This window comes from Protopterus annectens, chromosome 8.part0 (assembly GCF_019279795.1).
Source record: "Protopterus annectens isolate FY-2018-M chromosome 8.part0, PAN1.0, whole genome shotgun sequence".
In the NCBI taxonomy this organism is placed as follows: Eukaryota; Metazoa; Chordata; order Ceratodontiformes; family Protopteridae; genus Protopterus; species Protopterus annectens.
The window spans coordinates 1,527,853,982-1,527,998,160 of NC_056741.1; positions in this window are offsets into that span (position 1 = coordinate 1,527,853,982).

Genomic DNA, 144,179 nt, shown 5'->3' on the forward strand with positions numbered 1-144,179 from the left:
TTAATCTGCAAACTTTGTTATAGATGTTGTCTGAAACTTGAAGATTTTTGGCTGAGGGACTAACAGTTTGGCATAGTCCATATCTGTCTTGGGCAATAAGATCTTTTCCCCTTAAATAGCTATTATTACTTGCTTCTAATAATAAAAAACAGACATTTTTTCAGCACTCACTGAGGATTTTAATTATTATTTTTTTTTTGCTTTAAGCTATCTTATATGTATTTTCACAGAAAGTGATAGGTCTAAATATAAGGCAAGATACTTGATAATAAAGAGAGTATCCATCCATCCATCCCTCCATCAAACTTTGTAACACTTTTTCATGATTAGTATATTTTATGCTTCCTCCCTAGAATATTTTTTTTCTCTTTCATATTTGACAGTACTATACATTTTATAAATATTTTACTGAATTACAAAACTTAACATTTTCTTTGTATTTATCTGGTGAGTACTACATATAATAAGGAACAAATGTATATAAAAATCCATTTTCAGCACTCATTGAGGGATTTTTATTAATTTTTGCTTAAGCTGTCCTATATGGGTTTTCATGGAAAGTGATAGTTAAAAGGCAAGATAGTTGCAAACAGAGATGGCATCCATCCATCCATCCATGCAGCCATCCATCCATCCATCCACCCCTCCCTCCAGTGAACTATCCATTTTAATACATTTTCTTATTTATTTTAATAACATTTGCAACACTTTTTTCATGATTAGTGAATGTTATCCTTCCTCCTTAGAATATTTTTCTCTTTCCCCTTTGTAAATACTGTAAGTCTTGTATATATTACCACATTACAAAACTTAACAGAATAGGCCATCGACCTTCAGCATAACCTCAACAACTTTAAGACTGTTCTTCAAAACCACTTCCTCTCCAATTGGATATGAAACTGCACTATTTCCTCCTCTGCCATTAATTAATTTTGCCTACTCTACCTGGCCAGTTTTTCTCTAGTCTGTGCTAATATTTATATTCTGCTGCACTAATATATCCTATCTGCTGCCAGATTCCTTCAAAACTACCTTTATTTTCAATCCTCCCACCTTCTCCTAGACAACTATTACCTCTCTACTTAGCTCTCTAACTTCCATTCTACCACTACATAGTTTTTAAGTTGTATAACTCTTCATGAATATGTTAGCCTTTATTCTCTTCATAGTACATGCATTCCTTGTATTTGTTTATTGCCCGATGGATGGAGCCTAAACCAATACTCCATTGTTGTAAATACTACATAAATTCACTTGTATTTGTTATCCTTATGTATCTATCTGATTTTTTTTTGTATAATTTCAAGGAACTTTATTTTGTGTAAATCTTATAAACTGTCTTTATTATGCTTGCTTATGTATAATGTTGAACTTTTCTGTCTTTGACAAAACTATTATGCATGCGTATGTATAACTTGAAACTTTTCTCCCTGGATGTCCACCAAAAATTGGCTTTCACTGGCCCAGTGGACTTTTCCAGTAATCAAATGCCAATAAATAAAAATAAATAATAAATTCGCAGCATTTTATTTGTATCCAATTTGTGCTTGCTACACATAATAACCATTTATTGCATTCACAGTGTAACACATTTCGCTATGTTTCTTTTTTAATGTGGTATGGGCCAAACCTAAAAAAATAGATCCTTTTGGAGCAGTGCTCTAAATACCCACATCATCCTATTCAGGGTCACAGGAACTTGACTCCAGAGGCAAATTCAACAACTATGTTTTTAGTTGCACTAACAGCTGCCCAGCCACTGCTTGTCTATTTAATTATATTTTTTGTACCAAACACTGCATTTTCCATGTTAAACATTGTTAATTTTATATATCCATAATATAATTCATTTTGAAACTCAGGTCTATTTCTACAATGAGAAGAAGATTAAGTAATACAAAATTATGGACATTTTTAGATATGATTGGATTGAACTGGTAAGAGTAAAACTTTATTGCTTAAATCAGTTAGTCAAACTTCTTCAAATTTATATTGGAAAGCTTTTATGTCAAAATATATACACAGAATGTTTGTTACTCCCTGTAAAATCTCTGTTTATTAAAAATGACTGATTGGATACACGTGTATGGTTTGTGAAAAATTAAATGTATATTGGGAAGAGATAAATATGTTCTAAGGGGTTATGGTCTGATAATTGTTCTTTAACTAGATCAGTAATACTAATGCACGCCCCAGTTCTTGTATCTGTAAAAGCCGAAGACCAAAAAATGTTTTGGACTCTCTCGGCATTTGCTAGAAAAGTTATTAGAAAAAATTGGAACTCAAACTCAGTTCCTATGTTCAAAGAATTTTTTTAATTTAACAGCAATACTATCCCTCGGATACTCAAAAGCTTGCACGACGTGCATGATCAGTGTATGATATAATGTTGGCAATATGGTGGCCGAGCGATCCACGTACGTGCCCGTTTGATGTGCGCATGCTGTAGTACTAGTGCTGCACGTTCCCAGTCTCTGTATGCAAATTACCCCATTGGCAGGTGAAAACCATGCAAATGAGGTAAATCTGCCATCCAGGAAGCAGGACTTGCGTAATATGCAAAAATGTACATGGTTAGTAACCGAGTACGGTACAGTACTGCAAAATCCAAAACAGGGACATGACAGCCCCAAATAAAGGCTGCATATCATTGAGGAAGCATGCCAATGGCCAAGTATAAGGCCATTGGTATTGCAAACAATGCAAAACGTATAAGATACAACTTTTATTATATGTCCGCCGATCACAGCTGTTGAAGCATAGGGCAGTGGCGTGCAAATGGGATTGGTGGGGAAATAAGAAAATAAACCTAAAAAAAGCAGTCTAACTAAAATCAGTATTCCGCCATGCAAGTCAATGGCAGGCAAAAGACAACCTGGCTAGTGAATAGCAGCTGCTAAGGGGGGAGGCACAGTGTGACACATGTAACTGGATTAGCAGGCAATCCTATGCAAATGAGAGGAAGGGAAGTGAATCCCGGTTTTCCCCAGCATGTAAGGCAGGTCCCAACAGGGTAAGAGTATGAATAGCTGAGTGCAAAACTAGGAGGTAGGTGACATCATGGGTGGGTGGGTGTGTCTGGCATATTGTAAACGGATTGGAGCCCTGTGGCTCGGGTATGCTCCCAGCTTAGCACAGCCAAGCTAGGGGGTATGTCTAATTCTGCCCAGCACTCTTTACAAACTGCAAGTGGGTGTGCGCATCGCGCTCCGGGATTTACAGGAAGAAAAAAGAAGTTAAACCAGGAAACAGCAGCAGTGTGCACATCCAAGTACTCTGTTTGTGGGGCGTGGCCCCTGGTCCAAACAGAAGAGCAATAGGTAGGGAAATCAGCAGTAGGAAGGTGATCAAGGAGAACTAGCATATCTGGCAGGTGAAATGTATCAGAAGCTGCCAATTACACAGGCAGCAGCCCAGCCCAGAACAATACTACAAATTAAGCAAACACCTTCCCCACTGGTGCTTCCCATACTCTACACCACCAGTGTATACAAGCGGAGAAATTTTAACAAACAAACCTACAAAATGAGAAGGGCTGCAGCAGGCAACATAGAACAACATGTGCAAGAGGCTGAGGGTGGTGAGGATGTGCATGCTGCTGAACAACCCACAAGAGGAGACGGACAAGAGTGTACAGACCCAGGGTAACCTACCAGGGGCTACATGAGCTGGAGATAGCGGAGTGCTATAGGGTGAACAGAGACCTCCTACAGCAAGTAGTTGAGCTTTGCTGGCCACACCTGACACACCAAACTGAACGAGGGGAACCCATCCCAGTGAATACCAAGGTATGTGTAGGCCTAGGTATACTAGCCACACATACCTCCCAAAGCACAACTGGGGATAACATGTGGATCTCACAGGCATCAGCATCCAGAGTATTCCACCAGTTCCTGGATGCCATGTCAGCACATGCCAGTGAGCAGGTATATTTCCTCAACACCGTGAGGTGTTGACCTGCAATTTGCATCGCTTCCATCAAATAGCAGAATACCCTGCGGTAGTGGGTGCTATAGACTGCACACACATACACATCAAAACACCACCTGGTGAGCAGGGTAGGGCCTACATCAACCGCAGGGGCATCCCCTCCATCAACTGCCAGGTCGTATGTGATGCCCAGGGCATTATAACGAATGTGTGTGCTGGCTGCCCTGGAAGCTATGACGATTCCCACATATGGCATCTGACACAGCTGTATCAGAGATTTGCCAATGGGGACATCCCCTACGGTCACCTAGTGGGGGATGCTGGGTACACACTGGAGCCATGGCTGATGACACCCATCAGAAATGCACACACACCTGAACAATGATGCCATAATGAGGCACACGCACAGGCCAGACATATAATACAGCATGTGTTCGGGATGCTCAGGTCATGGTTCCAGTGTCTGGATACATCCGGTGGAGCCTTGCAGTATGCACCAGCTACATGTACCCAAGTTGTTATGGTATGTGCAATGCTACACAATATGATAATGTGGAAACATCTGCAGCAGGAACAACATGGGGCAGGGCCACACAGCCCCCCAGCAATGCCAAGGCCTGCACAGGCACAGAGTGACCCAGAGGAGGAAGAACCTGAGCCTGCCCCAGTAGACAGAAGGAGGCATGCCCAGTATGCCCTGGCCTTGGCAAAGAGGCAATGCATAGCATACACACTGACACAGTAGGGTCCCAGGGAATGACACCTCTCTCCGACTCGCACATACAGTAAAAGGGATGCCAAACATGACACCACCTGTGCTCAACCATGTATATGGAGTGTACTATGTGCATTTGACATAGGCAAGTCCAACACCATCCGCAAGTCTGGCACACCCACAAGGTAAATCAATCAACCTACCAATTGCCAAATGGAGTAGAATGTGTTGTCACCTGTAGCTATGGTATGGATGTGAGCATGCAAGGGAATTGGGTGGCTAAATGTTATGGCAGCAGACAGTAGACACCCATAGTGCCACCCTGACATGTGTAACATACTGGAGTCACCATAGTAGCCAGTACTACACAGGGAGTCAGAAGCAACTGCAGGAAATGTGCTGTGTGAAATGTGTGTCCATATGACCCAAAAATGCCAGTCAGGATGGTTCACATGCCCAACAACAGTCGCAGCCAGCAGGACAGGTGGACACAAACCCAAACAGGGCCTGTGCCATGGCCGCAGAATGATGGCTGGGGTTAATCACACCCCCAGGCCTATACAGACAGACCACAGCAGGGCAGGCAGTGGGATGCCAGTTCTGAAAGGTAGAATGTCAGACAATAATATGTAGGGCAACCAAAGCCACGATCTCTAGTACACTGGTGTGCCTCTAGACAGCATGATAGTTAGCAATACAGAATGAAATGGAGCACATGACATACCAGTACAGTCATAGCAAATGTGTACAAGTGTCACTTGTGCCACCCCATCCTACATAGCAATGTAATGACAGTGAGGTGTGCCCCTCCCATGTAGACACGTAGACACAGTCAAGTGTGCCCTTACCCCTACTCCAGTGTAGAAATGTAGTAACAGTCGGGTTTTCCCCCAATCCTGTGTAGAAATGTAGTAACATGCATGAATAGTTATAATACGAGTGGATTAGAGATGCCCAGAGGTGCCCAGGGTAGCAGGATAGGTTGTAGCATGTGCACAGTATGCAGGTCTGTGTGTGGTAGGATGATATATGTTCCATATTGTGCGAGAGTGGTCAGTATGTATGCATGTTGAGGTAAGACCTGGTGGCCATAGCCCAATACTGCTGATGATAGGGATATGCCCTCACAACTGCAATGCCAAGTACAATCCCCACCAGTATACCACCTGCTAGCAGTAAGCCAACATAAATGTGTGGTGGAAATATGTGTCACCATCTGAAAGACTGACATGGCATGACTGTTGGGCTAGATAAGCAAGCAGTACACAGGAGGAAGTACCCCAGACATACAGTATACATTGTATCACTGTGAAATGGAGACACCCTTGGAACTGTACATACAGGTATGCATCACAGCAACTGGCCCTGTAGTAGGGGATACCAGTGATGTCTGGCCGACCACCTGCAGATCACAAAGGAGGTAGGACTGAAGTACTGGGAAACAGCTGGTGTACCTGCACATGCCAACTTAACCGGAGTGCCCCATGCATATCTGTGTGTCAGATGCAAGTACTGTCCATAGCACACCTGCAGCCAGCTCACGCAAACACCACCCACAGGTACCTCTCTGGCCATAGTCCTGCTGTGGGGAATGGGTACAGTATGACCCCTCCTGTACATGGCAATAGTGGAAGAATGCAGCATGCAGTGCAGATGTCCCATGCAGGTGTGTCTCTAGCTGTATGTGGTACCCTGCCAGCATCCACACCACCTGATCAAGACTGATAGAAGGAATTTGCATGAACACCTATCACACCTACCCTGTTATCCCAGGGGAATATACTGTCTGGTTGTCTGTGACTGTAGGCCTGACAGAATGCAACGGCCTGCCACATGTGGCCCACAGCACCACATAATGCCCCCAGGCCTCTGCCAAAGGCCAGTGTCTCACATGTTTGGCCAATGCATGTGAAGTCATGGACACCCAAATAACAACATAACACACTCCACATAAGCCATATGTAAGGTCATGTGAACAAAGCACAGTAACATGTCCACCATGTCCCACTACATGAACTGTGGACCAACACTAACACACACCTGTGATGGGGTGGTACCCTTAGGGAAAGTATCAGAGAACGTATGCATAATGTCCGGATGAAGTTAGAATAACAGAGGGGGGTGGGTGCATGGGCAGCATGGAATGTGCAGGGTCTGACACCAAGCTGTGTGCCCACACTATCCCTGGCTGCAAACACATAAATGGGTGGCTAGACACCTGCCTGTACACCACAATAGGGTTAATGTCCTGACCCACTGCCCCTGCCTCTGGGCAACCTCTGCAAATCTGTAAAGTTGTGAGGCATTGCCACAGCAAGAAAAGCCCAGTCTGTCTTGTCAATGGGTGTACAAGTATGGGATCCCCCGCCAGCACTCTACCAAGGTACTGAACTGGATACACAGTCCCAGCAGCAGGTGTCTGCAGCTCCCTCTCCAGAATGGCATAACTTACCATGAATACGTAGGTGGCTGCCCACAATACCAGACAAAGCTGCAGTCAACCTTGTCCCCTAAGACAGCACTGTGATCAAAAATGCCCACCTGACAGTACATGGAGACAGACAGCATCACTGTATATAACAGTACACATGGCTGAATATCTCTGCTAACAGCAATACCATGTGGCTGAAGCAGCACAGACACAATCACCTACAGTACACACTATCCCCTTCACAGTTTGTCACCATATTGCCAAATGATCAACAGATACCCAGCAGAAACACCTTGCTACCTGTAGGTGTACAACACCAAAGGTCTGCACTGGAGTACAAACTACCTAGTATTGTTCCACACATTCTATACAGAAGGGCATACTGGGCATGCTCATACACTTAGAGAAATGAAGGCAATGTCAGTCAAATTCATACTGAAAGGTCATACTGGGCATGCTCACACACATAATCAAAAGAAGCCCATGTCTGCAAACAACAGTGGACCAGACATATCTGGCTGTCCCAGATGTTAGTGCAGACACTCCTCAGTATGCACCACCCATGCTTTGCACACACAGTGGATAGGAATACATGCATATATCCAAGGACAATACACTATAATAAGCCAAATGTACACATACATATATGTGTGGGAGAGAGTGACTGTGACAAGGAGCCATCCATTATGAGGCTTGTCCCACTCAGCACACAGCCAAATGACTACAACCACATGATGCTCAGATGTCACTCACTGTAGACATTAGCCACCGGTATTTGTCAGCATTACAGACTTTGTGGTGCAAGTGCTAGCTGTGCAACATGACTGTACAAGGAAGTAGTCATCTAGCAGCTGTATACACGTACCTGTGGAATATAACCCTGCATGTGCCTGCATGTGGTGTGTCAACCTCTAGATTATGGGGTTATGGCCCATGCAAACACACTGCCCTTTCCATAGCCCTACTATGACAAACCCGCTGAGGTCATCCACTTTGAAATACACCCTTGGAAAAAGTGTGGCCCAGTAATCTCTGTAGTGCATCCTGTAACTGCTGTAGTGTGATAAAATAGCTAGGTAGGTGTTTTAACCACAGACATGGCAAGTGTGTGGGCATCTGTCAGTGTCTGTCTATGTAGAGATCAATGTTTTTTATGGTAGCCACACTCCTTACAACTCCCATACTCAACTTTGGCAAGGCTGCTGATGTCACCCACCTAGAAATACACCTCTGGGAAAGGTGTAGCCCAGTAGTTACCATAGCGCGTCCCATAACTGTGTGCTGCTGTAGAGTGATAAAATAGCTAGTTAGGTGTTCTGACCCCAGATGTAGCAACTGTGTGTGTCTGTCTGTGTAGAGAGAAATGCGTTTTAGTGTAGCCACATGAATTACAATTCCTATACTCAACTTTGGCAAACCTGCTGATGTCACCCACCTAGAAATGCACCTCCGGGAAGACTATAGTCCAGTAATCATCATAGCGTGTCCTGTAACTGCGTACTGCTGTAGAGTGATAAAGTAACTAGGTAGATGTTCTAACCCCAGACGAGGCAACTGTGTGTGTGTGTGTGGGTATGTGTGTCTGTCTGTGCAGAGTGCAATGCATTTTAGTGTAGCCACACAGATTACAATTCCTATACGCGACTTTGGCAAGGCTGCTGATGTCACCCACCTAGAAATATACCTCCAGGAAGGTCGTGGCTAAATAATCACTGTAGCACTTCCCATACCTGTATACTGCTGTAGAGTGATAAAATAGCTAAGTAGGTGTTCTAATCCCAGATGTGGCAACTGTGTGTGTGTGTGTGTGTGTGTGTGTGTGTGTGTGTGTGTGTGTGTGTGTCTGTGTAGAGAGCAATGCATTTTAGTATAGCCACATGGATTACAATTCCTATACTCGACTTTGGCAAGCCTGCTGATGTCACTCACCTAGAAATACACCTCCGTGAAGATTGTAGCTCAGTAACCACTGTAGCATGCCCAGGAACTGCATTCTGCTGTAGAGTGATAAAGTAGCTAGGTAGGTGTTCTAACCCCAGACATGACAGCTGTGTGTGTGTGTCTTTGTCTCTGTATGTATATATAGCAATGTAATTTAGTGTACCCACATGGATTACAATTCCTATACTCTACTTTGGCAAGCCTGCTGATGTCACCCACCTAGAAATACACCACTGGGAGGGTTGTAGCCCAGTAATCACCGTAGCACGTCCTGTAACTGTGTGCTGCTGTAGAGTGATAAAGTAGCTAAGCAGGTGTTATATCTCCAGATGTGGCAACTGTGTATGTGTCTGTCTGTGTAAAGAGCAATGCATTTTAGTGTAGCCACATGTATTCCAATTCCTATACTCGACTTTGGCAAGTCTGCTGATGTCACCTACCTAGGAATACACCTCTGGGAAAGTAGTAGCCCAGTAATCACAGTAGTGCGTCTTGTAACTGTGTACTGCTAGAGTGTGATTTAGAACTGTGGCAGGGTTCCATCCCCACCCATGGCAGTTTTGGATGTTTTGTGTGTGCCCATGTTTGTATACGGAGCAATGCATTATAGGCTAGTCACATGCAGTACATTTCACATGGCCCACTTTGGCAATCCAGCTGATGTCATTCTTTGTGAAATACAGCTTTGGGGAAGTAGTTCCCTAGTAATCCCCATGGTATGTCTTATAACAGCTCCATGTTGTAGTGTAGTATAGACCTCTGTCAGGGGTTCTATACCCACACATGTCGGTCGTGAATGTTTTGTGTGTGTCCCACTGTCTGTGTAGGGAGCAATGTATTTTAGGGTAGTCACCCACAGTACATTTAAAATGGCCTATTTTGGCAATCCTGCTGATATCATTCATTGTGGAATACACCCTTGGGGAAGAAGTACTTCAGTAATGTGCATGGTGCGTACTATAATTGTGTAGTGCTGAGGTGTAATAAACTAGTTAGGTAGGGGTTCTACTCCCAGACTTGACAGGTGTGCATGTGTGTGTGTGTGTTCGTATCCTGTGTAGAGGTGGTTGTGAGCGTGTGACCAATGTGGAGCGGGTTTTGCATAAGTCTTATATGGTGGCCCTACTATATAGCACAATGTTCACTGTACACGGATAACAGATGTGAAATAGCTGAGAGGCCAGGGTGCAAAGCCATACCCATACCTGTGACATCAAGGCCAGGCAGTCACATTTAGAAACCCCAGTATTACCCAGAGCACACTCTCAACACATGTCCCATACGCACACACATGCCTAGGCAACAGCTAATATGTGGGTAGTACACTGCATATTGGCCGCTGATAGAAACCATGGAGTGATAGCAGTGGCTACAGAGAGCATGTCCTCTGTCCAATATGCACGTACATGCTGACAGTGCACCTCCCCCATGTTCCCCAATGGACACCTGCACCACCTGTGGTGTCATCACATGTCCCACAACGGACATACTATGCCTGACAGCATGCCCTGTATGGACAGTTGCCACTGACACCAGGGAATTCTGTCAACATGCCATCAATGTAGGTGCAGCTAAACCTGCTGCCCATTACCGGTCCCTGCCACAGGGGGCAAGACTGGCACATATGATGGTAATCTGTGTGCACAATATGGTCCAGACTCCCCAGGTACAGATCCACATGTCACTGTACTTGCATGTGGGAGGTATACACATCCCAGACACCGTCCATGTCATGGGGTAAGGAAAACATACATGGCAAGTAATGCACAGCACTGGCCACACACAATAGTCACCCAGGTGACTGGATGGGGGATACAATACTCACCTGTGTGAGCAAGAGCAGAAACTACAGCCCTGAGACACAATGCAGACCATTGTCATGTGGCCTGTTGCCAAGGTATACCCATCGCCTACCATTGTATAGCCTGCTGCCACAGTCTATCACCAGACACCCATGCAGACATGCACCCATGCATGTCAGTACTGGCACCCTGTGTGTTTGTCTGTGTGTTCCATGGTGTGTATGTTCACAGCCACACTCACTACAACCCCCATGTGCATACAGAAGCATGCTGTCAGATGTCAGACACCTCCTCATACCCTTTGCCCATACCACCTCCTTATACCCCGTGTGGTGCATGTGGAACCTGCACAGTGATGTGCTGTTACAATTCCGCTACTAATGTGCTCTACCCCTGGCCCTGCCAAGTGTGTCAATGTGTGCGTGTCCCTGTGAGAGTGTGGCTGTGTTGACTCTGGCACCTGTTCATGCTGATAGGCAAGTGTATGTCACCTACCGTATCGCTACCATATCCCTGTTGCAAATGTCATGCACCATCACAGATATATTCTGTGGGCTCCACAGCAGGTAACCCATGTGGCACATCCAATAACTGCATCGAACTGTGAATGCAGTACATAGTTTTCAGAGGCTTGATATCCTATGCTGGTAGGTGTGCGACACAAACAAGCTGCAGTTTTACTCCACCACCCCTCCCTGACATGTCTTTGCCTCTGTCTACCTCTCCCACTCCCTCTCTGGTAGATGTAGCAACCTACACCAGCTTTGCTTAGGCAGCAGCATGTGTATTTTAAGTGATGCTCATGATCAGCTGATGGCCTCTGCACGAATCGCAGCCATCCCCTAGCTGATTGCATGTGGAACAGCTGTGGTAACAGTCCCATAGCTAATTGCATGGAAACACACTGAGATATCTAGGAACATCATGTTGATGTTGGCCACTGTTATTCACTGTGAGCAGGAACTAGATCCATTGGTTGGCAACCAGCATCTTCGATGGAATGGGGATTTACCTTCAACAACATACACTGTGGAAACAGGGCAACACACAGAAGGGGATGTGCCTGGCCTGCCTACAGACTGTAAGTGCTGCTATACTGCATGTGGCGTACTGTTGGTTTAACAGTGTGTGTGTGTGTAATTATGTCTTTCCTGCATGTCTCCATACCGGCCATGTCAGTTCCATGTTTATGTGGAATCCTCATCTCCAGGGTCATCTGCAGACAGGGCAGTGTGTTGTGCCAATCGTTCCATGTATTGCCTATGAAGCATCTATATGTGGACTGCAGATGGTAGTGTGAGGATTGCAGTCTGTAGATGGTGAAAGCCGTGACAGTTACTGGCGTCTTATCCCTCATAGGACATATGTTGCCACAAACCCTGTTATAACAGTAAATGTATGAGGTTATCACAGTAACATGTCATTAGTGGCCCTGTGTATGTGCTGCCAGCCACAACTCTACCAACCTGTGTACATATGTTGGCATGATGTGGTGCGTATTTGCTGTACACCATAATTAGTGTCATCATATCTGCTAACATGTCAGTGAGATATCAGACTGCCCCACATATTATGTACAGTAGGAGGTATATTTGATGACATAACCTGGACATTCTGTGGATGTTTGTACAGTTCTGTGTGTGTGTGGGCATCAGTGTTACAAACAGCAGGTAGCAATAACTTCTACAGGAGAACCGGCACACTCAGGGCAGCTACATATGTGTAGGAGGTTCAGGAACTACAGACAGAGTGTGAGTAGAGCCGTGTTATGCTTTGTATAGTACTGGTGTTACAGGGTGTGTGTGTGTGTACATACTACTTTACCTTGGAATGCAGTCCTTCTGCATAGCCATCAACTGTGGGCCTATCCTCTTGGTGGCCAGTGGTGTGTCTAACATGTGTTGTCTGTCCACCACAAAGGTCCTGTGTCTGATATTCCACTGGCAGTGTGTGTGTGTGTGTGTGTGTGTGTGTGTGTGTGTGTGTGTGTGGAGTGCTATCAGTACATGACCTACATATCAAGCTTTGCATATATGACATGCTGTGGGGTGGTGTTCCATAGTGGGCTGTGAGTATATCACACTGCCATTGCTGCCATCATTCCACATCTGTTGTATCCCCCACACATATTGTGGGGCCGGGGCCATATATGTGTGGGCGTTACCTACACAATACGTGCATGCTCTTATGCACTCCAGAGGCCAGTGTATGTTACAGTGGCATAAGGGTCTGTATTACTGAGGCTGGGGGGCACCATAAATGACCTTGCTTGTTAAATATATGGGGGTATCAGGGGTGAGCTGCCATAAGGTATCAGGTTGTAAAGTGCCGTATACGTCACATATATGTACATCACATACATATTTTCGGTTACTGCAAGCCTACTGCCACCCACCAGATGGAGTGTTCTGTTTGTCAGTGTGCATGTGATGGTGTCAGTTATGCCTTGTTATGTCACAGTTACAACCCATGTAGTCACATGACGTCCTTACCTCGCACTGCTGTTGTACAGACTGTAGAAAGAGGCTGCTGAACTATACACCTGCATTACACACTGTTGATTGTTTGGTATCCTGTGGCCCAGTCAGTCCTCACTACTGTACAAATCTAAGGACTTGGCCTGAACAGTGATGGTTGTGAACCTTACCTGACTACTGTATTAGTATAACTGTTTCATGGTTGCGTTCCTCTGTTTATATGGATCTCACTGTCTAAACAACTATATGACATGGCATGTAGAACTGTCATGGTACACAATGAAAAGTATTCCATTTCTGCAAACCTGTGTGTAGCGTTTGCCAATGACATCTCTGTGGGAATATATTGCAGGCAACGGTCGTCATTTGTATGGGTGGGCCATACAGTGTCTGGTTGTTCAGGTGTTAGCTGTAGGCATAGTGGCTGTTCCATATGACTACATATATATCCTACTGTACATATATCTGCATGTGTATGTGTAGTCACATGTATATCCATATATATATATATATATATATATATATATGGATAGATATAGATATATGTACATATGTATGTATGTATCTGCTTATCTGTGTCTGTGTCTCTATATCCTGGGGAATGTTGCTGGCTACCACAGTTTACATTACCTATGGGAGGCAGACTGTAATGCATGATATGTGAACAATACCAGCCTGACATCATACAGGTGGGATGTTGTACTCTTAACTTCCTGTGCCCATGTCGTGTCAGGTCCTGGTTATGGGATCTGCAACACTTGGTAGTGTATTGCGGGACGGATGTGTTTGGCCATGGGGGGGATGCCTACTTGTACATATACATATGTACAAGTATATACATAGACATATATGTATAGTGTGTGGGGCCTCTCAACCCCAGTAATGGTGCATGTGGACATATGTGTGTTTGTTAATCTGCCATTGCTCTCTACAGATGTATGACCATATGTACTGATCTAGATATATATATATATATATATATATATATATATATATATATATATATATATATATCTGCTAACATATATGTAACTATGAACATATATACCTACATAGCTGTATATCTGTATATACATATGTAACGTGCTGTGTATATGTAGACATATAGGTGTAGACACTTATATGTGTCGATGTAGCCATCAGCATGTATATATGTCCATATATAGGGATATATATGTATATAGTGTTAGAAAGCTATATATACGTTGTAGCAGTGTAGATAGTAATATATTTACGCACAGATACATCTAGATGATGGTATACATTCTCTGTACAGTTGCATGACTGGACTGGTTGATATGTTTTGGTTATTACCCTGACTTTCTACAGCTGTAGTGGCCTACTGTTAGACCATTGTAGCTGTGTTGCAGAAGGTCCTAGGGTCAAGAACTGCATGTGCTGGATATTGCATTGCACAGCATATCTGTTACAGCTGTGGTGTGGGTGAACATAGCAGTCATCTCCAGGTTCCTCTCATTGTGAGCTCCCACCCCCATCAACCGTGCATAAGGTCAGTTATTTTGTGGTGGGGGTTCCGGTTGTTATTCCTATCTGGTGCTTCAATTCACATATCTATCCGTATATCTATATATATATATATATATATATATATATATATATATATATATATATATATATTAATAACTAAATATATGTGGACATATGTATCCACCCACCTACATACCATTGATGTGATTTGATGTATGTGTGACTCAGACATTTATATGTACCTGTGTATCTCTCTACATATACAGATCTATGACTGTCCATATGTCCATGCATGAGTGTCTCACAATATTGGCCTGCCCCACATTCGTCTGGCCAATTGATGTGGATGATGTCAGTCATGTGGTCAGTCAGGAATGCTGATACATTACAGTTGCAGACATCATGTTGTTCAGATTATGTGTATTGCAACAGATCACTGTTTAACTAGCAATGTTTTACATGTATATGAACAATATTTTACGTGTCCAGATATGTACCCCACTTTTGTCACACTGTGTCCACAATGTTTGCAATAAGAGGTTGAGTGTTGTGCTGTTAGTACAATTCCCCTTATGCAGATTGACTGTGCTGCTTGATATATCTGGGTATACATGGGATGTCTGTATATCTGACATGGTGTAGTGTTAATTCACTATGATTGTAGTATGCAGGATCCTGCTGTCAAGTATGTTGCAGGATTGAGCAATGGTAGTGGTATGCAGGGTGATTAAGGCACTTGTAAGCAGTCGTGAGTGCGTTTGTGCAATGGTATACATCACCAACTGCAGGTAACAGCCAGTTAAACCAGGTTAGCCCCGACATTGCTTACTTTGTGTATGCAGTGCATGCCTACAGTTAGTTTGCATCAGATTTGCTGAGCCTGGAAAAGTAAATGCATGTGCTAGTGCTGACATATGCTTACAACAGCTTATTGCTGCTTAACCTAACTACTGCTGTATGCATTATGATACCGACACCTCACATGTGCATTTCCTGCAGTACTCCTGTTTATATTTATATATGTTATTTCATGGCCGCAGTACTCCAGTTAATGTATATATGTTATTCTGTGGGTTATGCAATATACATATTACCCATAATGGTATGCCATGGGAAATGGTATGTCCCAGTGCCTTCCCTGTGTCCCTCCTCCTTTCTCGCTGACATCCATGGGCCAGTCCCATTAGAACAGGTTCATCTAACCATGGCATGCCTCAGTCCATAATGTTGTACCCATCATTCCCTCCCCCTTTCCCCCTCCACATCAGTCATCCTTCCTACAGGTTCCAGCCTAATCTACCCACACCACTACACATTGCCCACTCACCACTTTTCGGGACCCTTTGTGTATGTTGTCTCAACCCATGGATCTTCAGGCTTCCCGCACATGTAGTCCGCATATATACATCACCATCTGTACTTACTTTTTAGGCATGGTATGTTACCCCGAGGACTCTTTTTGGCAGATGTTTGTGGATGTCCCACCATGGATGGACGTGCGTTTGTTTAAGAATAGAGTTAGCAGGGTGACACGGTGTCTCCCACTGGTAGTATCCTGCCAGTCGTCTGGGAGCCAGTACTGTGCTACGCTTAGTGGTGTGTATTATTAGATTTGCATGATAATTGCCTTTTGGCATTAATTTCCCCTTTGCCACTTGTTATATATGTGTCATGTATCCTCGACACATGTATACGGACACTGTCTGGTGTCCTGGGAACTTCTACACTTTATTACGTTAACACCTCACATCTGGACTTACTACTGTACTCCAGTTCACATATGTATGCTCTGTAGTCAGTTATGACACATATGACTGCATATGGATGACTTTCACAGGTTCAGTTTGGTTATACTATGGTGGGGACATGTTTACTACTACCTCATTCTTCAGTAAGTCTGTCATGGCTTGGTGGATAGCTACTAGGACTATGGTGCATGGGGTCCTGGGTTCATGACCTGCATGGCTGTTTATTTTGTTGCCGGGCTGACAAAGGCCCATTGGATACAGAGTGATTAAGGCACTCTAAAGCAGGTGTATGGCCATGCGCCCACTTACTAGTGCATACATATGCCTACTATGGCCTATTTGTGCTTACACCTGCTTACTAGTGCCTTATTCCGTCTGACACAGATACATCACATGTGCATTTTTTGTGGTACTCCAGTCAATATATATCAGCTATTTAGTGGTCTGTGGGCTTTGCAACAAAAATATTGGTTATAACGTGCTTTGCCATGTAAAATAGACTGTGCTACAGTGGGACCCGAACCGGGAATGCCTGCTCATTGGTCAGGTGCTCTATCCACTACACTATTGCTGTTCTGCTTCATTTATATATTTCTAATGTATTGTACTACCCATGTTTCCCTCCCCCTGCCCCCGATCTTACTGTACACAGCATCCATCCATTCTCTGGTTGCTAGCCCAGCCATACCACACCTTCACATATTTCCCTATCGGCACGTGTCAGTACTCCTCCCTTATACTGTCTCAACCCAAGCTTCTGCAGGTTCTTCATCCATTTAGTCCATGTACATTCGAGCCTTCCCTTCATATTCCTCCGATACTGGTGGGAACATCTATCTGACCCACAAGGTTTGGTTCATCCCGCCAGTGATGGACCTGTTGTTGTGTCATGAGTAGACTTTGCTGGTCTACACTGTTTCTCCCACTGGTAGCATCCTGCAAGGGGTTTGAGAAGCAGCGATTTGCTCACACACCAGGCCTGCCTCATCTCCCAGTGTTGTGGATCCAATGCCCCAGGTGTGACATTCTGTGCATGAAGCACATCCACACATGCCCACGGCGTGCACCATTTTTAATTCCTCTCTTCAGTATTGTGCAAGACTACTGTTCTCACAGTATGTGTGGACAGGCACTTCATTGATACACATAGACTGCTCGGAATACTGTGACTGAGCAATGTGCACATGTTTGCTGGTATTGATCTACATACATACATACATTTCCTATACTGTTGAATGACTGTGCTGGATGATATGTTTGTGATAGCAGCTGAATGTGTATCTGCCATGCCTTTGTGGTAACTCACTTAGACTATAGTGTGCAGGGTGGGGGGGTTGGAACCTGTGAGTGCTCATAATTTTGTTAATGGGCATGATGAGAGCTGTTGGTTTCAGAATGCCTAAGGCACTTTGGAGGAATTGTACGCGGGTATGCGCTGGTGTGCGCGAGGCTCAGCCTTGCTGACCTCCGGTTACAGTGTCTTACACTGAGTTGGCCTCCACATTGCTTAACCAGTGTGGGCATTGCTTACCACCACCAAAACAGCCATAACCCCGCTTGCTGCTGCATACCCCCACACTACTTCTTGTATTGAGTTCACATTTGTTTTCCGGGACAATCTGACTGGATGCTACCCCACTGTCAGTGGTGGCCCAGGAATGGAGCTCCACAGTAAACCTTAGCTACACATTACATGTACTACTGAGTTGTACACATTCTAAAAGAGTAACAGACTTATTATAGCTACGTACCACATTCTTCATGCTTAGTTCACATTAACATGTCAGTATTATACATGCTTAGGTCAGGCTTACATGTCGTGTATGACTGTTGACAAAGATCAGTTTAAGGTGAAGTGAGATTCTGGTTTAACAGTTCTGGACAGGTTATATTCAGGTATTTGGGTTAGGTTTGGTTATGCCATAACTGTGTGGTAGAGCAAAAGAGAATAGTGAAGGAGTAGGTAGGTAGGTAGGTAGAGTGGTGGACATTGTAACTGTATAGTAAGCCACTGGAATGATTGGTGGTGAAGCAATAGGGAAGGTTTGCAGAATGTTGGGATTTGTATGCGAGGCAGGACAAGAGGTGTTAGTTTCACTAGTTGGTGTAAGAGTATATAGTGTTAGTGGGGAGGGGGGACTTCACCAGGTGGTGAGCATGTGCTGATCCAAGTGTGCTTGAGGTGTTCCTTCATGTGTTATTTACATGTGTCGTGTGGGACAGCTGAGGTAATACACATGGGTAGGGGGAGTCCCAGATTCTGCCAATATAGCTGGGGAAGAGGGTCTCACCTACTTGTGACTGTGAACATTAATAGTACTGAAAAAGGGGTAGATAGGTAAGTGGTTTTAATGGGGCACACAGAGCGGCGGATAGTAGGGGAAATGTCCAGGGATGTGCAGGAAGGCTGATGGGAAGGTCCACAGCTGGCCATTTCTTCTACAGCAACAGTTGTGTATATACACTATATTTGGGGGTAGGTCTGGACACTCACACCCCTGGGTGGGGGGTGTTGACAACAATAATACCTTGTGATGCCAAGTAATTCGGCTTAGATGCCTACAGTGGGGTGCTGCAACCATGTGTTCTTTGCTGTTATTTAGTGGGATTGGCAACAACACATCTGGTTATACCGTACTTTGCCGTGTAAAATACACTGTGCTGCAGTGGGACTCATACCGGGCTCAACTGCTCATTAGGTGGCAGCTCTGCTCAATTCACACTATTGCTTACATCCCTGAGGTGGTCCGAATAGAACTGCTCCAGCCAACACCTGCACTCCTAGGCCCATAATTGCATACTCATAGTCCCCCCTCCGCACCTCCTCTACAGCACTCATCCATACTCTGGGTGCAGGTCGAGTCTAAACACACTACTACACACTGCCAACTCTCCACTTCATGGGACCCATCTTGTATGTTGTCTCGACTCATGGGTCATCAGGCTTTCCCACCATTGTAGTCCGGGTACATACATGCCCCGCCTTGATAAGTCATTGCACGGGCTGCCTCCTATTACAAGACAATTTTTGGGGTGTCCCGCAAGGGATGTTCCTGTCTCTGTTCCAAGATTAGATTTAGCAGGTCCATTGTGTTCCCCCGTCTGGTTGTATCCTGCCTGTGATTTGGGGAACAATGGATTGTTTACATTGTTTGTGTGTTTCTTTGTATGTTTCCCCTGTCTGGCTGAGGAGGATTGATGCTACGTGTTACACGTTTGTTGATTGGTCCCCTCACCCCCATTGGCACGGCCTGTGAACATATGTAATTCTTAACTGCTGTATCATATCATAGCTATATCCACACACACACACACACACACACACACACACATATATATATATATATATATATATATATATATATATATATATATATATATATATATATATATATATATGGTTGTATGGTTGTCTGCATATGTACATATCTATATGTGGGTATTTATATATGTGTCTGTCTATGTATGTATACATTTGCACAACAGAGAGGGAGAGGTATATATCTATTTTGATATGGGTATATACACACACACACACACACACACACACACACACACACACACACACACACACACACACACACACACACACACACATACCTCTACATATGTAGCTACATATCCTGTAATGTTGCCTGGTATTGCTGGATACTGTGTTTCGTGTGCATACCGGCGAACCTTGTGTGCCACATATGCTTTGCGATACCTACAACTAAATCTGTTAGTGTACACAGAGTCACACATGTAATCTGTTGTTAGTACCAGGAATACATTCGTCCCATGCGGGACAACCCGAACATTGGGTATTCAACTTTCGTCTACACCCAGAGTTGCATAGGTACCCATGTCTATGTGCATGGACTACGGCGTGTGCCAGACCTAGGATACTTGCATTGGGACAACATACGGGATGGGTCCCGAGGGGGGTGGTGGAGGGGGGGGCAATGTGTGGCGGTTTGGTAGCTACAGGCCGGTAACCAGGGTAGGGAAGGTGACTGCATGTGTGCAGCAGGTGGGGGAAGCAAAACTGTGGGTAATGAATGTATGTGTCGGGGATGGCCTGGGTTGGATGGGCCTGTAGTGCTTGGCCTGCCTAGTGGGTGGGGGAGAGGGGTATGTGATGTCAACATGTGAAACATAACAGAGGTCTAATTTAAATCCCTATTTCAATGACACACATACAATACAATGAGCTTGGAAGTGTATAGGTTCATAGGTTCATAGGTAGGTACTAGGCTATTGGCCCTAGGGTCTATATAAGTCTAGCCAAAAAATGTACCCTGGCTTTCGCAACCCAAGAAAATTATTTTCCTGTGCCCATGTCGAGCAGAGCCACAGAAGTGATCCCTGGGGTGAATTTCCAATTTATAGGTTCATAGTATTGTAGGACAGACGTGCTTCACTGGGTGGGGGGTATGCCAATTCGTATGTGACGTATATTGTTTGGGGCCGCTCAAGCCCATTAACGGTGCATGCGGACATATATGTTTCTGTTCATCTACCATTGCTATCTACAGATGTCTGGCCATATATACCTCTGTGGGTATATATATTTGCTTACATATTTCTAACTATGCCTGTATACACCTACAGAAACATATATCTGCGTATATATATGTAACTTGCTGTGTATATGTGGCCATATAGATGTTGACATGTATATGTGTAGTTGTCGGCATTTGCATGTATATCTGTTCATATATTTGTATATATAAGTATATATCTCTGGATATTTATATATATATATATATATATATATATATATATATATATATATATGGCTACATCTATAGATATGTTGTATCCATTTAGATAGTAATATATTTGCACACACGTATTCATCTAGCTTTAGGTATACATTCTCTGTACTGTTGCATCACTGGGCTGTGGTTAGGTTTCTGACAACATGTGATTTTTGCATATCTGGCATGGCTTAATGGTAAATCATTTAGTGTATAGTGTGCATGGTCTTGGGTTCCGGCCTTACAGAAGCTGTTTGTTTTGTTGCTGGGCAGAACACCGGCCATTGGATACAGTGTGCTTAAGGCACTTTAAAGTGGTTGTAAATGGGTTTGCGCAGAAGTAAGCACTGCTAACTTCTGGTCACAGTGTCTTACACTCAGTTAGCTTGTCCTTTGCTTAATCTGTGTTGGTAGTACTTAACCCCATGCAAACGCACTTGCGCATGCTTCCTAGTGCTTACATATGTTTACTGTTACTTATCTGGGCTTACGCCTGCTTACTGCTGCCTTATTCATTATGATACAGACTCTTCACGTGTGCATTTCCTGCAATACTCGTGTTCATAAAAATGTGTGTTATTTAGTGGGTTTTGCATTACAAATATTGTTTATACCATGCTTTGCCATGTAAAATATGCTGTGCTGCACTGGGACTCGAACTGGGAATGCCTGCTTGTTAGGCGAATGCTCTGCCCATTACACTATTGCTGAGATGCTTCATTTGCATATATCGTCCTCTTCAGCCTTTTAGGCTGCTTTCACCATGGCTAAGCAATGGGCACACCCACACACCTACGGTTAGCTATACTCGGAGCTTTAGACACCAATATGGGGGTTTCTTCTTTTGATTTTTATGTCATGTTGCTGTTGTACACATGGGGGACTGTTGTTGGGGATATGTGAACACCTATGAGTGGTATCACTCATTTATTTCCACTTTCTGCTGTTCAACATTGCAGGGGCGTGTTTATTCTGAGGGCTCTGCTCTCAGACACGCCCCCTGCAGTTGTACACGCTCCATGTAAGGCTGGGGACTCGGGCAGCACACCTTCATTACTATGCATGGTGCGCTGCCATCCTGCTCCTAAGTGGCTGCTTCCATGCAGGCCTAGACTAGTCCTGCATAGAAGATTAGTAAATCCAGGGGTATGGAAAACTGAAATAGAAGTGATCAGAATAACATCTACAAATCATACTAAGACTTTTAGTGGTTGGGATGACCTTGAAATGTTGCTATTGAATTACCAAGACTCTTAATCTGAAGATTACCTTGATGATTCAATGTATTCCTATCAATGTACAACAATACGCAATGCTGAACTTCTTCCTTTCCATGTATACATTGTAAGTATATTAATTTAATAAAAATGTTCTAAAAAAGAACAACTGTTTCAGACTTTAAATTTTAAAGAGGCGTATCTGAGAACAAAACAGACTGGGTGTTGTTTGTGTTCATAAGGGGTTGATTGTTACTTCATGTCAAGTTTCACGACTTTTGATGTACAGTGAGTATGGGGTTATAACCTAAAACAATGCACAGAAGATTAATAACAGACTATATGGAAGTCATTATGCAGAGCTAATTGTAATAATTAATTTAGTGAAAATACAGCAGAAGGAATGTGTCAAGTTTTGAATGGGACACTGTTTGAAAGCAAACAAACAAAAAAAAAACAATGAAAAAAAGAGTTTAACATCAATTCTGAAATGGGAAAACTGATCACATTTGTTATATACAGGGCATGCTGCAAAAAAGAACTTGAATAAATTAACCACTTGGGTACAGGAGAATAATATGCTGAGAATACATCTAAAAGATTTGGGAGACATAGATTAAATATTAAATATTTAATACAGCACACAGTGATTAAAACTATGGATTCATTTAAGGATCTGGGTATATCAGTAGACCTGTCTTTCAGTTTTTTGGATCATATCAACCAATTGATTAGTGATAATTATAAAAATATAGGGTTATAATCATATTTATAACGTGTTGGGAAAATGATGAAATAATTTTGATTAACATTAGCTTCAAACAAGAGTATGGGATTATAAATATGGAAAGCTTTTAAGAAAACTAGAATGAGCACATTTGAAAGAGTACAGTGGAGACATTATTAGGGCATCATTCAATGTGAAAATTTAAGTTATTATGAAATATTAACATATTCAAACTTGTAGATTATCTCATGCAGATATTTAAGAAATGTTCTACTTCAGGTGCATAGGGCACTTATGAAAAACTACCTGTGGGAAGGTTTGGGGTTAACAAAGAGTAGTACTGAATTATTAAACAACCTACATAGGAGAATAAAACTTAGTAAGGAATACTTTAGAAGACTAAAATTAATCCTGAAAACTGCATTGTCATCTAGGAATAAAATCCAAGCTATAAACCAATTTGCTCTTCCTGTCCTAACTTACAGTTTTGGAGTGAAAGACTGGCCCAAGATCGTGTTGGATAGATTAGATAGGAAAACAAGAAGGATGATTCATGCTCATCAAATGATTTACAAAAATCAGTGCATACCAAGTTTATATGTTCTCTGTTCTGAAGGAGGTATGGCCCTCCTTGAAACGGATTACATGTGTAGATGTACAATTGTGGTACTGCACACATATCTGCTGACCTCACAAGACCCAAATGTAGTGAAAGTTTGGAAACATGAGGAGAATAAATTTAAAGATGACTTCTCTGCTTAATCTAGCAGAAGCATATCAGCATCAAGTAGGAATGGAAATCAGACTATAACTAGATAAAAATCAGGAAGGAACTGAATGTGCCAAAAAAAAAAAACAAAAGAAATAATATAAGGTGAAGGACCAGATGAGAGGGCAAGAAATGTGGAAAATGCATAAATAGAGTTGAGAGTATAGAAAACTTCTGGAAGAACCTCATGTTGATCAGGAACAAACTCAGGAATGGTTAAGGAGAGGCAGATTGAAACCAAGAGATGAAAGGTTAATATGTGAAGTCACAAGATAGTGGACTACTTACATGTTGATTTACAAAGTCCATAGAACATGTGGGAGAAACAGACAAATGTAGGTTTTATAAACCTGAATTGGAAACAGTCGCACACCTCGTTGCTAGTTGTAACATACTAATGACAGAAGGACTGTTTACTGAAAGGCATAATAATGTTTCAGGACTGTTGCGGTGGGGATTGGGCAAACATTATGATATTGAAGTGGCTGAAAAACACTGGAAACATGAGCCAGAAAGCATCATGTAAAATGATGAAGTCTATGTCACATGGAATCACCAATTACCAACAGTTCAAAAGATAAATGCTAGAAAACCAGATATAGTGGTCCAAGAAAAGAAGACAAAAGTAGCATTGATCATTGAAATCGACACACCTAGTGACTACAGTGTCTTGTGTACAGAGAGACACAAAGGCATAAAATATCAGGATCTGCAGGCAGAAATGAAAACAATGTGGAAGAAGGATACCCAGACAGTTTCAATAGTAGTAGGAGCAATAAAAGAATCTACAATTGTATTTAGATATGTTACCATTACATGTAACCCTGTATGAATTGCAGAAGAAGTCATTACTGGGTACATTGTGGGTGCTGCGAAGAGCACTTTTGGCTGACATCAAAGATTGGAACAATACTAATTTCATGAACTTTAATCGTACTTTGACTTAGGAATGGGGTCCATTCCTGTCATGGTATTAGAAACCCAAAAGATTTTGAGAAATTAAAAAAGATTATATAAGGAAAGAGATTACTAATTGATTCACTGATGGAGCAGATGGTATCTGAGATAGATTACAAATCTACATTAAAGTGTTTACTCTTGTTTAGTTATTTTTAAGAACAACTTGAATATTTATTATGAGGATGACTGTTTTGATTTATTGCCAGGCTAAAAGGTCATTATTGCCTGTGAATGAACTATTTGCTTGTATGTATGTATGTATTAAATGATAATTTAGAACACACCTAAGTATATTCCTGACAAGTTTTCTACAAAACGTGTCTTTTCTAAACAATAGATATATTTGTTCAGAAGTGACAAAAATCACTAGGATGTCTAGGATGTCTTAAAAGAGCTGTTATAACTTAAATTTGCATTAGCAAACCTTTGCTGAGGAAAAATTAAAAAAGCAATGCAAAAGCAACATACAGGTACTGCAACAGCATAGTGGTTTGTCAAATCAGATGGAACAAAATTAAGCCTCTTTTTTCAAAAGCTACCACTCATGAGTAGTTATATTATAGTGAGAAATAGTAAATGCATCATTCACTTCTTGCAGCATGTGTTTCTTCTAAAATGTCACTGCCTTGATTGATCTCTCGCCCTCGGTACCTCTTGGCTTATATTGCCTCACTGTTACAAACATTGTATTAGTATTACAGACAGAAGCAAGACTAGTTTCTTGCACATACATCATCATCATTATCAGTATCTGTCTTTATTTATGATATGCTTGTGTAAATTATATAGCTGAGCTTCTTTAAGATTGACATTTTTGAGCCTTTAGATTCATAGACTGTAAGTAGTGTAATGAACCAAGGGGTCTTTCTAAAATAGCCACATTTTCCCAAAACAATAATAATGTCCTATATCTGAATAGTACATTGAGGGACAGGCATTTATGAGCTATCTCTGTTACTTAAAACATCTTTCTAAAATCAATATATTTGATGTCTCTGTCTGATATTTAGACATCCCCACTATCTGGCATAATTCTAAACACTTTAATTCAACAACTACATTATATGAAAGTTATTTTTTTTAATTAGTTTGTAGTCTTTTTACCAAACTTTAATAATCTTTGTGATCCTTAAATTTTAGAAATTTCTGCTCAGTCACTGCAATAAAAGTGAGTTATTCTTCATCTTACAGTATAATCTAGCAAACGAAAAGAAGATTGCAACAAGCAGTCTTCCAAGACTTTTATAGTTAGCTGTATTGTAATCAAATGCAAGAAATGTAATTTTATCTATAGGCATTATGGGAGTCATTTGCTTTCTAAATATGATTTTTATGAGTGCTGTTGATGAATTACAGGTTGCTAAATTGACCACTCCCTTGGTGGCACAATTAAATATTTTATTTATTTAGTATTTTCTCCCTCTAATGGAAAAGGTGTTACCCACCTCCATAAATCTGCACTGGGAGCAACTCTCACATTTATACATGCCTAGGACTCTTGCAATTGGAATCCTACCCCTCTCCAACAAACATTTAAGGATCTGCCCTGTCTATTTAGCAATCTGTAACCTCTGTCCTTGTTTCTACATTGCTAAGACTGACCGTAGATTCAAGGACAGAGTCTATGAACATATTTACAGCATCAGGAAGTTAAAACTGGAGAATGCACTGGCTAAGCATGTGCACAAACACCCTCAGCATGGTTTCAAGTTTAGGGTGATTGATTAGATTCAACAAGATCCTACGGTGGGGGGACCCCTCACCCTCAAGCTAGAACTGTGCAAATTATTATGGCAAACAAAATCGAATGCCTATAATGTACCAGGGCTAAATGATCTATGTTCTTTGTCTTTGTCTTAAAACTGAAGAGTCTGCAAAGGTAATTGAACATTTCTTCTGTATATTTGTTGTTTGTTTACATCACTGAACCTTAGTAGAAATACTTACATTCTCTCTATTTTTTTATTTTTTTGTATTATATTAGTTAACTGACAGGATGAGTAATAGGGGATATATGATTTTACTAGTGGTTAGTTCTTTTAAATGAATTGCTCTTTTAAATGAATTGCTCATTTTGCACATTAATTATTTAGTACAGTTTTTAAACAATTTTTTTTATATCATTTTTTTTAAATCAGGTCATCCTCAGTGTGCATGTTTATTTTTGGTCAGTTTTATTCGTGCTTGCTTATTTATTCAAGCTTATTTATTTAGTACTTGTATTTATAGTAAAACATTTTTAAATATCTGTACTTTTGCTTTTAGAAGCTAATTGATGTTTAGCCAGGGGCGGCCCGTGCTATTGGACTGCCGGATTGCAGCCCCCTCAGCTGTAAAATTAGAAAGAAGGCTAAATAAAATAAAACACACAAAAAAAATAAAAAAACAATCGCAAATAGTGGACTTCCTCGCATGCGCACTATCATTTCCAATATCCGGACTGCTGCTGAGACAGTCTGGAGCATGAGAAGACTGTCTCAGCAGCAGTCCAGATAATGAAGCATTCAAGTGCAGAGATCCCAGAAGTCTATGCAGTTGTAACTGCATAGACTGTCCCAGGAAAGGGATCGGACTGGCTCTGCAATGTCGGCAGGCTGGGAGTCTTGTCAGGGAAGGGCATCTTGCGGGCATAACAAAGCTGTGGAAGGATGTATTCAGTGCTGCTCCAACGAACAAAGCTGTGGAAGGATTTACCTGTCCTAAGTGTGTGTGTGTGTGTGTGCAAAATACCCCAGGTGCTACATGGTGGTGGGTTGAGAATAAGGCTTGAACCCTACACCTTGAGCCCAGATGGCAAGAGCCTGAATTCCCTACCCACCACCATCTGTAAAACTGTTGCAGATTTTCCCCTCATACTTGTTCTGTTCCTCATAAAATCTGTGGTTTCTGTATTTTTGTGATCTTGCAAAGCCAGTAGTGCATTGGTGCATTGGTAGTATTGTTGCCTGACAGCTTGATGTTCTCAGGTTTGATTCTTGGCTGGGGTGCCTTACCTTCTGTGTGGAGTCTGTATGCCCTCCCTGTTTTTGTGTCCTCCCATCTTACAAAGACATGCGTCTGTCTGGAGTGTTTCTCCCTGGGCCTCTGCTAAAAATTAGCTTTTGTTCCAAGTCAGACTTTCCTGGTTAACATGTTAAAAATGACACGCATTTGAATATCAGACTTCATGTTCTTCAGAAAGTGCATGGTAACACAAAAGCTTTTATTCTAGCAATTTTCTATGTGTATAAGATGGATATTTGAAATTTGTCCCTATTTTTGGGACTGTGTTCATCCATTATTGGCTTCATCCTGGTTTTGTGCTAAGGTTGAGAGCTATGATAAGAAGTGAATTCACTGAATATGTTTGGGGGCTATATTCCCCCATTACTGGCTTTGTCCGGGTGTTTTTTTGCTAAGACGTTGAGAGCTATGGTGAGAACTGAATTCACTGATTGTTTGGGGGCTGTATTCACCCATTATTGGCTTTGTTCAGGTGTTTTGTGCTAAGAGGTTGACAGCTGTGCTATGGTGAGAACTGAATTCACTAAATGGTAGCAATTTAAGTTTCTGTCTTCCTCTTTCACAAAACAGCTGATTTGGCATAGTGGTATGTTGCTCTGACTGTTTTGCACAGGGTCCTGGGTTTAAGGCTTGGCAGTGAAATGTATGGTGGTAACACAGCATTGTATTCTAACAACTTTCCAACATTATACAAGCAATGTTTAAAATGTGTCCCTGGTTTTTGAGCTTTTGCCTCCCCCACAATAAACTTTGGCTTTTTCCAGATTTCTTTGTACTGCAAAGTACAGAGATACAACTGAGTGAGTAGAATTTACAAGGAGCTGAGAGCTGCAGGGGAGCAAACGTTTAGTGGTGCTTATGCTGAGCCAGCTTGCATTGTTAATAGTACAACAGGTAGTATACTTGCTTTTAATGCAGAAGGCTGTCGGTTCTACTCCCACAGTAGATAGATGCATTTATGATACTGTACTGTGTTGCAAAAGGGGTGGATGTGAAGATAACTAGTTACTATGAACCTGTTATCAGTTTGCCATCCATTCTCTATTGCAATATTGCTAGCTTATCATTTTTTAGTGTAAGATAGGCAATTTATTCCTCAAGGGTAATGGGCACGTTATTTGTAGATGAAACAATGAAATACAAAATTGTTTGCTAGCAGCAACCTCTTCATTAGCTACAGATCTCTTTAATGTGGAATTATTTAGATGACTTTTACTTCTTCACAGATTGTACATATGTACTGATACTGCTGGACTGTAGAAGTTTGAGTAGACTTTTATGATGGGAATGTTCTGAATTGGGCAGTTTTGTCATTACTGGTGCATGCATTTTGTTTCATTGTTTACTGGAAAAAATTCAAAACAATAAATTGAAAACACCCTCTAAAACTGTACTGCATTGTTCAAGGAATATAATTTAATACAATCAGGAAGGTGTATGAAAGAGCATGTGTATGTTTTGTGTGCAAGGGGCCTGTGATTTGAAAACAGCCCAAACTCAAAGTTAATCTGCCACCGGCAAAATGTATTTTCTTTGAATATGGGTTTTAATGCTGTTTCAGTGATTGTGAGTTGTCAAGGGCAGAGAAGTTTTAATGCTAAGTCTGTTCTCATTGTGAGACTGCATTGCTTTGTTTAGCAGATATGATATCTATTTGTGTTTGCGCTGTAAAATGCAAAATAAAACTTAAATGAAGTCCAAATCATCGCAGAAGTAAAGCAGTATGCACATTAGTGTTTTTGGTAAATGGGGTGAAATAGCCAAGTAATGGTTCACTGGAATGGCTGTGTGTAGGGGGGGGGGGTTCCATTCGACCATGATTTTGTGAGGGGGGAATGGCAGCAAACTCAAAGACAGCTCCGGCTGAACTATACCTCTTAACTGTCCAGATTTTTGCAGAACAAATATATTTTTGCTTCTTATTTTTTGTTTGTTCCTCATATAATTTGTGGTTTTCTGTCAAATCATTTAGGAAAGGAGTCACTAAATAATGACAGACACTGAGTTTCAGACTTCATAACCCTCAGAAAAATGCATGCTAAAGCAAGACCTGTTGTTCGATCAACTGTCTCATTTTATACAAGAGCCATTTTTAGTACTGTTTATATGTTCCCCCCATATATTTGGCCTTGTCCAGATTTCCTGCATTAACAAATTGAGAGGTACATGCAAATAAATTGCTTTATAGAATTCGGCATATCCAAACCATCAACTGTCCCTGATTTTGGCTCAAAATGTTGCTCTTCCACTAATAATCCCTCCGCAAAATGGCAATTTTGGAAGAAAACATGGAGGGTTTACAATTTAATAAATAAATGCAATAATCAGTTATAGATTACTTTTATTTCAGAAATGCATGTAGATTCTTTTATTTTGTCAACTGCTCAAGTTAGCAGTACTAATATTAAAAAGTGTCCCTTCTTTGACAAGTTCCCAGCTGTATTGTATGGCTATTTTATATTTTTGAATCACATTTTTGGTCCATTTTTCATAAAATTGTGGGGTTTTTTTTGGCAAATTAGTGGCAAATCATTAAAGACTGAAGTTAGAAAATAATGACAGACAAATTGCCCTTATTTTTGGGCCTCTGTCCCACTTCTCTGTATGGTTTTATCCAGATTTCTTGCTCTGAGGTTGAGAGGTATGACAAATGTGTCAGGGCCATCGCAGCCAGAGACATTTCAAATTGTGACATACTTGTTGCACCCCACTCCCCCATGTAGTGACTCTGGATGTGTCCAAGAAAGGCAAGGAGCAGTTATGCAGTGTAAATGTGCAGACTATCCCCCCATCCAAAGTAGACACAAGTACTACAATGGCTTTTCATCTGTCCTTGATTTTGCAGAATGTTCTGGTTTCTGTCATATTTTTATACTGTTGATTTATGCTTATTATTATTCAGAAAGTGCCTGTTGCTCTGTGTTTAAGTAGCAGTGCTTTAATGACCATCTGGTAAGCTCGTCTGAGATTGTAAGATGCAAGTAAGTTTTAATAAGCATACTGTTAAAGAATTGCCAACATTAAAAGCCTTTCTGTTGCTGTCATGCAGAGAATACTTACATAACTAGATAACATAAGCCTTGGTTATTGAAATGCATATGACAGTATTTGTAATAAAGGACAGGATTACATTATTTTAAGAGCTCATTACAGGCTTTACCTGCAAACTAAACAGAATGCCAAACTATCATGTGCGGTCCATATCCTGTGCAGTAATGCTTTAAGCAATGTATGTTGAGCTTGTTTCCTGTTTGCTTTTCATTTTTTACTTTGATCATGTTTTCCCCATCAAACAAGTAGATAGTTGTTGTCAGGCAGCAGGTCTTTTTTGGATAAGAAACATTTTTACAAGTGGGGGTGTCACAGAGATTGCTACTTTCAGCATGTTACTTGGTACTTTAATAAAGCTGAATGTAAATTATAATTAGAATTGGAGTGCAAGGAGAAGTGGTTTGAGCTGAGTGCTGCTTGATGTTCATTGTGCATACAGCTGCAGTAATCACAGATGGGTTCTCTGCTGTCAGGTGGGTCCTCGGTCGGCCGAATTCCAAAGTCTTGGTCCGGCGTCGGTTGCCGTCGCTTTCTTTCCTGACATCAGTGCGACAGGGGTATATAAGACACAGCCGACACCATATTCTTCAGTCATTTTTGCCGCGCGGTGCCCGAAGCAGAAGCAGTTCGCAAGTGCCAGTCTGCCAGCTCCTGAATTTACGAAAAATTGGAAACCAAAGTCTTCATTAAAGCTAAGTACCCTGTTGGGGAAACTTTTCTTGCCTCAGACCGATGTCAGAAAAAGTTAACAATTGTATTTCTTGTGGGAAGCAAATACAGCATAAGGATTTCCATTCCCTCTGCATACCTTGTTTAGGCCCAGACCACAATGTCTCGGGCTGTCGCTTTTGCGCTACTTTCAATAAGCGCACTATTAAGTGTCAGGCGGAGTTCGCCCAACACTTTTTCGGTAAAGCCTTTGATTATAAAATGTCGTTGGAGGCTCCGACTAACGTTTTGTCCAAAAAACGCAAGGACAAGGACCGACACGCGAGGTCTGCGGTCCCCACTGACACCACACCAAAACTGGCTACACGTGGTCCGGTTCTCAGCGAGACGCCTATGCAGTCCCTGACTACCGACGACACTTCTTTGGCAGGGTCTTCTGTAACTGAGACCACAGGTACCTCGGCCCATACCCAGACTACAACCACCGAAGCCACTGTGAGCATTGAGCCTCCTAATGTGGACAGGTCCACTTCCACCCATGGTGTCTTTAGACCCTCATCTTCCTTTTCAATTAAGGCCTTTACTAAGTCCAAATCAGCCAGGCATCCCAAGAGGCCTGTTGCACAGGGCCCATCACCAGGCCCCATGCCTAAAAAGTAGATACTTTGCTACTTTGCTACTCCCCCCTGCCCCTGGCCATTTTACCATCCCTTGTCAGCCTGCCTTACTACGGCTGAAACACTCCTCTTCACTTGTCTTTCCTGCTTCCTTACTGTCTTTACTTTACTGACCTGGCTGCTGCTCTCCTTTCTCTTCCTTTCCTATCTTACTCCTTACCATTTGACTCTATTTTGTATCTGCTTGCCTATTTTATATCCTTACTTATCACTCTCCCTCTGCTAACTACTGCTGTCCTTGTATACCTGTGCTTACTATATTCTTGGAAACTACTGCCTACTCTTTTCATCCTTTTTATGAGAAAAGAAATAACTCTCCTTATTCTTTGGCAAAACTACGTAGCATATGAAACAGTAGTGTTTCAGCTACTCTGCTTGCTGATACACTTCGCTCTCCTCTCTGGCTGTTTCTCATTGCTCCTATTCTCCTGCCCCTATCCTACCCTTCTTGCTATTGGACATACCTTCTGTTTCCCCTCCCCCCTATCCCCTCGAACTCTATTAGTAGAGCTCTCCTTGCTAAGGCGCCATCTTTAAATTTCATCCTGCAAACTGTAGGTTCCCCCAGGCTGTCCGCGTGGTGTGCTGCCGGTAAGTGAGCATTTCTTCACAGTAAATTGTCTCGTTTTGCTTGTTGCTGCATTTTATACTCATACAATGCCTGTTCTTGAATGTACATGTGTCAGAACTTGTTATTAGTGACTTCAGTTGTCGTCGCTACTATCCGGCGTGTTTTTAGACTTTTTTATGGTGACCTCTCACTTTGTAAACCTAGAGATTGGTCGCACGTGTTTCTGTTCTCAAAGTCACCGTTTTCTAACTACCAGGGATTACCATTTGGCAGAACCTGAGAATAGCGTTTTTTAAGTGTAGCTGCCGAGATCGTGTGGCTGTAAACGCTTTTCTATGATGTCCTGCTGTTAATTTAAGCTCTGCAACTAGTCGCTAGTACTTTTGAATACATAACCCTGCTTTTTAACTCACTAGTGTTTATCTAACACTATTTATTGTAGTTTTTAATGCAATTGCTGATGTCCCAACCTGGATTATGTTTTAAATTGCAGTCACTGAGACCCTGCGTGTAGTAAACGCTTTCCAATGGTGGTCTGTTACTTTTCTAAGCTCTGCAATTAGTCGCTAGTGCTTCTGATGACACAACCACTGCTTTTTTAATGTTTTACTGTTTTAAATTGCAGTAGCTGAGACCCTGCGTGTAGTAAACGCGTTCCAATGGTGGTCTGCTACTTTACCAAGCTCTGCAATTAGTCGCTAGTGATTCTGAAGACACAATCTCTGCTTTTTACCAACTAGTGATTTCTAACTCCTCATATTGTAGTCGCTGAGGTTCCAACCTGTTTGTATTTAGTACTAGCTGTTTTTTGTGGCTGTTTATGACTGTCTTATTCCTAGCAATCAATTGTTGGTTATTATTATAGCAATAAGCACTGTATACAGTTACTAGAGACTCTTAAAGTCTCCTATAGCCTGTTTAGTGTATGTTATCACCTTTCCTACTTCCTATGTTTATTGACTAAAGTACTTAGTTGATAAGGTGTCTTATATTACACATTTTACAGCTTTGATTTTAGTAAATTGCCTTGGACTCTAGTGTCTAAACTAGCCGCCTGATATCACAAAGTAGAGATGACTGTATTACCTGTTTTTGGCTCTTAATGGCCTCGTGTTTAACTAGTACCTAGGGCTGCTACAAGGTCTTATACCCTGTGTATCTTTAACACTGGTTAGCTGTGCATTGCCTTTGATTTGGACCTCTGCTTCAGTCTCTAAGAGGTCAACTGTTGTTCTTGTTGCATATTATCTTGTTACACTGTACCTTTGCAGATGTTTGTTTTCCCTCTCTCTGCTAACATACTTCTTAGTCTGGTAACTCTCTACCCTCTCCTATGCTTTACCACCTATGCTATTACTCTTTCCTTTAATCTTCCTAACCCTTTATCTCTTTGTTTTGTATTCCAGCATTGAAAGCCTAGTGCTCTTCATCGGGTTGCCCCCCTCCCTGCTGACCTACCTCACCTGGTATCCCTGGAACAACAAAGCAGGCCAAGTGTGTTGGCACTCAAGAAGCACCCTTATCTCCTATTGAATTCACTGTATACTGGTGCTAGAACTTTCCAGTACTGGCTGTATGTCATTTTTGCCTAAATATTTTATTTTAAGTTTTGTCCTCCTGTGGGCAGCACACACGTGATATCAGCTAAGGTTCTTTCCCTTCCCAGGCCATCATCTTTATAACAGTTACCCTTCTCCACCTCTCCTCATCTTTGCTACTCCCCTGCCCTGGCCATTTTACCATCCCTTGTCAGCCTGCCTTACTACGGCTGAAACACTCCTCTTCACTTGTCTTTCCTGCTTCCTTACTGTCTTTACTTTACTGACCTGGCTGCTGCTCTCCTTTCTCTTCCTTTCCTATCTTACTCCTTACCATTTGACTCTATTTTGTATCTGCTTGCCTATTTTATATCCTTACTTATCACTCTCCCTCTGCTAACTACTGCTGTCCTTGTATACCTGTACTTACTATATTCTTGGAAACTACTGCCTACTCTTTTCATCCTTTTTATGAGAAAAGAAATAACTCTCCTTATTCTTTGGCAAAACTACGTAGCATATGAATCAGTAGTGTTTCAGCTACTCTGCTTGCTGATACACTTCGCTCTCCTCTCTGGCTGTTTCTCATTGCTCCTATCTCCTGCCCCTATCCTACCCTTCTTGCTATTGGACATACCTTCTGTTTCCCCTCCCCCCTATCCCCTCGAACTCTATTAGTAGAGCCCTCCTTGCTAAGGCGCCATCTTTAAATTCCAACCTGCAAACTGTAGGTTCCCCCAGGCTGTCCGCGTGGTGTGCTGCCGGTAAGTGAGCATTTCTTCACAGTAAATTGTCTCGTTTTGCTTGTTGCTGCATTTTATACTCATACAATACCTGTTCTTGAATGTACATGTGTCAGAACTTGTTATTAGTGACTTCAGTTGTCGTCGCTACTATCCGGCGTGTTTTTAGACTTTTTTATGGTGACCTCTCACTTTGTAAACCTAGAGATTGGTCGCACGTGTTTCTGTTCTCAAAGTCACCGTTTTCTAACTACCAGGGATTACCAATTGGCAGAACCTGAGAATAGCATTTTTTAAGTGTAGCTGCCGAGATCGTGTGGCTATAAACGCTTTTCTATGATGTCCTGCTGTTAATTTAAGCTCTGCAACTAGTCGCTAGTACTTTTGAATACATACCCTGCTTTTTAACTCACTAGTGTTTATCTAACACTATTTATTGTAGTTTTTAATGCAGTTGCTGATGTTCCCAACCTGGATTATGTTTTAAATTGCAGTTACTGAGACCCTGCGTGTAGTAAACGCTTTCCAATGGTGGTCTGTTACTTTTCTAAGCTCTGCAATTAGTCGCTAGTGATTCTGATGACACAACCACTGCTTTTTTAATGTTTTACTGTTTTAAATTGCAGTAGCTGAGACCCTGCGTGTATTAAACGCGTTCCAATGGTGGTCTGCTACTTTACCAAGCTCTGCAATTAGTCGCTAGTGATTCTGAAGACACAATCTCTGCTTTTTACCAACTAGTGATTTCTAACTCCTCATATTGTAGTCGCTGAGGTTCCAACCTGTTTGTATTTAGTACTAGCTGTTTTTTGTGGCTGTTTATGACTGTCTTGTTCCTAGCAATCAATTGTTGGTTATTATTATAGCAATAAGCACTGTATACAGTTACTAGAGACTCTTAAAGTCTCCTATAGCCTGTTTAGTGTATGTTATCACCTTTCCTACTTCCTATGTTTATTGACTAAAGTACTTAGTTGATAAGGTGTCTTATATTACACATTTTACAGCTTTGATTTTAGTAAATTGCCTTGGATTCTAGTGTCTAAACTAGCCGCCTGATATCACAAAGTAGAGATGACTGTATTACCTGTTTTTGGCTCTTAATGGCCTCGTGTTTAACTAGTACCTAGGGCTGCTACAAGGTCTTATACCCTGTGTATCTTTAACACTGGTTAGCTGTGCATTGCCTTTGATTTGGACCTCTGCTTCAGTCTCTAAGAGGTCAACTGTTGTTCTTGTTGCATATTATCTTGTTACACTGTACCTTTGCAGATGTTTGTTTTCCCTCTCACTGCTAACATACTTCTTAGTCTGGTAACTCTCTACCCTCTCCTATGCTTTACCACCTATGCTATTACTCTTTCCTTTAATCTTCCTAACCCTTTATCTCTTTGTTTTGTATTCCAGCATTGAAAGCCTAGTGCTCTTCATCGGGTTGCCCCCCTCCCTGCTGACCTACCTCACCTGGTATCCCTGGAACAACAAAGCAGGCCAAGTGTGTTGGCACTCAAGAAGCACCCTTACCTCCTATTGAATTCACTGTATACTGGTGCTAGAACTTTCCAGTACTGGCTGTATGTCATTTTTGCCTAAATATTTTATTTTAAGTTTTTGTCCTCCTGTGGGCAGCACACACGTGATATCAGCTAAGGTTCTTTCCCTTCCCAGGCCATCTTCTTTATAATAGTTACCCTTCTCCACCTCTCCTCATCTTTGCTACTCCCCCCTGCCCCTGGCCATTTTACCATCCCTTGTCAGCCTGCCTTACTACGGCTGAAACACTCCTCTTCACTTGTCTTTCCTGCTTCCTTACTGTCTTTACTTTACTGACCTGGCTGCTGCTCTCCTTTCTCTTCCTTTCCTATCTTACTCCTTACCATTTGACTCTATTTTGTATCTGCTTGCCTATTTTATATCCTTACTTATCACTCTCCCTCTGCTAACTACTGCTGTCCTTGTATACCTGTACTTACTATATTCTTGGAAACTACTGCCTACTCTTTTCATCCTTTTTATGAGAAAAGAAATAACTCTCCTTATTCTTTGGCAAAACTACGTAGCATATGAAACAGTAGTGTTTCAGCTACTCTGCTTGCTGATACACTTCGCTCTCCTCTCTGGCTGTTACTGCCCGCTCCCTCCCTACCCCTTATCGCACCCACCCCACGCACCTGTAGCCTTATACCTAACAGACCACACCCCTCTACATCTACACCTATCCTATACTCCTACATACCACACCTCCTCTTTATTCACACCTACCCTAATCATCTATCTCACTTGCTCCACCCTCCTTCTGATACCTCCCTCTACCTCTCCTCTCTCTCTCCCCACTTAAAACTACACAGATACCTTGATATCTACCTGTGTTATTTACTCTCTCTATATACTAAACCCATATCTACTCAACTTCTCTCTGTCACAGTTCAACATGTCTACCAAAACTCACAAACCAATATCTAAAACACCTGTAACAGGAACTACTCTGAATAAGCTAACACTACTACTGATTATTTCTCTGGCCCTCTCACTACCATACTTCCTAACCTGTTATGAATCAAATTCCAATTACCACTTTAATTTCTCTCCCAAACATACTGCCTTTGAATTCCTAACCACAAACTTCACTCATTTAAACATTACATCTACCCCTAGCTACCTCCTTGCCAGATATCACAGACTGTTCCACATTAAAATTCTTAATCTCTTGATTAGGAAACCAAAATACTCACTGTACTCCCCCATCACAGCCTACCTCAAGCATAAGCATTCTACCTTAGCAGATGGGGACATCCATCCCAACCCAGGGCCCTTAACCACTTCATCTGATGAGGCAACCTCCATACTAAACTCTTCCCTTCCACTACCAACCTCTAATCCAAATACTTTTCTCATAGGTCACCTTAATATACGAAGCGTCAATAACAAAATCACCCATCTCCACTCCCTTCTTCAACATCACTCCTTTGATATTCTCTGTTTAACTGAAACCTGGTTGAAACCCTTTACTAAAGACAATGTAATCCTACCTCCAGGCTATAACATCCTAAGACTTGACCGCAAAACTAAAAAAGGCAGAGGAGTTGCAATTCTATTCAAAACAGAACTTAATGTAACATTAATACCCTATGATAACCCAGACAGTAATAAGACTGAACTTCTCATCTCAAAGCTGCAACTAAACCCTAAAAAATCCATCTATATTATCTGTATATATCTACCTCCTGGAAACAATTCCACCACCATAGAAAATATCCTAAGTTGGCTCTCCACCTCCTATCCTCAAGAAACCATAATTCTTGGTGACCTCAACCTGGACTGGTCCTCTTTAACTACTAATAACCCAGCTTCCCACATCAACCTCTTTGGCTTCAGTCAAATAATAAACACCTCTACCAGGATCAATAAATCTAACAACAAAGGAAGTACTCTAGACTGGATACTTATTAACAGACCTCAACTTAAATATCAGTCAGGAACAGTACCTGATGACTTTAGTGATCACAATCTAACCTTTATTATTAGACAAAGAAATGCCTCTAACAATACACCTATCTATAGGACCTTACGCAATCTCAAATGTTTCAACCCTACTCAATTTAGAACAGAGCTAAAGGCCTGCAATTGGAACCCACTAAAGACACTTCCCCTTGAAGAAGCTGTACTTTTCTTCAACACCACCTTCCTAACTATTCTTGATAATCATGCACCATCACGCTCCATCCGAATTAAATCTAAACCTGCCCCCTGGCTATCTAAAGACACAAGACAAAAAATGATTCTTAGAAACAAAGCATGGAAAAATGGCGAGCTAGCAAATCTAGTGTAGACCAACAGACCTTTAGACACCTAAGAAACTCTACCAAAAGCCATTTTCTCTGATAAAAGAAGTTATTATAGTAATCTCCAACAAGCTAACCACAACAACCCTCAAAAATTCTGGTCAACCCTTAACAGGCTTCTACACCCTGGACAGACTACCACTCCTTCCCCTACCGGATCTGAAAAGAATTCCACCCTTGACACTGCCAACACTTTCAACTCTTTCTTTATTGATACTATTAACTCTCTGGCCTCACACCTCTCTAGTGACAACACTTGTATCCCCAATCCTGCCACCTCCAAACTACCAGTCTTTAGGCTACAACCCATCTCCACTGCCATTATACAAAAATGTATTCACAAACTCAAACCATGCACCCCCTCAGCAGACCAACTCCCATCTGAATTCCTTCAAAATCAGCATGAAATTGCCTACCCCATATCTATTCTTATTAACAGAACCATAAATGAAGAAACCATACCTGACATCTGGAAAATCTCTCACATCATACCCTTACACAAAGGAGGTAACTCCTATGAATACTCTAATTATAGGCCCATTGCTCTCTTGTCCCCACTAGCAAAAATCATGGAAAAATGTGTCCATTATCAGTTAATGGACCACCTAATAAAAAATACCATTCTCACTCCCTGTCAACATGGTTTTAGGCCTTTTCATAGCACAACCACCGCTCTCCTCACCTTTACAGACCTTATTAACAAAAACCGAAATAATTGTACCCTCTCTTCAGCTCTGTTCATTGACCTATCTAAAGCCTTCGATATGGTCAACCACTCTATTCTCTTAAAAATTCTTGAATCTCTCTCCTTAGAATCTAAGACTGTCCAATGGTTTTGTTCCTATCTTACAAACAGGAAACAAGCTGTTCTCTGGGATAATAAACTCTCATCCCTTCTCCCAATTTCACTCGGGGTCCCCCAAGGCTCCATTCTTGGACCACTTCTTTTCTCCCTCTTTATTAATGACTTACATACTGCTATCCCCCAGGCTACTTGTATACAATACGCAGATGATTCCACTTTAATTTGCTCTGCTAAATCCATCTCTGAACTTCAAACTATTACTCAAGCTGTTTTCTCTAAAGTTGAAACTTGGTTCTCAAAATGCTGCCTACTCCTAAACGCTAAAAAAACCAAACTCCTACTCTTTAAGCCCAGTACCAGATCCCCTCTATTAGACTTTACTATCCTATCTAACAATGGAACCATTATATCACCCGACCCCGATACCAAACTGCTAGGTGTCACAATTGACAACAACCTTACCTTTGATTGTCATATCAACAATACCATTAAATCTGTAAACAGGAAACTTGGCTCTCTTTATAGAATTAAAACTTTCCTAACCTCCCAAGCCAAAGCTACTCTTGCCCACTCTCATATTATCTCGACTCTTCTCTATGCCTCACCAATCTATACAAACCTTAAGAAAAATAATCTCTCAAAATTATGTTCCACGTACAATAATATAGCTAGATTTGTCACTGGTCAACCCTTCAGAACTCACCACTGTCTGAATCTGCAGCAACTTAACTGGCTTGAATTGTCTAACATGCTGCTACAGTCTCAACTGACATTTATCCAAAAAGCATTCTACCAACCTCAAAACACACCTATACTCTCTAACCTCATAACCCCCTACTCTAATCTGAACTCCCTTTGTTCATCAAGTAAGCTGCTAGTTACCTTAACCAAATCCAATAACCTAGCAGGTGATTCCCTTTTCTCTAACACTATTGGAAAACACTGGAATCAATTACCTACTGAACTTACTTCCATTGCATCTACTGTTCTGTTTAAACAAAAACTTAGAATTTACCTTAAAAGCCACTGGATGTGTCCATGCTCTAATCCTGACTAAAGTTATTTTGCTCTATCTAATCCATCTCTCTCTCCCTACTTTTCTTTCCATCCTCCCTCTTCTCTCTTTCTTTCTATCTCTACCTCTGTGAAGTCCTCCTCTTCATCTATCCTCCTTATGGCTTCAAATCTCTTACACACTAGTATTTCTCTTTATCCTTGCTCTCTCTTTTTTTCACTGCTTCTCTCTTCTTGATCTTTTAGTTCTCTTCTTGGTATTAAAACTTGTTAGTTTGTTCATTTGGATGTTACCTTTTCCCTAGATTGTTCAACTTCCTCTTCTTTCTTCGGACAACTTTCTGTCATTTCTCTTACCCTGCTCTTACTCTTACTATTCTTGTTTTTAGAAATAGGTAATAATGTGTATTATGAGTTATTTTTTGTGTGCTTAAAATGTAATTCCTTTTTTTAAATGTGGAGCTTTTCTCCCCGGGCCTCTGCTGAAAATGGAAATATATCCAGTTGGACTAGCCCGGTCAACAAATGTAAAATAAATAAAATAAAATAAATAAATAGATGCTTAAAATGGCTGAGGATTTAATTACTCTTATCAGGGGTTCCCAACCCCCTCCAGACAAGACACCCAGAGTGGAGGAAGATTCTCCCTCTTCTGATCAGGGCTCCATTTTTTCAGATCATTCTGATGTAGAGGAACACTCTTTCTCCCCTTTTGAAGATTCTGATGCAGAGCAGTCCATTCCTTCTGTATCTCCTCCTGAGGATTTTTCTTTTGGGGAAACCTTGCACACCTTGAGGGAACACTTCCATTGGGAAGGCCAAGACTTTTCTGATTCCAAGAAAAGACTTAGGGAATTTCTTTTGTTACCTCAACAAAGACCTCTGGCGATACCTCCTGTCTTTGACATACTGGATGATGTTTATTCGGAGGCTTGCCTTAATCCGGATTCCCTGCCTCCTGTCCCAGTCAAGCCTGATAGGTACTACAGAGTTCCTAACTCTCACCAATTTCTGTACAAAAGCCATAATGCTGACCCTGAAACCATTTCTCAAGGCCCCAAGGGAATGAAGGCCTCTACTGCTAAGAATCCACTACCTTCCGAAAGAGAGTCAAGATCCTTAGAAAGGTGGGAAAAAAAGGTGTATACTCGGCCACCCTAGCCATGAGGGCCTTAAATTGTCAGTTTCATATGCTTAAATATCAGCAGTTTCTGTTATCACAATTAAGAAATAAAATGTCTCACTCTGAACAACCAGATTTGAAGGAGTTGCAGGATATGATGCATAGTGCAGAACAAGTGGGTAAACACACCTTACAATGTGGCTATGATGCCCTAGAGGCCTCAAGTAGAGCTGCTGTTACAGGATCAGTTATTCATAGACATGCATGGCTTAGGGAACAAATCTTGCCTGATCATGTGAAAGCTAAACTACTAGATGCTCCTTTACAAAAGGATGTGCTATTTGGTACTAATGCTGAGGAGATACTATGGAAAATGGAAGAAAAAGCCAAATCTATGCAATCTGTCAAAGCTTTTCTAGAGGTTCAACCACCACATTTTAGCAGAAATTGGCCTTCTAAAAACTGGTCCTTTCCAGCCACGGACAAGCCCCAAAGAGGTAGATGCAGGCGCTCAAGAGGCAGAGGACAATCACAAGGATCATATAGAGGCAGGCAATGGCAAACTCCAGCACCAAGAGGTGGCGAAGACAGTGCACAACAATATAGGAAACAAACTCAATGACTTCCTCCTTTCCATGCCAAACAAGTCTCAGCTGGCAGCACCCTTGGGAGGAAAGCTGGCATTATTTACAAGAAATTGGCATATTGTCACAACAGACAAATGGATCCTGGACGTTATACACAGAGGCTACAGATTTCATTTTCACACTCTACCAAAAATGAGAGGCATGGCAAACCTGCCACACAATCAAAGGGCAGAGGCACAACTATAGATTTCAAAGCTCATAGACATGAAAGCTATTCAAGAGGTACCTACTCATGAACAAGGCCAAGGTTTTTATTCCAGGCTATTTCTGGTACCAAGGAAAGGAACCGACTGGAGACCCATTTTTGACTTATCCATCCTAAACACATTCTTACTCGTACCAAAATTCAAGATGCTCACATTACAGCAGCTTCTTCCCATGCTGGGCAAGGAGTTTTGGCTGGTAACATTGGACCTCAAGGAGGCATACCTGCATGTCCCAATCAGACAAAGCTGCAGAAGATACCTCAGATTTCTTGCAGGTTCAATCCACTATCAATTCTCTGCATTGCCCTTTGGCTTATCTACTGTGCCCAGAGTATTCACGAAATGCCTGGCATCAGTAATTGCCTACTGTAGACTTCAAGGGTACAAATTTACCCTTATTTGGACGACTGCCTGATCCAAGCGGACAGCAAGCACATACTTCTGGATCATCTGGCTTATGCAACACGGTTACTGAACTCTCTGGGATACACAATCAACAAAGAGAAATCCAGACTAACACCATCTCAGAAAATAACTTTCCTTTCCGGGGGGGTGTGGCCAAGGATGAACACAGGATAGCAGCAGATTTCTTCAGCTCCACCAACATAACTACACTGACAGGAAATAATTACTTTAAAATTCAACTAATGTAATAATTTTCTTTCTAAAAATGTTTGGAATATCAGTATCTTGAATAATATCTAAAAAAGAAAGAAAATTTAAATAATTTTCCTGTCAGAAATCTTCTTGGAAATTTCTCTTTCATCACCTCTGTTCAGAATGAGTTCCAGTAAGGCTAACAATCAGGATTCCAGCATCAAGAAAGAGCTTCAGTCTTTACTATCAACTATTCAGCAACTAACAACTAAAATGGACAGACTGGATGCTAAAATTGATAACTTTATAGAAAAAACTACAAAACAAATGGATTTGTTACATCAAGACTTACAACATCAGAAAGCTCAGATTACAGGCATAGAAGAGACTCTTAATGATATGGACAACAGAATTCAGGAAGAAGAAATTAACATTGAATTTTTATTGAAACAGAACACACACCTTCAATCCAAATTAGATGACCTGGAAAACAGATCCAGATGCAATAATATAAGGATTTTTGGACTGCCAGAAAATATAGAAGGTAACAACATTACTTCCTTTTTAAATACTTGGCTTCCCAAAACTTTAGATCTGTCAGAAGCATTTTCTTTTGGTATTGAAAGAGCCCATAGGTCTTTAATTCTAATACAAATAAAAAGTTTCCTAGATCAGTTATTGTAAGATTTTTATCATCTTATGACAAGGAAATGGTATTAAAATCTGCATGGGCTAAAGCACCTATAAAAATTAATGAGGCAACTGTGCGTTTTGACAATGACTATTCTTCCTTGGTAATAACAAAAAGAAAAGTTTTTTTTGCCATTAATAAGAGAGCTTAAGAAAGCACAGTTCAAAACTCATCTTCTATTTCCCTCCAAACTAAAAATCTTTCTACCAGATGGCCCTAGAATTTTTGAAGATTTGGACTCTGCTTTGCTGTATATTAAAAAAAATAAAATATTAGATAAAATAGAAGATATGGAATGGGCAAGTCCTTCGCTAAAGAGGATGACAACAGGAACTTCTTGGAAGACTTCAGAGAAGCAAAAAAGACTAAAAAACAAATGACGTGTTCTATATTTCTTTGAACTCTTTAATTACAGTTACTACATTTTCAAGAAAGCCACAAATATCTTAAAGATTTATTCAAAGTTACTTTTTTGTGTGCAAAGAACTAATTTTGTTTTATAAATAATCAAACTTTCTGAGGAACAAATAACCTGCTATCAATCAACTTGTTTCTCTTTGTGATAAAGAGACCTAAGGTTAGTAATTTGATACATTTCCTTTCTCTTCTTGTTTTAAATAAAGGCATTCTCTTTAAACTATACATTTAGAGAGGGGTGGGGGAGGGCAGGGAGAGAGGTTTGATGAAAAATATGAAACAAGGGGAAAAATAATTTATTAGCTCTTTAAAATTATTTATGCTGTTTAAATATTGTTGCTAAATATTATACCATGACTGAATTACTTAATACATGATTTCAAATAATATGTCATGATATAATTACAGTTAACTAGAACTAAAGTAGTTGAAAGTAATATATCTCATGTTCTACTTTATTAAAACAAACAGCAAGTAATATATCTTTGTAGATACTCTTTGTAGGTCCCCCCTTTTTTTTTTTTTTTTTCTCTTTCTCTCTCTCCCTCTCTTATCTATAAAGTTATGTGCTTCTGATAATACTGATATGTGTATGTAATAAGATCTGTATGAGAAAATGAAATGGGGCATATAAAAATAAGTTGTGTTTATGTTAAACAACTGTAGGCTTGGTTTCACTGTCATAGAGACTGTAATGACTTGTAAAATGCTTCAAGAAGGTTTTGCACTGTTTAGATTCATTTGTATTACAAAATGAATGTCAGTCACTTGCTTTTACTAAAATTCCCACCAGAATGTTATGGGAGACAATCTGGGATGTGGGTTTCCTCGTGAATAGTGTCCTCGAGTCGTTTTAAAAGCTTCAACACTCAGAATACATGCAGAGAAGCTGAAAGCAGCCATTTTGAACTTTGACCCCTGATTTCACACTGACACATCACAGATTCAAGAAGTAAACTGTTTCAGGAAGTAGATCTGCTGTAAATGCAACATTGTGATGAAAAACGAACTTTATGACATCTAAATGTGAGTTTTTCTTTATAATAACTTACTTATTTAAGATGTAATTTATAAAATATAAAAGTTATAATGATTTTAAATGACTTAATATGCCCTAGTAAACAAATGAGATATTTTAGAAGGCATAGAAGGTAAAACACATGTACACTTGTTTTTGAAAGCTTATATGACTGCAGCACTTTCATGTATATAAATGCTTATGATTTAAACATATTTAATGTCATAAATCATTTGCCTTGACTAACAGACAAGTACATGTATCATTATGATTATATTTCAGAAGAAATTGTCATGTGACATATTTTAAAGCTGCAGTTCAGATATATAAAATACAGAAGGCTTTCATCACAATGATTTATGTATAACTAGGAATCAACATTGCTGTGCAGTATGTTCTTTTAATTTATGCATGAGAATAAATATTTTATTTAATTGGCAACAATAAATATGAGAAGGAAGCTTTTGGTGCAAGTAATTTAAAGTTTTAAAAGCTTTTAACTGTATTACTATGGCAGAAAGTGGGAATTCCCTAATATAAGTAATGTCTGAACCATAATAGCCTAAGATAATATATGTTATTGAATTCAAATGAACACAAACATATAATAAGAACTTATTCTTACAAACTTTATTAAACTACAATATGGATATTCTCTTTTTTTTTCTTCTTCTTCTTTCTCTCTCTCTCTTCTTTGCTCCCATTATCAAGATTGTTAGAATGCTATTTTGATTATGAGTGTATTATACAGAACTGATGTACATAGCAATATTAGTTGTTTCTAAATAATTTTATATGTTTATATGAAGCTGTTATATAAATTGTTTAGTTTCATTATAATAGATAATCAAATTAAATGAGGTTAACTTTAGTTAATAATAGTTAGTATTGAATTAATTTGGTGGCAGCTGAAGTACTGCTGCTTAGGATAGGGGGATAACTTGAGTGGTATTTGCTACTCGAAGTTGGAGTTTTCAACTCCAGGCTGGGTGCAATGTTTAATCTGAACATTATTTTCACCTGATTATTGTTGTATGTATATAGTTTTGACATCCACATCACATTTATAATCCCATTGTCACTACAAATAAAAGTGAAACTTACACAAAATTCCATAAGATTTTCATTAAATACAGCTATAACTAATGGAACACTTAAAGGAGGAGACATAATAATACTTATTTTGCTAATTGTTATTCTGATTATATGTTTTATATGTTTATAAAAGTTAAATGGTATCTCTAAAAGGAATTTCTTTAAACATTAATGGATTGAATAACCCATGTAAAAGGGCACGTTTAATGAGATATATTAATTTGCATAGAGCCAACTTAATATTCCTTCAAGAAACACATCTCCTGAAAAAAGGATATAGATAAATTAGCCACTAATAAATATACAGTCTTGGTTAGCTCAGAACACTCACAGAAAAGAAGTGGAGTGGCTATCTTATGGAACAAAAATATGCCCATACCTAAAACTATTAAGTCTTATAAAGATGCTAAAGGAATGTTTTGTATGGTTACAATACAGATTAATGGGAAAGTATATACATTAATCAATGTATATTGGATACCAGGTGTTGGCATTAATACAGTGAAAAACCATCTCAATAAGATTATATCATTTTCTATAGGAGATATTATTTTAGCAGGTGACTTTAATTGTATCCTACATGAAAAAGACACTACTACTATAGGAAAAAGGAAAATTACATCTAATGCAAAACATTTAAAGGATTTTATTAATTTATATCATTTGAATGATATTAATAATCAGATAGATTCTAAATCATTACCATACACTTTTTTCTAACAGATATAAAACTTATTCAAGAATAGATGGTCTTTATTTCTAACCAAATGGTAACAGACTTAATTAATTCCAAAATCATTTCATGTCCTATATCAGATCATAATACAATTGTCTTTGAATTTATGGTAAAGAGTACTTATAATGTCCAGATCAAAAGAATACCAGCATACTTAACTCAACTAAAGGACTATAAAGATTATATACTTACAGAGGTGCAACATTTCTTAGACTTAAATACTACACCTGATGTCTACATTGCTTACATTTGGGATGCTTTAAAATTATATTTATATGGACAAAGTATCAGATGGTATAATAATAAAAGGAAATCTTGGGACAAGGAATTACTAGATATTCAAAGCAAATTAGATTCATATAAACATAATAATAAAGAAAATATTATGGACAAAAAAGTCATTGAAGAAATAAATACATTAAATGAGAAATACAAAGAAATTTTAACCCATAAAGTCAAAATAACATTAGAGAAATATAAGTTTTTGTCTTACTCAATAAGTCCCAAATACTTACATAGACTTAAAAATAAAACAAAAAGGCTGAATAAACAACATCATATCAAAGAAATTTTCTCTCCAGGGAAAAAGAAGAATGTTTCTAGTTTACCAGAAATATTAGATGAATTTAGAAATCACTTTCATAAAATTAATCACAATAACATTAACATGGATTCTAAAGATAAAATAAAGAAATTTATAACTACAAACATGAACAAAAAACTTAATAAACAACAGACTAAACTAATAGATAAAAATATTTCATATACAGAGGTTATTACACAAATAAACAAACTTAAATCAAACAAAGCACCAGGTAATGATGGTATTATACCAGAGATTTATAAAATTCTTCCTAAAAGTACTTATTCATTAATACATAGGGTTTTCATTTTAGCTCAAAATGAGTTAACAACTCCCTCATCCTGGCAATACACATTTATTTCACCAATTTTAAAACCCAATAAAGACCCAACCAGGTGCACTTCATACAGACCTATTTCATTACTTAATGTTGACTATAAAATGTTTATGAGTATTTTTGCTGATAGATTAAAGACAATCATTCCAGGTGTAATAGATATAGATCAGACAGGCTTTATTATAAATAGAAATACTTTTGATAATATAAGGAGAACTTTAATGTTAATTGATTATGCAAACAGGAAAAAGAAAGACTTAACACTTATTAGTCTTGATATAAGTTCGGCATTTGACTCAGTAAGTTGGGACTACTTGTTTATTTTATTGAAGTGTACAAATTTCTCTGATGCATTTGTGAATCTAATTGAACATCTATATAAAGGAGCATTGGCTTACATTAAGATAGGAACATATGTCTCACAAAAAATACCCATATTAAAAGGTACAAAACAAGGGTGTCCACTCTCTCCACTATTATTTACTTTAATAATGGAGCCTTGGGCTAATTTGATTAGAAACAGCACTGATATAGAAGGATTTGATATACATGAAAATACAATATCTAAAATTCAACTTTTTGCAGATGATGTTCTAATTACGTCAGCAGGAACTAACACTTCTATGCAGTCATTATTTGATAAAATGACAGATTTTAAAAATATCTCTGGTTTGATAATTAATGAAGAAAAAACAAAAATATTACCAATATATGCATGCAACAATGTCCTCACTAATGATTTTCACAAATATATACCCAACTCAGGTCAGATAACTTATTTAGGTATAATATTAACTAAAGATATTAAATCTATTATACATAATAATTATAGTAACTGTCTTCATAATATACAAAATCTTTTCAATAGCTGGAACAATATGTTTTTTTACAATGGAAGAGAGACTCACAATTATTAAAATGATAATATTCCCTAAAATATTATACTTAATACAATCAATAATACTCCCACCTACAAAAATAATTATTAAGAAATTGAATTCACTAATGTTAAATTTCTTATGGGCACCTAATAGACCTAGGATTGCATTAAAGAAACATACTAATAGCTGGTCTCAAGGGGGCATTTCATTTCCAGACTTTAATTTATATACTATCTCTTCTATTGTAAAAGTTATTACTTTGTTAATAGATCAGTCATATGTTGCAAAATGGAAAGATTATTGGGAACTAATTAGCATTCACTTCATGAAAATCTCTTTAGTACATAAAAATACTATTGTAAATAACCCCATGTTATGGTTACTAAAAGAATTTTGTACTTCATCTATTACACCAAAATATATAGCTAGTTACCCATTAAATATTATTATTAGATATCGTAGTTTTATATTTATGCATCCTAAGTATAAGGAATGGAATTTTATCCTATTCCCTATAATGTATACACAAGGTATTCTTTTATCAACCACCTCTGAAAGAATTCTTTTAGTCACAGAGAATGATTTAAAGTATTGGTATCAGTTGCTGTCTGACAATAAAGTAAAAAAATTAGACTTCTTAAAGCAAGAATTTGATTTGAGAGAAACATGTTGGTTAGAAATTCAGACTTTTAGACAACATTGTATTAATAAACTTGATTTAATGTCTTTAACAGTTAAAGAATCTGTCCCAATTCTGATTGATTACTTGATATTAAATTTACAACATAGGGTTTCTGATAAAGGTAAGCTCTCACACATACATAAAATTATTAGAGAAGAAACCCATTTCAGTTCAGATACTTACTGGAATTATTTCATTTCCATTAATGGTGAATCACCAATACAACAAGATAAACAATATATATTGGAATCTGCTTATAAAACTACTTCTTCCATTAATTGGAGACTTTTTACTTGGAAATTTTTACATAGATCTTTCTATACACCTTTAATGATGAATACAATAAATAATAAAGACAACTTATGTAAGAGATGTAATGTAGAAATAAATGCTGATTGGGCACATATGTTTTATGACTGTATAAAATTGAAGGAATATTGGATGTTAATCAATGATTTTGTGCAGGCTCTTTTCACAGATAATTTCATTGTCTCTAAATCACTTATATTATTTAACACTCCTGTTCCTAAAAGTGTTAAAAAAGTTAAACTTCCCTTATTATGGTCTATTCTAGCAGTGGCTAGAAAATAATAACCAGAAATTGGATTTCAGATACTCCTCCTTCATTTAATGAATTTAAAAATGTTATGACTGAAGTGTGTCATATGGAATTAATGACAATAAAGTCAAGAACTACTAGAAAAACGTCTTACTATATTATATGTGATACTTTACAAAACCTGTTAAAAAAATCTTAATTTCATTAGTAAGACATTACAGTTTAATCAATTGATTTGATTTGTAGTGGATGTCTCTGTAAATATTTTGGTTGTTTTATTAAATGTTATAACTATTTACATTTTAATTGCTTGTATAAGATTGTTATGATATTTATTTTGTATGTTAAAAACAATAAACTTATTTTTAAAAAAAAGAAAATAACTTTCCTGGGTGCCAACTTGCACACAAACACCCAGATGGCCTATCTTATGCCAGAAAAACAGGGGCAACTAACTCAGTACTTCAAAATACTAGCAAATTGTACCAGGCTTACTGCAAGGAAAATCCTGCAGGCTCTGGGTTTCATGGCATCTTGCATTCTTTTAATCCCATGTGCAAAGTTGCATATGAGGAAACTTCAATGGTACCTAAAAAACCTATGGTCTCAACACAGCCACAGTTTGGAAACAATAATACCAATAATTCCATGTTTGCAAAAGGAATTTCTATGGTGGGCCCAAGCATGTCAAACAAACACAGGTCTCCCATTCTGCAAGCCTCAAGCAATTCAAGTCATCACAACAGACACCTCAGATTACGCCTGGGGGGTGCACATGACAGACATGTGCATTCAGGGCAAATGGTCCCAAAAAGAAAAGCACCTTCACATCAATCAAAAAGAAATGCTAGCAGTGATAAATGCAATTGCAGCTTTCAAGGACCTCCTGCATCCAGGGCAGTTATTGATAAGAACAGACAACACCACAGTAATGTGGTACATAAACAAACAAGGAGGAACACATTCATACCACCTGTGCAGACTAGCCATGACACTTTGGAACTTGGCTCTGGAATGGCAAATCGAACTTCAAGCACAGTACTTGCCAGGTTTGGAAAACACACTGGCAGACAACCTAAGCAGAAATATGACAGATCCACATGAATGGAAGTTGCATCCTCAAGTGTTTACAAGGATAATCCAAGCGTGGGGGAGGACAGACATAGATCTCTTCGCCTCCCACAGGAATCATCAATTGGAAAAGTTTTGTTCAAGGACCTTTCATCCAAAGGCCTGGAGAGTGGAAGCCCTTTCATTCAGTTGAACAGCATGGACAGTTTATGCTTTCCCACCCCTGCCTCTTCTGCCCAAGGTGCTCTTGAAAGCAAGAGCAGACAGACCGAAGATGATACTGATTGCTCCAGACTGGCCAAGACAACACTGGTATCCACTCCTGAGGAGCCTAACACATACTCCTCCCTGGCCCCTACCTCTAATGCCTCTTCTGTTGACTCAGCACAGCTACAAAACTCTTCACAGCCAGCTGAAAACACTCAATCTCGCTGCATGGAAAATCCCTTAACACCTCAACAGACCCTACTCCCCAAAGAGGTGCAGGATGTCATTTTGGAGGCCAGAAGGCCATCTACTAGAAAGGCTTACTCCGCAAAATGGAAACGGTTTTGCTCTTGGAATGAGAAAAAAGGCCAGGACCCTATAAAACTGAATTTGCCTCAGGTACTACAGTATCTAACTGAGCTGCTGAACAGTGGACTTTCATTTTCCTCCATAAAAATCCATGCCTCAGCCATTTCTGCAGAATTCAACATGGATCCACCCTTATTCTCTCACCCACTCTTAAGACAGTTCCTCAGAGGGGCTAAGAATATAAGACCACCAAGGAAACAACCAGTGCCAGCCTGGGATCTTAATTACATTTTAGAAAAATTAATATTACCTCCCTTTGAACCAGCTGCCTCAACAGATTTGCAATATTTGTCCTGGAAAACAGCTTTCCTTCTGGTCATTACCTCAGCTCGTAGGGTTTCAGAATTACAAGCCCTCATGGCTGTGCAGCCTTTTCTCATCTTCCATCAGGACAGGGTTTCCCTTCGAACCAACCCATCATTTATGCCTAAAGTGGTATCCAGGGTAGCTTTAAATCAAGCCATACACTTACCTGCCTTTTACCCCAATCCTCAAAACAAAGGGGAAAAGCTGCTACACTCCTTAGACATCCATAGACAGCTACGTTACTATTTGGACAGAACAAAGCCTTTCAAGAAATCAGAACAACTTTTTGTGTCCTATGCTGTAGGAGCTCAAGGGAAGCCAGTTACCAAACAGACAATTTCAAAATGGATAAGCCACTGCATACGGTTTTGTTACTCCTATCATGGAAAATCTGTCCCTACAGGCATCAGATCCCACTCCACCAGGGCCACAGCTACCTCTACAGCCTTCCTCAGAGGAGTGCCTACCAAAGATATTTTGGAGGCAGCCACTTGGAGTTCTGTGCATACCTTCACAAAACACTACCACCTGCCTTTATATTCCAAAACTAGAGCAGGCTTTGCCTCTGCTGTTCTTCAGGGCATTCTGGCTCATCTCAGTTCCACCTAGTGCCTACCACCCTGTGCGTAGCTTTGGGATTCTACCCATCTGTGATTACTGCAGCTGTATGCACGATGAACATAGTACAGTTTTGTACCTACCATAAATGTAGATGTTCGAGTGCTAATACAGCTGCAGTACAGGTTTCCCTCCCTCCTTCCCCTCTTGGTAAAGGACTAGTGGCTAACACCTCCTCTTGCAACCTAATTTGGGGTTATCCTTCTATGGTGTATTTGCTTGCAACTACTGTTTTTTGATTACATTGCATTGCTTGAATATATATATATATATATATATATATATATATATATATATATAGATATATAATTTATGTATTGCCTTCCTTCTGGGGGCACCTGACATCTGGGGCAAGAAAGACTGAATAATATGGCGTCTGCTATGTCTTATACCCCTGTCGCACTGACGTCAGGAAAGAAAGCGACGGCAACCGACGCCAGACCAAGACTTTGGAATTCGGCCGACCGAGGACCCGCCTGATGGCAGAGAACCCATCTGTGATTACTGCAGCTGTATTAGCACTCGAACATCTACATTTATGGTAGGTACAAAACTGTACTTTATTCTTATACTTGATTTTGACTAGCATTACAGTAATGTATTTAAAAAGTAATTTATTTTTCATGCCTCACAACCTTTTTGTTTCCATCTAAATATTAAGTAAGCTGTCATGAAGCCAATGGATTGAAATATGTTTTTTCTTCTACAATTCATTTTGTCTTGATTGGACTCTCATAATGATGGTTTGGCACCCAGGGCAGAGTATTTAATTAAAATTACAGTTTTTGTGGTTTTGAGCATAGCCCCTCCCCTTTCTAGTTGGCCACACCCATCTTCATTGACCCCCATCCATTCAGCTGTCTCGTGCAGCCCCCCTTTGATTTGAAGTCACCAGCCGCCACTGTGTTTAGCATGTGACATTTCAAACAGCTACACTTTAAATAGCTGCATTTTGAATTAGTTCTGTTTGTCTGATGAAGTCTTGCTCATAGAAGCAAGACGAAAGCTCTTACACTACTTGTTTTTATGAATTAAAACTTGTGTCAGTGGATTATAACTTGTCTCTGTATTATTTTTTGTTCCTTGGATTTGTCTTGCCACCTGTGGTTGTTTTTCAGCATTTGTTGCAGTTATTTTTTTACAAGTTTGTTAGTGACTTTTTGACTATGACGACACTAGTCTAGTTATCTTCATGCAAATGTGTTTAACTCTGCTGTACTATAAAAACATAGAATGAAACCACTATTGTGAGAAATTTACTCTGATATATATTAGGCTTCTGGATGTCAAGTACACTTCGTGGAATTTTACATTCTTGATTATGTCAGTCTTTTGTCGCTATCCTTTCTAATATGTGATTTTAACTTTGTGAAAAATGAGTTCCTATGCATTTCTGAAAAATATTGCTGTATCCAAATAAGATGACAGGATAAATTTAGTTGCATTTCCATGCATATTCTAAAGTCTGTTAGTTATGACACCAACATGCCTCTTTTCATGTAGTGACTGTATTACTCAGTGATATCATACAAAGACATACAACGGCATAAGAAACAGTCCAACATGCCCAAATAGATAGGCAGTAAACAGATATGTCTATGCATCTATATTACCCATATAATGATTACTTTAGTGCAGTTATTAGGACAGATGTGTAAACCATCCATACCTCTCAACTGTCCAGATTTTCGCAGAATTTTCAGATTTTTGCCTCACATTTTGGTCGGTTTCTCATAAAATTGTGTTTTTTTGGCAAATCACTGGTAAATCATGGAGGATTGAAGTCAGAAAATAATTGCACACATTTGAGTTTCAGATCTCATATCCTACAGAAAATTCATGCTAATGCATTACCTGTTACTCTATCAACTTTCAAAGTTTCTAAGAGCAATATTTAAAAAGTGTCCCTATTTTTGGGGCTTTGTCCCCTGTTAATTGTGCCTTTGTTCATATTTCTTACTCTATGGGGATGAGAGGTATGAGTAATTGACACTTAAAATATTAACATAACACACATCTGTTCTGAACTGGATTAGAATCAGAACTGTTTGTATATCTATACTGCTCAGTTGCATGAAGGTTAGCATGGAGCAGCACAGACTACTGTTAATGGCCATTCTAAGTGCAAAACCTCAGAATATAATTATGCATGCGCTAATACTTTGCCATCAATCATGCAGATGTGTTTGACAGTGGTGTGCGTCAAAGAGCAATTTTGAAGAGAAAGAAAGTAATGTGAGTGGCTTATATTACTACTGTATGATGTCATTGAGTGTTGCATTCAAAACATGTGGAGTCAACTGTGATGCTGGATAAATGCTTCATTATTTAAAACTATGTCTACACTCAAAAGCATTTAGACTTGCAAGCGATGTATAATGGCATGGGGCCTTTTAGTTATTCAGTGATACTAAGCAGTGCACTGTTACATTTGTGACTTATATGTTTGCATTTACACAACGCATTGTCCAAGCATGGACAGGAAATATTAAAAATTACACAACAAATGAGTACTATTTGTCAGCAATGAATCAGGGCTCAACACTCAGGCATGCTTGAATGTCAATCCACCGTTAAACAGGTATGATTGCCATCAAAATACCATACTGTGAAACAGTTATGTGTCACTCACACTAACACAATGTACATAAATAAAAGGATAGCTAAGTTATATGAGCACTATGTAATTACTTGATCAACACATTGCTATTACTTCTGCTTATCAAAATGTGTCTTTTCACCCAAACCAATAATACACATTAGCTTCTCTTCAAGACACTGATGTGGTAATCCTTACAAATGTACATTATTAAACATTTGATAATGTACATTTGTAAAGATTACAAATGCACTCTTTCTGAACAACACCCACGTCAACAAATATAGCCACATGTCATGGAGGCGCACCATCTAAGCCCATAAGGCAAGCCACCACACAATCCAACATTCTGGTCATTGGAGACTCCATCGTGAGACACACTGATGTCCCCTCACCACGCTAAGTATGGAGAAAGACATGGTCAGTTGCTCATTAGGAGCTGGGATCCACCGCATTATGCATGCACTCAGATCATTCGACTACAAGTACCAGTATGACTCAGTCCATATGGGAGTAAATGACCTGAGACATACCTCCCTAGAATATGTGAAGAGAGACATCATATAGCTCTAAGAATATGTGTCTCAGTCTGGTACGAGCCTAGCATTGAGCAGCATTTTACCTTCTGCATGGATGATGCCACAATATGAACAAAAGATGATTGACTTTAATAACTGGCTTAGTTTCAGCTGTCATTCTAAAGGGGTGCAATATTTGTCAGCTTGGAAGGAGATAGGTAACAGACCATGCTGCTTTGCCAGGGATGGTTTGCACCTCTCCCTTCTAGGATTTCGAATATTAGCTAAAACACTATCTTCTCCCATAGTGCCTTATTTTAGGCAATGCCAAACTGAAAGTATAGCAAATCAAAACCAGGAAAATCGAAAGGAATTACTGCTCAATGCTAGGAGTCTAAACAAAAAACTCCACTCCCTAGAAGCTCTCTTCACCGTAGAGAATGCTGATGTCTGTGCGGTCACTGAGACATGGTTTAAAGGTGCAGAGAGCACATCAACAGTGCAAGGTTATAAAGCTTTCCACGCATTTAGACTAGCTGCTACACAGACAGGGAATAAAGGTGGAAGTGTCTCTATTTACATCAAAAATAAATATACCTCAAGGCTGGTCAAACAGGACAATGCACTTGAGCTGCTGCATGGTCAGATCACCATAGGCAAAATCCAATACCACTTCTTTGAAAGCTGTAGGTTGCTCTCTATGCCCCCAGGAAACCCATACCATATATTTAAACTTATTAGAAACACTAGCCATCCAACTCAATACCATATTCATGGGCAACTTTAATTACCCCACTATGAACTGGGAATCCTATACAACACCAAATGCACAGGCATAGAGATTCCTAGATTTTGTAAAAACAAACTCCCCAAACCAGATAGTCAATACAGCAACCAGGGGTGCAGCCATACTGGATCTGGTCCTCACTAATATGGGAGAGTGCTGCACATCCCCTACTGTAATGTCTTCTCTGGCCTGGTAAAATCAGACAACAAAATGGTCTCCTTTGAAGTAAAAATAAAGCCTGGACCCTCAGCTAAACCTGGAATATTCATGAACTACTCTAAGGCCAACCACCTGCTATTAAGTGATAACCTGGCAAAATTTCAAGCCCCTATAAACCCTGAGAACACTGCTGCCTATGCAGAACTTTTCACAGAATCCCTGTACAAGCATGTTAATAGCTGCATAGATGCAGCTATACTCACCAGGAAGAAGTACAGAACTAACTCAAAAAACAAGCCACCCTGGTGGAATCACAACGTAATAGGCTGTATAACAGAAGGAAGAAAATCATGGTAAAAATTAGGAGGTGCAGCACCAATGAGGATAAAAGCACTCTAATCAAGCTAAACAAACATCTCATAGGACAAACAAAGTCAACCAAAGCCAAATTTGAGGTGAATCTGACCTCCCAGGTCAATGGCAACTGAAAGGCATTCTTAAGCTATGTCCGCAACTTCAAACGAAATACACAATTGTGTGTAGAGCTCATTGCAAATGGAGCCACCTATAATGAGCCAGAAGATATAGCAAACTTACTGGCCAATAAATTCAGTTAAAACTTTACCCCTCTCTCCTCCTCACCCTTCCCTCAGGAACTACCATGTAATATAACTCCCCTACTACCACTAGGGAACAAGGGAATGCTCTCTCTAAGACCAAGAACACTGAATAAATGGGCCCAGGCAATATCCCAGGATGCCTTCTAAATAGCATGAAACATGACCTATCAGGGCCTCTGGGATCATTATTTAACTATAGCCTCCAAACAGGCTTCGTGCCACAGAAATGGAGAACAGCAACAGTCATCCCCATGCACAAAGGTGGACCATCTACAGACCCTGGAAACTACAGACCCATAAGTCTCACTAGTCTTATATGTAAAGCCTGGAAACAATTATCATGGAAATGATCAATAGTGATATAGTAAACCTCCAGACAATGGACTCAACCCAGTTTTGTGCAATCAAGGGCAGACCATGAATACTCTTCCTAATGCACTTCTTTGAGAAGGTCACCAATGCAATGGATGAGGGCAAAATAGTTCATACTGCCTACCTTGACCTGGCCAAGGTATTTGATGCAATACTCCACTCGGGCATTGTTGACAAACTCAAAAGGTTAGGTATAAACCCATATGTCACCCGGTGGATAGCCAACTGGCTCACAGACAGGACCCAGGAAGTTAGAATTGTGGATTCCACCTCTACAAAGAGGCCAATCACAAGTGGAGTCTCTCAGGGATCAGTCCTTGGACCGATCCTTTTTGGCATTTACTTCTCTGAAATAAAGGCCGATGTCAGTGGTCGCTGGCTGACTAAATTTGCAGATGATTGCAAGTTAGGAGCTGTCATTGAATCCCTCACTGACACAAATGTTCTTCAGGAGGGGCTGACACACATACAAACAAACTGCAAAACTGGTAAAAGAACAAACTAGTTTCCAATAATCTGGCTTAATAAACCTTGTTTGAGTTTTTTAGAAGCCTGCCTCTTATTGGAAACTAGTTTGTTCTTTTACCAGTTTTGCAGTTTGTTTTCTGAGGATTAACACATACAAACAACTAGTGTCAGATCTCTGGACTAAAACTAAATGCCAAGAAATGCATAATAGTATCCTTCTGGAAGTCATCCACCCCTAGTAACTTTCATATTGGCAACACACCCCTTAGAGCTGACCCATTAGTCAGGGACTTAAGGGCACACACAGATAGTAATCTAGCCTTTTCACATTTCTACAGTAGTTAGGAAATCCTTCTGTGTTGCACAACTTATAAACAAAGGTATGGCATCTAAGTCCAAATACGTCATTGTTTCATTGTATTCAGCATTCTCCATACCTATCACTGAGTACAGTGCCCACTTTGGTATGTACCTAACCAGGCATATTCAAAAATTGGAATGTCCACAGAGGTTCCTCACTAAAAGAATACAGGGCTTAAGTAAAATGTCCTATGCAGGCCGCCTCAAGGCTGTCTCACTGCATTCTGTCTCCTATAGACTTTTGTGGGGAAATCTATGACTGACGTATAGGGCATTGTCAGACCCCACTCTGATGGACCTCCTGCATATCAGCAAAACAAACAACACCAGAATTACCCATTCTAAAGATTTAAACCTTGCCTGTGATATAAATAGGACCTGTAACAAAATCCAAACAAGTGCCCTGGAAAGATGGAAAAACAGCAGTCCACAGCTTCAATACTAATATTTTAATAATAAAACACCAACACATAACTCAATAACTCACCCAAAATAGGTTTGAATTTTTCTTTCCTACTTGTCAATATGTTTTTTATAAAAGTTTTTAAATGGCTTTTAACAGCATTTAACATGTGTTTTATTTTAACTGATTATATTACTAATTTTACTGTTTTAATCGAATAATTAGAGGGGTATAAAAGTTGGGTTAATGTTTTTTGTCCACATCTGATAAAATCTGTACACTAGGGACAAAAACACAATGTCATTTGGGAGGCGTTTATGTGTTGGTGTTTTTATTATTAAAATATTGGCATGTAAGCTGTGGACTACTGTTTTTTCCATCTTTCTAGGGTACTTGTATGGATTTTGTTACTGGTGTCATTTGGTGCCTTGTATTCAGTTTTTTTTTTTTTTGAGTTTATAAATAGGACCTGCTGGAAAGACAGCTATGTGTCCCAGAGATAACCCAGTTTCTGGAACAGGCTCTCCATCCATGTGAACCAGAGTTTCTCTCTAACCTAATTAAAGTGCAAACTGGACAGCTGGATAAGGAACCGGAAATTCATCCCTGGTTTGGCACCTATGTCTCTAATGGACACAGGAAACCTATAAATGGTTGATCCCCCACGCCCAAGCTTGTAAATGTTTCATCCTCCAAGACCCTTCTTACACTTATCAAGGGTATCAGAACTTGACAGAGATTTGGGATGCATGATTCGGCCTAAAAAGGCCCTTGTGGCCATTAGCCTAGTAAACATCTATGAACCTATGAACTTATTTATATTTGTTTCCCATAATAGTGGCCTGATCTCCATGGACCTTTTTCAGACTCAACCCAGGAGTGATGTCTGGTTAAGTGACTTTGTCAGAGTCACAATTTGGCAATGGAGGCTGAGGGATCATCTAATCCAACTGCCAAACCATTTAAAGTCAGACTTTTGTGGCACTAGCGGTTGACGCAATGCACTTTAGATTGTGCAATTACATAGGTATGTGTGAAATACAGAAATGACTATCATGAGTGTGTATCTGTGTGTCTGTAGCGCTAGACAGACCTGCATTCACCCATGCCTCTGATGTGTACACTTCCACTCAGAAGAATTGATTAAATTAATGGAGTGCTTCCCTATCAATTTCTTTCACTTTTATCACAAACATCTTCTCTACAACATATTGATGCGGTCTTTCTTTCAAAACTGCACTCCTTCACAATTGGTGGCGGACTTCTTATGTGTGCCTGCTTTTGACACTGTGTTTTCTAGACTGTGTAACTAGATATGTAGGTGGTTAAAATCCAGCAGTATTGAGCCAATGTGTGTGTGTGTGTGTGTGTGTGTGTGTGTGTGTGTGTGTGTGTGTGTGTGTGTGTGTGTGTGTGTGTGTGTGTGTGTGTGTGTGTATGTGTTTGTGTATTAAGTAAGTATGGCTTCAGTAACATATCTGATGTGCATAATTCCATCCAGGGGAAACATTTACATTGAGAGAGTGCTTCCATATCAGTTTATTTCACTTTGAACACTAATGTTTGTTCTGTTATACACTGATGAGGTCAGCCTTTCAAATGCGCTCTATCTCATACTTATATTAACACTTCTCCTGTGGCAATTGTGGTTGATAATGTGTACTCTACAATGTGTAAATTGATAGATAGACTGATCATATACAGCACTGTTAAAAAACTATGAGTGTGCATCAGTAGTGTCATATAGAATTGCCTCCATGAAAAGATCTATTATTTACACTTCCACTTACAAGACATATTTAACCTGAGAGAGGGCTCCATTATCACTTTTTTGCATTTTTTTGGCAAAACACATTTTGTGCAGCATACTGTTAAGGTAATGCTTTTGAAAGTGTGCTATCTTAGTGTTGTAATCAATCTTCTCCCGCGGCATCTGCTGTTGATACTGTTTTCTCCAGATTGTGTAACTAGATACATAGGTGATTTGAATCTAGCAGTGGATGACTACTGGGACTGTTTGTGTATCTCTCTAGTGATAAGTAGGTATGGCTTTGCCGACAAATATGATGTGCATCTTTACAGTAGTACTGTGCTCCCCCACTAGTTTCACACGCACATCATCTTATGAAAATGATGGTGATGTCATCCTTTCAAATGTACACTCTCACAATTGTTGACAAGCATCTTGTATGCTGCATGTGATTCATGCAAAGTCCGCTAGATTGTGATCTTGTAAGTTAGTCAATTGTGACCCAGACACAACTTCATAGACTCAGCTGTGTCAGTGTGTGTGAGTGAACATGGATATAAGAATCATGTTACCCACATATCTGATCTATACATATACAACTGGAGAGATCTTTTCACTACTTTCTGTCCATTTTAGCACAGATAACTACATTGTTAAACACTTATGAGGCCATTTGTTGAACTGTGCTTTATCCCAGTAATAAGCCTATTCAATACCCTGTAACTTCTGTGGCCACATAGGTAGGTGTTTGAAACCCACAATGACCTTAAGACTATCAATATGTACAATATATTGCTATGCATGAATCACATCTTCCACAGTTTTAGTGTGTACAGTTACAATGGGAAAGGGCTCTTCCATTAATTTTAACTCAAATGGCTTTGCACTGCAATGATGATGATGTCATGCCTTCAAATATGTTCTGTCACACAGTTGTTGCATGACTTCATCTGTGGAACATGCAGTTAGTGTACAGTTTTGTAGATTGTGGAGATACAGATGCGGCTGTTTAACTCCAGCAAAGGACACTATATTGTCCTTTGCAGATGGCTGTTAAACTCCAGCAAAGGACAATATAATATGAGTGTACTGATGTGAATCATTGAACATTGCATCAATTTATTTGTAACCAGTTTTATTTCAAACAAAGATCTTTCAACACATTAGGGATTTCATGGTGAGACTGCTGCTGTCATACATGCAGGTAATACTGACTTGCACAGCATATCTATGTAGGTAGGTAGTGGGTTTGAAACTGGGACTGTATATGTGGAAACCAATATGAATGGGCAAGAGTGGCTTAGCTATTGGTAACTCACACTTGGGTTTACAGTAACTTTGGGCTTTCCTCCCCAGCTAGTGCGCCCTTCAAGCCATTGGGCCCTAGGTGACTGCCCAGATCGTATAGTGCTGAATCCAGCTCATCACATCTGTTATCATTATAGAACTGTTAGTACACATATCAATCATCATTCTGTTTATATCCAGGTGAACGATCTACAGTATGTACGTGTCATCTCCTTCTGTATTTTGCTAAATACATACACAGCTTGCATGAATAGTTACAGACTTTCTACCACCCATAACATGCAGATTGTTGCAAAAATGCTTTTTTCATCACTTGTTACTATTGTCGGAATGATTGTACAGGTGTCTGTGATTCTTCGATATATTTCCACATCACCACAAGTCTGTACATTTCCATAACATCAATATCATTTCCTTCATACACATAAGACAATGAAAGCTTTACAGTTCTTTAACTTATATGTATGTTCTTACATCAGTCATGTTGATGTAATGTATTACCTTTGATCTCTCCCACGGTATACATTACAATGGCAGAGTAGTTCCATACATCTGCCACATGGGTGTAGCTAGGCATTTTCAGTATAATCATATTTTAACTTTACAATAGCCTTTCTATGGTTGCAAGTGGCAAATAAAATGACAATAAAATATTCTTTTCTGAAGTGATTAGGACAACAGAGTTTATTTATTGTTTTGTATGATGGGTGGAGACTACAGCATGATGTTGGTTACAACATATAACTTTCTGGATACACATCCAATGTGCAATACCTGCAGTATATGTGGTATCCACTAAGGTATCTACTTTCCTTTCTGTTATCTCATCTCTGCACTTTTAACAGTTTTACAGTCATTATATTTAACTCCCCTTTGTTACACTGTAGTTGTTCCCCTCTCACAATCTTTAGCAGGATTTCCATTGTATATTGTACATGTGCCCCTAAGTGGACAGGATTAATTGTATAGATAAAAATACATTAAATTACTGTTGGTTCTATACTAATGAACATATATCTTATTGGACTTTCCCTTTTAAGCTTCCCCTGCCTTTTAATTATGTCATTCAAGTTGTCCTTGCCATGTATTGTTTTATCCACATGTGCTTGCTTACAAGGGAGCTATATGTACATTAAACCTGTTGCTTATAATGTGCGCTTGAGCCTCTGTTTGTGGCCATGAACAGGTGTTGTTGAATACTGTATATTCAATGAGAAATGCATGAACTGAGCATGTAGTCTTAGCATAATATGTGCACCCATTAATAAATCCCCCAGGTGTTTTAGTTATTATGTCAAGTCTGTTAAATTGTCATCATTAGGCAGGTTGGGAGCAGCTGAGCTCTCAATGTAACTTCAGTGTGTCAGTAGCTATGAAGTAGTTTTGAAGGACCTAAGAAACCTGGATATGGTTCTACCTTGTATAGGACAGGAACACCACAAGTGCTATAAAGAAGCTGGAGTGGTTGATATAGCAACACGTACAGTATTGTGCTCAACTTTCTAGGAACTGGTGTGCCAAGCATTTTGATATTGGGTAGAGAGATCTAACAGTTTATTTTCATTGAAACTGAAATACGTGTAATTGAGTATTATCTATCCAACATAATCAAACTTGTTATATCTGTATATAACTAAATTTCAAAACTCTGATTTTGCTTTAAAATGGAGAAAAATATCCTTCTTGTAGTCAGGTTCATAGTAGGTCTTTTCCTATCACAAGCTTGTAATAGATGTTTTCTATGTTGGAATCTCAGTTATAACTAAATGAACTATGTATTGCCACACACATAATAATCACCACAAGACTTCATTGAGAAGCTAAATGTCTGCTTCAAAAGTGTAACTTACCATGTGCTGAAAACCAAAGTGACAGGCAGAAACGCAGTGTATCATCAAATGACCAAAAGCTCAAAATCTGATAAACTTTAAGCTATACCTCTATTAACTTAGTTACCGAAAATGTTTGTTTAGACCACTTTTTTCCATTTATGATTTTTCAAAAAAACAGTGATAATAAAAACAATGAATACTACCAGCCATTATAGTTGGGGTTTTCTTATTCTTCAGATAATGCCTACTTATTTCAGTTTATTATCGGGGGGGTGACTTTATTTAAAACAGAGTCACTGATTCTGAAATTTCATCCCTGATTATTTTTGGCATTGTCCTTGCTTCTGTATATAAAGAGTTGAAACCTATTGCTTTGTGCTGACACTTTTTTTTTTCTTAATTTTCTTTCTTTCTTTTCTTTTTTTTCACTGGCAATGTATTGGGGCAGTTAAAAATTTGAAATTTGTAATGGATTGCAAAGGATTATGATCAGATATTCAGTCAGAAACATTTGTTATATGTACCTGAATCAATTTCTGAAGTAAATAATAACTTGGTTCTGATTGGATATATGATGATAATTGTCTATGCTGTATTTGGCTTGTTATTAATGAGCAACATTTTAACACTTCTTCTTCCGTTTTTGTTTATTTCATATAATTTTGAAAATGATTGCCTAAATTTTGATCTGGTACCTTAGTGATTAGGACTGGTACCATTTAATATAAATAAGGTTTATTTATCTTGAATCTGCCTTATTTCTCAGTTAAAAATGGAGGAATACACAGAAAGCAAATGTATAGACTGATGTAAGCCATCATTTAACACCAGCAGGCTACAAAATTGTAAAACATCTAGAAGGAATATATACATATTTTAGTAGACTGTACTTTGCTGTTAATTACAAAAGTAACAATGGGATGAGGCAATGGCCGGGACTGGTTACTGAAAAGATGTGAACTATTAAAGGACTACAGTCCATAAGCTCAAATTTGAAAGTGGGAAATTTGTATGCCATATATTAGAGGCATCTCTTCAGGGTGTAGTCTCAAAAAAGTGCATACTTTTTACAGTAAATGCTCTATTTTACTGAGTCCTCATAGAAGAAGTACTGTAAACCTGATACCATTATGTTCACTAGTATGCTTGCTTAATGAATGCATAACAGTCTCATTTACAATATAACTGAATGAACATTGTTTTGTCATTTCTTGACAACCACAATTCATTTTGGGCATTCAAAAAAATTACTTTTAGTGCACATGCACACATAGATTAGCTGCTACTGTTGCTGCATTTCTGACCTGCTTCATTCCCTTCCCACTCCCAAATCCCCAGCCTCCCTTTCATTAGATTTATACTCAACACTCACCAACTAGCCCATCTTTCTCCTTCTCTTCTTTTCCACAATCCAGTAAAAGGCTTACACGACAATTTAGCAAATACACAACAAATAACAATATAGCAAATCCTAGACAATCCTGCAATTTCCACAGCAAATGCACCAACTTGCACCATCAAAAACACCTCTCACACCTTAACTAATTTCACCTGTACTACTTAGTGGAACGCTACCATCCAACACTAGCCTACCATTATCTTCCTTCTGCAATAAACTTCCAAATATACTGCTACCTCTAAACAAATTATGCATAAGCACTTGAAATCCACAAAATAGCACAAGGCATTCAGTTAAAACTGAAATCCTTCTCTGCACAGGCTACATATTTCTCTAATTAATATGTTAGCTCATGACATCATACTTCTTTTCTTATTAGAGCTTTCCACTCTATCAAACTACAGTTTTCAATAAACTTCCATAACCACTTTAATTTACAATAGACTACCCAAAAAGTGCCCATCTCTCAAATATACCTAACCTTCCATAATATACTAGTTTCTCTTTTTTCACTTAAAATAGCTCCCTCCTAACAGACTACCAGTAAAACAATTAACATTCTCACAAAGCTCCTGTTACAACTAAGCCAACACCATCCACTCACCACATTTTACTACTTCACTGTGGCAGTATTCAATAAATCCAGGCCTCCACAGTTGGACACACTTCTATAAACCAGATATCTTAGTCAACTATCTTAAAATGCAAAATAATCCCATCTGGACACTATATAGTTTGCTCAAATAAACCTAATAGAAAAGGAAATTAATTCATATAATTTATTCCAATCAGCTTAATATAAATATCTGCCAGTTCAAAATTCCCTCCAACTCTTCTGAGGCTTTACTTGTTTGTTAATAAATACACACAACTTAATACAGCTACTCCTTAAATATACCTCCACAACCAAACAGCACAAACATTGACACCTTAGAAGATACATGTTTTTGGCTTTCATCACACTTAAACCAATACATGCTCATCGTAAGTGATATAAACACAGATTGGGCTTTATCAAGGTTAAAAACCCACAAAAAAACTCAAACTTTTTTGTTTTCACAGAAATAACAAAAATACCATCAGGTTGGACAAAGCTACAAGGAAAAAAGCACAAGTGACTGGATATAAGTAATGAGACTACTCAAAATTTAACTTCTGCATACCTCCTGTCTCACTTACTGTCCATTAGCCCATCTTTGTAATATGGGGGAGCAACAAATAGCCATCAAAACTCTTATGAATTGTGTATGCTGTAAAATTAACTTTGGCAAACACATATTCATTTTCCTATTCATGCAGTGTAACTGGTACCATTTAAAGCACCGTTCTGTGGACAAAGCTGTTGGCTACTTCAAGCACACATTTTTGACAACACTAATTTCATTTACACCTCTTTGACATGCAAATATGAAGTACTCAACTGCATCTTGGAATCTTAACAGAACTTTCACAAGTTATCACAGAAAGAGAAAAAGCTTAGAAAAAATGGAAAATTTTCCTACCAACACAAACTAGGCAAGTTTACAATACACTTAGGAACAAAGTTATATGCCATTAGAAAAAATAATTCCACAGCCACTAACTGTTAACCAAGCATCAACATAATCCCATGCAATACTTAACACATACCAATAAACCTCTAAAGCTTGACCAAAAAAACACACCTAACCTATTTCAAATGAGCCAGACAAAAATATTGCATCCACATTTAATAAAGATTTTATGGAAGCTACAAGCTCTTTATCACAAAAAATAGCAAGATGATACCCTGTTTTCACTGATGCTACAGCCACATCCTTTATCTTACAACCCATCAAAACAGAAGACATAAAAAAATAAAAAAAAAATACTCTATAAACTAAAACCCACTTCTCTGGCTCCTGAACTATTTTCTCCCAAATGCCTTCAAATTGCTGCTAAAATTGTTGTCTGCCCAGTAGCAATTCTCATAAATTGCTCTATTGCTGAACTCTGTGTTCCTGTCCTTAAAACAAAATGTTTTCTAATAGCCATCAAAAAAGGATGAAACCAAACCAACTTATCCAACTTCCTGACAATAACCTTTCTCTCATCCCTCTCCAAGGTACGTAATGTATCCTGAATACTATTACACTATCTTGCAACAAATAATCTATTAGGCCCCACTCAGCATGTTTTTTGACCTACACATAATACTGATACAGCAATAATATTCTTCCTTAATACTTTACTCTTGACAGAAATGTTAGTTTCCATATCTGTGGTCTGTTTCTAGATCTCTCTAAGGCCCTCAATACAATCTCTCACCCCTCTTCTTCAAAGACTGGCTAACATGAACCTTAGCAGTAATGCCTTTAAAATGGTTTAACAGCTGTCTATTTATCATTTCCCATGTGGTTAAAGAGATCCAGACTTTTGCTGACGTTCTCCCCACAGAGTACTACAAGGCTTGATATTGAAATTATTTTCATAAATACTAATAAAAAAGATACCCAGTGCATCACAAATACAATATGCAGATGATACCACACTCATCTGTTTACCTAACTCCCTCAACCTTTTGTATGACATTACCCAGACAAACCTGCTCTACATTGTACAATGGATCATTGACTCACAGCTACTCCCCTGTCCTAATAAAACTAAGCGCTATTATTTGGCCTTGATGAACTCAAAACTCCTTCTAAAATCAATACACCTATAGAATGAGTTCTCCATGGCACACTTCCTGGAATTATCATTGACTGCTAACTCCACTTTAATAAATATATTGACTATATCACCTTCAAACCCCACTAAAAACTTTGCATACCTTACAAACCTCTTAGCAACAGAGAATCCACTGGATGTGAGACTTACCTTTACACTGTTCTTAAATAAAAGACCCCCCCTTGCACTGATGGATGTCAGAAATCAGAGATAAGTATATACAGATCCTTTTCCTTCCCCCACCAACATAGGCTTTGATAAAATATGCATTGCACAAAAGGTGTGATGCATCTGTAGTTATGTGTGGTTCTACAAGCCTGTTGTCAATGGCTGATTCTAGTCCACATAAAGATTAAAGCAGATTTGCAATATTCTTTGCATTAAGGCAACAAAGCTATTCATCTGGCAAGTAACAATAACCACACACACATCTAGTACACAAATAAGAAGGAAAGCCCTGGTGCATTCTGGCTGTACAGGATGTTGATGGATTTGTGTAATTTACCACTGTCCTTTACTGTTCAGAGTACATCAGTGCATTTGGTTGGGAAACAAAATGGCTGGCAGATCAGTTTAACTGACCGATTTATTTATTTATTCAAGTTTTTTGACTGGGATAGTCGGACTGGGCTTAGAGGTCTTTTTCAGTGGTGTCCCAGGGAGAAAAGCTCCACATTAATAATTTTTATGAATCAAGAATGATAATTAAATTCAGAGCAGTCAATACTTCTGATATCAAGCATTGGCATATTGTTGCAAAATGGGAAAGGCAATGCAAAACTGAAGGACAGAATACGTGAATACTGTTGAGAAATTAAAAGATAGATTTTAGCAAATATTTATTTTAAACACATGAAGAATACAGATAACACTTTCAATATCTTTACTAATCTACTGTATACTTCTTGCCCTCAGTCTTCCCTAGTTCAATATGCTGATGACTCTACAATCATCACCATTGCCAACTCTCCCTCTGAACTCTTATCAGCTACCCAGACATCCTTTAACTCAGTTGAATCTTGACTCTCCAATAACCAGCTCATCCTCAACTCCAAAAAAACTAAACTATTACTCTTTCTCCCCAAAACTGGTAACCATATTAAATCCACCTTCTCCATATTGTCTCTAAGTAATACTCCCATCGAAGTGCAATCCAGCATAAAACTCCTTGGCATTATCATCGATGATCAACTTAAATTTGACTTACATGTAAATAATTGTATCAGAAAAAATACCCAGGAACCAGGGCTTCTGTACAGAAATGAAAATATTCTCACAGCTGAAGCCAAGGTTGCTCTCTGTCATGTTTCCCTCCTACCTAGCCTAATGTATAGCTCCCAAATTCTCACAAATCTTAACTCCTCTCTACTGACAAAATTAGAGTCTACTTAAAACAAGGTAGCTAGATTTGCGGCCCAACAAACATATAAATCCCATCACTGTCTCTCTCTAAAACACCTAAATTGGCTTGAACTACCTCGCCTGCTTCTCCTCTCTCAGCTCCAAACAATCCACTCTCTCGAATTTCAACCTTCCCACTGTCCAGGTCTATCCTCCCTCATCTCCCACTATTCTCTTACTAGACTTCTCCTGAGCTCAGCCCAAGACCTACTACATATCTATAAACCCAAGACCAAATCTGGGTGCAACATATATAGCTAACACCCTTCTATTGCTTGGAATAAACTTCCACTTGAAATCAGGACTCTCACACATCCTAAACAATTTAAGACAACCACCAAAGAGTATTTTAAAGGTCACTGGACTTGCCACTGTACTCACCCCCCCTGAACATCTCCCTCCATAAATCTGACAATCATCCTCCAGCTCCCTACTTTCCCTCACTCTATGCTTTCCTTTAACTAATCTCTGTCTTCCTACCCAATCTGCTAACTCCTTTGAGTAACTGTAAGTAGTACATGTCCTATCTAATGGCTAATCTCAATAAGATCTCTTTTTGCATTATGCAACTTCCTAAGCATATACATCTTATTCGCATAGGACATATTATTAAAATCTACTTTGTGTTTTGAATGTATTATGTATTATCTCCAGTTTTTTAATTGCTTTATTTATATGAAAATTGTACAATATATGGAACTTTTATCCCCAGGCCTCAGCTGAAAAAGGTCTCTTTTAGCTCAGTCAGGTATTCCCGGTCAACAAATGTAAATTAAATAAAAATAAATAAGCACTTTTGAATTTGAACTTATTATATTAAGTAAGGTCACAGCGAGCAATAGAGGTGGAGATATGAATAATTTAACAGAAGCAAAATAACATAGCTAGACTACTAGATTCTCGGTTGATAACTTCAGGTTTTTATGTAGTTAGTCATGTAACAATTTGTACTACTTAAGCACCCACACTTTGCTCCTGCTTTTTTTTTTCTTTCTTCAGACTTGCCTGAGAAAGCACCTACTTTGTGAAAACTCATTTTTCCCTTTATTTTTTACAATTAATCACCACCTTTGCTTCCAGGAGGAGATCTAGATGATTTTTACTTCAATTTTGTTTTTCTGGCTCCATTTCTATTCACTGGAGCTGAGTTTTTCTTCTAAAAGTGACAGTTACATAATCCTACATCCAGAAGAGGTGTGACTTACATAATTATAGAGCTGAAGCCCCAGGGGTATAATAAATAACCCAAGAAGACAGTGGTATAAGTGAACACCCAGGGGAGGTATAGTTTATATAATCGCATTCTCATTTTTGCACAGTTAATTAATCAATCACCCAGGGAAGGCTGGATTACTCGCACTCAGTGGTATAACAACTTGTATAACACATACAAAGGAAGCAGAATAATCCTGTAATTTTGCACATTAGAAAGTAATGGCCTACAATGTAAGCAGGGAAGGAACAATTTATATAGTCATGTAGTGATGGATAGAACCGTTTATACAGTTATATACCAAGGGGCATGACAGGTTACAAAATCAAATACTTAGAAGGAGGAACAGTAATATAATCATACACCAAAGAGGTGGTCAAATGCATGATTATACACCCAGGAGTAGAACAGTCTATGTGATTTTACACCTGGGGTGGAACAGTCACCTAATCATACATTTTGGAGGGGGGGGGCACAGCTTACATTGTGCTACATCCAGGGCTGGAAAACCAAAATTATCATAGACCCAAAGGGAAAAGCCTCTGTAATCATACCAGCAGGGGAGGAACAGATTATATAATTATGTGTAAATGGCTGAAAAAGTTACATGATTATACACCCAAGGGAGGAGTACTTACTAATTATACACCCAGTGAGGGGTGTGGGCAGTTACCTAATCTTTCATCAGGGGAGAATAACATACACAGTCATAAACACAAGGCTGGAAAATCAGCATAATCATAGCCACACTGAGGAAAACCTCTGTAATCATACAAGTAGAGGAGTAGAGGAGGAACAGATTACATAATCATGCACTGATGGCTAAGACAATTACATGGTTATAAATACAGAACAGAGGAATAGTTAGATGATTATATATCCAAAAGTAGAACAGCTATATGGTTATACCCTCAGTGGTGGAACACTTACATGATTATATACCCAGGAGAAAAACAATTACAAGATCATGTGCAAAGGAGTGGAGACGCCTACATAATCATATACCTTACAGAGTGTAGCCTACTTGACCATAATCATCAGAAGGAAGAGCACACATGAACATACAACTCAGAGGGACTAGTTTACATCTTCACACACCTCAGGTGAACTAACCTACATTATTATCATATATCTATAGCCGCGGTGGTACAGCGGTAGCGTTGTTACCTCACAGCAAGAGGTTCTCCCGTTCAATTCTCAGCTGGGCTTAGGAGTGCCTTCTGTGTGGAGTCTGCATGTCCCCCCCATGGTTGGGTAGCACTCAAAAGACATGCGTGCATAAATGGGAGTGCCTTCGTTGAAGGTTGAGCATTGAGCTGGCACCTCAGCATTTCGTAAAAATCTACTGCCAATCATTCGTGGACCAGAGTTCTGCTGTGGCGACCCCTTACTGGGAAAAAGCCGAAAGACAAACAACAACAACCTTGGCTTTTTTCATCATATAGCTTGGACAGAATAGTTGACATCATCATCATCATGCACCTTGTAGAGGGTAGCTTGCATCATCATACATCCACAGGTAGAATAGTTTTCAAAACCAAGTGCAGAGAGGTGGTGCAGAAACTTATGATATACTGGGTCGGAGTAGAACAGTGTAAGAACTAATGTGTAAGAGGTGGAAGTGTTACATAGTAATGCACAAGGGATATTACAAATTGCTTAGTCATACATGAAGTAGGAACAACCTACATAATCATACAATCAGGAGAGGGAAAATAAACAAGGTAATCATGGACATGAGATGGAAAACCCTCTGCAATTGTGCACAGTCGTTTCAGACAGATCATTGGCTGACAGATCATATAATCATTTGATCCGAGTAGGCCTTATCCACATTACTATATACCCAGGGTGCAATAGTTACATGTCTAACATTTTCTACTGGATGTACAGGCACCCACTTGTACCACAAACAGTCACCTGCACTTTTTTAGCATCCCAAAGAGCAGCAGATAGCTGGTTATAATAGACAGAAAAAAAAAGATGGTAGATTTAAAGACACATGCAAGAAGGAACACATTGACTAAAACTTTCAGATCTCAGCTTCTGATTAAAAGATGAGTCAGAAAGCCAAAATCATGATAAGTAAGAACAGTTGCATAATTATTACATATAATTTCAGAGGTCTCTTAACCAATTTAAGCAATAGGTACAGTAGAGAGACTTAAAAGCATAGGTGTATAACAACACTCACATTCTTGATTGGTAAAGTACACATCTGCAAATGGCAGATGAGAGAATTAATTGTTATTTATATTAGAAGATTATTTCAAAACCTTGGCCTCAACTTAAACTTCCATGTGGTAAAAGAGAGTAGAGAATGGCTTAGAAAACACAAGCATCCTGAGAGTATCTTTATAAGCAGGCCAGTTTGCTTATAACGTGAACTTCTGGTGGACTGTGCTATACCAACAATGTTTTGATGCTGTGCTTGAATACTGATACATGATACAGCTGGGAAAATAATTCCAACATTCTTCTTGCAGATCCAAGAACCACCATCCTTATTTAAGGCTTCTTTATCCTTAAATAATAAACTTCATAAAGTAAACTGAAATTAATGTTATGTCTATAGCAAATATGTGTCAGACAGATTGTTGGTGGGGACGCAGGAGGTACAATGGGGGGAAGCAAATTTCCCCAGCTTTGACATGTGATTACAGGTAACTACAACAAAGCCTCACATTAATTTGTAAGTCAAGTACAACACAGGTACTGTAAAACATGAGGAATCTTTGACTATGCTTACAAAAATAAATAAATAACCTAACATTGTACTGAATCTGTTGTTGCTATGTGCTACTGTAAAAAATATCCCATTTATCATCATTTGCCATCCACTGCAGAATGCTTAGTGTTGCTTTTTTCCACTGATAGCCTTACCATAAGATATTGTCAGTTAATATAAGCATATGTGGATATGTAAATATATATATATAATATATATATATATATATATATATATATATATATATATATATAATGTATATATATATATATATATATATATATATATATATAGAGAGAGAGAGAGAGACACACACACACACACACACACACACACACACACACACACACACACACACACACACACACACACACACACACACATACACACACACACACACACACACACACACACACACACACACACACACACACACACACACACACACAAAGAGAGGATTTATTTGTATCTGTACCTGTGTTTACATTTGTATTATTTTTTCTTGAATATTAAGCAAAAACACATTATGAAACCCAAACACCAAGAAAACAGCTGCCAAAGTGGAATTTTTCACAGAAACCCTGTACAATCATGTTAATAGCTGCATAGAGACAGCTGTACCTACCTGAAATAATTATATAGGATTACATCCATAAACAAGCCGCCATGGTGGAATCCCAGAATAAATAGTTTGTATAAAAAAAGAAAAGAAAAGAAAATCATATCCAAAAACAGGGAAGGGAATGTCTAACAAGATAAAAACTCCCTCATCAATCTGAGCAAGTAACTCAGGGGATTAATCAAGTCCACTGAGGCCAAATTTGAGACAAAAACACCTTCTCAAGCTAAGGAAACCATAAGGCGTTCTTCAGTTTTGTTCTCAATCATAAGGGTAATGTGACAAACTAATGGTGAGAGTAACCTCTTATATGGAGCCAAAGGATATAGCAAATCTGCTGGCTGAAATATTTTGTTCTAGTTTTATAACAACAATACTCCAAAAAGAGTCTACCTGCTTGTGCAAAAACTAAACCACAAACCATCAGGTGATTAAAGTGTGTCAAAGCCTTGACCACACAAGACCAATATGATGGCTCCACCTAGCAAAAGCAGACACTTTTGAAAGGCTGGTCACCTAGGTAAAATCTGTGCTCATCGTAGGCCAACAAAGAATGCCAATGACAACCAAGGGCATAGAGGTAAGACAAGAAAACCCACAGGTCTGAAGGATATGTAAAAAACTTTAATAAACGTATTGTAAATACAAAAATAATAAAGATGACAATAATACGCTATAGTTCAGTTAACAGTTTTGTGCTTTCATCCTGTACATCAAAGAGAACTACTTCAGAAATGTGGTCTGCGGTTTAGTTTCTCCCCAACCAGGTAGATTCTTCTTGATTATTTTTTGGTTCTTTCTTGACAATTCCTGTTCTTTTCTACTTGTACTTGTTTTTTTTAGCCCCATATTATACCACTGTCAATCTCTATCCCCCGCAGGTAATATCTCCTACTATGTTTCCTCCAATTAACTCTAGGAAGCAGGTGCTCACTGCACTTTTAAGGCCAGGAACCCTGTTTTGAATATGTTCTGATAATATTTCAGGAAGTCTACTGAGTGGCATGAAATGTGACCTGTCAGTCCTGCTAAAATCTCTATTTAAACATAGACTCCTGACAGGCTTCATGTCAAATGAATGGAGGACTAAAATGGTCACCCCTCTAAACAAGGGGGAGCCTTCCACTGACTAGGGGAGTTTAGGACCTCTAAGTCTCACTATTCTCATTTGCAAGGCCATGGAAAGAATTATCATGGTTATGGTAAGTAATGATATAGGAAAACTACAGACTCTGGAACCTTCCTAGTTTGGTTTTGTCAAAGACATGTCTTGCCTACTTAACCTGATGATCTTTTTCTTTGAGTAGGTCACTAAAGCTATGGATGAGGGCAAAAGAATGGATGCTGACTATTTTATACCTGGCTAAAGCATTTGACAAATACCTCACTTAGACATTGTAGATAAACTGACAAAAATTAAGCATAAATCCATATGTCACCCAAAGTATAGCAAGCTGACTCACTGATAGGATACATGAGGTTAGGAAAGGGTAATCAGCCCTCATAAAAGGGCCAGTCAATATCTGAGTCCAACAGGGATTGCTGATGGGGCCTATCATTTTTGGCATGTACTTCTCTGAAGTCAGGGCAAATATCAAGGACCTCTGGCTGACCATGTTTGCAGACAACTGCAAAGGAGACATGGTTACTGAATCCTTCAAAGACACAGATCCCCTTCAAGAGAGGTAGATGCAGTTAAACAACTGGCTTCATAACCATGGACTAAAACTCAAAGAAAGACTGCATAATAATTCCCTTTAGAGGAATGGCCAAATCTATTTACTGTGGTGAGAAAATCATTCCACAGTGTACAACTTATAAATAAAGGCATGGCATCCTGGCCCAAGGACGTCATTGTTCTGTTGGACTCATCTCTTAGCAGATCAATCATTGAGTACAAAGCACGCTTTAGCATGTACCTAACCAGGTACTTGCAACAGCTTGAGAGACCACAGAGGTTCCTCACAAAATGAATACAGAGATAAACAACAAATCCTATGCAGACCATCTCAAAGTATTATTCCTATACTCGGTCTCCTACAGACAGCTGGTGATCCATGCCTAGATTACAAGGTATCCTCTGATCCTGCATGGACAGATATTTTGCACAACTGCAAAACAAATAGCATCAGAATTAGCTGTTCTAAGGACATAAACCTCGTCTGTGACATAAACCGGATATTTTGGAGATACAGTTTCATGTCTCAAGGATTATCTCTTCTCTAGAACAGGCTTCTCATCCATATGAAACAAAAATTCATCTCTAACTATATTCAAATGTAACTTAGAGGAATGGGTAGGAAATCACATATTTACTCTGGTTTGGCACATATGTGCCTAAAGGACAGGGGCAACCTGTGAAATTTGATGTGTACAAGACTATTACATAACCATAAAATTCCTAATGGTATTGATATCTGCCAGCAATGTTTTGGTAAATTTGTGGCAAACTTGGATAGGTGCAAAATAACTCTTGTGCTGATAGCCTACAGGCTACCTATGAACGTATGAGGCAAAGGAATGAACTTTGGTAAGGGGGACATCAAAGTCTAAAATGGCATTCTTTGGGTGATTTATGCATAGACTATGTGTGCATAATACTTGGTCAGACCACATGATAGTCACTTCTCATCTACAAAATGGGCAAGGAAACCTTGCCAGATTGAAAGCAATATTTGACACAATTCAAATTCTAAGGCTGGACTCACTATAGACAAATCAAAATGCAGGTCAGACTAAATCATCCAGCTGCAACATACCTAGCATTGCTTTCAGTATAACTCCCCAAATAATACCCTAAAGTTACAGATGATCCTACTACTATTACTGCCACAACAAGACAATAAGAGCACTGGTAAAACTGATAAACGAACCACAAAATACACAAACTGGCTGAAAATAAATCCTTTTTACTTCCAATAAAGAAACAAAGAATCCAGAATTTAAAATAACACACGAATAAAATAAGTAATCAAGTAAGGTAAGCGCTTTAGTTTGGCGGTTGCCAAACTTTTTCAAACCGCCAAACGAAAGCGCTTACCTTACTTGATTACTTATTTTGTTCGTGTGTTATTTTAAATTCTGGATTCTTTGTTTCTTTATTGGAAGTGAAAAGGATTTATTTTCAGCCAGTTTGTGTATTTTGTGGTTCGTTTACTATTACTGCTACTAATTTTACTTCCATTACTGCTTCTACTAATAATAACAATAGTAATGATGATGAATAAAAATTATTTTTGCAAGTGTTATTTTTTATTTGCAAAAATATTACAGACAGATGATGATATAAGTAAACCTGATATTATTTGTTTGAAGAGGATCAGTGTTCTATAACTTAAACAACAGGAAAAATATGAGGCATTTCCATAGCTAGACATTTATGTACACATTCCCAAGCATTAAAACTTTTATTACTTAGCATACTGCCGTAAAATGAAATAGCAAAATTTATGCCAGCAGTATTAGAACAGTGTAGGTGTGATCTATGACAAATGTTCCATGATGTTAGAGCACAGAAAAAAACATAAGTGAACAAGAAATAGCAAACATTTTCGGTAATAAAGTGTAAGAAAAGGTGGGAAGATAGCTAGTTTGGATTTATTCCAGATGTTCATAACAAGCATAGGGAACATAATCAAGTGTGGGTGTTTTCAGCTGAGATCAATTACCAGTTAAAAGGACAGCTTGCAAAGTTCATCCTTTTGAACACAGATTCCTTTTTGTTATTCATTTGTAAACCAAGTCAAATGCAATAAATACAGAATTGTCTTTCTTTTTCCAGGCCTAACTCAGGATCATTGGACTAGTTGGTCAATTTGCTTAGAGAAACAAAGTACACAAATGAAGAGCAAGGGAATGAAAACCAAACATATATGATAAAGGTCATTTATAATTCATATATTTAAATGTTTAAGCTGTAGTGTCTAGACATCATATTTACTTTGGGTTGCTTTGAAATTTAAGGTAGTCAATATAAGTATTCATTTCAGTGTGTTTTCTGCATCAACATTTATTAATTTACAGATGAAGGCTAACTTTACTTTTCCCATATTGCAATGACACTTTCGTTAAGGACAAGTTTTTCTTATTAAACCTGGTGGACTTCCATGAGAATGTCACCAAAGCCCTGGATGAGGGCAAACCAGTACATACCGCCTATCTTGACTTAGCCAAGGCCTTTGACACAATCCCACACTCAGGTATCACTGCGATCCTCTGCCAGCTGGGGATTAACCCATACATCACTATGGGCAGCAAACTGGCTCACTGACAGAATGCATACTGTCAAGGTTGGGAATTCTACTTCCACCAGGAGACCAGTTACCAGTGGTATACTAGAGGGATCTGTGCTGAACCCTCTATTATTTGGAATGTACTTCTCGGATATCCAGACATAAGTAGGTGGCCTGTGGCTTACCCACTTCGTTGATGACTACAAACTAGGTGCAATCATTGAGCCCCCCCAATGTTAACATATTACAAAAGGGGCTAATGCAGACTAATGATTGGTGCTGGAGTCACTGTCTAAAACTAAATGTAAAAAAGTGCATGATTATTCCCTTTGGTAAAGAAGTGGTCCCTGCAAATTACATTATAGGTAGCATGACCCTAAGCTCAAATATAATGGTGGGAGGTTTGGGAGCACAGGTTGACAGCAATTTAAACTTAGATCATGATGTCTCCAGGGTGGTAAGGAAGGCCTTCTATATTGCACATCTCATAAATAAGAGGATTGCATTCAAGACTGGGGATGTTACAACTCCCTTGACCCTCAATAGACCACTAATTGAGTACAGTGCTCCCTTTGCATGTACCTCACCAGATACCTACAACAAGTGGAGACAACACAGAGGTTTCTAACCAAGTAAATTGAGATGCTCCAAAACATGACCTACATGGAAAGATTGAAGGCCATGTCTCTGTACTTTGTATCCTACAGGCTGCTGGGAGGCGACCTGTGCTTGGCCTAAAGAGTGATCTCTGAGCCTGCCCTAATGGAAATGCTGCATGCCTGCCAAATGGGACAAGAGCAATGTGCTCCAGGGATCTTAACCTAGCTTGTGAGATAAACAGAACATTTTGGAGAGACAAATATGTCTCCCAGAGACTGCCACTCCTCTAGAATAAATGCATACTTCATGTGAAGCAGAGCTCCTCAATGACCCTATTTAAGAGCAACTTTGACAAATGGATGGGAAACCACAAATTCACCCCAGGGTGGCACCTATGTCCCTTATGGACAGGGGCAGTCAGTGATAATCACTGATTCACTCTGCTAATAACGACCATCTAACCACAGTCAACTAGAGAATAAGGGTATTACATGGCTAGCCTTGTTAAGACCCTAGAGCCATTAGCCTAGTAACCTCCTATGAACCTAAGAACCTATAATTGTCAGTATACAATGTCAAAATCTGTCCACACACTGCAAAATGTTGCTTTGTCACTACACAATTTCATTACATGTGGTAATAACAACATATCGATGAGTGGAGTGAAAACATTTGAAGTAAATATATGTCACTGATCACTGGAGGGTTAGTTTTAGCTATATGTGTTATATCCTGCCAATGATATAACAGCCGTCCAGCTTTGAACGTTTCATGGCACACACCCAAACTGTCAAGCAGCTTGAGCTGAGCTGACTAAAAGACAAGTCTGGGCTCCAAACCCTGCCACCTACTTGTGCTGTTTATTTCCTTAACAAAAAAGTTACCTTTGGGAGAAAAAAACTTCCATTTAATAATTTTGTTTATTATTGATACCTTCCAATTCAGGAAAGTTAGTTTAAAGCTAGGCAATCATGTTTTAATGGACTGTCGCATGACTATACTGTACTTTTAAATGGGAGTGCTTTTTCCCCCTGTCCATTTTAAAGTTGCTTAAAGTAACTGAAAAACATTTTTTTCTACAGAAAATTTGTGTTTATTTTACTTTGTGGGGCTAGCAAAGTGTCTTAAAGTACTTTCTACTGTATTTGTCTGTGAACTAGTATCTTTTAAAGACTTTTTTGTTTTTACTGGCATTTTCTACTTATTTTCCAGGGAAAGAGACACCAGTTTTGGCTTGATCATAGAACAATCTTTTTGTCCCATGATGTATCCTTCTTCTAGTCACAAAAAGAAAAAGTTAAGCAAACATTTTTTGTTATCAGAACATGCTAGCAATTTGCCTCAGCCACAAGTGGGCAACTCTGCTGCATCCATTACTTGAGCCTCTGACCACTCATCTTTTACTCAAGATCCCTCTGGTGCAGCACATAGAGCCACTATGGACCAGGGGTTAACCACGTCCTCTGTGGCTTTTGCAGTCTCCTCAGTGGGGCAAAGGAGAGCCACACTTGTCAGTCCTGGCTGAAGAAACAAGAAAGGCTTCTCTGTTCTGTCAGAAAGTTGTCCATAATTCCATGGGGAAAATGTTGCTAAAATTAATAACACTTTTGGTTACATTTTTTCTGTCAAAAAGAAACAAAAAAGTGAACATGTGTCTACTCTTCTTCAAATTTCCTTAGACAGGACTAGATTACTGGGTCTGGATCAGGATTAAATTCAGGCTGTGGATCCTTCTTGTAAAGTAGTTTCTGGCAAAAAAATGGGAATAACTCCTTTCCTGAAGAGATTCCAAATTCTGTATCTGGACAGAAGGATGAAGGGACAGACGCAGAGTTTTCTCCTCAGATTTCTGATCCAGGCTCTGAGGAGAGCTCCGTTTCTAACTCTCACTATGGTGGTTTCCTCTGAGAATTTTTTTTTCAGTTTGAGAACAATGAGGTTTCAAAGTCCATAACAAAAGACTAGGAGCTGTTACAGAAGGAATTTCTAGAACCCGGCCCCATTAATAGAGCCTCCTAGAGGGACAGATTTATCTCCCAGAGGTCACCACACCTTTGGAACAGACTCCCATTTCATGTCAAATAGAGCACCTCATTGGCTCTCTTCAAACACAATCTGGACTATTGGATGGGTACCTGTTAATTTATCCTGGGGGTTCTACTTGTGTTCCTCTTGGACAGGAGAAAAAAGTGCTGATCATGGAAATACGAGTAGAAATTGGCTAGACTTGTGAAGGCTCTAGGGCCATTAACCTAGTAACTCCCTATGATCCTATGATTCCTCCAGTTCTGTCAGCTTTGGAGAATGTGTGTGTTACTGCCTGCAATTTTCCTGACAATCAGCCAGCTGTTCTTAAAAAGGCAGATAGGATGTATAAGCTCCACAATCTTTAAGCTTTTATACACTCTTCCCAAACCTAATCCGGCTGCTGTAGCTTTAGTTAATCCCCCTGCTGCTAAACAGCCAATTCAAATACTACTCTTTCTGAAAAGGATGGGAATATTATTGACAAGTATGGGGAGTGTAGGCTTCTGCAACTTTGATTTTCACAATTTTGAATTGTCAGGCTCATATATTATGGTTTGTTCTGACTAATTGTGAAAGTATTAGGAATGTTTTATCTGCAGTTTCTTTTTGTGAAGAAAAATCTGTTTTAAATAATTTAGTTCCTCCTGTTGTTCAACTCATTACTCATTGTATACAATGTGTGTGACTCTCGTGATACTTCCTTGTGGGCTATGGTCGCTGGTACTGTTTTGAGAAGTTTTGCTTGATTGCATTCTCAGAACCTCCTGGACGATGTTTAAACTTAGATTTTAAACTCTTTTTTGGATAGAGGTTTCATTTTTAATCTCTCCACTGCTGAGGTGATCAAAAAGTGTGATAAAAAGGGAAAACTGATGCAGGAAATCTCTAACATTTTTTCAACCCTCCTTTTTCTAGTTTTACAAGGGATTCTCTAACTCCTAATCCAGTTTTAGTAACAAACACAATAAACAGTCTAAAAAAATACAGGTAAATAGTATTTTAAGAAGAAATGGTAATGGGGGTTCCATGAGCAATTCTGGAAATTCACAAAACCAAGGATAGTCCAATAAGCCAGAATGACTATTTAAGATACTTTGCACTCTCCTTGCACCCTGACAGTCCCCTTTTCCTGTACATTAAGTCTGAATTGCCACTTTTCTCTTTAGTAACAGATAGTTTCAGACAGCTTGGTTCTGAAGATCAACCATCAAGATTACAGATAGCAGTGAGAGGAAAATCCTCCTTCCCAGTGATTATTCCTCATCCTCTAGACCAGAGTCTTTTGTTTCCACATGTCCTTCATCACATGCTATCTCATGGAGTGATACAACCAGTTCTCCCTCCCCAGGTGGGAAAGGGATTTTATACAAGGATAGTTTTAGTAACAAAGAAAGAAAGAAAATGCTTGGAGATCAGTCCTGGATCTTTCTTTCCTGAACATGTTTGCGATAGTGTCCTAATTCAAAATGATGTCACTTTCACAACCTGTTACCTCTTCTTTCTCATTAAAGTTTGCTTATAACGTTAGATTTACAAGACAATTATCATCACATTCCTAATCATCCAGACTTCTGTTATTTTTTAAGTTTCTGTCTGTATAAATCACAGTATCAACTCTCTGTCCTATCCTTTTGACTATCCACTGCACCACTAGCAAGGTTCTTCTCCAGCATGCCATACAGGAAGGCCTGGAAAACAGATACCTTTTCTTTTCCCTTTATAGGAATGTTTAAATATGCTGAGCTACCCTTTCCATTAAATACCAGGGTAGTTCTGAAGATTCAGACGGAATCCTCAAGATCACTTTGGTGACTCAGTTCTGGACAAGACAACCATGGCTCACCCTTCTTTTTGGAAATGACAAGAAGAAATTACCACAACCTTCCTCACAGACTGGATCTTCTAGCAGAAGCAGGGGTTGTTTGGTATACACTTACACCAATCAACTTCAAGCGGCAGAAGCTTTTTTTCTTTTTTTGCAAGGGGGAGGGGAGATTGGAAGAAGTGTCATACTTTTTGTTAAGAAAATCAAGGTAGGAGAAGGAAAAATGCCATGTATACTGAATAAGTAGAGGTGGTAAAGCACAATATGACCTAGAGTGGATTATATTTGTTGTAAATAAATATGTGAGGGAATTGTATAAAACAAAATGATAAATAAGAGAATGAAATAGGAGATTAGAAAGATTAATAAGGCTTAAATAAGTTAAAGAAAAAGCTAAGAAAAAATGAGTTGGATAAGATGTTAAAATAAGTAAATACAGCTAGTGCACCAGGCCCAGATACGCTAGGGTATGGGGTTTATAGAAAAATAAAGGTTAAGTAAAAGTATTCAACAGCGGAAACTATGAGTTAGTAGTTTCAGCAATGAATAAGCGGCAATTAATTGTGTGAAGGGATAGTAAGATGTATTTTTAAAAAGTGGGAAAACAAAAACATAAGTAATACAGATTATAAGATGTTAAAGAAAATAATAGAGAACTGCTGATTAAAGGAGTTTATGGGGTGGAGGGAAGACAGCTATATGATATGTTGATTATAATCAACGTGTGGTTGACTGCATTGTCAGAGAAGAAAGTGAGTATTAAGCGGTTGGCAGCAATGTAGAAAAAGCACATGATGGTAAAGGACTTGACAGTATATTGGAAATGATTCGGGAGTATGGATTTGGGGAAAGGTGAAAAATATTACATTAAGTGCACAGTAATATGTGAAGTGAAGTAATGGTTGATGGATTGTTTGTTGAAGGGTTGTGCATTAAGAACGGAGTGAAGAAAGAACACCCAATGAGTTATGTTTTATTTCTATTAGTTATGAATGAGGTCTTATTAAGATATATGAAGAGACATGAGATAGCAGAATGGAAAATGAGAGATGCAGTAAGAATTCCAATATTTATGGTATATGCTGATGACTTAGTTATAATTGCTAAGAATAAAGTATGGGTAAGTAAAACAACTTAATAAAGATAAAAATAAAGGATTTGGAAATGCTATAAAAATTGGAGGATGTATTTCTTAGAATGTGAGATGTAAAATGGGGATGACATTTGAGAAGAAAGAGATAGCAGAAAAGCAATGGAAGGAAGAAATAGAAGAAATTAGAGTAGCAAGTATGAGGGAACATTCTAAGTAGCATTTGAAAAAATGTGTTTGATACATGAGAAGCGCTGATGTACTTCAAGCTGTCTAGAAAAAGAATGAGTGGACATTGATTTGGGGACATAGGAGTTCAAATTAAACCCCATTAAAAGAGAGGTGTTGCATTGTAAGAAAAAATGAAAATGGAATGATACGTTTAAGAAATCCCATTGTACATTTAGCTTCAGTTCTTTGATACTGGATACTGTGTACAATGACAATCAAGGACAAGCACATAGATGGAAAGATGGTGTGGGAGAAATAAAAATTAATTTGGATGGCAGACAACATAAGGAAAAGAAGAAGAGCATACAAAATAATGAAGTTAAAGAGTAAAATACAAAAGTTGAGAAGTTAGGGTTGAGAATGTAAATAAAAGCATGAAATCATGCTATGAGGAAATTATCAATATACTTTATTATACAAACCCATTGATGTTAAAACAAGTTTGAGAAATAAAAGTGCAATAAAGAAAAGACAGGTTAAATTTCGGAGGAACAATGAAATGGTTGTGAAATTACTAGTCAATGGGCATATGAACTGAAAGCAGAGGACTGAATGAATCTGTCAAATTAGCAAAGTGGAAGAATCTATTGAACCTGCATTATTTGAATGTGATAGGGTTAAACAGGTATGGGAGAAGTTTAAAAATGAATATTAGTTTAAATGTTTTTAAAACAGATATTTGCATATAGTATGTTATGGTTTTATGATGGGAAGAAAGAAGAAAGAAAAAATAGATTATGGGTAGGATATTAATATTGATATTACTGAATGAATATTCTGGAATATTAGATGTGAATTGCTGTATTATAAAATAATGGACTGTGATGTTATTTTGAGAAGAATAAGCAAATGTTTGTGGAGAAAGGGATGGGGTGACATTACAATAATTGAAATATAATTAAAATAATATTTTTATGAGTTTGCATATTTTTTTTAACTTTAAAGTTATTTTGTTGCTTTTTATATATGTAAAGTGAAAATGTTTATAAAAATGAATTATGTATATAAGTAAAAATCCCCTACTCATTTGATAGTTGCCATGGATCTTTTTCATCCACCTGTGCTACTGCTTTCTCAGTCAAATGAGTCCTCAAGTTAAGGTTTCATCCTTAGGATTGCACACTTAGGTATGTAGTACCAGATTATGCTAACCCTGAGTGTCTGTATTGGAAAATTAATCCAAACACTTGGGGTGGAAATAGAACCCACAGCCTTCTGATCTTCTAGCACCAAAAATAGGTGTGCTAGACGATGAACTACCAGCACTACAATTATCTTCATTGTTGCTAACATGCAAGTTCTTTTTTTTTTTTAATTTTAGTTAATGCCACCCATTTTAAAATGTTCAACACCTTCTTTGCCTGAAATTGTAGCATACAGACCATCATAATCATATTGGAACAGCCCTCCTGGGGTCACCCAGTTTTGTACACCTCACACATTTCATCATGCAGAAAATAAATTAATCATTTGACCAATATATCTTCAAGAAATTTGACTGCACTATTTCTATGTTGATACTTCTGACCCTACCATAGACAGAGAGCATGACAGTGTTGTATACACACACACACACACACACACACACACACACACACACACACACACACACACACACACACACACACACACACACTAATATATATCAAGATTATTTTTGAAATAATTTAATGACTGATTTCTCCTGATAAAGGGGAAACTTATCCATAATATTTTTAAGGTGTTATGTGCTGTGGAAACAATCTTTCATATTCCTGCATAACTCCAATGAATTTTTTAAGTAGTAGGTTACCTGTTCACACTTGTTCACACTACCATAGAGCATTCCAGGCATGGACTTTGAAAAAGAACTGGCTCAAACATTGTCTTATACACCTGGCAGATGTCATTTGTATGCACTCATTAAGAAACAGAATACAATGAGACTTTTTGTAGCTTTCCTGGATAAAGTTTTTCCAACTCTACAAATTTCCTAGTAAGGAATAATGCTTTCTCAGGTTGTTTAAGGTGACTTGTTTGAAGGCCACACCATGGAGAATTCTATTCAACAATGGACCAGATCAGTGAGGCATAAAGTGGTACAATAATGTCCCTAAGGTGACTAAAACTGCCCATTAGAAGTAGATGGTATACAAAATACACATTCCTATCTATAGTCAATGCACACTGATCACAGTTTAAATTGCTGTTTACCTCACTGTCGCAAGATCTTTAGCAATAGCACTATTTTATGAATTTTTGTGCCACTGTCTTTTGAGTTTTTATGATTCTGTCATTTGTTTTTTTCTAACTGTCCTGTAAATGTAATATATGTCCTTTTCAACAAATCTCATGCTGCTATATTTGCTAACATTAAAGATGAGGTCATTATGACTGTACCAGGTGTGTGGTAGACCATCTTGGAGAACTTCAGCATCTGTTATTGAAATATATACGTTACCCAGTTGCAGTTGTGTTTTTATTATTCATTTCTCATTTTGATATTAGGAAAGAACATTCAAAAAATTAGCTGTCTTATTACTGATGCTAGTGTGTCACAAAAGGTATAGTTAGGTTGAGGGAAAGAGAAAAACTGCCTCATGTGCAAGGTTTTAGTGGGTGCAGCCATTGGCTAGTAGTTAGGTGCCTCCATTCAGAAGTGAATGCTGATACTACATTTGTGGTTAGGTATGAACACCCTTATATGACATATAAGAAATATCTTCAGAATATCTGAAATACAGATTACACACTGTCAGCTCTTAATCACATGCTATTGTTACCTTTTTAAGGAATGCCACAAGATTCAGAAGGCAACATCTTCCCTTAACAGACCTACACTTTGCCATATCTAACAGAGGTAGGTATCTTATGTTATTTTAGATAATCTTCAATATAATTCTCTCTATCCATGTTTTTTCAATGTGAAGTTGCTTTCAACTTAAATTATCGTTACATAAATCAATATGTTGAATCATAAACTCAATTATACTTTTTTTTTTGCTGTCTTATTAACAGATTACCAAAACCCATTCTTCCCTCTCAAGTTTCCAAGAGTCTTCCTATTATAAGCCTGTGTATGTGATCACCATCTTTAGTATTTTGCTAGGCCTGTCTGTTTCTTATACTGCTTCGCAAAGTATGTTGTTTTTATTTGTATTACTTTCCTACATCCTGTAAGGATTGTTTTAATTTACTACCTTCCATCCATCCTTTATTATCATTCTTGCCCCTCAGTCATCCCCAGCATCTGTGCTCAAAGTTTAATGATTTCACTCAAGCAATTTGTGAAGGTCTACACAACTACTACTTGCATGCATTACAATTTGTCATGCTCCTATCAAGTTTTTCTAACATTCTTGGTATGACGTACTCTCCCTTAGGTCCTTCTGTACATTATTACTTACCCACACACACCTTTTTGTAATAATGTTATCCACATGTAGTACTCCTTATGATTTCTCTTTAAAATTAGAACTACTCACCACCATACCTTGATGCTTTGAATTTCTTTCAGTCTCATAACTATTTTCAGCTGTACTTACTGCACAAGGCTTCCTGCTGTATAAATGCCCTAATTTCTTCAATGAGGATTCCCTTTGGTGAGTCCTGGAGACACATAATGGTTCACTGCACCTTTTTCTATGGTCCCTTCTCATTCTTTCTTTCTGTTTCTATAGATACAGGTCATGATGGCAGTAAGCAATGGGTGTTTACCCAACCATTCATTGACTTTTGAGAAATTTACTTCTTCCAGTGTAAGTTTGAACTGTTCTAAGCCCACCACCCAGTTAGAGGTGCCCAGAATTCCAATGTAAGGCAGGTATGCAGAAGGAAAGTTTATAAAATGTGATAAATCTATCTCAACTCCTGGCACTCAGAAATATACACATATCTTCCTGAAATCTCTTCCAGATCATTGGGTTTACCCTGTCATTGAGATATATCCAGCAACCCTGGTGTGAAACTTGCTGTCTACAGCTTTTACCTATAATCTTGTTCTTTCACTCAATGCCAAGCTACCTTTCTCACATGCCATTTTTTTTTCCAGAATAGTCAATAAGTAAACAATGGTCCATAAACCAAATATGAGCTATATGAATACCTTGAATGCAGAGATCATTGTTCTGTTTTTTTTTTTTTATGGAACTTTTTTTCCTGATTCTACGAGATTTCAAAACTTGCTTTACTGAACATGCTTTGTCCATAGAACTAAGGTGCATGGCTCTTAGGGCAAATTGTCTGACAAGAAGTTTGTTGATTTCAGCTATGAATAGACCATTTGCAACCATGTGTCTTTTTATAAGGAGGATAGCTAAAATCTTTCTAATGAAAACCAATATTCAGAGTGCTGTAAGAATGGTATTTTAGTATAACTTGGTCTAGACTCAGTATCAGCCCACCAACTGGAAACCTCCATTTTTGGTTCAATGGAGCACTAGCAGTAGTGGCTTGGTTTGTTGGGACTGACACTAGTCTTGTTTCAAACAACAGTTTCACTGGGGCCAGTGATGTTTCTCATAATCAAGTGGGACTGCATTTTTCAGATGCACGATTACAATTTGCAGTTTTACTGATTTTGTCATTACAAATTCATCCAGGATTCTTTTTGAAAAAGGTCTTACTTTTATTAAAGTAAAGAGGGATGCTTTAATTTAACTCAAATTATTTGTAAGGTACATGATTTTTTCTTCTTTTTTTAGTTTTCTGAAGGTATGGAAGAGCATAATAGATTACAATGAGGCTATACGTTCAACCCTACCCTTTTAACGTTATTTAAGAAACTTAGAGAGAAGGCTGTGCTATTGGATCAGCATAAAACAAAATATTATAATTTTGTTCTAATTGTTTAATATATCCATCTGTATTATGAAAACTGGCAAGGGAATGGAGTTGTTTTGATGATTTCAATTAACTACAGAACTAAACTTATTAACTTGCTGAATAACAATTTATTTTTGAAATAATTTTGAAGAGCAAATTTCATATTATGCATTGAAACATAGATTTTTTTTACAATCATTGTTAAATCAACAAATAGACAAAGTACATACTTTTATAAAGTGGATTATCCTATTATTCCCAGTATCTTTGGTATCCCAGTGATCCATACATAAAACAGTAATCCTCCAATGAGACTTATTTCAGTCAAGGGGAGTAAACTTAACCATTGTTTTTTACATATTGATCAAACTGATCATAAGTTGAAAGAAATTTTGGATTTATTACCTACTGAATTGAAGGATTCTTGGCAGTATGTTGAACATTCCTCTGAATACATTTTATTTACTAGTGATTTTCGTGATTTATTTATTGTTAGTCTCTAGGGCAATGGCATTCAGTGGTTAAAGGGTGTTTTGAAAGACTTAGGTTTATAACATTGGTTTAGGTTTATCTCCTTAGTGATTTAACAGATATAGATTTTTCACTCAAATTTCTTTAACCTCTAAAGGAGAATTTTTTAGGCAGAGGCCAGGCAGGAATAGAAATTGAAGCAACAGCAGCACCCATTTCATGAACTTAGTTTTATGTAAATGGGAAGACAATTGTGTGTTTTAAAAGATTAATTTATGAGGCTACCTTGCTTAGTAACCGAGGATGATAAGTTTGTGATGAGATTAAGATTTTGGAAAACATTTTTTTTACAATATCCTATATTCAGACATTTTAGATAATGATATCATCTGTGGGGTAGTACAGACGAGAAGTCTTTAGGAGACCTTTAGTAACAAGTTCTAAGACCAGGGTTGTTAATGATTTTGGTGAAATAATGTTTTAGGATATCATGTGGATATTTCATCTATCAAAAGTATTATTAAGCATCATTGACAGATTTTCAGTATAGCTGATGGCATTTTATATAAAGTATGGTTGGAACCAATATTAACAAGTAAAGGTGGTTTAGCATTAAGAAACATCTGGAAATTAAGGAAAATGTCCACATTCCAATCACCCTATTGGAAGTTACAAGTTTGGATCACATAAACAATGTAAATTTATTAATACAAGGATGTTTTCCTACTTTAGGAATTATCAGCACCTACACTTGTAGTGGACAGTTTAATTGTAACACAGTTGGGGGTATTTTCTACAGTTTCTTGCTTATCGTGACCCACTTTATAATATTAAAAAGATAAAAAACTCTGAAAAAATGTGTTGATCAGCATTATTATGATACTAAAAAGAAAGATTACTCTGATTAATTAGCTAGGCTTAGTAGGAGTGCTACAAATTTCAAGAAGATTTTGTTCTTTGTTATACAGGATTAATTTGCCCAATTTTAAGGGAAGCTAATACATCTCCTAGGATCAATGATTCTGTAACAAGTAAGAGAGTCTTTAGTATCAAGTACAATAAGCTAAAATGAGATTTATTAGTTTACAAGTCATGTGAGTTATTGTTCCATGTTTAAATATTGATACGTGTTGTATGATTTTCTTTCTTATAAAGTCCTTTGTTGTGTTCATGGGTTCATAGGTTGGTACTAGGCTATCAGCCCTAGGGCCTATACAAGCCTAGCCATAACAATTCCCTGGATATTTCTTCCCACAATATTTACTTCCCTGGACCCCAGTCTAGCAGGGCGACTGACGTGCGGACAAAATTGTTTAATGTTTTCTATTAAACTTTTCTAACTGGATGTGACTACATGTATTTTATTTTGAGCTAGGGATTCATATTGCTTAGTAAGTATCAGGTTTTTCACTAATCTATGTTCCTCCTTGGAAGTTTGCATATGTTACCAAGAATGTCTTTTACCAATAATGCTGCATTTTAACTGAGTTTAGTGATTTTAACTAAGTTTAGTTTCTGTCTTTTAGCAGTGACAAGCTTTTCATTAACATTTTTGGAAAAAATAAAGTAGACAGAAAAAATAGATGCAAAGTTTATGGCATTGGCATAGACAGAGATAAGAAAGCAGAGAAAACTGATTCAGCAAAGTTAGCAATGAAAATATCAAAGCAGAATTGCTTTTTGACTTATTATCAGCCTGCTTATTTAATATAAAATAATTTATAAAATAATACTTAGTAATAATACATAAGTAATATATAATAAATAATTCATGCCTCTGTTGATTTTAATTTTGCCATTTCAAATATAGGAATTCAGATTTGCTTCGCTCTGACCTAAATGAAGATTAGCTCAGGTGTGCTGTTCCATATAACTAATGCATCGTTTGGTCCTCTCACTTGCATGTCCTGTCCAGCCTGATTTTATCCAGATGTAAAGAAAATTAATTGAGACAGATTCAGGTAATAGGAAAACATTATTAGGTACAATGATGTTATAATATGCAAGCCTAATCACCTGGGCCGCTGTCAGAAATGTATTGTGTTATTAACTTCAGATGAAATAAATCCTTACATGTTAAGTGTTTCCACTCAAAACAGACTAGGATTAATCTCTCTTTGATTTCTTATAATTGCTTACATTATAATTCCTAGGCAATGATTTTCATCTGTCAATCATTGCTAAATCTATCAACATGAGTCATGCTTGTCATATTTTGTTTTTGCTTTAGAGAGGAATATGTTAACATAGCTTTTGCCTGAAGCAGATCTGATACAAAGAATTAAATAATTAAGCATAAGTTGTTACACGTACATATTCAAAGAATGCCATGTATTCTCAAAGACTGCAAATTATCCAAAGGACTGCTGTCATTACTGTCTTACAGATCTCTAGTATGGTTTCTAATTGCTTGTCATGTTTTAAATTCACTGCTCATTACTGACAGTTATGTTAAAACACAAAATGGCTGTACGTCAATGTAACCCATGTATTACTTTCATTGTCATATTTTCTATTTAATTCAAAGAGAGATTATATGTTCATACTAGTAAACCTGTTTTCGGAGTTTTTGTTTCACAAGTTCTCTGGCTTCTTTTCACAAGCCAAGGCATGCTATAGGTTAATTGACAATCCTACATGTTGCTCACAGGTGTGTGTGTGTGTGTGTGTGTGTGTGTGTGTGTGTGTGTGTGTGTGTGTGTGTGTCTGTGTGTATACATATATATATATGTTGTGAAATACTGGCATTGTTTTTAAAATTAGTTGCTCTGTCTTGTTCCCTTGGCCTTCAGATAGCCCTAAACTTTCTTACATGAATTATGGATTGATGAATTTACTGGGCAATGTCTGTTCTCATACCATGTTACTAAAGCCTGAAACTACTTACCTTTATCTATCAGATCATTACTCTCCCTCCCATCCTTCAAAACCATTCTAAAAGATTTCCTAGCCAAAGTCTGGCCCTTTTCTTGCTCAGGACCAGGATAAAGTATATCCCTAAATGTCAACAAGTACTTATTCATACCTTACATCTCGTTACTCTCTGCTTTTAATACATGAGCCTCCTTTTCCTCTTACTTCATATTGCCATTCCTTTTTGTATTATACTAAAATACCTTTAATTTCTTTTTAACCTGGCAAATTTTTTTCTAAATATTAACTTGTATCTATTCTTAATCAGTGTTTTCATATTATGTCCATCCTGGTATAATTATTTAAACTGTGAATGTTTTGTATTATTTTTGAATAGTGTAAAATTATTGTTCTTAAAATGTTTTATAATACTTTGAAGCTTTTTTACCTGGGCCTCTGATAAAAATGGGCTCCTACTCAGTCTGACTATCCCAGTAAAGAAATGTCAATACATGTTAATACATAATTAAATAAATAAATGAAGAAATGAATGAATGAATGGATTTTTGAATTAGATACCAACATAAGAACATCACATGTGGAAACTCAGCCAGGCACACATCACTATGAGTTTGAAATGCTTCTTACCCTCTGGTTTTACAGGTTATGGTTATCTGCAGTAGAGATCTACCTAAATGTATCCTTTCTAGTTTTAAAGTTAGGCTCCCACTTTACCATGGACACTTCTGGAGTATCAAATGTCCTGCTTAAGAATAGACAGTTTTGTTTTCTAATATTTGATTTATGTGACATTAGAATATGCTTTTTTTTGTATGTACAAATGTAAGATTAAATGAATTTTTAAAATTAATTTACTGATAAAGGTACATCAATGCATGCTGCTTTAGTTAGCTTCATCAGTTAAAGTTCTCCCTAAACTGGTACTTAACTAAAACTAAAAAACTTGTTAAATTAAACAGAGTGCCTTTAACAGTATCCCTTATCATTCATCAAAATGCACAGATATGCATGATGAGTTATTGGTTGTGGTCTGGCAAACATTAATGCCCACGATAATACTAATGCTGGTTTTGATATCACTCTGAATTTCTAAAATAAAGTACATGTAGTTATTTTAGGTTTATATCATGTTGTCGAACTCTTAAAAGTTTGAATGTCATATAGTGAACACCATATGACTGAACTTTTAAAAGTTCGAACATTTAAATGGAGAACTCCATACAGTGCGAAATGGGAAGACTTCCCTTTTCTGCACTGTAGTGCGATCTCGGAGTTGGTAAATTTAAAGAGCGAGGGGTGTGGGGGGGTGCAGCCCCCCCAAATGAGGGTGCAGGCTGTCTTTCCACCCCTGCTCAAACCATTCAGGTAGTTTTTTTCCTTTGGTTTATTTATTTTTTTTATTACATTTTCAAACTTTTAAAAGTTCGATCATATGATGTCGACCATATGATGTTCAAACTTTTAAAAGTTCGATTATGTAATATAGACGCATTATTTTTATCTGCATAGGGCTAATGGACTAGTTATGAATTAATGTAGTGTTCTAATGTTTCTCTTCCTCACTCTGTGCCCATCTTTTTCTTTATATCTGCTTCATTTCCTGTGTTTTTGCTTCCAGCTGCCCAGGCTCTCCTAAATACAACTTTGCATTACCTATGCTTCATAGATTTTTCTCTATAAACTAACCTGCCCCCTGTCCTTTCCTTTACATTTCTTTCATGTAGCATATCAGTTTTTAATGGTGACTGCAAAACAGCTCTCCTCCCTCATATCAGTTGCAATATATTCTGTACATTTTTACATAAACCATTCTAAACTTTCAGTCCTCCATTCTGTATCCTCTACTCCCTGTAGGAGTTGGGGCTGGTATTATGGTTAAGGTATTTATGTAACATACACAAGATACAGAGATTGAATCTTACATTTGAAAGGTAAATCGGCTAGGCTTAAATTGGCCCACAAGAGCTGCTAGCCTAGTACTTATTTATTCACTTATGAACTGCCATCTGCAGTTTTTTTATAACGATGCAGAGTACCTGACTGACAAAGAAACTGAAGAATTGTCTTAAAAAAAATCTCTGCTTACACAGCTCATTTGATTAACAAACTACTAAGTTAAACTAATATAAGAAATAAACAGTTGTTGCAATGGTGGTGAGGTTTGATATGGAGCACTTAATGAGGATTCTTGCTAAATGATGAAATATTTTTGATGTATGTAACAGAAAAAAAGCGCTGAAGGAGAGGTAAGGAGAAAGGGTTGGGAAATTAATCCATTCATCCCTGTAGTTTATCAGTCATTGCGATAAGATTATATAATGGGTGGCCAGATTACAAAAACGTTTATTTATGAGAAAAATATTATAAAGTAAATGGATGTGGTCATACATGAACATCCTAATTGTTATACCATGAGTAATGGAAGAAATGTGAGTTTGTATTAAGAGAAGGGAAGACAATGAAAAATGTGACTCAGTATATAAAAATTTGTTTAATGGAAGAAACATGGGTGTAGAAAAATATAGATGGAAAGAGATTAAGGAGGAAAAGAGTGCATATTTAATGACTAGAAAGAGTTCACTAAAATGACTGCAAGTATAGGTAAGAAAAACAAATAACTAGAAAAGTTAAAAGTACTATGAATGGATTAAAGATGTTAGGAATGGAGAGATAATATACAAGAAATAATCAAACTGGCATTGAATTATAGGAGTTTTGAGGGATGCAAAAGGCAAGAGAAATTTCCAAACTATTGCAATACGTTCAAGTTTTTAAAAGACAAAGGTGGAATGCTAGCCAAAGGGAGAGAAAGTGGTTTCATGAGATGAAATGTACAGAGGGTGAAAATGCACCACTGAAGGTAAGAAAGGAATTTATGTGTCTGAAATTATTTTACTATCAGATGGATAACTAACCAGGGCAGTAAAGAAGTGGGCTGTATGATCAAAGATCAAGTTGCAAGATAGTTTAGAATATTACAGACGCAGATAATTTTTGCAGTAGACTGAAGAAAAGGAGATGTTATCCTGCTGTATAAAAACATCTTAAGTTTAATACAGAGAACTAGGGATCAGTCTGCTTTATATTGTCACATGTAAAGTGGTGAAGAAACTGAGAAGGAGGTTATGAGAATCTCTTAGAAAATATGCAGATAGACAGGAAGGAGCATGTGTTCATGGTGGGACCAATGTCTTTCAAATATGAGAAGCTACTGTAATACTGTAATAAACAGATGCAGGAAATGTGTAGTGAAGTTATGTGGATTTAGTTTTCTAGACTTTAATATGGCCTTCAGCTGAAGAAATATATAGGAAAGTTATGTGTATACAGTGTTTTGAGCTTTATCTTGACTTCTAGTTGAGTACCACACTAGTTTATCAGGGAAGTTAACAAGGAAGCACATTATGGGCGTATTAGGCAGGAGATGTCAAAAAGCAAATGTCAGGTGATGAGAGGAAAGTGCTGAGTAGCATTTAGTGTTCAGGGGTCTATATTCTATTTAAAGCATGCATTTTATAATAGTGATTTGAGTAGCTATATTGACAATACAAAAAGCAGACATATTTGTTATAATAAACTGTTGACACTCTGCAATAATAATATTTAAGGAGTAATTTTAAAAAGCTATACATAGCAATACTACTCAAAGAGAAACACACAAAAATAACTCAAAATAGAAAAGCAAACTGATCATCTTCCGTATAACATTTCTCTAACATAATATTTCCAATTCACTTGCAAAGTGATGGGTTCATGTCCAATTCCTTACTGACTGATATTTTCTTATTTTGTTGGCAACATATAATTAAAGTTTTATATATCAAGGCCCACATGATTAAAGTTGGTCAGCTGATTTTTTTTATAAATAATTATAAAATGTGGCATACAGTATAAGTCTCAGTGATGTAAATATAGAGAGAAAAGTATATATTGTGTGGTTACCATGTTATAACTAAATGGTATTGGATCTTCCAAGTATAATATGTGACATTAAAGAATGAGTGGTCATAGGATATTGAAAAAATAAATCTCTGAATATTTAGAGTAGGAAAAAGGGAGACTAGTCCTCAGTGACAAATAGAATGGCTCCTTGATTTTAAGTTTCAAAGTACAGAAAAAGGAGTCATTGGCAGTGTGATGTGATGGAGAAGTAATGAGAGCTGAGAAGACATTGTGATGCATGAATAGTCAGCCTTAAGGACAGTTGAACTATGCTCTCCCTAAGGTACTTTTATGTTCCATCCCAGTATGAGACAGTTATAAAAAGCTGTAGCACATGACACATCAATTTACGAGTAAGAAATCTGTAGAACCCAGTTACCAGAGTAGTCATGTCCTATGCTAGACTGCCTTTGTCAACTTCGTAAAACATTAAAGAAACAAAATGACATGTTAATCCAGATTTGACTGGTTTGCAGCTTAATGAAATTGATATTACTAGAACAGGATTATGAACAAGTGAAATGTGTGCTGGAGATGAGAAGAGAGCAGACGGCTCTCCTGTGTCTCAGTCAGAAAGTGCAAAGTATGCAAATAAATATGACATCATGCCTTTTGGGACATCAAGCTGATTGGTAAACAAATGTAAATAAATAAATAAATAAATAAATAAATAAATAAATATTCAATAATGATCCATAGCTGCATCAGGTTCCAGGTCAACAAGGAAACATGCAAGATGTCCTTATCTACTTAAAGATAATCTGCTGGGTAAGGTTGTTAAATGGAAACCCTTATGAGCAGCTTATTCTGAATAGGTCTGTCAGAATAAATATTTTTCTAAGAGCGTTGACTCTTTTTTATTTCTTTGATATTCCTAGATGTGAATTTTGCAGCTGCAAGCGATTGGCCTCTCTGACAGTTTTAATTCATATAGAAGTTGACTATGTGCATGTTCTGTTGAATTATTTTATTTGTTCATTTATTTTATTTATTATAAGTTAGCTGATTTTCCATCTTATCACAAAAATATTGATCAGCAATCTTATCAAAAAAGCTCCAGAAGAGATCAAAGCATTTTAAACTGTATATACAGCAGTTATATTTTAAGACAGTTAACAACCATAGAGCATTACATATACAACAGCACTGAATGGGATGGTGGTATGTAGCACATAAAGATGAGAGCCAGAAACTGTCTGTAGCTCATGTGTACTAGATGCAGTAAAATAACTTAGCCATATTTGCATTCTTGGGGTGAATTATAACAATTGTACTGCTGACACTTCCAAGAGGGGTGTGGTACAGGATTCCCATGATTCTCACTGGATTGCTTAGTCTTATCAGCTGGTGTGAGAGCACAGTTATAATACAGACCGGGGGCTACCACTAACGGGCAGACTGTAGAGATGATACTGCAGAATGACAGGCTGAAACAATATAAAAGTACTTAGGTAGTTTGAAATCTGCAGTGCACTACATCTAAATCTGTTGCCATAAATGACAAGTTGAAAGCTGACAATAATTGTGTACTAGAGAATCACAATTGAACAACAGGCTACAGAATGGTTCGTGGAGATTATAAACAGTTCAGCCAGGCTGTCAGCTGTTGCACAAATGAAAATAAATGACACATTAAACACATAAAATGCACATTTATGTGCAATTCAATGGGTAAAATACCAGTTAAGTAAAAGGATAGAGCAAACTAGAATATGTTGTCAATTTTGATGGGGGTTACTACTGCTCTCTCAATGAGATGTTTAGGTCCAACACTTAACTCTGTGTATTTCTTGATTGACTAATGTGCACTCCACAGTGTGTGGCTTGCTTCTGTTATTTTAATTCCTGAGACTGTGATATCTCAGAATTATTTTTCTCTGGGTTTGTAAAGAGTCTCTTGATTAAATGGCACTGACATCACCTATCTAATTTGTATTTAGCCTGCAAGAGCACATGTCCGAGGTTGTTCCTGTGAGCAGTTGTCAGAAACCTGTTTTGAGATCAGCCTGCTCTGTTTGCCGATTGGGGCATTTACCTTATGAGAATGGAGGGAGGCTGCCTGCTAAATGGATGTCCTTGTAATCAATTCTTCAAAAAATCAATTCCAAACTTACAATAAATCCTTGATAAAATTAGGTGTTGCATATGATAAAAGGTTTGTAAAGTGTTGACTGTGGCTCAGACAGCATTACTGTCATACTATGAAATAGCCATACTGTGAGGTAGTCATTAGATGAACTAGGTATCGTATGGACTAACCTTACTGTCCATTAGCCATAGTGTGAGCTAGTCACATTGTGAAATAGCCATAGTGTGGGCAATGAACTGATTGCTAAGTTGACAAATATAGAATTTAGAAGCTGAATGGAGCAACTGCCAGTTCAGTGCAATCAGAAAAGTATGAATTCCATGCTGGTTTTCTCTAGTTGTCTGCAATGTTCAGCTGAAGGTGGATGACACTGGTACATCTGTATAGTACCAAGCGGGTTAAACAGCAGGGTGGCATTATACACTATACAATACACACACACACACACACACACATGTATATATATATATATATATATATATATATATATATATATATATATATACAGATATATAGATATATAAGAACTGGACAGATGATGGTGTTAATTACACACAGCTTACAACAGTGAAACTTATGTGTACTATTTTAATGTTGCTGAAAATACCACAGGAGGGTATGATTTCCACCATGATGGAAATTTGAAATATAGTCATGAGAAAAGTTCATTTTTCCCATAATCATTCTTATATGTATATATATATATATATATATATATATATATATATATATATATATATATATATACACACATATATAAATCAGTCCAATGTGGATCTGAAAAAGGGTCTTAGAACCCGAAAGCGCTTATCCTCATTTCATTTGTATTTGTGGAATAAATCTTTGTTTATGCCTGATTCCATGGCTAGCCTGCTGTTTTTTTATTTTATATATATATATATATATATATATATATATATATATATATATATATATATATATATTACATGTTACTGTACAGTTCATATATTTTCTTACATTTTTTTCTGTTTCTGATATGCACAGAAAACTGCCTTTCTGTTTCACTTTTTTGTTTTTTTTCTTTATGAATTATTTCACCTGGACAGCACCTGAAAATGGTCAGATGTGATCAAAGTAGTAAACTAGTAAACAAATATAAAATAAACTAAAATTTAACATTTTAAATAAGCAGCATAGCAGAGTAGGCAATGGACAATAGCCTGCATATATGCACAAAACACAGTGGGAGGGATCCATCTATCAATCTGTCTGTCTACCTATATCTATATCTGTATGGGACTACTCATAGTTGAATGACGAAAATATTAACATTCACAATGTCAACCAAAAAACTTCAACATTAGACATGTTGAGACTCTACTACATGTGCAAAAAACAACAGCTTTGGCACATGCAAAAATAAAACTTTAAAATTAAACAAAAAACAATGTGTTTGCATTGGGCAAGTCCCCTCTACCCCCCACACCCCCTGCTTATTATATATTCTAACTCCAGGATTGCACAAAATTGGGAAAAGGCATATTACCCGATTCAAATATTATTTGATCTTGCACACCTGTTGACCATTTGCTTAGTCATTCAAATTTTGTTAACTATATAGATGTTGGCCATATATATATATATATCTATATATATATATATATATATATATATATATATATATATATATATATATTAGTACTCCATGTGTACTGCAAGGCTGCCTTATGCACCTTCTTTACAAACAACTAATCTCGTTAGTAGTCCTGCAGGTTATACGTTATTTCAGGGGTGCGCAGCATGATTGCACTGTGCTTCCTACAGAAGGTCAGCTCCTTTAAGATGAAAATTGGAATTGTGATGTGCTGCATGCATGCACTGTTGTAAGCAGTTTGTGCTGTTACTGAAAAGTTAATGTAAATCCAAAACATACTGAAATATATTGGACTCGTTATCCATTCCTGCATGTTACTTCTTTGGGCTTTTCTCTCTCCCTCTCTTTGACTAATATCACACAAAAACAGAGTCCTGCAATGTTATAAGCTGTAATTAGATTGAGAAACAGTCATTCCATCCCATTGCACCATTCCCACTGCAGTATACATGTTGCTAGAGTATTAAGACAGATGCAGAACTTTATGCAGGGAATGTGGCAGAAATCTGATCTTAGATTAACTGTCATCTAGTCAGGAATGCCTAAATATCACTGCAGAAAAAACTGTAGTGAATAACCATATAGTAAACATTATCTCATTGTTTGTAGTTGTGCCACAGACAAGAATTTTCATTAACTGTCAGGTCAGCTTGGGAACATGAGGATCCAATAAATAGGGAACATGGGGACTATTGATGACTTTTCCCATAATAACTAAGGCCAGTCCTATGAGAATGGCTTCAACAGTGGGATGTGGAGACCTTAAAACAGTCCTGCAGTTGTACAAAGTGCTGAAAATTCCACAAGGGGAAGACTACAATTAGGCAATGAGCAGATAAACAAGATAGAAAACAAAGAAAATGTACAATAAGGGGAACTGAATTCATGAGATGAATGGAACTGGACAATCTATGATACAAGCTTATGTATATCAGCAGGTACTCACTGAAAAACAATACAATCTAGAGAAGCTTATGATATGAAAACAGTTCCATGCTGAAAGTGGGCACTTCTGTGGGTCACTTACTAAGATCTCTGCTTCACAGTACCAAGTCCAGGCTTCATTCTTGATTCCCTTTCAATGCCTGCCTATTATTTGTATGTTCTCTGTATGTCCATGTATGTTTTATATAGGTAATGTGGTTTCCTTGCACTATAAGAAAAAGAAGGTCTCCTATTAAGTGAACACTTAATATAGGAAACGCTGTTTAATCGACAGCTAAATGTCGAAATGGCAAAATCCCAAAGACACGGAACAGCGATTTTTTTTCCCCAGAGAAAAAAATCACTGGGCCATTTTCCGACTTTGCCGTTTCCTCCACTGTAGTGTGATCTCGGAGTGGGTATATTTAAGTAGGGGAGTATAGGGGGCACAGCCCCCACATTGGGGGTGGGGGGTAACCCCCCCAGTTTATTTTGTGTTTGTTTTTTTTTTTGCAGACCAGCAATTTTTCTTCCCTGGGAAAAAATTGCTCTTCTGTTTGTTCAGAATTTTGTGTTTTCATTTTTTTGGGTCGGTTATACAGTGTTCGCTATTTTAAGCATCCGCTGTTATAATATAGACCTGAAAAAGAATGTGCTGTTTCATTGGCTACTCTGAGCTATTCATGTATATTGCATTTACCCTTTCTTGATAGCCCAGGTCATGGTTGCAAAGGGTCAGAAGGCAATTTATTGGGGGAGGTCAAGCCAGAGGAAGGTGACTACAAAGATGAAGACTTGAGAAAATAGAAGGTAATGTGGATTATATTACTTAACATGAATATTCAAGAATGATTCAAATAAATATTACCTCATGGAGAGGGTGGGGCCCTGAAATGTATCACTAGCTGAAGATGTAGAGCTGTGTCAGACATGGGTTCAAAGATGCACGGCATAGCTGAAAGAAGGTGTGTCACAGATAGCAAGGGTGGGATATGCAGGGGGGCTAGCTTTAACAATTGAGTACACATAAATGATCATGGGTTCATTAAAACAGCATTGTCTATATCTTCCTCACCTCAGTGGGTTTCTTTGTACTGAATATCCAAATGGCAAGGTAAACAATAGTTTCGGAAGAGGAATGTCATTCAGTCTTTAATTCACTCAGGGTAAATATCTCTGATATAATGCTGTAGGAGATCATTGAGGGACATACATACATAGACAAATACACACATTTCAAGCTTGGACATCAATGACCTTCTAGCCTGCCAATATACCAAAATAGTTGATCCCATAGTAAGTGTCCAGGCTGTTCTTAAAAATTTCTAAACAAGTTCTTGCTCTAATGTAAGTTGGTAGTCTATTCCATGCATCAACTGCTCTTTCAGAGACCCAATTAGCACACTTCTCATTCCTGTAGAATTTTCTACATAGGCTGTCTGATAGTTCTCTGCTACCTTTTGATAAACCTAAACAGTCCCAGAGGTAGTTGTCTCTAAATATCCTATATACCCAAATAAGGTCTCCTATTAAATATGTATATGAGACACTGTGCAAGTTCAGATATTTGCATTGTTCATAATAACTTAAATGTTCACATGTATGGATGACCTTAGTATATTTCCACTGTACGTATTCCGGTTGACGCATGCTTTTTTTTTCTTATAATGTTTTAATATTGTCATTCAGTACCCAAGTTTTGATCTGATGTAACTTACAAACAATGACTTCATCTTTTCAGATTTCCTGTACTTTTAAAATCTTTTTTATACACCCTATAGTTCTATAACTGATTAGAAAAGCTCAAAGCTGGATTTACCCATATACCCATGTCCTTAAATCAATCTATAGTTTCAATCACGGTGTGCTGCATTATAAATATTCACCTTTCAGTGTATGTCTCTCAAATCTCATGCATCAGGACATTGGCGAATTCATACTAATAGCAGGTTAATGTACACATTCAACAGTAAGGGTCTTGTATCTAGGAAGTGTGACACTGAAAAAAGGACTAGAGTTACCACCTGTCCCACCTTGCTAGGGACAGTCCCTCTTTGGGCAGTTGTGTGCTGCAAAACTAAATTGTAAAAATGGCAAATGTCCTGAGATAGTAGTGTAATAGTTGCATAAAACAGTTATTATGTATGTGAAACACGTAAATGTTAAAAGAAACAGAATAAGCAACTAAAAATGCTACAAGAATAAGCTTTTATTTAGGCAAAAAAATGAAGTTATGTCCCCTGTACTGGCCGTGGATATATTTTGGCCTGCAAAATATGATGTTTGTACCATAATTGTCCTACTTTGGGCATTGGAAAAGGTGGCAGCTCTAAAAAGGACAGTCACGTCATTGAGCAGCATACAGTAAAGCAGGTATAAATAAAGCACACATTTTTACCTCTGTCATAGAGACAATCATATAGCCACTGTTTATTTATTTATTTATTTCAAGTTTGATGACCAGGGAAGTCCACTGGGCTGAGAGAGCCCGTTTTCAGTGGAGGCCTGGGTAGAAAAGCTCCACAATAAAAAATACAAGTACAATACAATTGCAAAATACGAATACAAGTACAAAGGAGAATATTTACAATGGCAATAAAGAATATCAAACAGAAATATCATGTATTAAACAGTTATAATTTTGAGAACATGTTCATAATAATATGGTGGAATACACCAAACATTCCAAGGTGATGAAATGGTTGCAATTTAGAATTGGTGTCTATAATCACTGTTTTTGCTTCTGCTTTCAGCCTTTAACGTTGTTGGCATCGTTCATGTCTCAGACATTTTCTTAATGGAAAAGTTATTCTACAGATTTAATGTAACGGTGTGTTACTGCACCATATGAACACTGAAATCTTCTTTTCACAAATATTGAGAAAATGCAGTTACCCTGCATTCCAAAGTATTGTTACACAGACCTGAGTTAAAAGCACCATTCCAGTAAAACAAGAGGCTATTTTGGCATTATCTCAGAATTAAGACACTGTGACTTTTTGAGCAATTCAGAATGCTAGAGAAACTTTATTGAGCACTGAGGAAATTCCACAGCTTTATGGACTTTATTGATTTGTCCTTCGGTACTCCTGTGCTCCTCATTCAGGTGTGGCATTTTCTGAATGCTTCTGTCCTTCTGTCATGTATAGTGTTGGTGCATCTTGTTGAATTTCTGCTGATCCACACTTTCACATTAAGGAAAAGTGGGGTTTCTGTATGCAGTTTAAAATGGATTTCCTTGTATCACCAAAACACATGAAAAGAGATTAAACTCTGCTCTGGCAGCCCATAGTCGGTCTGGAACTCAGTTTTTTATCTGTAATGTGGCAATAAGCACTGCATACTGCAATCAATAAAGTAGCGTCTATCATACACTTTTTACTCGTAGTGAAGATTATGGTCCCATGTGAAATTCTTCTTGCCAGAACAGAGTATTGATTTCCATGGAATGTTCTGATTTTGTCATTCTCCATGTTATCTTGTCATCTTCCAAGCTCATTCGTAAACCTGGATTAATAGATTCACATGGGGTAATGCTACCATTTTGACAGAGGCCATCTGGCTTCACTGAACTATAGGGCAGTTCATGTAAGTGCAATTAATGCTGTAACTGCATTGTACTTGGCACAATCGATACAATAACTATATTTTAGAAATAATCTGCCAGTATATCATGGAACAACTACCCTGTACTTAAAGTAGATTGTTTACAAAACTGTTATAATCTAACTTTCCCCTGCATGTTTACCTCTGTACTTCAATAAAATAGTGTTTTATTTCTGTCATTGTAACACTTACAACCCACTCATGCTCAAGTCAGAGAAACCAGATGACTCCAAAACAATTGCACATTATACATGCAAAATGATGAATGAAACAGAGAGTGCATATGGCTTATAGTTTAACACGTTCTGAATACTATAAATAAGCACCCACGAATTTATACTTTACAGTTTTGTAGGAGGGCAGATCTTGAAAACAAATGAATAAGAATTTAATTTTGCAGTTTTGTAGGAGGGCAGATCTTTAAAAAAATAGATCAAAGTATGACAAAATGCATTGGCATGCTGCAGCCTTGTATATACTTGCAAAATGGCTTGAATGCTGACAACTATTTAAGCTGTACAAATATGATTCACACTGTGATTTTTTTAGCCCTGCTTTTATGGGAATGGTTTCTTTAAGACCTTTACAGTGCCCTTTCTCCTCAGTTCCCTAAGTCTGTGAAAGTTTTCAGTTTCCCAGCACTAGTTGAATGAATAAGAAATTAAAAGCAGATGTCGGCATACCATGTGCTATTGCATGAAGGTGACTTTGTGTTGGGGGGAGTGGAACAGCATGAATGGACCATCAATGACTTACCAATCTTATCACTTGAGGAGGTCTGAAGTCAAACTCCAGACAAGCAACTAAAAAATGAACTTTTAACTAAAAACATATGGTGTGAGGGTGGAGGGAGGAGGTGATACTAAATGAAAAAAAATAGAGAATGTGACGAATTCAAGCCTCATTGCTTAAAAAATATACTGTCTGCAGAGAAATCTAGAATGCCTCTGTCAGAAAAAAAAAAGAAACAGAGATCTAGAGAAACATTTCCAGGGGTAAAAGGGCTGCCAGAATCTTCTTTCTTTACAGAAGTGCAAATAGTGACCAGAATTCAAAATCATTCTGGCCTGGAAAGTCAATGAATGAATGGTTTTACCATTGTATAACATCTACTTGATACATCATATTGCACTCCCAATGAAGAAATATCAATTGAATGAAATCTCTTTTATTCCACAGATGTCAGGAGACACTTTACCCCAGTCTGTTACAGTGAGGAGCTTTACAGCGGTAATTTTTGTTGTATGCTCCTCACATCTCTACCCGCTAAGCTTCATGAGGAGGAAGAGCTCTTTCATTTCTCTGCTGTTGCTTTTGCTGACAAGAGCAGTTAACTTTTAGCTGCATGACTGACTAAATGCAATACATCAAAAGGTGTAACTGATGAATTACAGCTACTTTGACAATTTTCTCCCTCTTTACATCCACTTATTATGTCCTGATGATAAATGCAGAAATCATCTTTTAAATATGATCAAAACAGACAGCATCAACAAATCAACCTTTTTAGCCTTACAAAATAACAGGCATGGAAGTTTTCTAACCTTTTTCAGTCAGTTGTTTCCAACTGTACCTGTCTAGGCAGTGTGCAAATTCTTAGCGTCTCAAACACACACTGGTAAACACTCATGTGCACAAGCATAAACACACGTATGCATACAGAAAAAAACATTCCATAAATCATTTCTTTCAACTCCATATAGTATTTAATATTTACAGGTAAGTCTCTATAACCTTTTCTATATCTATAGCATTGCATTTGTGTCCATGTTACAGCCTCATTAGGAATAGTTATAAACAGGTTTAAACAAAGTATCCAGCATATTTTGAGTGTGTCATCCAGTACACATGTAACAATAAATATAAGTGACTACAATTGCCAGAGATCCTGTACTTAAGAGTCATAATGGTAATGTGCTGTTAGCCTTGACAGCTGATCAAATCTACACTGTACAAAGCATGACTTTGTAGCAAAGCTGTCCTAAGTGTTGTGTACCCTGCATATAGGCTTTAAATACAGCTTTCTTCTTTTGAATGCACCATTGATTGAACCACTGAGGGATAAGATGATTTAAAGGACAGTGACACAACAAAACAGAACCATCATGCAGTCTAGCCCAATTCTGCAGCATCCACTGTTGTATACTCACTCAAGCCAAGCACCAATCTTCACTGGGGGGCATTTCATTCTTATTTATTCCCTCCATCTATCAACTGACCCTCTCCATGCAGTTCACTATTGTATCAGGCAAGAAACTGCTCTCACATATTCATTATCTCTCATGCGGATGGTTTGTTCATTTTACCTATTTGTTGACCAGATTAATCCCGCTGACACAATTGCCCTTTTACAGCAGTGACCCAGGAACGCTATCTGGTTAAGTGACTTGCTCAGAGCAGAAAAGGGAAGGGAGGAAGAATCAAACCCTTTACTCTGGGCACACAAAGCAGCTCATTAACAGCTCACATTTTTAGTCCTCTACACTAATTGCCAAATTGTTTTTATTTGGTTGTTTTATTTTACTTTATTAAAGCCTTTACTTTTACTTATCAGCTTCTTGCACTCTCCTTCGTTATCCTTCCCCTTCTATGTTTTTGCTCCCATTTCTGAGTACTCATTTGCCATTTTTTCCATCTATTTTGTGATCTGTTTATGCCTTTCCAGTCATCTGATCCCTTCATTTTTTGTTATTTACTCTTACTAGCTGCTGCTATTACCTCCTTTCGGTCTCCCTTCCAGTTCTGCACTTTCATTGTCACTATTCTTGAGCTGTCACTAATTGTTAGTGCTTCATTATCTGCCTGTGTCTTCTTGCACTCACACTGCCCACTGACATCATTCGGCATAAAGGGCTACTACTTTCACATGTTGATACCTATCCATATGCACTATAATTCATGATTTTCCCTGCATTGCCAGCACTGTTTCTTTCTCCTTTTATGTACCATCTGGTGTGCCAATATACTATCCACATGTTAACTCTGTTAGTAGCATTTAGACTTACTGTCACCAAGATTCAGTAAATCTTTTTTATAATTACATTGCATGTAATATCTGTATTTTTGTATAAGCCATATTTTCTGCCATATGTGCTCTTAGTGGGTCCAGATAGTGATTGCAGAAATTACTTTTTAAAGTTAATGAACATGGTGATGTAATGGCTATGATCTTTGCCTCCAGACCCAGGGGATCTGTGTCTGATCTTAAATTCTGGTCATTGTCTCTGTGCATTTAATTCTCATGTCTGTGTGCCTCTCTGCCGCCATGCAAACACATGTTAACTGTTTGCTATGGCTGTCAAATGGGAAAAGGTACCTCAAGGATGATTGATACCATATTTGAATGCAACCATGCCAGAGAGGTCTGCTAACAGAATATACACGAAAATTAATCAAGTCATGGGCAGCTGAATATACTATAGGTGGTGCTTTTCATTGGAAAAGTCATATCGTACCAATACTTTTAGGTATCAAGGGTAGTATTCATTATGCCCTTGACAGGAGAACAGAGAACACAGACTGCATACTACATCATGGCTAGCCAGTCATTAGTGTAAACATTCAGTCTAAGTGATATGGTCACATCAGCCATTTGTCACTAAAAAGAGCAAGGATATGTGCTAGTGGTTGAGGCCCTGGCCTACTCTGATCTATGTTAGCACCCTTGCTAACAGAGTAGGGGATCTATGTTTTTCCAGTAACCGTTGTGTTCCAACCATTGAGTCATGCAGCCTTGGTTCAGTTAGCTACTGACTAGCTATTGTTCAACTGCCCAGGCTAGCTTGCCAGATATAGTAGAGCTGACTGAAAGATTGATGTAAACCCAAATAACTTGCCAAACATTAAATAAGAACTACTACACTTAACACAGTTTCTCTGATTGGAAATGGCTTGAAATGGATGATATAATTGAAAGGAGGAAAATGGGTGCTCTGTGCTTCCTTGAGAGGTAGTGGAAGGGCAGCATTTCAAAGTATTTTAGTCATTGATCCAGAGTCTGCTATTCAGGAAGTACAGACTAGAAATAATGTGTTATTGCGTTGAGAGAGAGTGCTCTGAACAGCATGAGGGATGTTATCAGATGGCCAAAACATTACTCACAAACAGAGATAGTCAGATGATTACATAAAGGAGAATTCAGAAAACAACTTATGTAGACTTCCTTCTAATAAGGAAAGGTACTGGGTTAAGACTGGAGCTTGAAAACACATTCCTTGTAAAACAGTCAGCATGAAGCATAAACCACTGATGGACACAGCCAAGTAGTTTTCAAAGAAGATTCTAAGATCAACACAGAATGGGCCCAGGAAAAGTTTTACAATCAATAGAAAATAGGCAGAGAGAAGGCTCAATCCTTTTCAACCTCTTAGTGCAAGAAATATGGACAAAGCTCAAAGTAATGGGGGGACAAAGGCCATAAAATAGTTACAGTACATTTTATTTTAAATATTGCTTTTATAAACTTAGAAAGTTGCTAGAAAGGTAGTTTTTCAATTAACATGCATGTCTAAAGGATATGAAGTCTGAAATCAAAATGTATGTCATTATTTACTAACTTCAATCCTCAATGATTAGCCAGAAAATCACACATGTTATGGGGTAGACACCAAAAATATGATGCAAAAATCTGAACATTCTGTGAAATCTAGACAGTTCAGAGATATGAAAGGCTGTACAATCAACAGAGACTAGACTGAAGACCTGGATATTGACAGGAGCAAAACACAAGAGATCAAATAAATAACTCACTGTGCTGCCACCTTAGGAAGACAGCAAAATATGTGAAGCAGAAAAATTACTAGGTCTAAAGAAAATGCAGGTGTTCAAAGACAGTGAAATCTGAGATGCACTGATCTGTTATCACAACCTGCATCCTTTACAGTCTACAGGACAGAGTAAAAGGTAAGAAATAAGGGTAACTGTTCAGAATGCTGGATCCTGGCCACAGCTAACTTAGCAAAACTTAACAAAAATAAAGTCCTATTTCCAGAGGGGAAAAATCCATTTAAGAGTTTAAGAAGATCTTTTTCTGGTGATGGATAAGCATTGTGTTAAGATGATAGAACAGATCTGTGATCAAGCCATGTGTGGAAATGATCAAAGCTGTTGGTGTAATGCAGAACTCCAGTTAATAAAAGAAAGAAGGAATGCTGAAGAAGGGGGTGGTAGAAAAGACATATCAGACTAAGGAGGGATATTGGATGGCTAACAAAGAGACTAAGAGAACTGTCACAATGGCATTCCAAAGACGTATCTGGAGCTTTTCTTTCCGGGCCTCTGCTGAAAATAGGCTCTGTCTTAGTCAAACTTTCCCAGTCAACAAATGTTAAATAAATAAACAATAAGGCATTAGGGAACCCCTACCAGATTCTGGAAATAATTCTGGAAAGAGACTCAATAAATGCCACAAAAGAATCTTATTGAGGTTATAAGGCAGTGATTAAAAGACAAAGAAAATTGTTAGTAGACGACATTCAAAAGGGATGTCAACAACAATCTGCTTACCAATCCAGAAGCATCAAGGGCAGATGGAAGTACTTCAAGAGCCTTTTTAATGAAAAACAATTTGTGCAGCCTATGATGAAAGAGAACAAGGGAGTATTAACTACATGCAGTGCATCAGTGTACAAAGACAAGGACAAAGGGGGATGTTCACAACTGCAGGCATTGCATCAGTGTACACGTACAAGACAAGGGGGATATTCACAACTACATGCAGTGCATCAGTGTACAAAGACAAGGACAAGGGGAATGTTCACAATTGCAGGCAGTGCATCAGTGTACAAGGACAAGAGGGATATTCACAACTACATGTAGTGCATCCGTGTACAAATAGGGGGATGTTCACAACTGCAAGCAGTACATCACTGCACAAGGACAAGAAGGATATTCACAACTACATGCAGGGCATCAGTGTACAAAGACAAGGACAAGGGGGATGTTCACATCTGCAGGCAGTGCATCAGGGTACAAGTACAAGACAAGAGGAATATTCACAACTATAGGCAGTGCATCAGTGTACAAAGACAAGGACAAGGGGGAAGTTCACAACTTGCAGGCAGTGCAACAGGGTAAGAGGACAAGGGGATATTCATAACACAAGCAGTGCATCAGAGTATAAAGATAAGGACAAGGGAGATGTTTGCAACTGCAGGCAGTGCATCAGCATACAAGGACAAGGGAATATTCACAACACAGCAGTGCATCAGTGTACAAGGACAAGGGGATATTCCCAACTGCAGGCAGTACAGAGGTATTAAATTGTGGTCACATTGTATGAAAACTACTCTACAGGGTTATGGGTAAATGAATACATTGAATTGTAGATAGTAAGATGGGAGATGAGCGCTCAGAATTCAGATCCGTATGCAATACAACCAACATAATAGTTGCAGTGAAACAGATAGTGGTGAAAAAGTCTGAGTTGAGAAAATACTACAACTAGTATCCCAAGAACTGGAGAAAGCATATGACAAGGTCCCAACAAGGCTGAAATGTCCAGTCCTCTGATGTTTCAAAATCCCAGAAAGATTCTCAGAATTAGTTCAGGATCTAATGATACGGCTACAGTTAAGATTTTGGACTCAGAGCAGCAGGGTCCCAAAGGAAGTGTGGGGTGTGTAAGGGGTCATCTGTTTGTCCACTGGTGTTCATACTGATGATAGACCATATTAGCACACAGGTCATTGGGAACCACTGAATAAAGCTGCTGTTTGCAGATTTTGTGGACTGAACAGCAACTTCAATAAATGACAAGGGATGAGAATGTCAAACTGAAGGTACATGGGATGAAACTAAGTAGATACAAGACAGTGGTCATGCAGAAAATGGGAGAATGTAGAAGGACATGGAAACTGAGATACAAAGGAAATAGTGGGTACAGGTGTGAAATATGGCTAAGTCATACATTGTACTAGGCATGCAGAGTAGGAGACTATTAATGAGCCTATCCCAAATTTCCAACTGGCCTAGAGCACTGTCTGGTTAACCTTAATCTTCTTTGCCATCTGCCAGAAGAAAAGGGCAATCTAAATAAAGACATCAAAGCTAGAATCACAGGTGCTGCAGCTAAGTGTTACAAAGTGAAAAGAATGCCAACTAATCTGAAAAGTAAAGTGTACAAAACAGTCTTGGGACGAGTGCTTCTGTAGCACTAAGAAACCTGGAGAGTGAAGGCAGTGCAACTGAGGAAGCCTAAGGTGATCAAGATGGAGATAATGTCCCTGAAATTGGTAGTAGGATGCACACTGTGGTACATATAAAGAAATATATATATAATGGCTGGATCCAAGGTAGCCTCAGCTGCAGAAACATCAAAGAGAGCAACTTGTGATGGTCTTATGACATATGCAGCAAAGCTAAGATGATTTGAGAAGCAGATTTGGGACAGACAGAAAGAACTTGGGTTAGAGGCCAATTGATGTAATGGTTAATGTCTTCATTTCCCATGCACAAGGTGCAAATTTGAATTCTGTCCTCTGTCCAATGTCTGTATGAAGTCTGCATGTTTTCCCTGTGCCTCTGCAGGGTTCCTCCCACCTTCCATGCTGAGTGTTACCACTTCAAACTCAGCTGAGAATGTAGTTGTGGGCAGCAATACAAGTTCTAGATAGTACGTTTTGGGGTAAGAGTTGTATAGACCAACCATTTTAAGCATCAACCATGTTGTCCATTATCTTCTAGGTGATTTGGTCATGCTAATTAATGTTTTCAAAAAGTGGGCACGAATATTTGCTGGATAAGTGGGTTGAGGACTTGGTCTACTCTGATCTATACCAGGGACCCATGCGAATGGTGGTGTGTACATGCCTCTATTGGCCAGTGTGTGCCTGTCATAAAGCTCATCATTCCTGGGCAAGGTACTGGCAGGCCAGTGTCCATTTGCCCAGCTTGGGTTATTTGGTATAGCTCTAGTTAGAAGAGAGGGAAAGCTGGACGTAAAACCAATCAAAAGAATAAAACATTCCAGTCAACACGACTAAAAGTAAACTTTTAATAATGAGATAGTACTACTTCATTATTAAAAGTTTACTTTTAACCATGTTGATTGGAGTTTTTTATTCTTTTGGCATATTTAATTTTGTTCTACTCTGACCTTTATCCACTGGCATTGGTATTTTGCTTTGTAAAACCAATCAACCTGCCAAACATGTTCTAATGCTATATTCATTATAGGTTCACCAACAGGATGCCGCTTGGAAGTGAATGTCATGATGTTAAGAAGGAAGCTGGAATCATATATATATCCAGAAGACAAGATGGAAGGGCAGTGCAGAAAAGCCTCTTGCCTTTGGATCCAGAGTATATTACTTAGGATGAGGACAGACTAGAAATGGTATGGAAATTGTGGTGAGTTGCAGGCTTTAGAAGACAGTGAGGGATGTCATCAGAATTAGTGACAGACTCATAGCAAGCAGACTCCAATGTAAGGATAGGGCACTGTTCATAAACCCAGCCTATGCCCCATAGCAGGGTTGTAATTGTGAGTAAAAGAGTGCATTCAGGCAGCAATTGCAGAATCTACTGGATAAAGCAGGACAACATGAATTAATTTTAATAATGTGTGACCTGAATGCACTTACAATATTAAGCAGACAGAGCATGATATGATCACTGACTGGGTCTACATGGGTGGGGCAACAGGAATAAAGAATGAAAGACCATTCTTGACTTCTGTCTGGAAAATGGCTTTATGGTGGCCAGCATATCATTCAGCAAGAGATAGTCACATGATTGCATAAAAGAGTGACCAGCATGTAACAGAGGTGGTAAAAAAACACATTGGAGTAGAATCATTGATTGCAAAGTCATTCACTAGTTTAACAGCTGGCCAACAGCACAGACCACTGGTTGCCTCAACCATCTTCAAGGAGTGGTCAGATAAGGTTCTAAGGTCAACAGAGACTGGGCTGAAAACTTAGAAGTTGACTACAAAGAAAGCATAAAAATTCAAGGAAATGCTCAGGTTGCGAGCACCTCATGAAGAAGGGGAAATAGGTGGAGTTTATGAAGAATGGCAGTGCCTCAAAATGACATATATGCAGGCTATAGAACAGATATGTGGTCATGCCAGTTGCGGAAGAAACATACATAATGAATGTTGGTGGCAGAATACAGAAGTCCAGGAAGTCATCAAAAGAAACAAGAAGTGTATGAAAAAGTGAGATAGAAAAGATGAATCGGCTAAGAAGGAATGCTGGTTTGCTAACAAAAAGGCTAAGCGATGAGTTGCAATAGCAAAGAAAAAGCCTCAGAGGCACTCTACCAGCTTCTGGAATGTGACTCAGTAGATGGCAGATAGAAATCTAAGGTTGTAAGGCAAAGTCAGAAAGACAAAGAAGATAGTCACATACCCTTCTTAAGGGATGCTAGCAACAGCCTGCTCAACAGTCTGCAAGACAAAAGCAGATAGAAGGAGTACTTCCAGCAGCTTCTGAATGAAGAAAACCCCACAGAAGCCATACTTTCCTAGACACAGCCTACAATGTAAGAAGAGGATTAGTCCACGCTAAAAGAAGTGAGAACAACACTATGGAGAATTTCAGGGAAAGCAGCAGGCCCAGATGAGGTAACAGCAGGTATGATTAAGATATTTGGTGAGCTGGGGGAAGAAATGGCTCCTGCAGGTACAATGGCAGTATGGAAAAGAAAAATATATTCCAGTTACATTGTAGTGCTAGTCAACAAGAACAAGGGAGACATCCACAACTGTAGGGTGTATAGAGATATCAAACTCCTCTCATGCTGTATGAAAGTTCTGCAGAGGGTGATTAATAAACAAATATGCAGAGTAGTAGAAAATAAGATTAGAAATGAGCAGTTCAGACTTAGACACGGATACATCACAACCAACCCAAAGTTTCCAGTGAGACAGCTGAAAAGAAAATAGAGACGAGGAAAGAGTCCAGCTGGGAATTCCTGCACTTGGAGAAAGCATATGACTAGGTACCAAGAAAGCTAATGAGCAATCCTGCAATGTTTCAAAGTCCCAGAAACAAACAGCATTTGGACTGACAGTGGGGTTCCCAGTGGAAGTGGGTGTGTATCAATGTTCAACTCTGAACCCACTGATGTCTATACTGGTGATACATTAGCAAACAGGTCAAAGAGGGCAAATCAACCAAGTTGCTGAACACATACCTTATATCTGACTTTGCCTTACAACCTTAGATTCTATCTGCCATCTACTGAGTCATATTCCAGAAGCTGGTAGAGTGCCTCTGAGGCTTTTCTTTGCTATTGCAACTCATCTCTTAGCCTTCTTTGAGCAAGAACTTCAGTAGAGGACAGGGGAATGGAATGCAAAACTGAAGGCACTCCGGATGAAACCGAGTACAGCTAAGATAGCTGCAATGTGAGCAAATAGGAGAAATCAGAGGATAGAAATGAAAGTTGTGGAGGGGTGGTTGAGAAGAAGAGAAGTCTGAATAAGGAGGTCAAAGATAGAATCAGAGGAGCTTTGGCCAACTGGCACTGAGTTTCAGGGGTAGTGTGAAATAGAAGAATGGCAAAGTTGAAACGTAAGGTGTACAAAATAGTGGTATGACCAGTACTACTGCATGGTACAGAAATATGAGCAGTAATAGCAAAGCAGACCAGATAAGGAAGCTACAGGGGATGGAGATGAAGTCCTTGAGATTGGTGGTAGGATGCAAACCATGGGACAGATAAAGAAATGACTTAACAGCAAAAGACAGAGTAGATCCAATTACAAAGAAGGTCAAAGAGAACAGATTATGGTGGTTCAAACACATGTGAAGGAAAGAGGAAGACAACCTAGTGAAGACATTTTGGGACAGACAGGAAAAGAGAAGAGAAAGCTAGGGTATCCAGTAAAGAGAAGGACGGATAGATTGTGTGAGAGAAGACATGGGACATGGGTCAGGCATGATTGTCAAAGATGGTAGGATAGTGGCATTGAATCAAGACAGATAGTAACAGTTGACATGACACCCTGACCCCATGTAGAAGATGGGAGAAAGGAGACTGATGATGAGGAAGATAAGGAAGATGAAGAAGAATATACTTCAGAAAGCCTTTCTGCTCCCAATGAAAGAAAAAACAAACAAAAAATAGCAAAAATATCTCTCTCAAGTTAGAAGAAAAGGAAGAAAAAAATGATTTAAAGCTTTATAAAACATATTTAATACAAAATGCAAGCAATCATTTTTGACTTAACTGAATATACTTCATCAGAGTGATTTTATCTGGTATCCAATTAAATGTATAAATTTGATTATGTGATACACAAAATCAAGTGATAGTAAAAAGCATAATATTAAAAAAAAGCACTATAAGTGCATTCGATAAAACAAAACAAAATTCCATATTAATACCTTCTATTCCTTTGGCTTCTTAATACAGATTTAAAATTAATACCACCACTTTACCTGCTAAATCGTCTCTGTGTATTATAACTCTTCAACCTGATTTCCTCTCTATAATTATTTTTTACAGTGTGAAGAAGACTAACATTTTTTGAACTTCCCACAGAAGGTTTGTATAATGAATTTTTAATGTTTATATATATATATATATATATATATATATATATATATATATATATATATATATATACATATATTGGATTGCATCATTCTGCCTTTAAATCCTGCTACTCGCTTTTTGTTAGTTTTGCCTGTATAGAGACTTCCACATGTGACACAGTTTGCTACATAAAGCACATATTCACTCTAACATTTGAAATAATCTACAGCACCATAGCTATATAAAAACTAAGATAAGCTGAAATATGTCTATGTAGGCTACATGCCAAACACTTCAAAATAGCATTCATTCCAATGTACTTAGCTTCTACTTCCCCTTCAGAATATTGCTTCACATTTGCACCTATTTTGTGGCTAAATTTGGGACTGTCCTTTAAATGAAAACAGTATCATAATAACATCTTTGTACATTTTGACTGTAAACATTATAAATTGTAACACAGACAATCAAACTCAATGCACAAGACTAAAAAGAGAAGTGATTTCTAATTTTACACAATAACAAGTCAAGGAATACTAAATAACACACTGTAAAGGAAATGAATCATTCTTCAGACATGATTAAGTGAATTATTAATTTATTACCGAACTAGTTCTAACTTTCTTAAAATGTCGGCATATTTAGATTTAATAAGAGGAATTATGATAGTAATAATCATAGCACTATTCATAACTCACACCAACTGAGAGGTATGTAGATCTAAGTTTATATAAGCTAGATATAGCATAGGATTTAATATGTTAGAAATTATCTGCAGGGGCATATAGGTTTTTGGTTGACAGCAAATAAAAGTTCAGGATGGCTGAAAATAAAGTAGATAAAACTTGCCAAGTATTTTGTTAAAAGCAATAGCAGAATATAACTGGCCCTACTGTGTACAGGAATGAAGTCCTGACCACAACCCAGATGAGCCATTTTTGCTTAGTCACATAGATGGTCTGAGTGGGTAAGAATAAGCTTGGATAACCAGCACCACTACACACATCCTTGTGAATGGGAGGCTGCTAGGCTTTCCACATTGGTTACATCTAGCAACAGTTGAGTATATTACTATGTAGAGGAGCATGGTGTCTTGTGCTGCCATGGGAAAGGACTTTCCTGATGAGCCGAGAAAAAACAATTGTGTATGTGTGTGTGTGTGTGTGTGTGTGTGTGTGTGTGTGTGTGTGTGTGTGTGTGTGTGTGTGTGTGTGTGAGAGACCACAAATACCTCCATCACTGAGCAGGCAGCCATGTTGAGTGCGCATGCTCCCTAAAGGTAGTCCACTCTAAGAGACCAGCTTACTGCCCTCTTCTCTATTACTCAGCTCTCACTGCTGAAAGAATGGATGAGCTGATAAGGCTTCATGGCCAGGAATAAATGGACAACAGGGGTCTTGCCTAGTCTGGGAATATCTGCTCAGTTTCCTGTTGACTACATGGATGTCCTGGATGGAGATAGTGGAGACACTGGGCAGGTTCCCTTGGAGGGTAAAAGGAGGGATAAAAGAAAGTTATATCAGAGTGCAGCATAACAAACACTTTTGGCGGAAAGTGTAACAGATTTGTTAAGTAGACATGATTGCATGTAAAATGTGCGGGACTCCATGGAACAGGGGACAGATTCCCAACCTTGTGCCAAGAGACTGTAGTGTGAATAGCCAGGCTGGTAGGGGGGAGTGTTAAAGGTAATGGCTCACTCATCTTTCCTGGTGGAAAGGGAAGGGTAGCATGCACTCAGGGACTCACTCAGTGGTGCTTACTACATGGAGGAGAACAAGATGGTCACCACATCTGTAGGGTCGGACAGGGATGTCAGGAGGGAATGTCCATTGTGTAAGTATGGGAAATCTTCTATTGTCATCCCATTGCACCCCCCCCCCTCACACTTGCTGCATGAAACTGGGATGGGGAAAACAGAAAAGAAGAAAATCTTGAACCACTCTTGATGAAGTCTGCCTGAATGTCAAGGCTTACAGGCTGATGCATGGATTTCATTGGCCATCAAAGGTCTGACACGTGACAGACAGCAGGGGCAAAGACTGCAAAAATGTTGTACAGGTATCAGAGAGTGAGAGAAAGAGAGAGAGAGAGAGAAAGGGAGAGTTGATATAACTCAAATAAGAATGTAAAACCCAAACTCCGACAGAATCTGTGTGTTTTAGAGGAAACAGAACGTATGAAAATTTTGTATGCTTCAAAGTCTTCTTTTATAAGACATATCACTGTAAGGCCACTTCAGTTGAAACACTTTCATAGCAATTTATGACACTGATTATCAAAATGTATTTACTCATTTTATGTACAGCTTTGATCTTTCTACAACATCAATATCCATTTTACAGCAAAACCACTGAAGTATGATTATCATAGAACAAGATTTGCCCATTTATTTTTGGTGAGCCAGTAGCATCTAGGAAAAGTTACTAGAAAACCTCATTAGAAGATGAGTGCTGATTAGTCAGACTAACGATTCATTGGCAAATGGAAAGTCATTGAAAATGTTGATTCATCAAATTACAGCTTGGTAGCAAATGTCAAGTCATTAAGAATATTTTGGTAAACTTTTCAGACACACATGAAAATAACCTAAACAAAATAAGCTACCTTGTGGTAATATTACTTTGTAGGAAAATTTCTATACTTGGGAGAGAGACAGGTGTCTACCAGTGTTGTGGACTCCATTCCACTTCTCATAGTCCATGTGGTGTCTAAAAAATTTGGTGAAACTTTTTTTGGATGCAGGAATAGTGTAAGTCATACATGGAAGGTACCATGACCGTGTCTGCGGATCCCCCTCGGCAGGACATCTTGCATATTAATGAAGGCATGCTGCTGAGGGTTAGGCATGTAACAGGATTACAGACTCGTGGGTGTGTTACAGTGTCCAAAGATGTGTAACACACCCCCAGCACTGCCAAAGTGCCGAATAGTCAGTGTATGGCACTGAAAATAAAACTTAAATAGATTTTTTTGTGTGTGTTTGTGTGGCATGGTGCTTAGCAATGGACACATGCAAGGCATCTAAAAAAAGAAACCGGATGGATTCAATTATAAATGGAATAGTCAAGTTTAGGCTTAGCTGAAAGGGTTTGTGCAGGGCACCACGATGCCCAGCAGTGCTTAAACGTAGTGGATATATATATATATATATATATATATATATATATATATATATATATATATATATATATATATATATATATATATATATATCTATATAAAGTATAACAGCAATTCACAAGACTATGTAGCCAAATGGTTAGCGTGACAGCCTCATGCGCAGTAAGTGCAGCGTTCAAATACACAGACCAGTTACTTTGTAAATACACATTCCATGACTTACTTTAAATCCCGATGAAATAATTGCGTGATTACACAGACAGGTTATTAATATTATTGTGCAAATACACATTTATGAGATGGACTAGTAAGCCCTGGTTAAATTTTGTATGAATACACAGATAGGTCATTAAGGTTGTATGTTGCAAATACATGTAAGAGATGAAGTTTAAGTTCATATGTGTTTATTTGGCTAATGACCACAAGGGCCTTTTTAAGCCTAGCCATGCATCCCAAATCTCTGACAAATTCTGACACCCTTGATAAGTGTAAGCAAGGGCCTAGGAGATGAACCATTTACAGGTTTCCTGTTTGCATTAGAGACATAGGTGCCAAACCAGGGATGAATTTCCGGTTTCCCATCCAATTGTCCAAGTTGCACTTGAATTGGGATAGGGAGTAACTCTGCTTCACATGGATGAAGAGCCTGTTCCATAGATGGGGTAGTCTCTGTGATACATACCTATCTCTCTAGAAGGTCCTATTTATATCACAGGCAAGGTTTAAGTCTTTAGAATTCTGGTACTGTTTGTTTTGTGGATATGCAGGAGGTCCAGCAGAGTGGAGTCTGACAATGCCCTGTATGCCAGGCATAGATCTCCCCTCAAAAGCCTGTAGGAGACAGATACAGGGATAGGGGCTTGAGACAGTCTGCATAGGACATATTACTTACACCCTGTATTCTTTTAGTGAGGAACCTCTGTGGACATTCCAGTTGTTGGATATGCCTGGTAAGGTACATAACAAAGGGGACACTGTACTCAATGATAGGTCTGATGAATGCTGAATACAGTGGAACCATGATTTCCTTGGACTTGGATGCCATACCTTTGTTTATAAGTTATGCAACATAGAATGATTTCCTCACCACTGTAGACACGTAATGATCAAAGGCTAGATTACTATCTATGTGTCTCACTAAGTACAACTGGGTCAAATCTATGAGGTGTGCTGTTAATATGATAGTTACCAGGGATGGATGACTTCCCAAAGGATACTATTATGCATTTTTTGGCATTTAGTTTTAGTCCATGGCTCTGACACCAGTTGTTTGTCTATGTCAGCCCCTCCTGGAGAACATTTGTGTCAGTGCGAGATTCAATGACGGCTCCTAATTTGCAATCATATGCAAATTTAGTCATCCAGAGACCACTGACATTGGCCTTGACTTCTGAGAAGCAAATGCCAAAAAGGAGAGGTCTAAGGACTGATCCCTTAAGGCCTCCACTTTTGACTGAGCTTTTTGTAGAGGTGGACTCCCCAATTCTAACTTCCTGGGTCCTGTCTGTCAGCCATTCCTCTCAACCTGGAAACATCAAAAATCTGGACAAAGGCCCATGAAAAACAGATACAAATCTGTATGCTGATTAACATAGAATTTGCATACATAATTATGTAATCCCACCCACTCCTATGGGATTGTGGGATACTAACTTTTAAACTCAAACTGAAGAAAAGACAATCAAAATATGATTATGAAACAAAAGATAAACAGAAGAACAAAATGTGTTATGCCTTTCTCTCATGCTTAAAGACTTTGTCATTTATTTCCAGCTGTAGATTACTTTATCTTGCACTTTTCACTTTTAATTTATTTAAAAGACTTTCCTCTGATGTTTCATATTGATAATTGATATTCTCTCACTCTGAGCATGTTTTTTTATTAAATCTCTAATCGTACAATTTCAGACAGGTTAGCTGTACGTAGGGGCTGCAGCTTGTGGGGAGACAGGGGTACTTTTATTCACATCATTTTCACCTTTCCAGTTTCTTAACTCCAACAAAGCTAACAGGAATAAACAAGTGCCTTTGGCTAAGTAAACTGACCGGTCATAAATCTCACATTTAACCACACGTGAACATGACTCTCAACTGTCCTTGATTCTGACTTACATTTTAGCTCTGTCCCTCTTAATCCCTCCTAAAACTGGTATCTTTTGGAGGAAAATTGTTGATTTGAACATAAACACAGGAGGGGGTTGCAGATCAAAACAGTTTCTTCATTAACTTTATAACTGTAGCTGAGACGAGTGAGCACGTCAAGGTATTATTTTTATATTATTTTAACTGGTGATTTTACTTCATTTCTGTAATACACTATTAACCTCTACATTCCAGTCATTTCACCATATACATACTTTCAACAGTTAAGCTATTTAAACAGTGCAGTTTAAACAGTATTCCTTCTTTACCAACAACTATCTGACATTTTCAGCCATGATGAGACATATTATGATCCATAAAATTTAAAATTAATTTAATTTCTATAACTATATTACTATTGTTAATAATATGTATACACTTATACACACACACACACACACACACACATATATATATATATATGTGTGTGTGTGTGTGTGTGTGTGTATGTATATATATATATGTGTGTGTGTGTGTGTGTGTGTGTGTGTGTGTGTGTGTGTGTGTGTGTATATATATATATATATATATATATATATATATATATATATATATATATATATATATATATATAGGTTTACCTTCATATCGTCGATCACATATGATCGACCGGCCACATCGTCAAACCATTTCCATGAAACCAGTACAGTGAATCTTTTAAAATAGCAAATAAATGATGAATTTTGATATTTCCAGACACGCCACACCTCCACACCAGTGCTACCATGGGTCAAAAAGGGGGCGAGATTTTGCCATTCGGATATGTGGTAATTGACATTTGGGACATTCGCACTTCGGTATTCCAGGAAGTGGGGTTGACCATACTGAGATTGGCATTATGAAGGTAAACTATATATATATATATATATATATATATATATATATATATATATATATATATATATATATATATATATATATATATATATATATATATATATATAGATGAACCAAGACAAATGAGATGGCTGTAAATACGTTGGTAACACATCGCTCACTCACAACGCAACTCATATCTCTGACTCTTTCATTTTCACTTGTGCATTTGCACACCTTTAGAAAATTCCTTTTCATTCGATTATCATTTTTTCAACAGCTTTTTTCAAGTAAAGTCCATAAAGAATAACATATAAAGGATAGTATATCAAAAATGCCAAAACTACAGATCAGTTAGCCATATTTGCAAGAGTCTTTTTAAAACACTGAATGTTATTATGAGAATTTCATTTTTATAGGTATTCACCTCAATTTAGGAATCAGCTGGCTGACTGTACTGCTGGAAGACATATATGCCAGTCTTTTTCCCTAGTGATTATGTCAGATGAAGCAGTGATTGCAAGGAGGGTGTGTATCAAAAGAGAGAAAGGAGAATCAGATGCTGAAGGATGTGAGGACTGAGAAGATGTCCTTAACACCACAGCAGCAGGCCAGAATCAACTGTTTGGTCAAAGTGCATTAAGCACATCAAATCTGTTTCATCTTGAACTTGCCAAAGTTCACAATACTAAGGATATGTAAAGGAAAAAAGTTGTGGGAGAAGAGGGCAGTTTATTCAGTTTCACTGTGAAAACAGCAATGCATAATGAACAGTATATAAAACAGGCAAGCAGCCAAACAATGTATCCTTTTAATGCACTAGTTTATTTACTCTTTAAACACTGAAAACCAGTGTCGACAGTGGGATAATGTATTACATTCGATATCCTGAGAAAGAATGCATTGTAACTTCTGATCACAGTAAGATGAGTTATTGCAGAAATGCAATCCTGTAAAATATATGATAAGAATGACATTTTCCAACTGAGCAATGCATCAGAACATTATGTGTATCTATTCTGAAGGCTCTACTGATGTGTGTCAACTTAAAAAAAATAAAAACTAACGCCCGTCTGCCCACATTGCATTGCATTTATTTTATTTTTCTTTCTTTACTGTACTGTACCTGAAGGAGCTGGGGGAAGAACTGTGTCTGGTAGTGCTGCTGCTGATATATTTTTTCATCTTTGACACCGGACCGGTACAACTATGTCTACGATGAGTCAACTCACTGTCCTCCCACCCAATGACTGAGTGACTGACTGCTGCAGGCTTGCTGGAGCTCTGGCCTCTGGCTGGGCTACATAAGTAGTAATACACTGACATTCTGCACTTAACTACAGTGGTGCGAATGAACCAGGAATGGCTTGCCTGCATGTGTACTTGGAAAATAAACTTAGATGCACATTAGTGCACACTGTCTCAAGCCCAGCTGTATTCTGACAGGCTGACAGTCCGCTCACGCCGCTGACTTCATTGCACATGCCCAGCACGTGAAGATGTCAGCAAAAAAAAAAAGGGCGTGAAATTCGGAAACTGAAGGGGCCAGTGCAGAATTCATGGCACCCCAATATTTTCACATCAAAATCAGTAAGTACTGAGAAAATCCATACAGTTGAGATGTCTGATGGCAGCCAGTTTGCTATCCATCGGGTGACATACAGGTTTGTACCTATCCTCTTGAGTTTGTCAACAATATCTGAGTTGGGTATTGGGTCAAATGCCTTGAACAGGTCAAGGTAGGCAGTGTGAACAATTTTCCCCTACTCCATTGCTTTGGTGACCTTCTCAAAGAAGTCAACCAGGTTGAGTAGGCATGATCTGCCCTTGACAAAAACAAACTGGGTTGGGTCCAGTGTCTGGAGGTTCACTATATCTCTATTGATCATCTCCATGATAATTCTTTCCATGACTTTACATATAAGACTAGTTAGACTTATGGGTCTGTAGTATCCAGGGTGTGTAGATGGCCCACCTTTGTGCAGAGGGATGACTGTTACCTTTCTCTATTCATGAGGTGCAAAGCCTATTTGGATGCTACAGTTAAATAGTAATTCCAGAGGCCCTGATAGATCATGTTTCATGCTATTTAGAAGGCATCCTGTGATACTGTCTGGGCCCATTGATGCAGTGTTCTTGGTCTTAGAGAGAGCACTAAAGACCTGTTCCCTAGTGATAGTAGGGGTAGTTATATTTGAGGATATTTCCTGAGGGAAGGTTGAGGGGGAGAGTGGCATAAAGTTGGAGCTAAATTTATCAGCTAGGAGGTTTGCTATATCTTCTGGCTCAGTATAGGTGGTTCCATTTACAATGAGCTCTGTACACAATTGTGTATTGCCTTTGAGGTTGTGGACATAGCTAAAGAATGCTTTGTGATTGTCCTTGGCCTGAGAGGCCAAACTTGCCTCAAATTTGGCTTTGGTATACTTTATTTGTCCTCTGGGTTGGTTGTTTAGTCTGATGAGAGTGCTTTTATCCTGCTAGGTGCTGCACCTCCAAATTTTTGCCATGGTTTCTTCCTCCTGTTATACATCTGATTGATTTTGTGATTCCACCAGGGTGGCTTGTTTTATGAGTTAGTTCTGTACTTCTTCCTGGTGGGTACAGCTGCCTCTATGCAGCTATTAGCATGCTTGTACAGGGTTTATGTGAACAGTTCTGCATAGACAGAAGTGTTCTCAGGGTTTATGGGGGCTTGAAATTTTGCCAGATTCTACTTAATAGCAAGAGGTTAGACTTAGAATAGTTCCTGAATATTCCCAGTTTAGCTGGGGGTCCAGGTTTTATTTTTTCTTCAAACAAGACCATTTTGTGGTCTGGCTTTACCAGAGAAGGCATTGCAGTAGGTGGTGTGCAGCACTCTCCCATATTAGTGAGGACCAGATCCAGTATGATTGCACCCCTGGTAGGTGTATTGACTATCTGGTCCAGGGTGTTTGTGTTTACAAAATCTGGGAATTTCTGTACATGTACATTTGATGTCATATAGGATTCCCAGTTAATAGTGGGGTAGTTAAAGTTACCCATGAATATGGTATTGGGTTGTATGGTTAGTGTTTCTAATAAGTTTAAATAAATGGTATGAGTTTTCTGGGTCATTGTGGGGGGAGCTATAGCTTGCAAGGAAGTGGTATTGGATTTTACCTATAGTGATTTAAACATGGAGCAGCTCAATTGCATTGCCCTGTTCGACCAGCCTTGAAGTATATTTATTTTTGATGTATATAGAGACACCTCCACCTTTAGTCCCTCCCTGTGAAGTAGCTGGTCTAAATGTGTGGAAGGCATCATAACCTTGTACTGTTGGAGTGCTCTCTGTGGCTTTAACCATGTCTCAGGGACCACACAGACATCAGCCTTCTCTAGGGTGAAGAGAATTTCTAGGGAGTGGAGTTTTTTTTTTGTTTAGGCTCCTAGCATTGAGCAGTAATAACTTTAGAGTTTCTTGGTTTTGATTTGCTATGTCAGAAGTACTTTTAGTTTGGCATTGCCTAAAAAAGGCACTATGGGGGAAGACAATGTTTTAGCTAATATTTGAAAGCCTAGAGGGGAGAGGTGCAGTCCATCCTTGACAAAGCAGCATGGTCTGTTGACCATCTCCTTCCATGCTGACAAATATTGCATCCCCTTAGAATGACACCAGAAACTAAGTCAATTATTAAAGTCAATCAGCTTTTGTTTGTATTGTGGCATCAATTTTGATGAAGGTAAAATTATGCTCAATGCTAGGCTCATAACAGCCTGAGACACATATTCCGAGAGCTCTATGATAGTTCTCTTCATATAGTCTAGGGAGGTATGTCTCAGGTCATTTAATCCCACATGGACTATGACTGAGTCATATTGGTAACTGTGGTCCAATGACCTGAGTGCATGTGTAATGTGGCATATCCTAGCCCCCGATAAGCAACTGACCATAACTTTCTCCTTACTCAGCCTGGTGAGAGGGACATCAGTGTGTCTCACAATGGGGTCTCCAGTGACTAGAATGTTGGATTATGTAGTGACTTGCCTTATGGATTTAGAGGTAGAGGCTCCATGAGACATAGCTCTATGTGTTGATGTGGTTGTTGTTTAGAAAGAGTGTGCTTGGGGCTGCTGAGGATATTTCTTATGTGTACTTTGTCTAAGAGGTCTTTGTGGTTTAGGAAGATTACATGTAAGTGCCTCAGTATATGTGGGTCTATATGTCTGCTATTATGCCAGCATGTGAATATGTATTTGCACATTTTGAATTTCTAATACTTGGGAGAAAAAGACAGGTGTCTACCAGTGTTGTGGACTCCATTCCACTTCTCATAGTCCATGTGGTGTCTAAAAAATTTGGTGAAACTTTTTTTGGATGCAGGAATAGTGTAAGTCCTACATGGAAGGTACCATGACCGTGTCTGCGGATCCCCCTCGGCAGGACATCTTGCATATTAATGAAGGCATGCTGCTGAGGTTTAGGCATGTAACAGGATTACAGACTCGTGGGTGTGTTACAGTGTCCAAAGATGTGTAACACACCCCCAGCACTGCCAAAGTGCCGAATAGTCAGTGTATGGCACTGAAAATAAAACTTAAATAGATTTTTTTGTGTGTGTTTGTGTGGCATAGTGCTTAGCAATGGACACATGCCAGGCATCTAAAAAAAGAAACCGGATGGATTCAATTATAAATGGAATTGTCAAGTTTAGGCTTAGCTGAAAGGGTTTGTGCAGGGCACCACGATGCCCAGCGGTGCTTAAACGTAGTGGATATATATATATATATATATATATATATATATATATATATATATATATATATAAAGTATAACAGCAATTCACAAGACTATGTAGCCAAATGGTTAGCGTGACAGCCTCATGCGCAGTAAGTGCAGCGTTCAAATACACAGACCAGTTACTTTGTAAATACACATTCCATGACTTACTTTAAATCCCGATGAAATAATTGCGTGATTACACAGACAGGTTATTAATATTATTGTGCAAATACACATTTATGATATGGACTAGTAAGCCCTGATTAAATTTTGTATGAATACACAGACAGGTCATTAAGGTTGTATGTTGCAAATACATGTAAGAGATGAAGTTTAAGTTCATATGTGTTTACTTGGCTAATGACCACAAGGGCCTTTTTAAGCCTAGCCATGCATCCCAAATCTCTGACAAATTCTGACACCCTTGATAAGTGTAAGCAAGGGCCTAGGAGATTAACCATTTACAGGTTTCCTGTTTGCATTAGAGACATAGGTGCCAAACCAGGGATGAATTTCCGGTTTCCCATCCAATTGTCCAAGTTGCACTTGAATTGGGATAGGGAGTAACTCTGCTTCACATGGATGAAGAGCCTGTTCCATAGATGGGGTAGTCTCTGTGATACATACCTATCTCTCTAGAAGGTCCTATTTATATCACAGGCAAGGTTTAAGTCTTTAGAATTCTGGTACTGTTTGTTTTGTGGATATGCAGGAGGTCCAGCAGAGTGGAGTCTGACAATGCCCTGTATGCCAGGCATAGATCTCCCCTCAAAAGCCTGTAGGAGACAGATATATTGATAGGGGCTTGAGACAGTCTGCATAGGACATATTACTTACATCCTGCATTCTTTTAGTGAGGAACCTCTGTGGACATTCCAGTTGTTGGATATGCCTGGTAAGGTACATAACAAAGGAGACACTGTACTCAATGATAGGTCTGATGAATGCTGAATACAGTGGAACCATGATTTCCTTGGACTTGGATGCCATACCTTTGTTTATAAGTTATGCAACATAGAATGATTTCCTCACCACTGTAGACACGTAATGATCAAATGCTAGATTACTATCTATGTGTCTCACTAAGTCCCTGACAACTGGGTCAAATCTATGAGGTGTGCTGTTAATATGATAGTTACCAGGGATGGATGACTTCCCAAAGGATACTATTATGCATTTTTTGGCATTTAGTTTTAGTCTATGGCTCTGACACCAGTTGTTTGTCTATGTCAGCCCCTCCTGGAGAACATTTGTGTCAGTGCGAGATTCAATGACGGCTCCTAATTTGCAATCATATGCAAATTTAGTCATCCAGAGACCACTGACATTGGCCTTGACTTCTGAGAAGCAAATGCCAAAAAGGAGAGGTCTAAGGACTGATCCCTTAAGACCTCCACTTTTGACTGAGCTTTTTGTAGAGGTGGACTCCCCAATTCTAACTTCCTGGGTCCTGTCTGTCAGCCATTCCTCTCAGCCTGGAAACATCAAAAATCTGGACAAAGGCCCATGAAAAACAGGTACAAATCTGTATGCTGATTAACATAGAATTTGCATACATAATTATGTAATCCCACCCACTCCTATGGGATTGTGGGATACTAACTTTTAAACTCAAACTGAAGAAAAGACAATCAAAATATGATTATGAAACAAAAGATAAACAGAAGAACAAATTTTGTTATGCCTTTCTCTCATGCTTAAAGACTTTGTCATTTATTTCCAGCTGTAGATTACTTTATCTTGCACTTTTCACTTTTAATTTATTTAAAAGACTTTCCTCTGATGTTTCATATTGATAATTGATATTCTCTCACTCTGAGCATGTTTTTTTATTAAATCTCTAATCGTACAATTTCAGACAGGTTAGCTGTACGTAGGGGCTGCAGCTTGTGGGGAGACAGGGGTACTTTTATTCACATCATTTTCACCTTTCCAGTTTCTTAACTCCAACAAAGCTAACAGGAATAAACAAGTGCCTTTGGCTAAGTAAACTGACCGGTCATAAATCTCACATTTAACCACACGCGAACATGACTCTCAACTGTCCTTGATTCTGACTTACATTTTAGCTCTGTCCCTCTTAATCCCTCCTAAAACTGGTATCTTTTAGAGGAAAATTGTTGATTTGAACATAAACACAGGAGGGGGTTGCAGATCAAAACAGTTTCTTCATTAACTTTATAACTGTAGCTGAGACGAGTGAGCACGTCAAGGTATTATTTTTATATTATTTTAACTGGTGATTTTACTTCATTTCTGTAATACACTATTAACCTCTACATTCCAGTCATTTCACCATATACATACTTTCAACAGTTAAGCTATTTAAACAGTGCAGTTTAAACAGTATTCCTTCTTTACCAACAACTATCTGACATTTTCAGCCATGATGAGACATATTATGATCATACAATTAAAAATTATATTTGATTTTATAACTATATTTTGTTAATAATTGTATCACGATGGGTAACACAACAATATATATATATGTATGTGTGTGTGTATATATATATATTGTGAGTGACTGTGTGTGTATATATATATATATATATATATATATATATATATATATATATATATATATATATATAGGTTTACCTTCATATCATGATCACATATGATCGACCCTATCGTCAAACCATTTCCATGAAACCAGTACAGTGAATCTTTTAAAATAGCAAATAAATGATGAATTTTGATATTTCCAGACACTCCACACCTCCACACCAGTGCTACCATGGGTCAAAAGTAGATTTTGCCATTTGGATATGTGGTAATTGACATTTGGGACATTCACACTTCGGTTTTCCAGGAAGTGGGGTTGACCATACTGAGATTGGCATTATGAAGGTAAACTATATATATATGATATATATATATCATATATATCATAATATATATATATATATATATATATATATATATATATATATATATATAGATATAGATGAACCAAGACAAATGAGATGGCTGTAAATACATTGGTAACACATCGCTCAGCCAAACAACTCATATCTCTGACTCTTTCATTTTCACTTGTGCATTTGCACACCTTTAGAAAATTCCTTTTCATTCGATTATCATTTTTCAACAGCTTTTTCAAGTAAAGTCCATAAAGAATAACATATAAAGGATAGTATATCAAAAATGCAAAACTACAGATCAGTTAGCCATATTTACAAAGAGTCTTTTAAAACACTGAATGTTATTATGAGAATTTCATTTTATAGGTAGTCCACCTCAATTTAGGAATCAACTGGCTGACTGTACTGCTGGAAGACATATATGCCAGTCTCTTTTCTAGTGATTGTATCCAGATGAAACTTAGTGATTGCAAGGGAGGGTGTGTATCAAAGAGAGAAAGGAGAATCAGATGCTGAAGGATGTGGGGACTGAGAGATGTCCATAACACACCACAGCAGCAGGCCAGAATCAACTGTTTGGTCAAAGTGCATTAAGCACATCAAATGTATTTCATCTTGAACTTGCAAAGTTCACAATGGGATATGTAAGGGGAAAAGTTGTGCAGGAGAGAGGGCAGTTTTATTCAGTTTCACTTTTAGTAGAAACATGATACATAATGAACAGTATATAAAGGCAGAGCCAAACGGCCAAACAATGTATCCTTTTAATGCACTAGTTTATTTACTCCTTTAAACACTGAAAACCAGTTATTAGGCAATTGGGATAATGTATTACATTAGATATCCTGAGAAAGATGCATTGTAACTTCTAGTCACGGTAAGATGAGTTATTGCAGAAATGCAATCCTGTAAAATATATGATAAGGAATAATGGCGTTTCCAACTGAGCAATGCATCAGAACATTATGTGTATCTATTCTGAAGGCTCTACTGATTATTATTGTCAACTTAAAAAATAAAAACTAGCGTAGATCTGCCCACATTGCATTGCATTTATTTTATTTTTCTTTCTTTACTGTACTGTACCTAGAAGGGAGCTGGGGGAAGAGACTTGTGTCTGGTAGGTGCTGCTGCTGATATGCTGTTTTTTCATCTTTGACACAGAGGACCGGTGCAACCGTATGTCTGATGGAGTCAACTCCTGTCCTCCCACCCAATGACTAGGTGACGGCTACTTGACTGCACAGGCTGCCTGGGCTCTGGCCTCTGGCTTCAGGCTACACATAAATAGTAATACACTGACATTCTGCACTTAACTACAGTGGTGCTTGAATGAACCAGGAATAACACTTGCCTGCATGTGTACTTGGAAAATAAACTTAGATGCACACATTAGGTACACACTGTCTCCAAGCCCAGCTGTATTTCTGACAGGCTGACAGTCAAAAGCTCACTGCTGCTGACTTCAAGGCTGCACATGCTGACCAGCATGTAGAGATGTCAACAAAAAAGGCGTGAAGTCCCGAAACTGGAAGGGGCTTAGTTTCAGAAATTCATGGCACCCCAATATTTTCCGCATCAAAATCAGTTTAAGTACTGAGAGAAAATCCATACAGTTGAGATGTCACGCTGGCAGCCAGTTTTGCTATCCATCGGGTGACATACAGGTTTGTACCTATCCTCACTTGAGTTTGTCAACAATATCTGAGTTGGGTATTGGGTTGAAATGCAGCTTGAACAGATCAAGGTAGGCAGTGTGAACAATTTTCCCCTACTCCATTGCTTTGGTGACCTTCCACCAAAGAAGTCCAACCAGGTTGAGTAGGCATGATCTGCCCTTGACAAAAGCAAACTGGGTTGGGTCCAGTGTCTGGAGAGTTCACTATATCTCTAGTGATCCATCTCCATGATAATTACTTTTGCCATGACTTTACATATAAGACTAGTTAGACTTATGGGTCTGTACGTATCCAAGGTGTGTAGATGGCCCACCTTTGTGCAGAGGGATGACTTCATTACCTTTTCTCTATTCCATGGGGTGCAAAAGCCCTATTTAGGGATGCTACAGTTAAAATAAAAAGTAATTCCAGAGGCCCTGATAGATCATGTTCGTATCATTGCTATTTAGAAGGCATCCTGTGATACTGTCTGGGCCCATTGATTACAGTGTTCTTGGTCTTAGAGAGAGCACTAAGGACCTGTTCCCTAGTGATAGTAGGGGGTAGTTATATTTGAGGATATTTCCTGAGGGAAGGTTTGAGGGGGAGAGTGTGGCATAAAGTTGGAGCTAAATTTATCAGCTAGGAGGTTTGCTATATCTTCTGGCATCGTATATGGAATTGTAGTTCCATTTTACAATGAGCTCTGTACTACAATTGTGTATATTGCCTTTGAGGTTTGTGGACATAGCTAAGGAGAATGCTTTGTGATTGTCCTTGGCACTGAGGGAGGCCAAACTTGCCCTATAAATTTGGCTTTGGTATACTTTATTTGTCCTCTGGGTTGGTTGTTTAGTCTGATGAGAGTGCTTTTATCCTGCCATAGGTGCTGCACCTCCAAATTTTCGCCATGGTTTCTTCCTCCTGTTGCCCATCTGATTGATTTTGTGATTCCTGGGGTGGCTTGTTTTATAGGTTCTTCTGTATACTTCTTCCTGGTGGAATTTTAGCTGCCTCTATGCAGCTATTAGCATGTGTGCAGGGTTTGTGAACAGTTCTGCATAGACAGAAGTTGTTCTCAGGGTTTATGGAAGCTTGAAATTTTTGCCAGATTCTACTTAATAGCAAGGAGGGTTAGACTTAGAATAGTTCCTGAATATTCCCAGTTTAGCTGGGGGTCCAGGAGTTTATTTTTTCCACTTCAAACAAGACCATTTTGTGTGGTCTGCAAGCACCTCCAGAGAGGCATTGCAAGTAGGTGGTGTGCAGCACTCTCCCATATTAGTGAGGGACCAGGATCCAGTATGATTGCACCCCTGGTAGGTGTATTGACTATCTGGTCCAGGGTGTTTGTGTTTACAAAATCTAGGAATTTCTACATACATTATACATTTGATGTCATATAGGGATTCCCAGTTAATAGTGAAGGGTTAGTTAAAGTTACCCATTGAATATGGTGTTGTACCCAGGTTGTATGGTTAGTGTTTCTAATAAGTTTTAAATAAAATGGTAGTGAAGGTTTTCACGGGTCATTGTGGGGGGCTCATAGCTTGCAAGGAAGTGGTATTGGATTTTACCTATACAGTGATTTAAAACATGGAGCAGCTCTCAATTGCATTGCACAAACGTTCGTGACCAGCCTTAGAGTATATTTATTTTTTGATGTATATAGAGACACCTCCACCTTTGGAGTCCCTCCCTGTGAGTAGCTGGTCCTAGTAATGTGTGGAAGGCATCATAACCTTGGCCTGTATTGGAGTGCTCTCTGTGGCTTTAACCATGTCTCCCGGGGTTCCACACAGACATCAGCCCAACTTCTCTAGGGAAGAGAATTTCTAAGGGAGGTGGAGTTTTTTTTTTTTTTTTTTTTGTTTAGGCTCCTAGCATTGAGCAGTAATAACTTTAGAGTTTTCTTGGTTTTGATTTGCTATGTCCAAAGAGGTACTTTTAGTTTGGCATTGCCTAAAAGGCACTATGGGGGAAGACAATGTTTTAGCTTCATATTTGAAAGCCCTAGAGGGAGAGGTGCAGTCCATCCTTGACAAAGCAGCATGGTCTGCATTGACCATCTCTCCTTCCATGCTGACAAATATTGCATCCCACATCTAAGAATGACACCAGAAAAACTAAGTCAATTATTAAGTCAATCAGCTTTTGTTTGTATTGTGGCATCAATTTTGATGAAGGTAAAGTTATGCCTCAATGCTAGGAAACTCATAACAGCCACAAGGACACATTTTATTCGAGAGGCCTCTATGATAGTTCTCTTTGCATATAGTCTAGGGAGGGGTACTATGTCTCAGGTCATTCAATCCACATGGACTGCGACTGAGTCATATTGGTAACTGTGGTCCAATGACCTGAGTGCATGTGTATATGTGGCATATCCTAGCCCCCGATAAGCAACTGACCATAACTTTCTCACTTACTCCAGCCTGAGTGAGAGGGACATCAGTGCTTGTCTCACAATGGGGTGCTCAGTGACTAGAATGTTGGATTATGTAGTGACTTGCCTTATGGATTTAGAGGAGCAGGAGGCTCCATGAGACACTAGCTCTATGTGTTGATGTGGTTGTTGTTTAGAAGAGTGTGTGCTTGGGGCTGCACAGGATATTTCTTATGTGGTACTTTGTCTAAGGAGGTCTTTGTGGTTTAGGAGATTACATGTAGAGTGCCTCCAGTATATGGATTCCTATATATGTCTGCTTTGAATTGTGAGTGCCCAGCGGTATAACCCCGGATGGAATACTGTATATATGCACAGACATTTTGTGAAATATTTATGTTGCAATTAACAATATGAAATGTATAATGAAATCCTGCAGTGCTGAGCACAGCTAAGATCTGTTAAGAATAGCTAAGCCTAGCCAAGCACTGTTTAAACAAGGAATGTTTTAGCAGTGCTTAACCGGTTTGCACTTTGCTAAGTGGTGTGAAGCAGTGCTAACCAATGGCTGTTTAAGCATTGGTCAGCTCAACTAAGCAGATTTGCACATCACTAAGCATTGTTTAGCATTGCCAGTTTAAGCACCGCTCATCTGAGCTCAGCAAGTTTGCACAGTACTAAGCGAAGCGCCACATTTTTAAAAATGACCAAATGGTGGCAAAGGGTGGGAAAAATCCTTATTTAAATGCAACAGGCAGAAATACAGCCAGAATCTGTTGGAGTTTGATATTAGCAGAGACTATGGCAGGAGTTGGAAAGGGTGCATGCTTCCAGGTGCAGCAGTGGCGCATTCACAGGTCAAGGTCATGGATTTGGACTCACAGTAAAGAAACCATGACTTCATCTAGTTGACACTGCTGGGCAGAAGTACACCACCGGGGGTCCAGATTTTAAATCCCAGAGGCTTGGCACAGGCTGGCACGCAACATCACCAGTGTAACTGGTTTCCCCCCACAGGAGAGCAGGTGCATCACCATTTTGAGGACCTGAAGTGTAGGACGGGGGATCTCTTGGCCACTTGGATCCAAGATGCTGGTGGTGACAAAGGTTCCCTGGGATTGTATGAAGTATTGCTTATGGTTTTACCAAAAGAAATCTGCATGTATGATAGACAGGTACACACAGTTCTCCTCACAGCTGCAGAGGAGAGAGCTCGGAACCTGGAGGCCAATGCCGGGTGCCTGGTCAGGCTGCACTGATAGTGTGGCGAGAACAGATGCATCTTGCAATCTATAGTCATATAAACAAGAAGGAGTACATTAGCAACTGCCAGTATGTTTTGAGTGCACTGCAATGAACGTGTTCATAGACCTGGAATGATATAACTGAGTAATGCCAGGTACATTTCAATAAAGATAAAAGTATGATACCTGATAATGTTAAGGAAAAAAACATTTCTACTGCATTAATAATGTTAAGGAAATAAAGTTCAACTGCATTCATAATGTCAAGGAAATAAAGTTCAACTGCATTCATTGTTAAGGAAATAAAGTTTCTACTGCATTAATTGTGGAATTACAGCTGTATTGCAACACCTGCATTACAGAAAGTGTTCATTAATAAAGACTGTTACATGTATACCAATCACTGCATGATGTCACCCATAATAAAGCTGTGTTGTGCAATATTTGTGTATTTTGGGCTGTTGGTCATGAAATCGAGTAGTACAAATGCTGTGAAGTAAAAATGGTAATAATACAACAAAGTGACTGAAGGTTAGTTAATAAAGAAGTGATGTTATGTTGTCCTATCTCACCTTCATTATTGACGGTTGGGTGTGGAACCGAGCATTGGTTCCAACTCGGCCTAATACTAAAGCTCGAAAGCTTTCACTGGCTTGAGGCTACACCCTATCCCATGATCCCTGACATTTTCTCAGATCTCATTTGCCACTTTTCTGGTTTGGGATTGCTTTTTTGCTGGCTCAGACTGTCTTTACTAATTTACTTTGACTGAATTTTTTGCTATCCTTTTACTGTATAACATTTAATTCTCTAGTTTAGGGTAGAACAGTTTGTCTTTGATAGTCTAGTGTTCCTCTTTTTTGTATCATGTAAGCTACAGTTGCCCAGCTTTTGTTTATTGTAGGCTGTCATTTTTCTCCACAAGGGGCCTTTTTGACTCCCTATGCCATTTAACTTTTAGTTGTCCTGAACGAATCTGTTTGACTTAGAGGAGTCTTCTTTTGTCCCCGTTTTTATCCCCTTGCAGTTAGAGGGCTTTCCTCCCCTTTTCTACTTCCTTTCTGTGGTTTCCTCATTTCAGTTAGAGACATCTCCTCAGGCTAGAGAAGATCGTCGTTTAACTTAGAGACCTCTCCTCTAGCGTTTATTCTTGGTTTGTTCCCCCTGTAAAAAAAAAAAAAAAAAAAAAAACTCTTGCTGTGATAATTGTGTTTTTTTCCTTCTGTCTGTGTTCTGGTTGATAGGTGTACTGTCATCATATACTTACCTCCTTTGCTGTCTAGTTAGTGAAGTATGTCTAAGGATACTGGTAAGGAAGCCAAGCAATCTGACTTTAAAAAGTGTGACTTGTGCACACAGAAGATGTCACTTATTGATAGCCACACTAGCTGCTTATATTGCTTAGGTGGGGTTCATCTGCAGGATTCCTGCTCTATCTGTTATGGATTCAGTTCCAGGGTCCTGCAGGAACATAAAAATAAGCTTATTCTAAGGGGCACAAGGGACTGTTTGATGTGACTATGGAAGGGAATCATGCCCCTAAATCCTCATCTGAGAAGCCTACTAAAAAATCTTCTTCTTCGGCTCTGGACTCTGAGCTGACCAAGAAGCCTGAAAAACATGCAACTTCAGACCTGAAGGTTGTCAGGCCTGAGAAGACAGCTACTCCATCGGTTCCACCAGCCTTATCAGAACTGACTTGGAGCCAATAAAGGAGCCAGTTCCCGACTTTGGAACCAGTCTACTTAGTGTCCCAGTCATCCCTTGTGCAATCGGTGGCTGGTAATCATAAATCCTACACACTCTCCTCTTGATCTTTCAGGAGTCTCTCGGATGATGATGTGGAATGGGTGGTCAAGAAGTTGCTTCAGACAATGGCCTTAGCCAAAATTCTCTCAAGTCCAGCCCAGATAGAAGTGGAGCCATCACCTATACCTGCCTTGTCTTCTGTTCCCCCTCCAACTTGGGCAAGCTCAGAACCATAGTGCCTATAGGTCCTTGCAGTGGAACCGTCAGGTCCGAAGACCACATCTGGTGTCTTGGCCCCTACTTCTGCTCAGAACTCTTCGATGCTGTCTTCTTTTGAAGTGTCTGGGGGCTGACGCTCCCTTATTGGGTTCAGAGAGGAGAGTTGGATCACACTCTTGTCAGATCTAACTCTTCCTCTTGGGGCTTCGGCGCAGGTGAGTTTGGCTCCCACATCTGCCTCAAAGCCATCCTCCTCAGTGTGGGGGAGATCTCTGGGCTCCTCAGAGCTGGAAGCTCTCTTGGGCCAGGATTGTGGTGCCTTTGAGGTGATGAGGAGTGTCCTGTCCCCTCAGACTGCTCCACCCTCAGCTCCAGCTACTCTTCCCCTGAAAGGACCAGTGTCAAACTCTACACCATCCCTCCAGTCCAAGCATATATATATATATATATATATATATATATAGGTTTACCTTCATATCGTCGCCGCCGATCACATATGATCGACCGGCCACATCGTCAACCATTTCCATGAAACCAGTACAGTGAATCTTTTAAAATAGCAAATAAATGATGAATTTTGATATTTCCAGACCTCCACACCTCCACACCAGTGCTACCATGGGTCCAAAAGGGGAAGATTTTGCCATTTGGATATGTGGTAATTGACATTTGGGACATTCGCACTTCGGTTTTCCAGGAAGTGGGGTTGACCATACTGAGATTAGCATTATGAAGGTGTAAACTATATATATATATATATATATATATATATATATATATACATACATATATATATATATATATATATATATATATATATATATATATATATATATATATATATATAGATAGATGAACCAAGACAAATGAGATGGCTGTAAATACATTGGTAACACATCGCTCACTCACAACGCAACTCATATCTCTGACTCTTTCATTTTCACTTGTGCATTTGCACACCTTTAGAAAATTCCTTTTCATTCGATTATCATTTTTTCAACAGCTTTTTTCAAGTAAAGTCCATAAAGAATAACATATAAAGGATAGTATATCAAAAATGCCAAAACTACAGATCAGTTAGCCATCTTTGCAAGAGTCTTTTTAAAACACTGAATGTTATTATGAGAATTTCATTTTTATACGTATTCACCTCAATTTAGGAATCAGCTGGCTGACTGTACTGCTGGAAGACATATATGCCAGTCTTTTTCCCTAGTGATTATGTCAGATGAAGCAGTGATTGCAAGGAGGGTGTGTATCAAAAGAGAGAAAGGAGAATCAGATGCTGAAGGATGTGGGGAGTGAGAAGATGTCCTTAACACCACAGCAGCAGGACAGAATCAACTGTTTGGTCAAAGTGCTTTAAGCACATCAAATCTGTTTCATCTTGAACTTCCCAAAGTTCACAATACTAAGGATATGTAAAGGAAAAAAGTTGTGGGAGAAGAGGGCAGTTTATTCAGTTTCACTGTGAAAACAGCAATGCATAATGAACAGTATATAAAACAGGCAAGCAGCCAAACAATGCACTAGTTTATTTACTCTTTAAACACTGAAAACCAGTGTCGACAGTGGGATAATATATTACATTCGATATCCTGAGAAAGAATGCATTGTAACTTCTGATCACAGTAAGATGAGTTATTGCAGAAATGCAATCCTGTAAAATATATGATAAGAATGACATTTTCCAACTGAACAATGCATCAGAACATTATGTGTATCTATTCTGAAGGCTCTACTGATGTGTGTCAACTTAAAAAAAAAAAAACTAACGCCCGTCTGCCCACATTGCATTGCATTTATTTTATTTTTCTTTCTTTACTGTACTGTACCTGAAGGAGCTGGGGGAAGAACTGAGTCTGGTAGTGCTGCTGCTGATATATTTTTTCAGCTTTGACACCGGACCGGTACAACTATGTCTATGATGAGTCAACTCACTGTCCTCCCACCCAATGACTGAGTGACTGACTGCTGCAGGCTTGCTGGAGCTCTGGCCTCTGGCTGGGCTACATAAGTAGTAATACACTGACATTCTGCACTTAACTACAGTGGTGCGAATGAACCAGGAATGGCTTGCCTGCATGTGTACTTGGAAAATAAACTTAGATGCACATTAGTGCACACTGTCTCAAGCCCAGCTGTATTCTGACAGGCTGACAGTCCCACTCCGCTGACTTCATTGCACATGCCCAGCACGTGAAGATGTCAGCAAAAAAAAAGGGCGTGAAATTGAAACTGAAGGGCCAGTGCAGAATTCATGGCACCCCAATATTTTCACATCAAAATCAGTAAGTACTGAGAAAATCCATACAGTTGAGATGTCTGCTGGCAGCCAGTTTGCTATCCATCGGGTGACATACAGGTTTGTACCTATCCTCTTGAGTTTGTCAACAATATCTGAGTTGGGTATTGGGTCAAATGCCTTGAACAGGTCAAGGTAGGCAGTGTGAACAATTTTCCCCTACTCCATTGCTTTGGTGACCTTCTCAAAGAAGTCAACCAGGTTGAGTAGGCATGATCTGCCCTTGACAAAAACAAACTGGGTTGGGTCCAGTGTCTGGAGGTTCACTATATCTCTATTGATCATCTCCATGATAATTCTTTCCATGACTTTACATATAAGACTAGTTAGACTTATGGGTCTGTAGTTTCCAGGGTGTGTAGATGGCCCACCTTTGTGCAGAGGGATGACTTACCTTTCTCTATTCATGAGGTGCAAAGCCTATTTGGATGCTACAGTTAAATAGTAATTCCAGAGGCCCTGATAGATCATGTTTCATGCTATTTAGAAGGCATCCTGTGATACTGTCTGGGCCCATTGATGCAGTGTTCTTGGTCTTAGAGAGAGCACTAAAGACCTGTTCCCTAGTGATAGTAGGGGTAGTTATATTTGAGGATATTTCCTGAGGGAAGGTTGAGGGGGAGAGTGGCATAAAGTTGGAGCTAAATTTATCAGCTAGGAGGTTTGCTATGTCTTCTGGCTCAGTATAGGTGGTTCCATTTACAATGAGCTCTGTACACAATTGTGTATTGCCTTTGAGGTTGTGGACATAGTTTGTGACTCAACAATTTGGCTTTCTGTAGAAGTTTGGGTATTAATAGAAATGGGGGAAAGGCATAAAAAAGTCGCGGAGGCCAATCGTGAACAAGTGTATCCCTTGGTCAAATTCTCGGATTGGGTGGGGGGCACAGACTGTCCAAGAGACTTGGCACATCAATGTACTGGAGATGAGAGGTGGTGTTTCTGGTGTTGCAAGCATTCCAGAGCTCTCTTCCTACAGGTACGATTGCAATACAGACAGACAATATGTCCGTGGTGTAGTACATCAGCAAACAAGGCGGAATCAAATCCTACCCTCTGTGTCAAGAGGCTTAAAGAGTATGGCAATGGGCAATTTCTTCTCAATGTTTTATAACTGCAATGCACATTGTAGGGAAATCCAACATGATAACGGACAAATTAAGCCGTGCAATTCTTATGCCTCACAAGTGGTCTCTGAAACAGGAAATTGTGAACCAAATTTTATGCAAGTGGGGCCAGCCTTGCTGTGACCTCTTTGCCACATCCATAAACTCCAAATGCAGCAGCTACCTTGCCCTAATCCCCCCTCCGGGGGCGTGACCAAGGGATACACTTGTTCATGATTGGCCTCCAGGACTTCTTTATGCCTTTCCCCCATTTCTATTAATACCCAAACTTCTACAGAAAGCCAAATTGTTGAGTCACAAACTAATTCTCATTGCTCCATACTAGTCTCGTCAAATCTGGTTCCCCTTCCTATGACTCCATCTCCAGGAGGAGCTTTGGATTCTGGATCCAGTGCCATATCTTCTGACCCATCAGTCGGGAACGCTCCATCCCTCCATCCAAACCCTGAAGTTGACAGCTTGGTTGCTCCAATTCCCATCTTAGCCAGGCTTCCGAATATCTACCTGGCAATGCGACACATTATGGTTTCTTCTCATAAAACTGCAACTAGAAATCTGTATGCTAGTAAATGAAAAAAGGTTTTCTTGTTGGGCTTCCAAGTATCACACAGACTCCTTCACTGCCCCAGTGACCTCAATTCTAGTTTTTTTAGCAAAGATTTTCAATCAAGGTGCAATGGCAGCTGCTATACGAGTACAATTAGCTGCCATATCTAATTACCATGTAGGAGATATGGGATCAAAAGTAATGTCTCACAGATTATGCAAAGCCTTTCTGTGGGGTACTTTCCTATTAAGACCTCGAGTAAGAGAACCACCACCTTCCTGGGATCTAAATTTGGTGCTGACCACTCTAATTCTCCCTCCATTTGAGCCAACCTCCTCTTGCCCATTAAAGTTCCTTACATGGAAGGCAATCTTTTTGACAGCCATTACTTCAGCTAGGAGGGTTTCAAAACTGCAACTCCTGTCCATTCGTTCCCCCTATTTAGTTTTCCACAAAGACGGAGTCTCCCTTAGAACAAATCCTACTTTTCTGCCCAAAGTATGTTCTGAGTCCAACTTGAATCAATCCATTGATCTACCTGTATTTTTTTCCCAACTATGGCAATAAGGCAGAATACAAGCTTCACCAATTGGATGTCCATAGGCAGTTATGTTTCTATTTACATAGGACAAAAGAGTTTAGAAAATCTACTTATGCATATAGCTGTCCGCATAAGCAGCTGGCAGGTAAAATTTGAGGCCATTCAACTAGAGTTATGTCAACTTCCACCGCTTTCCAAGCCAGACTACCCTTGGACTCAATTTGCGGGGCAGCCACATGGGTCAATCCTCATACCTTTATTACTCATTACAAAGTAGATGTGAGCAGGGCTTCCTTTGGTCCCACTGTTCTGAAGAGTTTATTCCCTTGAGCCACCCAAGAAAAAAGGTGCTGGGGATGCTGTCCGAACCATCAAGAATGAAGGCGAGATAGGACATGATAACATAAAGAATTTATGTACTCACCATAACGTTACATGTTTGTTGTCCATAATCTCGCCTTCATTCTTGCATCCCACCCTCCTCCCCTACCTGGAGGATTGAGAGGAATTTCTGGAATTGGTCATAAAGTTCTCTGATTCTCTTCTTGTCTCATGAGACATGGACTAAGGATTTTTTAAATGTTACCCCTTTTTTCTTCCTTTTCTGGTTGCATTGCTCTAGTGATTAATGTTTGCCAACAAGATCTGGGGAACTAGCGCCAGGTATTATGGGAGAGGATGTAGCCTCTAGCCAGTGAAAGCTCTCGAGCTTAGCATTAGGCCAAGTCAGAACCAATGCTCAGTTCCGAATCCAACCATCAAGAATGAAGGTGAGATTATGGACAACAGACATGGGATGTTATGGTGAGTACATAACTTCTTTTTTTGCTAAACTGTAGATGGGGAGCTGTACTACAAGATGTAACGCATTATGATATTTGTTCTGCACTAAGATTTGAACCTAGAATAGGAAGGGCCCAGGTAATATAATGTGTATCTCATTATTGTCTTGTATTAGCCATTGCATTTCAACTATATTCATTCCAGATCTTAGTTACGTTTCTGCAGGCAAGTATGAAACTGTAATAGCTATAGACTGCAAATATACCATCTGCAACTGTATATGGGTCAGGTAACAAACCCAGCACTCCAATATGGTCTGCACACATCACACATAGTTCACCCACTAGGGTTAATTGTCTACACCTGCTTTTCATGTATTAATGCACAGTTCACCTATTATCTCTGTAATGCATGAAGCTCATGCATATGTGCTCAAGTGTCACTGCAGTCTTGTGTAATACTTTACCTCTATTACCCAGTCACAGTTTGCTAGCAGGTGAGCTCTAGGCACATATCAATCAATATTCAGCAGGGGCTCAGTAGCTCAGTTTGATAAACAGTGGGAATTTTCTTACACACAGACCGGGGTTTGAACTAATGGACAAGTACTACTAAATATTTATAGAAACAGTTATGTATTTTAACAGATGTTCTCCCCACAGGAATTACAGGTAAATAAATGTCTGTAGTAGTTGTTCAAATGGGTTACTAATTTGTGTGTTCAGATGTACCAGAGTGTTAACAGCATTGCTCAGCAAGGTGATAAGATGTCGGTATATAAAAAGTCAAGAAGTACAATATTAATACAGGTTAATAAAAAAAATAAAACTGTTTAATCTTGGTACAGCTGTATGCCTGGTGTGTCTGTGAATGTCTGCTGATAAACTAACCCCATGCCTGCCAAGGACAGCATGATAAGCATAACATGTCTGTACTGTGCACAATACATGTCTCTCAAGTCTCACACTGCCACGGACTGTGATCACTGTTACCAAATCCCTTGGACACAAATTTAACATACACTTGATTTATGTCAATAGCACAGTCACACTACATTAGTCCACACTATACCTTGCTACTCATATATGTTCCCCTGACATGTAATAGTCCCCTGTAGTTGTGTACCTGTAGGTGTTATGATTGGCCCATACTGTCCCATGCGAATAGCTTGAGAGGTATGTAGGTGCTACAGAGGCTATAGGGAACTTTTGTACATAAAATAAAGGCAGACCTGTAAAGTATATTAGACTACATTTGCAAACAATATAGCCTATACTGGTAGTAATGGAATGGCTCTCTCTCCCCCCAACCCTTATCTTTATCATAATTTATTATTGTTATACATTGGGTATGGCATGCTTTTAACATATGTTATTCTCAAAATGTTATGGTGGGCCTTGTGTTTTATTATTGTTATATATTACAACGGTTACATACTAACATATCTTGTTGAATTACCTATGTTGTTGGCCTTTTGACATAACTGTTACTGGCATGCTGTTAGAATACTCACTGTTATACCACTTATTGTTGTGTTCCATATGCTATGCAATTTTATGTTACTGGTTTAATTGTAACAATCTGACATGCTGTTATAACTAATGTTTAAGTTTTCTGTTCATTACTAACCTATATACTTTGAAAAAACCTCAACACCATAGCTTGACTGGGTAGGCTGGTTCCCGTGGATCCACCTACCCTACCTCAACTGGCCATGGCACCGGGTCCAAGTATGTCTGGGACCCAACCTGGAGCTGCCCCCTCTGCTGGTCCTGCACCAACTCTGTGTGGTACCCCTCAGGAGACAGGGTCTATCCCCCAACCCGGGAGTGGGCATGGAGAGGAAGTAGTCACCCAGCAACAGCTTCCAGGCATGGTGTG